We start from the raw sequence: 134,151 nt of genomic DNA, 5'->3' as shown, positions 1-134,151 counted from the left end.
ACCGAAATTCGTTTGAATAATTTAATTCAAAACTCAGTTGACGTGTTTAATAATAAAAATAAAAATAATTTTTTTGTATATATTTTTTGACTAATTAATAACTAAAAAATATTAAATTTTAAATTACAACTAATGAGTGAAAAATATTAAATATTCAATTATAAAAATCTAAAATAAATTCATATGCAATTGATATGGGTTATAAATTAATCTCTAATTATATCACGAATATGTTACATTTGCCTTGACGATCTAAATAGATTTGATGAGAATACCTCACTAATATTAATATCTTGCTCATAGACATCTACACTTTTATCTTCCACTTAATAACTTCTCATTTCTTGTTGATCTCCATCTTTGCAATGACTTGGGAAAGAACATCAACACATATAATAAAAAGATAAGGAGATAAGTGATTTCCTTGTCTGACTCCTTTTCAAGAAAAGAATTATTGTGTAGACCTGCCATTCATAAGAAGCTAATAAGAAAATGTTGTAACATACTGCATGATCACGGTGACTTAGAATTGACTTTAAATTTAAAAAAATGTAAATTTTTAAAATGAAATGGTATATTTTTCTTAAAAAATCCAATTCAACATCACAAAATTATTTAAAGCTTAAAAGATATTTTTATCTTTTGGCTCGTCAAGATATTGTCACCTAAAGACTTGGGACTGATCAAATATTTTCACTACATTTCGAGACTTTTATTCAATTATTTGTGCCTCATGAACTTTGCCTCCAATTTTTCCAGGGAAGTAACTAGAGGCTACGGCCATCACTAAACTAAACTTGTATCTTTTTTATTTGAAAAAAAATTGACAAAATAACTTGTTTCATTTTGTTGATGAGAAAGCGACCTCTGAATTGTTTATTGTTTCCCTCTCATCAGAATCATTCATACCCATTGATTATCATAGACATAAATGGTTGAAGGAAAACCATGCTTTCCTAAGAATCAAGCGAAGTGGCCACCACCTACCAATCCCATGCTGGTTCATTAGATTCCAAACTTGGAATGTTGTTTCTACTTCTCGATATAGCAAATGAGGTGGTTAACTACCAAGGCCAACCAGTCATTAGATCCAAGTCTAGCCATTGGAGATTCGCCACTTTCATCGTAGGTACTCTCATACTGAAAATCTCTCCCTCCCCCTTTCTTCTTCTTCTTCTTAATTATTTAAGTATGGCAAAGACAGAGATTACAGACGATAGAGTTATTACAAAGATGGAGATCACAGACGACAAAGTTGGAGATCGATTGGAGGTCACTTTGAACAACCCACATGGTGGAGATTAGCTGACAGTGACAGTGTTGCTCGTGATCTCTGGTTAGATCCAGCAATGTGAAGGAGGTCATAAGAGAACAAAATGACCATGCATAAAGAAGTAAAGTGAGCTTAGGTTGACTGATAAAACATTAAAATGCTCCCAACATCCACCAATGCTCGTTAGAAAGCTCTATCCAACAACTTCTCTCCCAACGCCTGTTCACCTTTTTTTTGATCCAAACAAAATTTTGATGGCTTTTACCATCTCAACTTAAGTTGGAGCCATCCCAACCTAAGTTATAATGTAATCCAAACACACACTTAGTTTCAAAGCACTAAAACCTTCTGTTTCAGCACTAGAAAAGCTGACTAAAATCTTCATACTTATGTTAATAACCTCTACATAAGACTAAAATTTCACCTTTTCCATAAATCATAGTAGGAGAGAGCAAGTTGTAGATGAAGGTTGATAATTTTGGCTTAATGAGAGCGAAGTGTAGAGAGCGAGAGTGGCATAAAGAGAGGTGCCAGTAGGAAAGAGCCAAGAAAAAGACCAATAATAAAGTGAAAGTAAGGCGAGAGAGCAAAGAAAGAGTGAAAGATTTTGTAGGGCAATTTGCCAATTTGTTAATACAACTTGTTACTCATAAGTACCTTGGTCCCTTTTAACATTAGCCCTTGGGAATAATTTTCCCTTTTAAATTTGTCCATAGTTCCCTTATTTTGCAAGGCAAGTTGTAAACACTATATTTTACCCAAGCTTTCAAGTGTAAATTAAAAATTAATAAAAACACAATAAATAAAATAAAAGAATAAAAGGAATAAAAAAGGAGGGGCTTTTGTGATAATAATAGCAATAATATTTTTTACCCCAAATCCCCTTAATTATGTTCCCATTAAAGTTGACTTTTTTTAAAAAAGGAAACTTAGGATATTTGAAATCTGATTTGAGGAAAATATGCCTTGATGAGGATTTGTTTTTAATTAATTAAGAAAAAATTTGCAATCTAAAATAATAGAAAAGATTCAAAATAAAAAATTACCTTTTTTGTTTGATCCTATTATTAAATAAGAGAACTCTAGTTAGCACCTATAAAGGGAGATAGCTGTGAAGGAGAAGGAGAGGAGGGGACAAAGACGAAAATTGAGGAGACGAAATAGAGAGAGGAATTTTGGGAGGACTTTTTTTTTTAGAAAGGAGATAGAAGGGAGGAAACTAACCATGTTGGTAAAGCTCTAAAAAGTGAGTTTTTGTTTCAACTCTATTTTCATGTTCATCTGATTATGGGTGCTTGGCCAGTGTAATCCCTTGTAAAAAAGGGGGGCTATCTCGGGTTTAGAATTTTTGCCTCTGGGTTCACCACCATTTTGGTTCTCACTGATCATTATAATGATTGCCATATACTGATAACTGATTACTCTTGTTTGAGTTACATGTTCTCAATTGGGATTTGCTGTATATTTAATGGCAACATTATGCCTCTTATAATATTTTTTTTTCTTTTTATTTGATTACCGCGTGCACGGATCAATTCTAAATGATTCTTCCTTAGCCTTATCTTCATTGATTTGTCCTTTTTTTTGTTTTTGGTTTGTCCGAAAAGGTTTGCTTGATCTTGGGATTATGAGTGCAAAACTTTTAGTTTATTTCATTTGTCAAAATTGTGAGAATGATTTTATTACGTGGCTAATTAAGTGTGTTGTCAATTTATTTATATACCGATGAATCATTCACTTCTCTTTTAAAAAAATTAAAAAATTATTTTAACCTTTTTATCGTTTTTTTCAAAAAATATAGGGTTAACGAGTGATACTAAATCACCACGAATACTCAATTTATTGATGATGTGAGTGATATTAAATCATCGCAATTGTCAAGGGTCAAGAAATTTTTCTTTGTGCATTATTTTAAAAATAAAATTTTCTTTTAGCATATCCTAGATTATGCCATGAGTGATATTAAATCACCATGGATCCCTAAAAAAATATCAAAAGAGATATCGTGAATGGTCCTGAGTCATCATGGGTATCAAATTTTGCATTAAAGCGGTTCCAATATTGGTTAAACTTTCGTACAATGATAATAATAAAGGTTAACCCAAAAATAATATTCTTTTCATAAAAAAATTAAAGAATAAAAAAAATTAAATTAATTATACTTTCAAATTATGTGGACTTTGATCCCTATTGCAAGGTACGTAGGTCCTAGGCTTTAATCCTAGTTCAAGTCCTTCCATGTAAATAAATAATTTATTTTCCTTTATTTTTTTATCTTAATTTTTTATGTGCAATAAAGGATAACTAAGATGTTATTAAAAGATCAATTAATTTTACATAATCAACTTAGATTAACCGTTCTTATGAACGGGTGTCGTGGGGTGCCTAATACCTTCCCCATGCACAACCGACTCTCGAACCCTATTCTGGTTATTATTGACCATTTTATTTTTTAAAAGGTTTTCAAAATTATCCTTTTAAATTTTGGTGGTGACTCCTACATTTATTGACCTTTCTTTTCGAGGAGATCACGATTCGAGAGCGACACAAGTAAAATAAATTTATTTCAAGCTAAAGCTCTAGTTAGCAAGAATTTAACCCATAACTCGTAAGGCTATGGATTTAAATTCTATTGTCAATAGAGAAACCTCATTAGTAGACAATTTATGAGTAGCTCTATAAATATTTTTTGAATCTAGAGGCATACAATGACTCTAATGAACTTTCAGGATTTAACTGACATAAACTTTTGTTTAAAAAATAAAATAAATTTATTTTGGTGTAATTGTGCCTTGCTTTGCTTGGGTTTAAACCTATTTGTTTACCCAAAAAAGCATTATTTGTATTATATTCTTCCTTAATTATTAATATCAGATATTTTCTAAAAGCCCTAACATACCGGGATGTTATATATATATATATATATATATTAATTATAAATTTAATTTATTATATTTATTATATATTCCATTCAAATGATTGTAAGATATGCTGGTTGTTGCTCATCGCAAGTGCACGGGTCGTAACAAGTAATATAATGAAAGTAAAGTATTGTTCTCTCGAAGATTTGTTCAAAAACAATGATCAAACAAAAAATTAAGTAAATTCAATCAAGTTGAGCCACACGAAATTAGGTAAAAATGATTTTAAAACTAAATTAACACTAGAAAATAAAGAAAAGCAATTGGTTCACACACTTCAAACATAAATTGGGACCTATGATTATTTATCTCCCTTGCATTTCATAACACCAAAATTACCTCCTCTCATAAATGCTTTTAATGAAAACAAGTGCTAACCTAGGTTTTTAAAAATACTTGGACAAGCTCTCTTAAGTCATGAACAAATACTTAATTAAATTAATTTCTAATCTCTTGTTACAATTAATAAAACTCAATTTCAAACACCAAACCTGATGTGGCTATACAAGGCTAGCAAGTATATCTTTATCTTACTAACAAAACTATCCATTCAACACGTAAATATCAAGTTCTTGCATTATTTTACCCAAGTATTACACTCAACCTAGCCTTTTCAAGCATCAATTAAGTGAACCCAAAATCTAAATGGTAACCAATCACTTAGAAGTATCAAGAAAAGAGTAAAATAAACACACATATATCATCAATCACAAAAAGAGAGAAGGAATATAGCATTAATTTATACAAGGGTTCAAAATAATCCTAGAGCAAAGAGTTTAGTTACTCATAAATATAAAAAAGCTACAAATACACAAGATATTCACAGCTTTTACAATATTACAAGAAGGAAAGGGAAGAAGAATAGAAAAATAAAAGAAAATGAGCTCCAAATATCTTCAAAACTCTATTGTTTCAAACACTTCCAATGCCCAAACCCTAGTATACCCAATGTGAACACCGTATTTTGTCCGAACATTTTTTTAAATTTAATAATAAAATCAAAAAATACAAAAATACAAAAATAAAATTTAATCCCTTTTTAAGATTATATTGTCAAAAAATAATAATAATGATAATTTAACAAAATCAAAAAAAAGAAAGGTTAAATCTTGAAAAAAGAAAATCTCTCCCAAATTATCCCAATCATTCAAGAATATTGAGAGTCTACTTTTGAGAGTTAACTTTTCTCTCCTCAAATCCTATTTTCATTTAAATACATATTTTATATATATGTGTGTGTGTGTGTGTGTGTGTGTTAATTAGAATTATTAATCAAAAATAAAAAAAGAGAAAAAAAGCTGGACAAAACGCTGATAGAGTCAGCATTTCATCACGGCTTAAGTGGACGGTCAGGCACACACAAGCAGAAACCTGCACACACACACGAGAGAGCAGAAGGAAAAAAAGCACAGCAAAGAAACACAGAAACAGCAAAGAAACACAGGCACAGAGACACAGAAACAAAAACAAGCACACAGTTTTGACCATGCAGCAGGAAAAAGGACAGAAATAGCAGAACACACGAACACATGAGCCGCAGATGCTGAAAGAACCAGAGGCAACAGACACAAAATGCAGAAGAAGCAAAACAGAGCAGAAAGAATAGCAAGCAACCGAAACACGTACGTTATGCTTTTGGCTGGCAGGAGAAAGGAAACAGAACCAAGGACGCACGCATGCATGAAGGAAACGGCACAGCAGAGAAAGAAGATGGGATGGCACAAAAAATAGAGATAGAAAATGTAACAGAAGAAGAAGCAGAGCAGGAGAGTAATGATTCACGTTGTCCATTCTCTATATAAGGAGAAGACGGGGACAGTGAAGAGGGGAGGAAGCAACGTAAAAAAAACAGAGGAAGAGGGACTGAAGGACGTGAAGCAGAGAGCTAAGACGAGAAGGAGAGAGAGTTGAGATGAAAATGAAGGAGGAAGAGTTTGGAGAAGAAGAGAATATGGTGACGAGGAAGAGAGAACTCGGACAAAGGAGAGAGAGGACCGAAAGACGTGAAATAGAGGCTGAGATGGAGGAGAGGGTGAAAACAGAGATAAGAGAGGACGTGACGGAGGAGCTTTTCTTTCTGGAAAAGCTGAGAAGGAGAAGAGGGAGACCAAAAGCTGAACGAAAAAAGGACAGAGATGGAGAGAGGTGAAACAGAAGCTGAGGGAAAAGGACTATTCCGGCTGGAGAAAAGTAGAGGAAATGAAGAAGAAGGAGGCAGTTTTGGCTGGAGGAAAGAAGGAGAAAAACATGCACAGAAGAAACAAAAAATAGAGCACGAAAAACTGAAGGAGAAGAGAGAGGCTGAGGGAGGAAGAAACAGACATCAAGAAGAGAGAGACCGAGAAGGAGAAATAGGAATGTGAAAACAGAGCAGAAATCCAGAGCAGGAGATCGAGGAGAAGAGCATGAGGATGGATGGAAGAGAAGAGAAGAAAGCTAGACGTGAAAGCTGAAAACCGAGACAGACAGAAAGAGGAAACGAGATCAGGAAGGGAAGAGTCTACTGGACTAGTGAGACGGTGCTGAGATGTGCTATACACAGGTTTATTAGTCTTTTTGTTTAAAAATTTAAAATGCTCAGTTTATTAATTTTCAAACAAATTTCATGTTTAAATACCCGTCTCTCATTTTTTAATTCTTAAGTAAAAATCAACGTAATTGTCTTTTTCTTAAAAAAATAAAAAAGAGAGTATGAAAAAGAAGGATAGAGAGATTGGAAATAATAATTTTGTTTGCTATCATAACTAAGCTTAATGCAATTTTAGGCATAATCTCATTTCAAATAAAGAAAGAGTTAGTGCAATTATTAGGGGAACAAGAGAAAATTTATCTCTAATCATTTACTTGTCGTGTGAGATTTTAAGAATTTCCACAAACATTTAAAGTGGTCTCATTTTGTGTAAATCAATAAGGTTTTGCAGGAATAGAGATCCAATTTATATGTATAATCAATAGTTTTAATGACCCATCGTTAAAATTAACTTTTTTTTAAGTAATTTATTTCAGTCCCATGTGAGACTTCAAAAGTTTTTGTAAAGACTTAAATTAGCCACATTATCATGTGGGACAATAAATCCTCGCAGATATAGTGATTTTTAATCGTTATAATAAATAAATGATTTTTTTAAACAATCATATAATACCCAATTTAGAAGATTAATTTAACCATATCCACCAATTATATATCTTAGTCATGTGAGATTTTTGAATCTCCGTAGACTTCTAAAATAATCGTATTATCATATGGGTAAATAAGACTTTACAGATATAACGATTAAATTTATTAAAATACATATAAATTATATATTAAATTAATTAAATTAAAGACATATTTAAATTTAATTCCTTTATCGTGTGAGATTTTGGAATCTCCGTAGATATTTAGGATAATCATATTACCGTATAAGTCAATATGGCTTTGCAGGTATGTTGATTAAAATTCTTCAAAACATGTATCTACATACTAAAAAAACTATTATTGGCACTTAAAAATGTGCATAAGAATATAAATAAATAAATCAAAATTGCCAAACTCTTTTATCGTGTGAGATTTTAAAATCTCCGCAGATATTTAGAGCAATTGCATTATCGTATGAATTAATAAGGTTCTGCAGGTACTGCGATTAAAATTCTCAATCATAAAACATAAAGAAAAATAGTTTTAAACCCTTTTCTTTCTTTATTCCAAAAATTCAAAAATGGAGAAAAATAATTAAAATTAAATTACCTTTTGTAATTTAAAACACACATATCAAAATTTTAGAAATTGTTTTATTTGCAAAAGGGTGAATTATTTCTAATTAATTTCCCTTCAAAAAGTATTTTCATCAACAAACTTTTAAGCCCGAACTACGTGGATTTTGATCCCCATCACAGGGTACGTAGGCCTCAGAGTCAGATTCTGAGTCAAGTCCGTTCTCCCTCGTAAATAAATAAACATTTCTCACATAATTCTTATCATTTTTATCAAACACATGAATACAAAAGGGATAATTAAAATAATATTAAAAGAGCACAACAAAATTTAGGTAACCGTTCTGACGAACGGGTGTTGTGGGATGCCTAACACCTTCCCCACACTCAACCGACTCCCGAACCTATTCTCTGATTTCGCAGACCACCCTTATCCTCCTTTTAACTGGTTTCCCGAGATTTACCTCAAAATCTTGGTGGCGACTCCTCGTTCGATCCAATTCCCGCCGCAAAGGCCGAGACCTCCGCTTGCACGCCGTCCGCGTCGCATTTTTCTGAGTGTGACAGTTGGCGACTTCGCTGGGGATAGTTAGAGAGTCAAGCTTATAAGTCTGTTGTGCTCAAAATATAATATGGTTTATTTTCATTATCTCTTTAAATTTATGTGTCCCTTATTTCTTCCTCTTTTCCCCTTTTCTCTTCCCTTTTGTATTTTATAACATGTTTTTAAGGTAGATAACATGCGAAATAAACCTTAAGATAGATTACTTTTATTTATACATATATTTATTTCTCGGTTTGATCTGGTTAAAGTTAAGGGTTGGGTAGCATATGAGAATAAGATAACATGCTTGCATGCTCTCATCACACACTATACACTTACACAATTTGACACACACATATTTTAGGCTCTATACCCGGGTCTGTAAGTACCATAGGTTAGTAGAGGTTAGTAGTGGTTTCCCTGTGGAGTTTTTGAACTCTCGGAGGTTACCATGAATACCTTACCCAAGCTGTTACTTGCTTAATAAATTTGGTCCCTGTAGAGCTTATGTTCTCGGAAGGCTAAAATTATTAAGTAAGGTCTTCACCTTCGGGTAAGGGCATTTTGGGAGCCTTTTAGGAATATACATCTATCCGTGAATTACACGTTTTACACAAAAGTTAGTAGCCAACCATTCTAGTGAACACCTAATTATGAACTTAAGTCTCCCTGAATAGGACACAGGATGAGAGTATTGATCTTTTATTGCATCATTGTCATAGCATGTGATCATAAAGTATACGCATTCTTTTATAAAAAAAACCACAAATTAAATAATTTCTCTTGTTATTGAGTTATTTCATTTTTAAAGTCGGGACTTTAGCCATGTGTCAGTTTTAGCTACACATAGGCTAATTAATCCCTTTCTCCCTATGGGGTAATAAGCACATTGAAGAGAGAAGGGATTTTCTCCTTGCATATCTATCACCAAAATCATTTTTTTATTTTTTTTCTCAAAATAAAATTGTAAGGCTGAACCTTTCAACATTAATCATGTAGGGAATTTAAACCTCTCGTCAATTAATTGTTTACTCCATCTCCTTATGATGCAATAAGTGTCTGGAGGATAGGGTTTTCAAAAAAAAAGGAGTCAGATAGCTTGTTAAAATTATGAGAATTGTATATTATTAACTTTTGTTTTGATTAACAGGAATCGTGAGTTATCCAGAATCTTTGTGAAATTGGTATAAGGGATAAATGGCACTCGAAAGTAGTACAAATCTAAGTCACACTGGAAAGTTATATCAAGGAAAAGGGATCAAATTATCTGTAAAAGTTGAGCCGCTGGAAACCTTAATTAAGTTGAGCCGTCATATCAAAGGGAAGATTATGCAAGATTTTAAAAGGAAATATGAAAATATCTTGGATCTTCTGTCAGTCACAATACATAATGATGCAATAATAGAATTAAGCCAATATTAGGATGCCTCGTTAAGATGTTTCACATTTCAAGACTTCCAAATGGCACCGACTTTGGAAGAATATGGAGAAATTTTGAGAGTGCCCCTTAAGGAGAACATGACAGTATATATTTATCCTGGGTATTTACCATCTCGAGGTACGATAGCGAAAATTTTGGAAATTCCTAAGGAAAAAGTACAAATGGTTTGCCCAGGACAAACAGAGGGAATCTCAAGAGCTAATGTAAAAGCCCACTTGAAAGTTTTGGCAGAAAAAGAGGCTTGGGTTACGTTTTACAGAGTCTTTGCCTTATGCATATATGGAATAATCATGTTTCCATCATCAATTGGCATAATTGATTTAGGAGCCATTAGTGTATTCCAAATGGTGGAATACCATAACGTGAATCCGATACCAGTAATCTTGGCAAAAATATACTTGACCTTAACTCAATGTCATAATAAAAGGAAAGGAAAGGTCAATTGTTGTATTGCGTTACTGGATTTATAGATGCTTGGCCACCTTTATGAAAAGACGCTTCCTTTCAGAAAGAAGAATGACTCAGACAGTTATCCACTCATGTCTTTTAAGGGTCAATTCGTGATTGACGGAATGAGCTACATGGATTGGAAAAGAACCTTCTCAGAACTTAAAGAAAGTTCCATCTTATGGAAACTAGACTGGTGGTGGAAAGAGGAGGTTATTTACCATTGTGGTGACTTTTCGAATGTGCCTTTAATGAGACCCAGAGGGTGTATCAACTATAACCCTTCCTTAGTGTTAAGGCAATTGGCCTATAAGCAAAATGTTCCTTCTAAGAAAGAGGTACAGGAGTTATACTTTCTACATCAGGAGGATGGGACAAAGTTATCAAACCAGATTGTCAAAGAAGCATGGCAAAAGATAGGGTACAAAGGAAAGATTGAGCGAGGGATACGTATAGTAAACTCAAGTCCAGAATATACTACTTGGCTGAAGAGTATGATTCAAGGAGAAAATCATTTATTCCATCCTCAAAATCCCTTATTAGACAATGGCTTGAAAGAGATTAATGAGCAATTGGTTGAATGCTTGAAGATGAAGGAAAATGAGTTACAAGAGCTTGCTAGCTTAGAGTCCAAGAATAAGGAAGAATTGGAAAAATACCAAAATGAATGCATTGAGTTATAGAGGAAGCTAGCAAAGGAAAGAGAAGGGCATAACCTTGAAGAAATACCTGAGACTAAGAAATTGAAAAAGGAAAATGCCAAACTGAAAAGGGAAGTGCAAACTAGTGACAATAAAGTTCAAAGTACTAAAGCAAGACTTGTCAAAATAGTCAGGGAAAATGATGCATTGAAGAAGGAATTACAAGACATCAGGCCTATCGAGGAGATGCAGCAAGAAATCAATACGCTCACAAGACAATTGGAAAGGAAGGTGAATGAACTAGCCAGGGTAAGAGGAAGTGCAGCTAAGACAGCACAGAACTTTGTTCAGAGGCTTAATCAACAAAATGAAATCTTAGAAGAGTGGAAATCACTTTGCCTTGATCAAACAGAAGAAACCAAAGAGTGAATGTTAAAATGTAGGCAGATAATTGATTTGGCTAATGACAAAATTCCAGAATTTACAAGAGCATTTAAGCAAGCTGAAGGCATGGTTCTCCCTAGAGGAACTCCATTAGAGATTATTGAATTCTTCTATTTGTGCAATGAAATTGTAAAAGAACTTAATAGCATGATAAAGTTCTAAATCTGTATTAACATTTGAATCATTGTATGAGGATCCATATGACGCTTTGTGGTTGTGAAATTGTTGATTGATTTGTACTACCATCATTTTCTTAAAACCTTGGATTTTGATAGGATCCAATGTCCTTCTAATTCAATGGTCAACTTTAAATCCCTTATGAAATAATAAATTTCTGGAGGAATTTAAAGGGTGCCAGTATCGTGAAACCCTTATGTCTACACAATGCTGGATATCTTACGAAACAAACGTAAAGGTAAAACTTATTAAAATTAATTATTATGTTACACAGGTAAGCCAACATTGTGCCTCGAAAGAAAAACTCGGCTGACCAGATTCCCACCACTCGTACATATAACACACGATCGCGTAGTCGTGCAATGGAAAATTCAAACGTGAATGAGTCAGCAGCCTTAAATGATCGGATGTCTACAGTGGAGTCTAAAATGGCTGAAATAAGTGACATGATGAAATTACTAACTGAGGCTTTAAAAGGAAGGAGTGATGATAATCCACCACAGAATACCGTAGCAGATGAGAACGCAGCTAATAGAACAATTGAGCCAAACAGAGGATCAGATCTTAAAGTACCCACGCCAGAGAAACAAGATTCTGGGATAGGGGCCTTTAATATACCGGATAGTCCTAGGGAAGATCATGCCTACATGTTCCAAATCCCATAAGTGCTACATAAAGAGAAGGAGTTGAAAGAAGAACTTGGAGAGATGAAAGATCAATTGAAGGCTTTTCAAGGATCGAACACGTGGGGTTCCTTAGACTTGAAAGAATTATGTTTGACCCTAGAAATCAATGTTCCTAAGAAATTCAAGATGCCAAACTTCGATAAATATGATGGCACAAGTAACCCAATTTATCATTTGAGGGCTTATTGCACAAAGATGTCCATATGGTCATAAGATGAGAAGTTTCTGATAAACTTCTTTCCCGAAAGCTTAACTGGAGCCGCATTGACTTGGTACATGCAACTAGACCAAACCAAGATTAAAAGATAGAAAGACCTTGTGGATGTTTTCATGAGACAATACAAGTTCAATCTTGATACTGCTCTGACTAAAGAACAATTGAAAGCGATGACCAAGAAATCATCAGAATCATTCAAAGAATATGCTCAAAGATGGAGAATAGTGGCTTCGCAAGTGCAACCTCCAATAGTTAATTCCGAACTTTGCTTGTACTTTATCCGTGCATTGCCTAAGCCATTTTACCAACACATGATAGGAACACATGTCATTGATTTAATGGTAATTAGAGAAAGAATCGACATAGACATACGAGAGGGGAAGATAGCCACTTCTCAAGCTGAAAGTAGTTCACAAAAGAACTATGACCAAAAAAAGAAAGAAGGGAATGTGAACTATATTCAACCCATAAGACAAGCAGCTACCAGTTCTCAAGTCCCTTATCAAATAGAGGGAAGGAATCAAAGACAGCAACAATTTAGATTCAGGTCTAACAAGCATGGGCAGGACACAGAGAGGAGAAATATCCAATCCAGGGATAGTTCCCATGGCCTAATTTTGGATTAACAAATGCTGAATTGTACCATAAACTTCTGATAGCCCAATTATTAGGTCCACGACCTTATAAGCCTCCTGGTTTGCCTTACCCAGCGTGGTATAATCCAAATGCTATTTTTAAGTACCACATGAGTGTACCTGGACACTCAATAGAAGACTGTGTGACGTTTAAAAGAAATGTGCTAGACTTGGTTGACTCTAATCATATCCAGCTCAAAGAAGAGGAAAGCTCTACCATTACCACTAATCCACTTTCAAATCACGAAAAATGAGTCAATGCTATTAAAGAAGAGGATGCAGGTTTCAAAAGCTCTACAAGGATCGAGATGCCTATGAATGAGCTTTATGCTCACTTAAAGGAGTATGGCTATATGTGAGAAATGCTCCTCACAGATAATATCAATGATCAAATGTCTGGATACTGTGAATATCATCAGGAGAAAATGGGCCATGACATAGAAAGTTGTGAAGAGTTTAAAGTTGTTAGAAAAATGATGGTGTTAGGGATTGTGTCTGTAAAGAAGGGAGACACTAAAGTGTGCATGGTAGAGAAAAAGTGTATTGAGCTTGTCATTAATTCAAGCCCAAAAGAGCAAGTCCAGGCAGTCTCTTTTGTGATCAACAAAGCCTCTGTAGATCTTGCACCTCATGTAAAACAACCAACATTAACCATAAGCACGCCTCATCCCTTTCCCTACAAAAGTGATCGAGCAGTCCCGTGGAGATATCAAAGCATTGTGGAGAACCACAAAAACCCAATGTTAGTTGCCGGGACAAGTAATGAAATAGCAAACCCAGGGGGTGTTACTCGAAGTAGAAAACCATACTTACCATCTTACATTAGGAAAATGATAAGAGAGAAAAATGTAAGTGTTGACAGGCCAGAGGAAGATAATCCTAAAGAAATTAAAAAATTAGAAGATGAGTTTTTATCGATTATGAAGCAAAGTGATTACAGCATTGTGGACCAATTGAAGAAAACTCCAGCGCGTATCTCAATACTTTCTTTGATTTTGAATTCCGAAGCGCATCGCCAAGCATTGCAAGAAGTGTTGAATCAAGCTTTTGTGCAGCCTAATATAACCCCTGAGAAGGTGGCAAGTGTAATGAATGTTGTAAAAGCCTCCTCTACCATTTCCTTTTCGGAAGAGGAAGTTATAAAAACTACTGTCTACTAAACTAAGGCTTTGCACATCACTTTAAAATGTGAAGGGTTTATAATTACAAGAGTATTAATTGATGGAGGATCAGCGTTAAATGTCTTGCCACTCTCTACGTTTGAATCATTATCATTAGAAGCTTCAAGTATACATAAAAGCAATATTATGGTAAGAGCATTCGATGGATTAAGACGGGAAGTATTAGGATCTGTTTGTCTCTCCCTAGAGATAGGGCCAAGCAGGTTTAAGGTGGATTTCCAACTCATGAACAGAGACCCAAGCTACACAATGCTGCTAGGAAGGCCATGGATTTATTCTGCTAGGGCTGTTCCTTCTACCCTACATCAAAAAGTTAAGTTCATTAGTGATGGGGGAATTGTAGCAGTTAAAGGAGAGGAGGAAATCATGGTGAGCAGACCAAGCTCACTCCCTTGTACTGAGGCTGTGGAGAAGGATCAAGGAGTTTCCTTTCAAAGCTTGGAGGTTGAGGGTATTTGTGACAATACTCACAACATCAATTCTGTTGTGGCTAAAATCATGATGAAGAGTGGGTTTATGCCAGGGAAAGGTTTAGGTTCTCATTTACAAGGAATTACGTGTCCAATTAAGGTTTTGGATAATTGTAATCGCCAAGGGTTAGGGTATGAGCCTACCCTAGAAGACCAGATGAAAGACAAAGCAAGTTTGGCGAAAGGCAAAAAGACCAGTAAATTGGAGATTCCACACATCAAAGAATCCTTCCCAGGTCTATCTAAGGTGATATATGAACCAACTGTCTCAGTGATCTCTTCTAACGAAGATATAGCATGTGGAACAAGTGCCTTAATTGCAATTGTTGATTCCAACAAAGTTCTGGCAAATTGGGAGTTTGAAGAGGCCAATGATGTCATTAGCTTAGAGTAATTGTTTCAATTATGTTGTTCCCATTTTGTTATCCACTTTTTGAGCCCAGGTTTAGGTAATAGATCTTGGGTATTCTCTAATGCAAACTTTTGATATATGTAATTCATGAAAATGAATTTCAGTTGCATTCATGTCTATCTCTTCATTCCACCTTATCTACTTCAATACATCTTTCTCCATTTCATTCCTGTTCCTTATTTTATCTCATTTTATATTCATTATCCAGGGATTTTGTTTCCTCTGATTCCATCTCTCACCTAGAGATTAATAAACCCTGTGAAGATGATTCACTCATTGCCACTAATATGCATGATTGTAAGTCTGATGATGAAGACATAATCCAAACTTTTTTTAAGATGCTTAAATTGAGTGATAAGGGAATATGCCCACATAAAGAAGTGATTGAGATGGTTAATATGGGAATCGAGGAGGATCAAAGAATGCTCAAAATAGTAGATAGTCCTGAAAGGGAACAAATGATTGAGTTGTTCAAAGAATACATAGATATGTTTGCATGGTCTTATAAAGATATGCCTGGGCTAGACCCACGCATTGCTTCTCATAAAATACCAGTACTTCCCAAGGTTGAGCCTAAGAAATAGAAGGAGAATGAACACGGGGGTGTCCTTGCAAATAAAAGAAGAAGTAATAAAGCAGTTAAAAACAGGATTTTTGGAGGTAGTAACTTACCCACAATGGGTGGCAAATATTGTTCCTGTTCCTAAAAAAAGATAGTCGGATTCGAATGTGTGTTGATTATTGTAATTTAAATAATGCGAGCCCGAAAGATGATTTTTCATTACCCCACATTGATGGATTGGTCGATAATACTGCTCGAATCTATCACTATTCCTTTATGAATGGTTACTCAGGGTACAATCAAATCCCCATGCATGAAGGAGATAAAGAGAAAACAACCTTTACAACCCAATGGGGAACTTATTGTTACCGGATAATGCCTTTTGGTTTGAAAAATGCTAGGGCAACTTATCAACGAGCTATGGTAGCACTATTCCATGACATGATGCATAAAGAAATTGAAGTATATGTAGATGATATGGTAGCTAAATCAGCAGAGGATGAGAGTCATATTGGAGTCCTTAAAAGCTATTTGGGAGATTACGTGAATATCGGCTAAGATTGAATCCTAACAAATGCATCTTTGGAGCTCTTTCTGGGAAGTTATTGGGATTCATTGTGAGTCGTAAAGGGATAGAAGTAGATCCTGATAAAGTGAGGGCAATTCAAGAAATGCCATCTCCCCAAACAGAGAAAGAAGTTAGAAGTTTCTTGGGACGATTGAATTACATTGCTAGATTCATTGCCAATCTAACAGCTACTTGCGAACCAATGTTTAAGCTGTTAAAGGAAAATTACAAGGAGACATGTGATGATGATTGTCAAAAGGCCTTGGATAAAGTTAAAGATTATTTGTTAAATCTCCTAATTTTGGTCCCTCCATCACCAGATCGTCCACTAATCCTTTACTTGGCAACTTTACCTCGCTCAATTGGAGCAATGCTAGGTCAACATGATGATTCTGGAAAGAAGGAAAGAGCCATTTATTTCTTGAGCAAGAAGTTTAACGAGTGTGAAGCTCGTTATCCAATGATTGAACGAACATGTTGTGGACTAGTATGGGCAACTAGAAGGCTAAAGCAGTACATGCTTTACTACACTACATGGCTAATCTCGCGAGTGGACCCACTCAAGTACATCTTTGAGAGCCCGCACATTGCAGGTAGAGTACTAAAATGGCAAGTTGTACTATCGGAATATGGTATAAAGCATGTGATGCAAAAGTCAGTCAAAGGTAGTGTGATAGCAGATCACCTGGCCAATAATCCTTTAAAGGATGACTAGCCATTAGATTTTCAATTTCCTGATGAAGGCATATGCACTACAGAAGAAATTTGTGATGAAGGAAATGATGTAGAGCAAGAATGGGAAATGTATTTTGATGGAGCCGCCAACATGCATGGAAATGGGGTAAGAGCGGTGATCATTTCACCTAAAGAGTGGCCATCAAATTAGAATTTGATTGTACTAGTAACATAGCAGAATATGAAGCTTGTGTTAATGGTCTTCGAGCAGCTATTACCCTTGGTATAGAGTGTTTGAAAGTGTTTAGGTGATTCAGCTCTCATTATTCATCAAGTAACAGGAGAATGGAGAACAAAGGATGCAAAATTGATTCCCTATCAAGAACTCCTAACAGATTTGATTAAGCAATTTAAGGTTGTTAGCTTTCATCACTTGACTCGAGATAAAAATCATTTCGCTGATGCTTTAGCCACTTTAGCAGCAATGATCTAACTTAATTGTGGAGTCCATGTCCAACCCATTCAAGTAGAAGCTAGAAGCTTTCCAGCATACTGTCTGAATGTTGAAGAAGATCAAGAAGAATATCCTTGGTTCCAAGATATTAAGGACTATATCACTAAGAGATCATACCCAACCGGAATGACTGAGAATGAAAAGAAAACCCTTCGTCGTTTGGCTATGACATTCTTTATCAGTAAAGATGTTCTGTACAAGAGGGCTTATGATGGTACTTTACTTCGCTGTGTGAGTTCAGAAGAAGTAAAGAAAATCATGGTTGAGGTACACGAGGGCATATGTGGCACGCATGTGAATGGTTACACTATGGCCAAACAGATTCAAAGGTGTGGCTACTTCTGGCTAACAATAGAGAAAGATTGCTTTGAGCATGTCAAGAAATGCCACAAATGTCAGATCTATGCTAATAGGATAAATGCTCCTCTAACCCATTACATAATTTGGTATCACCCTGGCCATTCTCAATGTGAGGCATTGACATTATTGGTCCAATTAACCCAAAAGCTTCGAATGGACATTGCTTCATTCTTGTCGCGATTGACTATTTCACAAAATGGGTAGAAGCAAATTCATTTGCTAGCATCACGTAAAAGACATTCCTTAAATTCATGAAGACAAATATTTTATGCCGATATGGGATTCCTAAAAGGATCATTACTGATAATGGTCCCAATCTCAATGGAACGGAAGTCAGGAACTTTTACGAAAAGTTCCAAATCAAGCATCATAATTCAGCCCCATATAGACCTCAAATGAATGGAGTAGTTGAAGCAGCCAATAAAAATATTAAGAAGATCATTAGAAAAATGATAATAACTTATAAGGATTGGCATGAGATGCTTCCCTATGCTTTACATGGTTATCGTACTACTGCACGCACATCTATAGGGGTAACCCCATACTCCCTTGTTTATGAAATGGAAGCTGTTACACCCATTGAGATGGAAATACCATCTTTAAGAGTATTGGCAAAGGTAGATTTAGAAGAAAATGAATGGGTACGAACCCGATTTGAGCAACTTAACATGATTGAAGAGAAAAGGCTCATTGCAATGTGTCATGGACAATTGTACCAAAAGAGAATGGTAAGAGCTTTTGATAAAAAACTTCGCCCACAAGAATTCAGTGCTGATGATCTTGTACTCAAGAAAATATTGCCTAACCAAGAAGATAATAGAGGCAAATGGGCTCCGACCTATGAGGGACCTTATGTTGTCAAACATGCCTTTTTTGGAGGAGCATTGATCCTAGCTGACATAGACGGTCAAGAGTTAGCAAAGCCCATTAACGTGGATGCTGTCAAGCGTTACTTTGCTTAAATAGAAAATGAAAAAGAATGAAGCGCTCTTAGGTTGAAAACCTGTAAGGCAACCTAGGCAAAAGTTAGAGCCAATAGAAAATGAAAAGGAAAGAATAGCTTGTTGGGTTAAAAACTTGTAAAGGTAACCTAAGCAAAAGTTAGAGAAAAAAAAACAAGCAAAGCAATGATAAGAAGAAGAAGAAGAGTTCACTAAGATAAAAGGATGTCTTAGAAGAAGAAAAGGAAGGCATCAAAAGTTAAGTATCTATGTTTGGGAAAGTTGACTCCATCGTCTCTTATATTATGCATATCAATAGCAGCTCAGTGAAGCACCTGTTGGGGTTTTGAAAAGCTAAAGGAAAGAGATGTGATTAAGTAAATCCATATATCCCATTTACGCTTTGGCCATTTGTACTCATAAACCAAGATATTCCCATTTCTTTATGAATTTTGGCATCAGTGAATGAATTTTTTTCGCCCTTGCTTCTTTGAGACCATCTCTCTTTTCTTTTCGCGGTATCATATTTGAATTCATATCTCATATATTATAGCATGTTCACGTTCAAGGAACAATATTTATTGATACATTTGCTTGACGTAGAATGTTGGTATCTTTATTCTTGCTTTTCGCCCTTGAGGTATCAAGATCATCACATAGGTGTAAAATGATAACAAGAGCATGTGTGCTATCAGTATTCAATCATGATAGTTAATCTCATTAACATGAAGACAAGGTCAAGTGACGAGAATTTGGTCATTTGAATTTTCTAAAGAGGGGCAACGGCATACTGTGATACTACACCTATTAATGAATAAAGGTTAAATAATGGACTTGGAGGTATTACCTTGTATTCGAAATGATTTATTCAATATGCACAAAAATTTTCAAAAAGGAATAAATATTAAGATAGTTGCCAACATCAAGCCTTCCAATAAAAATTTTTGCAATACATTTGCTTTATTCATGCATTTACATTGGGGCAAATAAGCGCGTCTTACCCTTTGCATATATCGCAAAAAGAAGTCTCATAAATTGAGATAAACAAAGGTTCAAACTTTTTACATTGCAAATCATCCATCCATGGTATATTGTACATATTTTTAGCACCTATGAAAATCACACATGGCACATTATCACATTGCATGCCTTGTCATAGGAACACACTGCATTTGGATTGGGGTAAAGTGAAATAAAAAAAAACAACAACAACAAAAAAAAAATTGAGGAAGTAAGAGAAGAAATGACGAACCTTACCTGTGAGTTTCTCATATCTTGCATGTGAAATAAAACCTATTCTCACCCCTAAAGCCTTGTAACGGCAAGCACCCCAAAGCCCAGTACCGGCTAGCATGATTCTTTAAAGCCCTATAACGGCAGGCACCCCAAAGCCCTGTAACGGCAGGCACCCCAAAGCCCTGTCACAGCAGGCAACCCAAAGCCTAGTACTGGCTGGCACGATTCTTTAAACCCCTGTAACGGCAGGCACCCCAAAGCCCAGTACCGGCTGGCATGATTCTTTAAAGCCCTGTAACGGCAGGCACCCCAAAGCCCTGTAACGGTAGGCACCCCAAAGCCATGTCACGGCAGGCAATCCAAAGCCCAGTATCGGCTGACACGATTCTTTAAAAGTCCTATCACGGCAGGCAACCCAAAGCCTAGTACCGGCTGGCATGATTCTTTAAAGCCCTGTTACGGCAGGCACCTCAAAGGCCTGTAATGCTAGGCAACCCAAAGCCCAATACCAGCTGGCACGATTCTTTAAAGCTCTATTACGGCAGGAACCTCAAAGCCCTATCACGACAGGCACCTCAAAGCCCAGTACTGACTGGCACGATTCTTTAAAAGTCCTGTCACGGCAGGCACCCCAAAGCCCAGTACTGACTGGTACAATTCTTTAAAGCCTTGTCACCGCAGGCACCCTCCACCAGGTCCTTTGGAACATAGGCAATTCATCTCCATTGAGGTTTTGTTTTGTTTATTTCCTAAATCACATTTCATTTTAAACTTTTTGTTTTTTTTTGAGTTCGATCCGGTTCCCGCCATGAAGGCTGGGACCTCCGCTCGCGCGCCGTCCGTGTCGCATTTTTTTGGGTGCGACACCCAAGCTCCAAATGTGTCTAAAAGTTTGAAGAATGTATTCTGGCTCAAGCTCTCAGCATATATATGTCCTAGCCAACCAATTTTTAACAAATAAAATGCAACATTTTTCTAACAATGGCAAAAGTCAAGAAAGTTGCGAACTAAAGTCGTGACTTTGGCATTTTTGAACTGTTTTTGCAATTAACGAAATTTATCTTTTTGCACTTGATTTCTTCATCCAAAACCTTCCAAAAATATTAACAAAGCTCTAGAAATGCATCTAATCAAATTTTAAACCAAAATAATATGAAATTAGGTCGAAAATATTAAATTAAAGTTAAGAATGCAAACCTAAAGCAAAATGCACATTCTTCTAATTTGGACAATAAAAATATATACAAATAAGGCAAAATGGATTAAAATCTAAGAAAAATGTGATGAAAAGACATAAAATTCTAGAAGTTAACACTGGTCACCCAAGAGGAGGTGAATTAGGTGTCTTTCGATTTTTCAATTAAAGCTCTTGATCATAGAAACTTGGAATATGAATGATGAAAGGATAAATGGAGTTGATCAAGATGAGAGAGATAGCTAGCAATACATAAAGAATTTATCCTGGTTCAACCCAATCTACTTAGCCTACATCCAGTCCTTAGAAACTTCCTAAGATTTTCACTATAACCACAAGTTCAATTCGAGCACTTGTGAAGCCACAGTACAATCTTAGACTTAATATCTGTATCACTCTCCTTTATACAAATCCCACAAGTTTGATCTAAACACTTGTAAAGCCACTTTCAGTCTCTCTGACTTACAAGTTTATTTCGCTTTCCCTCACAGAGTTAATTTTAGCACCCACTTAATATCCCCTAATCTTAAGTTTGCTCAGATAAATAATAGAGAGAATTTGATAATGAAGTGATCATAATACAAACTCACTCATTGAGTAGATAAATACATGGAAGTACAATAATATTGAAGACAAAAATAGAGAGTAGTCAAAAGTATTGAATATCTCAGCTCGTGCCACTTACTTTTCTTCTTTGCTTCAATCTCTATAGATGAGTCCTTTAATAGTTAAAATTAATAAATGATCCATTAGACACATTAATATAGCTATTGGAATAGTCTCCTCTCTTTAGCATCTTGTAGAGTGTTCGTTAGATACAATCAATTTTTTGTAACTTCTCAATCTTCAACATGTAGATATAAGTGTAGGTTTGTAGCTTTGCAACGGTATTATTACCCAAAAATGATAGCAAAAAATGGTAGCTTTTCATATGGGTTTACGTGCTAGAGCTAAAAGTAAATATAACAGCATTTATGCATTTAATGCTTTAACAATATTACCGTTAAAACGAATACTAGAAAAATGATGGGAATATGGACATTAGAATAATCAAGAAATGTTTAGTCCATCTCAAGGTTGTATTTAAAATAATTCTAAAATAGGTAAGAGCGTTAACACAACACTTAATTATGACAAAATTTATTAATAAGAGAAATTCAAAAGTTATAAGATGTGGAATGAAAAATAGAGCATATTTTTTCATATTTATACCAAAATGAACGAATGCTATTTGGGTATACAGAAAAATCAAGGATTAAATAAAAGTTTAATTTGACCCGAGAATGTATTTAGAAGGCTTCTAGATAGATGATAATGAGAGCCCATCACTTAGATTATGAAAAAGATAAAAAACAAGTAAGCTTTGATTTGCACAAAAAAGAGATTGAAAAACAGAGCATAGATCTTCATAGTTGTATTGATATAAGCTATTTGTATCGGTATAAGCAATAACTCATATGTGAAGAAGTGCTAAGTTACTATACGATATAAAGGATTTGTAAGAATTAAGAAAAGTTTAATCCAACCCAAAGTTGTGTTAAAAATAATTTTAGAAAAGTTATAAAGTTAACACAACTCATAGATAATGAAAGGAATTGATATTGAATGACTTTCAACGAGTACGAAATCAGCCACGAAGAATAGAGCATGAGAAATGGATGTTTATACCGAAATATGTGGGGTTATATTGGAATAAGTGACATTATATGGATAAGAGATCAATTGTATCAGTATAATAGACTTCTGTACCGGTATAAGACACAACTGAACTTAAAAAGGAGGGTTTATACTGGTATAAAGGGTTTTGTACTGAAATAAGGATGAATTATATGGGTGTAAACGATTTATACTAGTATAGATGATTAGAAATTATGGGTCAACTTCTAATGGTCATCACTCTTTCGTTTTAAATCCAAATCAGGCAAATGACATATGGTTGGAAAGATCTAGATTTCTAGTTTCTAATGAAAAAAGACCCACACAAAAATTCAAAGGATTTTGAGAGATATGATCAAAATGGTGAGAAAAGGTCAAGGATGATTTTCTGATAATTTGGATGCATTAACAACCAACTTTGAAAACTCATAACAATTTCATATAAAATCCATTCTGAACGAAATTAAGTTTTTTGAAAATATGTACAAATCTATTTTCAAATGAAATAAGTTTTACATTAAATGGATTTATATATTAAGAGATATATATATATAATATTGAATAAAGGTTAAAACTGTATATCTCTAAAATTCTTAACTCGAAGCATGAACTTCAAGTGTTAAACACAAAACTCTACTTTGAGTAAATATAACTCTTAAGAAATTTCATAGTATTTAAGAGAAAATATTTTCAAATTTTGTGAGATATAATTAATTAAAAACAAGATTAAGGATATATCTCATTATTTATTTTAAAACAAAAATGTGTGTTAAGATTTAAAACAAATATATATAAAAATAATGAGTTTAACATAAAGTTAGAAAGTATAAAGATATTATACCCATCAATATCAAGGTTATGACAGATCCAAGCTTGTATGCAGTGGCAGAGAGAGGGGGACTAATAGGGGCTGCAACCCCTTCAATTTTTAAGAATTTTCTTTATATTATAAAGGTGTTACATACTTCTGACCCCCTTAAAATTTATGAAAACATTATAATATATATGTTTTTTAATTCTGACCCTCCTTATTCTTAAATCCTAGCTCCATCCCTGCTTGTATTTCTTCATTCACTTAAGTTTTTTTAGATTATCTTTCTCTTTATCTTTATGTTCTTCATTCTTGAGTGAATTATGCTAATGATAACAATGGCTTTCTCTACATGCTCACTTACATTGGATAACCTTCAATAATATATCACGAACAAAATGGTTTATTCAAGTATTAATATGTGTGGAAATAAATATAATCGTTATTATGTCATGCATGCATATAGTTAGTTAATCTATATTTATCACATCAAAACTTAAACTAAACATAGTATCATAATACATTATATTTAATAATAATTTTTTCTTGATATGCAGTAAAAAGTACATTATTTTATTATTCTGGATGAACAATAAAGTTTTATTTTATTTATTTTTAAAATATTGATGAACAATAAAATTTTATTTTATTTATTTTTAAAATATTTACATATAGAAAAGAAATGTAAGGTCCATTATAAAAAATAGATATAAGATTTATAATAAAAAAGTAGTAAATATGAGATCTCTAGAAAAAATAGATATAATACGAGGCTTATTATTTATTATTTTAAAATAATAATGAACATGAGATCTATGTTTTGTTACTTGTATTTTGTGTGGGTGTGTGTATAAGATAATAAATTATAGAATAAAATACAAAGCTAATATTTTCTCCATTTAAAAATGTAAGATATTTTTTAAGGAGTTGCATGTTAAAAAATGTAATGTATTTTTAGTCTTTCGAAATATAATCATTGCTTTTTTTACAAAAGTGCCTCTATTGATAATGACTTTATATTTATTATAAGGTATTTAATAGGGATAAATATGAAAAGATAAAGTTAGTTTAAAAGTAAGTAACTATTTTATTGAAAGTAAGATTCGATTAAAAATATCTTATATTTTTAAATAGAGGAAGTAACAAATTATAAAATAGTATATAGTTTATCAAAGTACATGTCTCATTTTTTAAGTGATGCATGGGCAAAAATAGCATTTTAATTTGAAATATACATAAGGGTAACACATTGTCAAATTAAAATTGATGCATAGACAATAAGTGATGGATCTAGGAAAATTTGTTGTGTGGCAAATTTTTTTCTTTAATTAATTACGAAGAGTAGAACTTAATAGAATTTTTTTTTAACATGATTTAAAATTTCCGCTCATGTCAATCAAAGAAGGAACACACGTGTAAGGCCAGTCAGCATCCCTGGGACAAACACATTCTCATAAAAAATAAATTATTATTTATATATTTAATATGCATGAGCAATTTAATTTTAAAATAAAATAAATTTTTATTTACAAAAGATAATGAATTAGAAGTATATTAAAATAAATAAATTACTTTTAAATTCTTCATATTTTTATTTTTTAAATATTAAAATATCCCCGTCCATGGAAAATAAATCTAGTTAATAAATATGTTTTGAATAAATCAAATATAATATTTATTCTATCCATTGTTACAATTGAAAAAATGTAAAAAAATTTAGAAAATTAAGATTTTAATTAAATTTTTTTAAAAAAATATAAATTGATTAATAATAACTTATATTATACTACAGTTAGGAGTTCAAAAATAACAAATTTATTTATAGATTTTATATTATACATTTTTTTTATAAACAGATAGGTAGATTTACTACCTACGTTAACCCCTACAATCCAGTAAACCAATTTAACCGAATAAGTCAGCGAAGATAAATAAATGGGAGAGAAGAGGGAGTCAGCTTTTTTCCTGTAGGAGTCACTGAAAATTTGGATCATTACATTAAATTTGATTATTTAGATTTAATAATTTTTAAAAATATTGATTTAATTTGTATAATTCATATTTGCAAAGAATGAGTAGTGGGAAAGAAAAAAATAGTGGAATGCGATGCTTTCTTCTGCTAGAGAGTCCTAATATATTTTCATAACGTGATGCATGTACCTAGACATGTATTTGCTATTTAATCAGTAATTAAAGTTAACCAACTTTTTTAAACTGAGAGTTAATAAAAATTTACTTATATTTAAAAACAGAGCATTAACCAGACAAAAACGGGCTGCTAAATGATCCTTCATTATCCAGCTTTAGAATCTCTAATACATTTTCCACAGAAATGCTCAAGTCAATTACTCGAACCCAAAATTACGATTGGTAAGCAGGAAGAAAGCAACTCGATTAAGTAACTCATGCCATACTCTGAAGCTCTCAAGGTTTAAAGAGGATACAGATAGAGTTAGAAATAAAAGATGGATTTAAAGGGCCACCCATTTAAGTCTATTTTTATAAAAATTTGAGCTTTAAAAAAATGATATTTTTTAAGAAAATTGAACTTTCAAGCCCGGCCTTCATAAGCTCTGAAAAAAAAGACTTGCGCTTGGACGATTTTTTTAGGCTCGTTTTTGTTTTTTCCTTAAAAAATAAAATATTTTTAATTTTTAAATTAAATTTAAACTTTAGAGTATATATTTATACTTTAAAATTAAAATTTTTATTATTTATTTTTAATTTTTAAACATTATAATTTATATTTTTAAAAAATATATGAAATATTATAATTAAAAAATTTAATTTTAAAAAATTTTAAAAAATAAAAAATAATAATAAGGATTTACGGGCTTGACCCTGAGCCCTTTATATAAGGGTTGGACTTTAAAAAATAAGGTATTTTAAGAAAATCGGGCTTAAGTTCTTAAGGGCTGAGCCCATAAGAGCTGAGCTCATATAAGCTGGCCCGTCCGTTCTTCAATTCTAGATACAAAACACAAGTAGATACATGATTAATGCAAAACTCCACCTGCATTACTGTACCCCTCACGAGAAATCTCTATATAACAAATCAATCCTTGAAAAATACAAAAATTCATTGTCTCAAACAATTTTTTATATTGTAATAACTCCGTTTCATGCCACAAGCTCTTAGTAATACGATATTTTCCATCAAAATTGCTTCAGTGTAGACTGACTCCTTCAGACCTGCCAGAACAGCTGTCATAGTTTACCCCACTGAATGCACATGAGCTTGTAATCCAGGCAAAAATTGCATGAGATATCTGCAAAACTGTCAACTCTTCACACTAAATCAAATAATATAGTATTAAAATCACAAGTTGATTTTCTTGAAACGAGGAAGTCCTAGCTAAATATGTAAGGCCAATAGAGTACTTATGAATTAAGTATGCCATGACACATGAGGAGTGTCACAGAACCGCCAGGTATATCCATGCATATGTGTGTGCTCACTTCATCTCGCTTCAAGAGCCAATCAAGTCTCTGAACTTGCATATTCCATGCCGATCTTCTGCAAAAGAATCACGGTTAGATTTCAACATCGCACGTACAACAGGAAAGTGAGTCAATTCTTCGTGCTTCTCCTGCAAAAGTAGTTCACAATTAATTAAGATTTGACCATGGAAGGTTCTCTCCAAATCCATAACTTATTTACTTAGGCTGTGTTTGGTAGAGTGAAATCACAAGTATGGAAAAGGAATTAAAGCCGGAATCATAAAACAATGATGTTTGGTATATGTAAATTTAAATTTTCAAGAATCTTGATTCAAGCAAAAAAGGCTGAATTGAATTTTTTGATGGGAGCTATGGAATTGGAGCAATTCTATGGAATTGTATTTTTTGAAGGCAATTTTATCCTCATATAAAAATAGAGAAGACAACTATGCCCTTACTCATTTGTGATTAATACTAAAAAAATTGAGCACGCAGACAGTCGCATAGTGAACAATTGAAAATGCTCAACCAGTGCTTTCATTATATATATATATATATATATATGCTCGATTCAAAATACCCAATTCAGACAATTCAAATTTTTATATATATAAATTATCATGTGTGTGTGTGTGTTTATATATGATTTAAATATTTATAATATTTCATTTAAAAAATATTTTACTTATTTTTAATATGCATCATCTATATAATATTTCATTTGTATATTAAATAGTATATGAGAAATTAAATCACAATATTAATACATTTTAATTTTGATTTTAATTTTTAGAAATATTTTTATCTTTTAAGCATAATTCCATTTCCTGTTTTACTTACCAAACAAAAATAATACAAGGATTCTATTTATTTTTTCTAACATACCAAACATATTTTTAAAATTCAATTCTATTCCAATTTTGATTCCGATTTCAATTTCGATTCCAATTTTGATTCTATCAGAAATTATTCAGTCATACCAAACGGGACCTTAGAGAAACACAAAAGCACAAGAGAATACCACAGCACCAAGCCTTTCACCAAAGGACCTAGTGTTTGCACATGCGGGCATGAATATCTTTTGATAAGCTGTTTCAAGGCTCCTGATCTAGAATGTTGCACAGGAATTATTAATTGCACGATAAGATCTACTTTGAATTGAAATCAAATGAACTTCAAATTTTATCAGCAAGAACCTCTATATTGTGAATCCACGCCGAGTAAGGCCCACTACATTAAGACCACGAAGTTCAGCTCTTGCTCCAGACACCATCATGTATTTGGGGACATCTCGTGAAACCTTCAATCATGTAAAAACAAAAACTGTAGTTGCAGCAATTCATTTGGCATAAATTCATTGTAGCATTCCTTTGTTTGACAAGTTCTTCAAAAGGACCTTTTAGTATTACCAATTTAATGCAAAGTGGACATAATCTTCATGCAGAGGATTCCATCAATAATGGCTGACACTACTTGCAAATAGGGGTGTTCACATGACAGGACAGGACCGGGACACTCTCATCCTGTGTCCTGTCCCGAAAAAAAGATCGGGACTGAATTTTGGTCCCGTGTCTCGTCCCGTCCCGAAAGTCATCCTGTTCCGTTAAGAGTCGGGATGGGACGGGGACAAGATTGGGACATCCCGTTGTCTCGATAAATGCAATAATATCAAAAAAGATCTGAATAATAACGTTTATTAAAATTTTAAATCATATAATTTATTAAGTTTAAAATCAAAACAACACAAGTACATAAATAACAATAATTTAAAATTAATTATTGAATTATATTAATCACAACTACACATTATAATAACAAATACAAGTGATCTTTATGCTATAAGATTAGCAACAATAGGCAAGTCAAACATAACATCAAACCATTGTTCTTCTACTTTAGTGAAGATGTACTAAGCTAATTACTCTTCTAAAAATAAAACAATAAATACGTTATAAATAAAAGTTATTAAATAGATAGGTATAAGAATAAATTATATTAATATAATTAATATATTATAAAGAAAGATATCGCCATGTTTATTCTATGCCACTAAAATTATCAATATAAAAAACCTTTAATTTTAAATAAGAATTGCAAGTATTAAATCATAATTGATATAATTAATATAAGTATAAATTATATTAATATAATTAATATATTTAAAATAAAAAATAATATATATAATATTCGGGACGGGACAGGACGTCCCGATGGTAATCCCGTATCTCGCCTCGTCCCGAATACCTTTCTTATCTCGTCCCGTAAAGTTCTGTCCCAATTATTTTCGGGCCGGGACAAGACCCGTCCCGATATGATCGGGATGATATCGGGCCAATTGGGACGGGTTCAGACTGAACACCCCTACTTGCAAATTCAACTATTACTCAAATTGATCAATGAAAATTAACAGTATAATGACAGGGCTGCTGGATTCACTATGACATGAGAGGAAATTAAGGAAGACGCAAGCAACGGAAGTGAATAATTCTGCTGGTCCATGGAATTATCCTACGGCTCTTGAGCAAAATATAGGAAAAGCAAGTGCTGACCCAGTGTTAGGGAGCATCGAAAGTTACTTGTTGGTCCTTAGGGCTTCTAGAGGGTCTTAAGTACGTATTTTGATATTGAGCATGGTGACAAGAGTTCTGGTCCCTCGAATGCCAGTGGTTGGGCTGTGTAGTTGTTATGTAAACCTTGAAATTGTTGCTGTTTTTTGTTCATTCTGATTCATTAGGGGAATAGATTTTTTGACCAGAATCAGTGAAGTCTTTTGCAACATTGATTGGGTATTCCGAAGTTTTAATATCACAACCAAAGAATCTCCCTCGTTTTATTCTTCTGCTGTCTTTTCTTTCTGTATTGTCCTTTACCTTTGACAGGGCTCTATCATATAACCAAAACTGAGGACAACCCATTTTATAAGACATAGAGCGTAATAGTGACTCAAGGCCAACGGATTGAGAGATGCACTTACCACAGAACCACCACCAAGGAAAGAGTAGGAGCCAAGATTGCAGAATTGGTGAACAACGATGGCACCAGCAGTGTGAATATAGTCCTGCATTTGAAGAGTGTTAATTAATTTTATAAATTACACGAATGTTTCTTCTTCTAAAAAAATACATTTGTTTAAAAATTGCTTACCTCCACCATGACATGTCCAGCAAGAAGAGTATTATTTGCAAAAATGTTGTCGTTGCCAACCTTGCAATCATGGGCAATATGACAAGATCCCATGATAAGATTGTTATTCCCAATAACCTGACCATATTGTGCATGTTAGAGTATGAAAATCTATACACGCACATAACCAAATGGGCAATCTTCTTACAGTCCTATCAGTTGACTTTGAAGATCGGTGGATTGAAGTAAGTTCTCCAATATCATTATTGTCACCAACATTCAGGAAACATTCATCCTCTCGCTACATGAACACTGTATTTTATTCAGGTATTTTTTAATATAAAAATAATAATAAATTCAACAAAAAAATGAACTTTTAATAATATAGATAAAATAATTTTTTTAATTAACATGATTTAATTTTATTTTAATGTAGATAATTTTTGTTGGTTAGGATTATATTTCTTTTAGCTCATTAAAATAATTAAAAAAATATAAAAATATAACAAATTAATTTTTTTAGAGGATTAACAACAACAACAGCAGCAGCAGTAGCGCCACCAGCAGCAGCAGCACTGACACCAACAACACCACCAACGACAACAACAGTAACAGCAGCAGAAAGAAGATAAATAAATCTAATTGGTCTTTAGAATTAATTTTGTAAATAGTGAAAAAAATATTACTTAAATATTTTAAAATCTCTTCACTAACTTATTTCAACAATCAAAAAATTATGAAAATCAATTTCTTAAAAATTAAATATTTTTAAATTTTTGTAGATTTGGTTGTTCAACTTATATGTTTATATAAAAAAATTTAAAAAAAAATATTCTTGTTTAATTCAAAAGTAAATTTTTTTCTTTTAATCTAAGTTTTGAAATCAATAAACATAATTAATAAGCAAAAAAAAAAAAAGAATTGTGGTGTTTTTTAAAAAAATTTAATATAAACCAAAGGTTAAACAAGCGTTTACCATCAGCTCATTCATTCAGAGTCAAAACACACGAGCGTTTCGCCGATAGCCCTATTTACTTTCGGCTGCACACAGAAGAGTAGAGACGAAAACATGTAGGGCAGAAAAAAAGTGAGGAGAGCAGACGATCGCACACGTAGAGCAAGCAACACAGAGAAAAGATACGAAGCTAGAGAGAAGGTCGCGCATGCAAGCACAGCAGGCAGAGATGGAAGAGGTATTGAGCGAGAGGGAGATTTAAAGGGGATCGAAGATTGGAGAGGGCATTTTTCCGAAAAAGCAATTCCGAGAAAGGGAGAGCACAATGGGTCGAGAAGTTTCTTCTTCCTCCTTCCCGTCCATCTATTGCTGACAACTGTGGAGTCGTAGCTCGTCTGCCATTGTGGGTGCTCCATGAATCTATGGTCTGTCTTCTTTCTCCGTTCTCGGCACCATCGGCTCCTTCCTCTTACGTGCGTGTCCTACTATGGATGCTTTGATTCCCTTCTCCTTCATTCCTTCTGCACGTCTTCTATGGGTACACCGAAGTTGTTTCCATTGCTGCAAGGGGTTTGATTTACTGGTTCTTTCTCCCTCCTTTGCTTTGCTATTAGTCTGCTCTGCTTTTCTTTGTCTTGTGTCGTCCCTGTTCTAGATTTGGAGTGCGTGAAGAGACTTCAGTCCTCATCCTTCGTTTGTCTTTTTTTTTCTTTTTTGGTCGGCTGAACCCCTTCTCCCTTCTCTCCTTGCAATAAATATGGGCATGAGTTTTTGTGTTGATTATGCTGTTATGGAACTGATTTTTAATGGAAATTCGCTTGTGTTGAAATAAGAAAATTTGAAAGCTTCAAAAGTTTTATTAATAATGAATATTTAGAAAGATATTTGAAGAGAAAGTAGCTTTATATTATCGAATAAATATTGTCACTCATAGAGTGTTTGCTAAATGTATAAAAGAGGAATTGAAGGAATTTTTATGCTTGTTAGATCAAGATTAAATTGGATTTAAAATATATTTTTTTAGCATAAAAGAGCATATGAATCGAATTTAACTTTTTATCTCTTTGTTTTTTAAAAGGTTAAGACATCAACTTGATTTTAATTTTCATGGAAGATAAATTAGGTGATTGATGATGATGATATTTTGATCTTGTTTATTTTAATTATTGGATGCAAGTACCACTATTATCATTATTTTCTTTCGAAAGCCATATCTAAGCATTAAGTTAATTTAAAAAATCTTGAAGAATACATCCTCAAGTCGAAAGAGGAGTGAAGTGTCAAAATAGTTTCTTTCTCTGTTCGAATGTTAAATTCATATTATGCATCGATTGCAAATGCAAATATCTTGATTACTTATTTATTGTGTGAGATTTTAAGAATATTCGCAGGCATTTATAATGATCTCATATCTTATATATCAATAAGATTTTGCAGAGGATTAATTTTGTATACATTAAATATGAGTTTCAATGACCCGCTAATAAAATTAAATTTCTTTTTTAATTTAAATCTATCAAATATTTAAGTCTTGTGTAAAATTTTAAAGAATCTTTATAGAGATTTAAATTAATCACATCATTGTGTAAGATAATAAGTCTTTACAGATGTCACAATTATTAATTTATATAGTAAATAAAAATGACTTTTGTAAATAAAATAATAAGATAAAGTTAATTACTTAAATTAATGTATTTAAATTATAATCATATTTATTGATTATATTTTTTAGTCATGTGAGATTTTTAAATTTTCGTACACCTCTAAAATAATCATATTATCACGTGAGTTAATAAAGCTCTGCAGATATAACGATTAGGATTTCACATAAAAAAATATACATTATGTGTACATACATAATAAATCAATTAAATTAAAAATATAGTTAAAAAATATTATTTAATTCTTTTATTATGTGAGACTTTAAATCTCTGTGGATATTTAAGATAATTATATTACCATGTAAGTCAATAAGGTTTTTCGAGTATGACAATTAAAATTCTTTAAAAAATATATGTATACATGCTTAAACAAATTATTACTAACATTTAAAAATACAAGTAAATAAATTAAATTGTTAGACTTTTTTATTGTGCAAGAATTTGAAATATTTACAAATATTTAGAATAATTATATTACCGTATGAGCTAATAAAGCTCTGTAGGTATAACAATTAAATCTTTAAAAAAATAAAAAAACATAAACAAAATAAGTTTAAACTCTTTTCTTTTTTTCTTATTTGAATATTTTAAAAATTGAGAAAATAATTAAAATTAAATTACTTTTTACAATTTAAAACATATTAAAATTTCAGAAAATTATTTTATTTTTAAAATAGTGAATTATTTCTAATTAATTTTTCTTAAAATATATATTTTTACCAACAACTTATAATCCGAAATTATATGAACTTTGATCCCGTTGTAGGTTACATAGGCCTCAGAGTCTGATTTTGAGTCAAATCCTCTCTTGTAAATTAATAAGTATTCTTCATTTTATTATTATTTTTTAAAACACGTGAATAAGAAAGTGATGATTAAAATAATTTTAAAGCCATATTAATTTAACACAATTAACTTTAGGTAATCATTTTTACAAACGAATGTTGTGGGGTGCCTAACATCTTTTCTATACTCAATCGACTTCTAAATTTATTTCTAATTTCGAAGACTATCTTTATCTTCTTTAAATAGTTTTTCAAGATTTTCTTTAAAATTTTAATAGTGACTTTTATTTAGCAAATTTTCGCTTTGAAGGCCGGAACCTTCACTCTTGCGCATCGTCCGCATTGCATTTTCAGGTGCGACAACGTAGCGGCATAATTAGGAGCATTTATTATGACCCAAAAAAACCAGAGATGAATTACATGACTCTTCACACGAAATAAGTGTATATAATACAATTCAGTCCATTCATAAGTATTTAATAGAGGTCATTAGCTATCTAGCTTAAAGAGTTAGTGCATATAGCAAGGCATTCTAATTGATAACTATGCACGTTAGCAATGTCATCTTTGGGCATGTGACACCACAAAGAAGTATAGATGAAGACTCCCTATTCCAGACATCTATTTGTCAGGATCCTTACTTCACATTTTTCTGTTATAGATCGGCAGTCTCATATCAGGTTATTAGAACTTGAACTACGCTCTCATGAATCTTTTACAGTGATTAATGCTCTTGCGTTTTCAGGTAGACGTAACTAGTATAAGTTAAGCGATTAGTTGTCTGTATTAAGAAAATATCCAAAAAGCCTAGAATAGAGGTAATACCATGGCATTCTAAATGAGAATAACACTCTACTAGCCATTTTATTATTTGACCAACGCACTTACTATCTTATCTATTAATTTTGTCCCAACAATATAAATATAACTGATGATGACATGATTTCAACTTCAACAATCAGAACCTAAAGGGTAAGATGACATAGAATGAGCACTATCAATAGGACAGATCAGCAGACACACACGCACATACAGAATCCCTTAATGTGAACAGCATCCAATAAGATACCTTGTATTTCAAGTCTTGACATTTGACACCAATCACAGCATGATAACCTATTTAGTTATTTCCTCCAACAATGGTTACATCCAGGAAGATCATCACCCACAACAGCACCACTGCCAGACAAAGTTCCCCAAGTAAGTAATCATATAATGGTTAAAGAGAAAGTACTCCTTGCAGAAAGCAGAAACTTAGGCAAAATCAGAAATATTAGGTCTGAACTTACGCCATCAATGTACAGTTATTTCCTAATTCGGTACTTCCAAAAATATGGCTTCCAGGATATAGCTTACAAAAATTGCCAATCTCTGCAGAAGAACTCACAGAACAAAAAGGTCCTATTGAAACCCCCTTAAGCATAACAGCAGGAGACCAATCACTAGAAAACATTAAGCTGCATAAAATATGTTTGATGAGTTCAAGAGACCACAAGATCTTAAAGACACTAGGCTGCATTAATACTCAGACTGCATTATAATTACAATACATTACAGCACACTAAGAAAACAACGTGCAGATTAACCAATCCATCATCCAAGCTCTACTCATGTGAATCTTGTTTTTTCTTTCTCAAATTACAAAATGATGCATCACTTTTTTTTCATCCAAAAAAAAACAAAAGAAAATTGCAAAATGATGCTACTTGTCAGCAAGCCAAAATTACCTTTCTCATAATTGGAATACCATTAATTTCAGGGCAAAGGAAAAGTAACCTCCACAATAATTTACAAAAAGTTCTGATTCCGAGTTCAAACCACAATCAAATCCCCACCACAGCAGTACATCATATAATCAACACAGAAACAAAAAAAGGGACACGACATGTAGACCTATGTTCTCAGCCTAGAGCTGCCTCATAAAACCTTCATACAAAGATGCAATAGGAAAGAAACCAATACCTACGAGAAGAAAACAAGGAGATGGTGAAGATGGTGTGAAGTGAGGAATTCATATTCAAGAAAATACCTCGCCTATGACGGCATTGGGGTGAACAATTGCACCACGGTGGATGAAGCTTGAATTTCCTCCATCAGAAGCTTCCATATTTCTATTCTGCACAGCATCTAGGGGATAATAGACACAGCTCACAGCCAACATCGATCAAAAGCAAAAGAAAAAACAAAGTAGTAATTCAAACAAGAAAGGAGACAGAGGGAAATTTCGTGTGAAGTTTGAGGAGCAAATCAAACATGTTCGTGTGAAATTTCGCCCTGCCTTAGCTTTTACGTCACAATCCACTCACTGAACTTGAACTGAAACTGATACTATTTTGTCTCCATCTCGTCTACAAAACGTTAGGATTGAAGGTTAGGATTGGAATAAAAGCACTAATAAGATATGAGCAAGTTAGAGCGATGCTTTCGGCGGCTAGCGGAGGGCCGCCTTCTAGGACGGCGATATCGGAGGAGGATTGGAATAAAAGCACTGAAGTTATTTACTATTGAACTGACAATATTCACAATTAATCCTTCCATTATTTAACACCCAGCATGCATAACAATCAACTCGGTACAAAAACAGAGTAAAAGAAGTAGGCACTATTTACAGCCAAACAAGCTATATTTACAACTAATACTTTAGCTATTTTATTCAACAAACATGACCAACACATACGACCAGTTGACCACGCATAACATCCTCACTCCAGAATGGGCTCTTGTCTTTAAGGTTAAATAGGGAAAATATAGATGATTTGCGCTTTTATGAGATTCGAAGGGACGTGCAACTGACCACACTGCTAGGAACTGACAAAAGACAAACAAATTGTAAATAAGCATTTTACTTTGCAATAGTAACAATCATTCCCTTGGTATGCATAAAGTAACATGAGCTGGTCGCAAAAAAAAAAAAAAAACAAAACAAAACAAAACAAAACAAAAACAAAAACCATCTGCTGGGATCTAATTATTTCAGATTTAAATTAAAAAAATAAAACACACACAAACACAGCTACAGAAGACAATCGTGCATATTTTTATTAAATAAAGTCATCAAAGTATCTATCATTGTCGCTAAAAAGAAAGGCTAACTCATCCTATGACATCAGTGAGTATGCTCTATGGAATCCAGTAAACATCTGTTTTCTCTTTCCTCAACCTCAGTCCTATCTCTCATCCTTCCCCTCTTCTTTCTCTCTACTCTCTATCAAGAAGCCATGGAAGGAAGCTCCCTCTATGCCAAGCCCTAACATGAATCTACCAAGGTTACAAAACTGAAGCCCCAAATGAATCTGCGAGGTTTCCAAAAATCCAAATACAAAGTTTAGTTTCTTTTTCTTTGTCAAAGCCCAAAAAATTCCCCAAACCCAACAACCCATCACCACCATCTAAATCCAATGCCTCCACAATAAAAGGCCTCATATTCTCCTTATCCCAATCACAAAGGTGATAAAAATTAAGGTTTTCGAGGCAATACCCAAACCCTACCAATGGAGCAAGCACAGGCATGTGTGCTCCACCACCATCTTAAAAATCGCTCCATCTGTTTGCTCCCATTACTATAGATTCCTGATCAGTGCAAATGCTAGAATTAATGGCCTCCCTATCATTGAAGGAGCCCTAGACAAACAAGTAGGTGACTCCATGCCGGGGATGGATTGGTGGCAAACGAGACAGAGAGAGAGAGAATGAAGGTAGTAATGGAGCTACTAACATGAAGGAGCTTCATTAGTGGACTTGAATTCACTAACAAATGGTGTTAATTGCTTGACAGCAACCAATTTAGGGGTCAACTGCAAACTTTCAAGGGTTAGAATCTTGACTGCTCATGATTCTGCGCATTTTTAGCCATTAAAGAGTAAAGAATAAAGATTAAATAAACTACTTCTGGTAGCCTATGTTTCATGGAATATATGGTGGTTGTACTTCTGTGCTGTCAGTGAGTGATGATGGACTTTGCGAGCACTGGGGAAGGCATTTGATAGGAGGGATAACAAGCCCAAGGGAAAGGTAGTAAACATCCGACCGATCATTGTATCGATTGGGGTTAGGCAGAGTCGGGAAATCAGATTGAGCTTGCAAGTTAGTCCATTTAACCTGTCAAATTTGATAGGTTGGACTGACCAAATTGGCCCGTTTTTAAAAACAGGTTGGGCTAATCCAATTCGCAAAATTAGCAAGCTAAAATGGGTTGGCCTATAAGTTAACACATTTTTTATTTTTTAATTACATTATGTTTTTTTAAAATATACAATAATAATAATACTTTTCAAATATATAATTTATGATTCCAAAATATATTCTTTACATTTGAAAGATAATGTAAATCTTTCTTTGAATTTGCAAATGAAATTTTTGTTATAGTTTGTAAATCGATAATTTATTAGTTTTTATAGAAATATTTTGAATATATATTATTTATTAACATCATAAGATGTATTGATTAAAATCATAGATATGAATTCATTGAGAAAAATAATATAAGTTTATATTTAAATTTTCTTTCTCAGTGAGAAAAATAACACACCTAGGTGAGAAAATAATTGATAAGAAAAATATAGTAAAATGAATTTGATTGGTTGAATTCTATGTGTATTTTATTTATTTACACGTTATTTAATTGATAATTTGCCTTAAAATGTGAAATATATATATATATTTATATTATATAAATTTAAAATTGTTAAAAAAAATTTTGGTGAATTTTTGCGGGCCAGCCCACCAAAAAATGGATTGGGTTGAATTTTTCAGTTCGCTTTATTTGGCAGGATGGCCCAATCTAACCTACAAAAATACGCGAGCTAGCTCATAGCCCATTTACCTAGTGCTAGTCAGGGGTTAAGGGTTCAATCGGAGTTGAATTAGAGTCAAACCGATCATAATAAAATACCCAACTTGCAAAAATGTGCGGACTAGCCCATAACCTGTTTACCTAGTGCTAATTAGGGGTTAGGGGTTCACCCGGAGTTGAACCAGAATCAAATCGGTCATAATAAAATAAAATAATTTAAATAAAATCATATTAATCCTTAATATATTTATTCATATTCTAAACTTAATAACTCATAAACTTATACAAAACAACTTTCATAGATTTAAACATGTAAGTAATTAATATGACTATATTTTTAATTATAAGTTATTATTTTAAGTATAAAATAATAATACAAATCATAATATAAGAAAATAAATTCTAAATAAATAATAATAATCAAATCAAAATAAAACTTGAAAAGTTAAACTTATTGGGTACAGCACCCCTCCTTTTCGAAAAACGAGAAGACCATGTTGACATCAACGATTTGAAATCATGATTTTATCTCTTGGTTTTTACACTTAGCCTACGGAACTTCTCATTTCCCTTTATATTCATGACTTTAAGCTTTGGTCAAAACAAGACACTTCTCAACTTTTTTTTTCCCTTCTCTCTACTTTTGACCTTTTCATTTCCACTACTCTCCCTCTTCCGTCCTCAATTTCTATTTCGTCTTCATTTTATTAGTTTCTTCTATTATGTCTAACCATCCTTTTCCATATTGCTGAGTACACTATATCTGTTTTAATTGTTGCTTCTTGGCCTTCTCTAGCCAAGACGGATGCCAAAATTAGTGGTGGAAAGATCATTGCCGAGTTCGAATTCACTAGTAAGAGTGCGATTGGGATCTATCAGGTGTGCCAACTGCCGTCATCGATATGGAAGGATAGTGAAGTAAAGATGAAAAATTAAGGGAGTAACGAAAGGCACAAATCGTTTAGGCTTGTTCTTTCATTTGATTATGATTTTTTTATTTTTTTTGTAAACCTAAAACCAGGGGCTTTCTAGTTTTATGGGGATGTAGCATTAACTTGTTCAACCTATCCAACCCATAGGGTTGAATGAGTCAACCTGGGTTTTCCTCGAGTCACAAGGGTTGGCTTTTAACCTAAAAAGACAGCAAATCAGATCAGACACACTACCAGGTCTCTAGTTTATCAGTCAGACTGGTTTGTCCAATTCAGTTTTCTAAACCATGTAAAGGAGTATTAGAGGGGGCAAGTAGGGAATGAATAGCATCAATCCCAATAACAAGAAGAATAAATGGAAGAAAAGGAAGTATATTGTAAGAGATAAGCTTCCAAGGACTTGCATGAATAGTATCAATTCCAAGAGTCGCCTCTCAGGTATTCAATTGAATAAACATATTGCTCTTAATCTCCTTTTAGAAGGATTAAAAAAAGGAGAATTTTAGTAAAGGACCAAGGAAGGGATTTAATTATTAGCGGGTCCCTAAATAATCGAAAACCTCAGTTTAGTCCTCCAAGACTAAAATGAAAATAATTTGAATACTGAAAAGACAAAAAATACCTTTAGTTTAAACATTAAAAAAAAGTCAGTTTAGGTGTTATCATGGAGAAAGAGCAGGCAAGGACTTCATTTTTCTTAAAAAAGAACCACCATTGATGTCTGTTTTCATCTTCATCAAGGTCTTCATTTTCTACTTTCCATCCCCATCTTTGGCTAGATTTTGGTTGACATTTTCACTCCCATATTCAGCTATTTCGACTTTCACTATCGTGGATCAGCACGAAGGCGAGAAAGTTGAGTTTTCTTCTTTGATCCAAATACACCCAATCCCTGGTATCTCGCTTCCTTTCAATAGTAAGTTTGTTCATTATTTTTCGCCTATTGATGTAAACCATTTAGTGTAGGGACTTTCCCTCTTGTTGGACATTGTAACATGTTATTAGTTTTCCATCTCGCAACTTTTCTTTTCATCATTTTGATACTCAAAGAGAAAAAAACTTAGTAGATTGAAGTTTAAGATTGTCCATTGTGACTTTGCCTTGTTATTTTTTCCTATTCATGGAACTATTTAACAATAGTGATTTGTCCTTTTGTTATTGCATGCCTTCGTTTTTTGACTATTGTTTTTCCATTATATGTTTTGAAATCCTTACTTGATTACTGAATGAGTTGTCACAAACATGTAACAAGTGGAGTTGGATGGTTAACAAGTTGTGTAAGTGAATTCACAAGTAGTTTTAGTTTATTGGTAACAGGCTTTATGTTAATTTTTGTAAGGCTATAAATTTGGTGGAGAAGAAAGAAGGACAAAGGAAAATAAGGAAGGAAGAAAGAACAAGTAATAAGATTAAAAAAAATCAAAAGATAATTTCAAGAAAAGAATAAAGGGAAGGTTAAGTGCATTAAAGAACCTATTAATGATAGCTAGTGCAACATCCAAATAATTCAAAATTTGCATAAGCCCATATCAAACAATTAGACAACATATACAAAAAGAGCAACAATGACTTAGTTAAAAGACAGTTTCATTTTGATGTTCTTCCTTTTGTAATTGGAGATGCATGGATGTTATGAGCTTAATGTTACAATCTTGAAAATGTAAATTGACTATTTGCTACAATGTATTTGTGCTTCTTTTGATGTTCAAATTAGCTATTTTGATTAGTTTAATTGAGTATTTATGAAATATTGGTATAGTTATTTTTTTGACTAGAAGCATTGGAATAGTTAACAAGTAAGTAAGGAAATTTACAAGTAGTATCAAACATTTTACAATTGACGATAGTAATTTAACAAATCATGGATGGATTATAGGATGGATATTGCACAAGTAGCATTCTAATCTTAATAAATAATGTGAGGGAATTTACAAGTTATATTAAACATTTTACTTATGAAGTTTATAATTTAACAAATCATGTTTGGATTTACTCATGTTAGATATTGCACAAGTAATATTGTGAACTTAACAAACAATGTAAGGAAACTTATAGGTCATATCAGACATTTTACTTATAAAGTTAGTCATTTAACAAATCATGTTTGGATTTACAAAGATTAGATATTGCACAAGTAACATTTCTAGCTTAGCAAGTAATATTAGATATCTTACAAGTAACATCAGTACTTTAACAAGTCATATATGTATTTACATGGGTTAAATATTTGACAAATAACATTATAGACTTAATAAGAAATGAAAAAAAAATAATTTGCAAGTAACATTAGATGTTTTACTTGTCATGTTAGTAATTTAACAAGTTGTGCATGGATTTACACAAGATGGGTATTGTATAGTATTTTACTTGTGTAACATCCATCTTGTGTAAATCCATGCTGCGGCATGAATGCCCTTATGCCAAATGCTATGACACACTGCATGTATTTGACAGCACCAAAGATGAACTTCCAACGCGTCCCATTTCTTTGTCAAATTTCCTAATAAGGTAATCTAGGTGTTTACAAAGAGCTTTCTCTTAACTCTAGTTAATGATATTGATTTCACAGTCATAGCATTTTTTGATCAAAATTTAGACACCTATTTCAAAAAACTCACTCATTTACAATCTTGACACACAACTTAGATGCCCAAATCACATGACAAGTGCCAAAAGCTAAATTCACACCTTAGACCACAATCAAAAGACTAACATGGATATGTGCAATACACCATATCACTAACAACACATATAACACACATTTTTAATGCTCAACCCCTCAACACAAGAGTATAAGGAGGAGTTCATAAATTACCATATCATTCCACAATGATCACATTCTTATTAACTTCCTATTTGCACTAATATTTTGGCCTTGTAGTAGATTTAATGAGTACATATACAATTCTAGGGCCTAAAATACACAATATAATTCAACAATCACATAGTACAAGTAGGGCAAGACATGAATTTTCCCTAGTTGGCAATATCATACAAGATTATACACATTAATAATCAAAAAGAAAATGAGGCTTGCAAATAGGCTAGTAATCTTATGCCTTAAGTTGTTTCCTTCTATCTTGTCTCATTGAGGTAGTTCCTGTAACATTGAAGATAATAGGGTGAGTATAACTACTTAGTAACTAAGGTTAATCTTACTTATGCTAATGCAAGTTAATTAATTTAAATGCAAGTGACAAAGACATCATTCTCAATTTATTGAGCATATAGATGAAACAATATTCACATTTTGTATTCATATTGGCATATAATCATGATATAACAACTAGATAACACCATTTCACATTTACACAAGATTAATCACATAATTTTTATCACTAGGGCCATAATACAGACAATGATCTGCCCTTTTATCATAATATGTATGATCACACATTCCTTATATTCTCCTTATGCCTCTAGCATAAAACCATGGGCTAAAACATATTGGGCTCATCTAAGACGTGATACTACCCTAGCCATTTACGTGTGAGAGGCTACTTGGCTAAGGTTACTTAACTCACTTGTGGGTCACAATTTTTCTGAAATCTCACATTATGGGGTGTTATTCTCTTTAGCCCTTCCTTATTGAATAAGCAAAAAACTAGTTAGGTTTGAATCCCTCATTAAACTAGTGGGACAATCCCTCATTGAACAAGTAGGATAATGAGTATAATAAGTTTAGGCAAACCATTAAGCTCTGATAGAAGCCACATAAATTTTAATTCTCTACTCCTCTTTCTAGGCAAACCCTTGCCTTTTATGATCACACAGTGCATCAAATGCAATTTCTCATAACGTGCAATTATTTCACACCCTAACATGTCAACTCAATTCATTATCCTCCACATTTTTTAAATTCACAATTAATTATTAAACTCCTCACAATACACAATTGTTGAACTCTATAAAGTAACACATCATAGAACTTCACAAAACACTATTTCATTGAACTTTTTACAACTCAAGTCATGAACTCTACTTAACACAAAATTATTGAACTCTATTAACAAATCACATCATTGAACTTTACAAGGTCATCCTATTGGATTTTTAAGTAAGTCATGTCACATTTGCTTTTCATTCAATTTCACATATTTCAGTTATCAAGTATAAGAAAGAATTCTCAAAGTTACCTTAAACCTTTGAGAGATTAAATATTTTACCTCTTAAATACACACTTTTAAAGCTCCCCTAAAGCCTGAATGGTGCCAAATGTGATCATTCTACATTTAATGATAATAAAAATCTCAACATCCCTTTTTGAATAATTTTCAATGTCTATCATTACACTTCCAAACTCTTAATAAGATAATTTGTCCCTTTTAGACTTACACATTGGGTTCATTAACTCCTATTATGTCACCATAACTTCATTGAGGTCTTAAACAACCATTAATGACATTTTTCAACTTCTGTCCACCACATTAATGGTGAATTTTCAAGTATTAATGGCTATCAACTATCAAAAACATATTCATTACTCTTCAAAGGGTTCAAAGAACCTAAACAAATCTCATTAACTTTATTTAAGTCAATAGATTCAGACCCATAGCTCTATGAACCAGAAAATATCTTTCTTAACTAAACCCTAATTTCCAACTTCAAGAAAAGTGAAAAAGAAAGAGAGATTCAAGTTTAGAAAATTTACCTCTAGTTTTTTTAAACTCTAAAATGCTCTAAAATCTAAGAGCCTAAGTTCTTTACGCCCTAGCAGAGCTCCTCATGCTTCTCTTCACTTTTCTCCCTTTTTTCTCTATTTTTTTAGCTGCAGAACGCTCTTAGTTCTATATAATTTGTACTATGCACTGTGACATGTGGTATAGAAAGTAATCTCTTGCTTCCTAATGGCTTGTGCACCATAGCTTCTTATGCACATGCCATAGCATGTGCATAGAGTCATTTCTCTTTATTTCCCTCACTTTTTCATGTCCGAGTGACTCGACCTCACTCTAAACTCAATTTTAGGGCTAAAATCACAACGCATAACATCTGTTAACTCTTTATAACCACACATTACATTAATTTACTTAATTAACTTTATTTATTCAACTAATTAAGGCATAAATTCTTCAAGATGTTACACATAACTTTTTATCAAGTTAGCTTTACAACAAGTAAGGAGAAATGAGTGTAAAGGGTCAACCCTATTAAAGGAAGGGTGGGAAGGTTTAACGCAACAATTCAATGTATTAACCTTAAGAAAATTCAACAAGTAATAATTGAAAAACAATTTAACGTAACAATTGAATGTATTAAGCTCAAGACTATTCACATGCATCTTAAAAATGTATTGTGTGCTTGCAAAAAGCTAGTAAAAGAATATGTCCAACCAAAAGATCATACATTTCAAGATATACATTTAAAAATTTTAGGTGGCCCGTGATGTTGGCCATTCTTTAAAGGTGCCATAAAAGCAATTGATGAAAAATATATCCCGTGCATGGTCAGTGTTGAATAGCAAGGGAAATATATTGAAAGGAAAGGTATTCTAACACAAAATATAATGGCTGTATGAGATTGGGATATGTGCTTCACTTATGTCATGGTTGGATAGGAGAGGACTGCCTATGATGCTCACATATTTGACAATGACTCACAAGACAGAACATGAATTTTTCACATCCACCTTAAGGTATATTTCATATTTATCTAATTTAAAATAATTTATTTCAATATTTAATAAATTCCTACAATATCTATTTTTTATTAGTAGGTAAATATTATTTAGTGGATGCTGGCTATCTAATGCCACATGAATATTTAGGTTCTTATAGATCTCATAGGTATCACCTCTTATATTTTAAGTGTTCATCCAAATTTGCAAACAATAATAAGGTTTTCAATTATTATCATTCAAGTTTAAGGATCATGATTGAAAGGACTTTTAAAGTTTGGAAAAGTAGATTTGCAATCTTATGGCACATGCCTAGCTATCCATTTGTGACGTAAGTTCATATAGTTGGTACAATAATAGCCATATATAATTTTATTAGAACAAAATCCGTAACTAATTTTGACTTTAAGCATTTTGAGGATGAAAATATGATTAACACTTATGATGATAGTAATGAGCATATATTTCTATCATCAATTTCAAGTGCACTTTCAAGCGTGGCATCTAATAGGGAGATAAATAGGGTTCGTGATTCTATTAGAGATCAGATTGTAAATTATAAATCAAATTGTTAATCATGTAACTATTCAATATAAATGAATATTGAATTATTTATTACAAAATTTTTGTCCAGTATTAAACTTTATATATATTTTATTTTTATTATTTAACATATTAAATTTTATGTCATTTTACATTTTTTCACATTTTTTAAACATTTCTAATATATTATATTTGTATTAAAAAATTATAAATTGTCATAAATCAATGTCCTTTTTTGTCATTGTATATTCAAAAATACAAATCATCATTAATCTAAATAACTTTCAATTTACCAAACTGATTTTTGAAAAAAAAAATATAAACAAACACAAATTTCATTATAACAATTGACTTTTACTAAATTTGATTTTTGTCAAATGAACTGTTAACAAATTGAAAACCAAACATACACTAAATTAACTTAATGTTTGACAAACTGACTTTTGGCCAATGAAAACTAAACACACACTTAGCAAGAATCAGTTTTTAGATTAATGTTCAAATTCTTAAATTCCTTTTTAATTTATTTTTTCACAAACATATAAGGATATTTTTGAAGTTGTTGGTTAGATTTTTTTTAGGTTAGTCATTAATTAACTAGAAACAAGTAAAAGGACCTCAATTAAGATACCATTAAGAAAAGAAGACAATTGCAATGAAGTTATAAAAAGTTGAAAAAAAAACCAAGGTTTTCAATAGTTAATATAGATTGCAATGACATTGTGAAAGGAAAAGAAGCTAATTCTTGGCAATCCTTTAATATATCCTAACACTCTCTCAAATTCAATATACTCTTAAGTTTGTAAGAGCTTATGTTGATATAAAGAATCTAAACAAAATCTCGGATTGATTATTGGAGGTTGAATCATTGGGCAAGAAACCAGAGAGTGATTCTCAAATGAATGAATCATTGGGTAAGAAACTCAAGAGTGATTCATTGCAAAAGACTCACAAGTGAAGAAGCAAGGTGCGGCAAGAACAAACTAGCTTCTCTAAATCTTCAACAACTTGGAAGTGATTCTCAGAGGCATGAATCATCATGTGGGAAACTAAATTTGGAAGGTGTAATCTCACAAATTCTTGCTTTTAGAGTTAATTAAGTTAATAATATTTTAAGAGAGTTTAGGTTGCGCCGGTGTGTTGACTTTCTCGAATGAGGAAGGTCGATAAATGTAGAAAAATGGAAGTTGCTACCAAAATTTTTAAGAAATCTTGAAAAATTATATCATGGAAGAGGATAGCCTGTGAAAAGGGCTCGAGAGTCGATTGTGTGTGAGGAAGGTGTTAGGCACCCCATGATACCTGTTTATAAGAACGGTTACCCTAAGTTAATTATGTAAAATTAATTACCCTTTTAATAATATATTGATTACCCTTTAATCACATGCAAAAAATAAAGATAAAAAATAAAAAATTCTTGAAAGCAAATTATTTATTTATATGGGAGGACTTAATCTAGGATCAAAACCTAGGGCCTACGTATCTTGTGATGAAAATCAAAGTTCACGTAGTTTAAAATATTATTATTTAAGTTTTTAAATTCTTTTAATTAATTTCTTTTATGAAAAGATTGATATTTTAAGTCATATTATTATATTTATCTTTTTAAATAACAATGTTTTTCAAGAAAGTACCTTTGGATAAGAGAAAAATAACCAAGGTAAGAGAAAAATAATCAATATTGGAACCTGTGGCTGTTTAGTATCATTCACATTCTATTGGTTGACTTTCTAAGTACACATGGTGACTTAGTATTACTTATGACAAACCTTAAATGACTTTTCAAAGTGAATAGTTTAATTATGAAATTTTAATGCAAAATTTGATACTTGCGATGACTTTTCACAGCATCTCATTTGATATTTTTAGGAATTCACAATAATTTAGTATCATTCATGGTATAACCTAAAATATGCTAAAAATTTTGTTACTTTTATTATTTTTTTAATAATGGACAAGAGGGAAAAAATTAACTGGTCTTGAAACTTGTGGTGATTTAGTATCAATCACAATCCACTAGTTGACGCTCTAAATGCATATAGTAATTTACTATCACTCATGGCAAACCCTAAAAGAATAAAATGGATTTTAGAGAGACCTTTCCAGATAATAATTTGATTAGGAAAGTTTAATAAGAAATTTAATACCCATGATGACTTAATATCATTCATGATATCCCGATCAATATTTATAGGGATCCACGATAACTTAGTATCATTATGGCATAGCCTAAAATATGCTAATTTTTTTTCTTTTTTTAAAATATTACACAAAGGGAAATTTCTTGACACAATTGTGGTGGTTTAATATCACTCATATTATGTACCAAATATTCACAGTGATTTAGTATCACTTATGAAAAATTAAAAAAACATAAATATTTTTTATGTATAATTATATTTTTTTTCACATATAAGTGATAATGACATTGTTACTCAAAAAATAGAGTTAACACTGATGATTTGATTTCACTCATGCTACATTAAATAGCATTATTTGCCCTCGAAAAATAGAAATAAGATTCAAATGAAAGGCTAAATGTATTTTAACAATGTTTGTCCAAGCATACAACAGAACATGGAAATGGATATGCCATGGGTTAAAATGTGAAGGCACAGAACCTGAAAACAACTAAAAACTTGAATCACATGATCATTACATACATATAGCCAACAAGAGGGACAAGCGAATGGGAAAGTAAAGCCACGATGATATTGATAATCATAGCCAAGGCATTTTTCTTTAGTCTGGGTTTAGAAATACAAGGATTACTACCACAGTTTGACAAAGAATAACAATATTTAAGAGCATGATTATGAAGTTTACGCAAGAAACGTGTGAATAAAATTCTAGAAATACAATCTTGCAATCTTATACAAAGATGAATTCCTTCAAGAATTACCATTTATGAATAGACTGGCAAGCCATGGATTCCTTTCTCCATCTTTCCAATTTTTCTATTCGTTCTCATTTTCTCTTTCACCCTGTGCCTCCTCAAATTTCCCCTCCCTTTCTTGTGGCCTCTTTTTGTTCCTTTTACAGGCACCAACTATAGTTTTTCCTATTAATGATAGAATCAATCATATCAAATTAAATGTTATTTTGACTTTTTCTCTATTATTTCATATTTTTCAAATTTACATTAAATGCATGTAATTTGATAAAACAAAATTTAGGGGATTTGGGAGTCAATAAAAAAGTAAAAAATTCTTTTAAAGTTACAAAGATATTCTTTTATTTTTTAATTGTTTTTGAGATAACCTTATTTTTCTTTTTTATTTTATTTATTTAAATTACTTAATTTTGTTGGGCTTTTTATTTATTTCTAATTTACATCTACTAGCCCAAGAAAAATACAATGCTTACATTAGAGGTATTTGAATATATTAGGAAATGATCTTACCATCGACTAAGGCTTGGAAAAAGACAAAAATCAGTTGTCTTTGTAATCAATGATTTTCAAAGGGAAAATGATAACATTTTTGAGTGACTCTTTTCGTATTAGAAAGTAGATACCTTAAACTTTCTACAAAGTCTAATTCATAATTTTTGGAGATGTACGTAATTAATTATGAATTTTTGAAGTTGGGCTTGTGAATTTGCCCCATTCGCCATCGTAAATGACGCATTTAAAGAAAAAATTATGATTCGTGAACCATATAGCAAACAGAAGAAAGAAAAGACAAGTGGAATGAATAGGGAAGCCAAGGGCTTTGCTAGGGTACAATTTGGGCATGATTTTTGGAACATTTTGGGCTTCAATCCTTAAGATAAATATCTTCTCTCATCTTCCTCCCTCTATACACAAATTTAAAGTTAGGTTTTGTGTGGGAGATGATAATTTTTAGAATTGTGAGGGTTGAGTCAGAATCCATTGGTTCCAAACAAATAAATGGGAGTTGTTTTAAACTTAAAAACCTAGGTTTAATGATTTTACAAGGTTATTTAAATGGGTTGATGGTTTTGGACAAAATTTAAAAGACAAGGTAGTAAATGGGAGTGACCTAAAACTATGAACTAGTATTAAATTGATTGCAAGAGGGTTTATTTATTATTATAACCTATATGTTATGCTTTTATGATGAGATAAAGTATTTATAAGGGGTTTTGAAAACCCTAGCGCTATTTGAGTGGGATTATGACGATGGGGGTAATTGATAGTGATGTTTATATTAATAAAAGTGTAAAATAAGCTAATAGAAGGTAGAAATGAGTTTGGTTGTCATAAATTATTACAATAGAGATTGAGTTAGTAAATTGATGAAAGAAAATTATGAAAGATAGGTTATTGATAATGATGACTATATTAAATGTAGATTGATCCTTTTATTGGTCAAGTTAAGTTAGAGGAGGCTCCATATAGTGTAGTACGGGTAATCTTGGTTGGTAAATTAAGGGTTATGGTAACTGAAAACCTATTCTTTCTCTATGCTTTTGTGGTATGCTTGTGAGATTTGTGAAGTTGATGAATTGTAAATTTTTGTATGAAATGAGATGTTTATTGTAACATCTAAAAAAATTTAATCATGATTTATTAGCTTAATGATCATAATTAGTGAATTAATGAGGTGTGTGGCCAGAAAGGGCCTAATTGGTGTAATTAATTGTAATTTCAGCCCTAAAAGAGGGTTCGGATCAATGGTGACTACTCAGGTAAGAAAAGAGGAAGAAAAGTCAGAAGAAGCCCTCCATGCCATATGTTATGGTGTGTAGTCAATCCATCATGGTGCACAGAGGTAGATTTAAATGAAAAGGGCCTCTTTATGCCATACACCATGGCGGAGGGGTGCTTGTGTCGCGGTGCACAACCAGAAATCTAATTTAATCAGTTTATCTTTACGTGTAAAGAACATAGAGGAGGAAATGGGAAACATGAAGAACATGCAAAAGGCTCTACTAGGGCATGACATTAGTTCCCATTGGTGATGTTTTGAGACTCTCAAACACTCAAGGTAAGTAATTTATGCATCTCTCTTCCCTTTTCTCCCCAATTTATAGAAATTTAAGTTAAGGTTTGAGTTGGAAAGTTGATTTCGGTTCATAAGAGCTATGGGTCTAAACCTGTTTATTAAAATAGATATAATGAGAATTGTTTAAGGTATTAGAATATAAAATTAATGATTGTTGAAGCAGTTGGTTCATGAGAGTAATAAATATCTGAAAATCAATATAAATAAGGTAGTTAGAAGAGTTTGATATCCATTAATGGCGGTTTGATGATCTATTAAGGATAATGTGCATTAATGAAACCTAATAAACCTATCAAGCATGTATGGGTAGTAAACTTATGGGATTGGTTGAATTGAAAATGTGGAATTAATATTGATTAATCCTTAAGAGTGGGATTATAATGATATTCTTGATTGTGATTTGCAATATGATTTATATTGGCACCATTCAAACTTATGAGAAGCTTTAGAAGTTAGTATTTAGAGAGGTAAACCTTTGACCTCTCAAAGGTTTGAGGTAATTGGGGGAAACCTAATTTATATAATTGAATATTGATTGGTTATTTGTTAAAAATGGATTAATTTGAGATATGATTTATATTTTAAACCCTTGATGCAAATTTAGCATGCTTAATTATGTGACAATGTGAAATGCTATGTGTGCTCATATACATGTGAATGATGAGGAAGATTACAGAATAATGTGCTATTGTGATGGGTAGTGTGCGATGATCAAATGAGTGAGAATATACGCATAAGTTATGTTGAAATAACATTTAGTGCCAAGATATGCATAATTGTGTTAAAAAGGCATAAAGTGTCAAGTTATGCACAGCATGATCATTGGCGAGAGTTTGTCTAAGGAGAGGAGTAGATGGTTAAATTCATGTGGTATTGGCAGTGACCGTTGAAATTGAGAACTTGCCTTGGCATTGACTTTTGAAATCAGGAGCTAGCTCGTGTCTTATATTTTATTTGGAACTATCTCACTTGTTTTATGAGGAACTCGAATCTAACTAGTCTCTACCGATTTATAATGAGGCTAGATTAGGGATGTAACATTCCATGGTTGTTAGTATTAAGGGAAACCGGCTTATATAAGTAAGGGAGTTAATCCTGGCCTAGTAGCTCCTCACAAGTGGTATGCTGGGTTAGTCCGTAAAGGACGTAGCCTCATAATAGCCACTAGTTTTGTGTCGGAGGTAATAGGAGGATATAAAGTTGACATATGATCATGCATATAAATCTAGCTACATAGTTGTTAGTATTATGGTCCAATATGTGTTTGGGGCCTATAATTGATATTATTACGACCTTGTGATTTGCATTGTAAATTACTTTGAATATATGTGTTTTTGGGCTCGGTCATATAGTTGTTAATATTATAAATTGCAGCTAAGTTCATCATATGTGTTGTGATGTTGCATTTTGACCTATTTGCATATGTTTACAAGTAATATGCAGCTGCATAGATTAGGTGAAATTTAGTTATTGGGTGATTGTACTCACCCCTTAATTATCAATATTTTCAGGGTCTAGTTTATCAGATTAGAGTCGGGGGAAACACACTGAGGCTTAGGATTTGTAGAGTAATCCTTTTATATGCCTCTCCTTATTATTTTATATGTATAAATGTTGATACAATTGCCAACTAGGAATCCTATATTCTTTTTGTACTACTTGCATTATTATAATATACAACTTATGTATTTTGTGCCATGGGTTAGTAAGTTTTGATTGCGAATCCATAGATAAGGCTAAAATACTTGTGCAAGTAGAAACATGTGTGTTTTGAATGATTTGAAATGAAAATGATGATTTTGTGCATGAATTTCCTCCTCCTTGTGTTTTATGAAATTTGAGATTGAGTGGTGATTTTGAGATTTTTGTGCTTTTGAATATGTATGGTTTATTGCACAGGTCTGCTAGAGTCTACTGAGTGTGGTCGAATAGTTGGTGTAGGCTTTTGGCACTTGTGGTTAAGTTGGGACACAATTGATGTGGGATTTTTGTGAAAAAGTGGTAAAATGAGTTTTGGTATCTAACTTTTTGTAGAAAATGAATTTGAGTGTGAAACTTATGTCACTATCTAAAACTAGAAGAAAGCTTCGTGTAGACACCAAAACCACCTCAATTGAATGTCAGGCGGAGATTTTAGACACGTTTGAATTTCTCTCCTTATGTTATCATTTTAATAGCTAATATCTATTAGACTCATGTAATGCGCGATGGTGCATTGTGCGTCAGCCATGGCACATGGTGCAGAGAAGTATGAGCTGTGGTGCATGGGTCATTTTTTGCACAAAACATAGTTCTGAGTTTTGAAACTCGTTCTTTTAGGTCACATGTGATTTTTAAGCTTTTACATTGTTTTAGAACTCTAATTTGAGCCTAATAAGGGTTGAAAAAAGATTTTAAATGTTGAGTTTTGAAACCTCATGGTAGAAAATTTAAGAATTATTCACTTTTGTAATTTTACAACTTTGGTAATCCATTGAGGGTTAATCCCTTAATTACCTTGATTATGAAATTAAATGTGGTTAAATAAGGGAGACTTTACATTTATGGTCTGAGATTTTATGCAAAATGAGGCTAGATTGGAATGTGTATATATAGCTAATATATGTTGTTTTTACCTTAAAGTAATTATGGAAAACTCAAGTATGTGGTTAATTATTGTTTTTGAACAAAGAAAATAGACATTGATTTTATCATGATACATGATTATGGGGAGTTAGTACCCTGATTGGGAGGTAATTGAAATCCATATAGATTTTCCAACACTTGGATAGATTTAGTGTTAAACGCATGCTGTGCATCACTATTTCCTACAAGAAAATTAGTGTAGAGTCTGGTAATTAAAGTCATGTATTATCATTCTAAAAAAAGGGAATTGGCATGGAGTCTAGCATATGGCACCCCATTAATTCGAGGATAGGGGAGTAATGGTCCAAGAATGAGTGATGTAGCTTTTGGCCGAGCTATTCCTAATGATTGGAGAGCTTGGATTAAATCAGTCACATGACCTAGCCTTGTTTATACATATAATTCATGCATTCAATTAACAAGAAGAATAAGAGTTATAAGGTGAATGACATTCATATGCACAATTATTATTTTTGCTTGCATGCTTTAGTGTAATGAGCTTGATTGATTTTAAATAGGCCATATTTGTATGCTCATGAATAATACCCCTTACATGTGATTAGACTGGTTATCTAGTTATTGAAGTTTTTATCTCACCCTTATGGATTAACATTTTACAGGAGAAGATCCAATTAGGAGCGAAGGGAAAGCTTCAGGTGATAAAGACTATGATATTTTGTAAAGTATATAGATTTAATTATGTAATAGAATATACTACCAACTAGGGATTTGTTTAAGATTCTCACATGCATTAGTCATATGCATTGAGTTTTGGCATTTTTGTGTGTGTTTGGCCAATATGGGGTTATACCATGAGTTTGAATGGTTTTATGGTGGCCCAATGTCGAAGCAAGTATTTTTAGATATGTTAAACTTGTTAGAAATACCTTGATTTGATTATAGGTTGATTTAAGAGAAAATACATGTTTATACCCTTATGATTTTGGTTGTTAGGTGGTCATTTTGATTTTTATCATTAATACAATGTATGTGATTGATTGGAATATTCCATTGAGTATGGCTATTAGAAATACATTAATGTTGTATTATGGTTCATTGAGTGTGGTTCAAGGCTTAAAGGAGGCTAATGGCTTATCAGTTGAGATTTGCATACTTTAATGAAAGTGGAAAAATGAATGAAATAATTTTAAGCATCAAAATCTTCATATGAAATTGAATTGAGTTGAAACTAAAGTATTGGTTAGTGCATGAAATAAGCTTTTTTGTGGGAACTGGAATCACCTCAATTGGATATTTAGAGCAAAAAGTTCTTCATTCCCAAAGTTCAATTGGACGTGTTGTCATGATAGCATTACTATCATGTAACATTCGTTGCAGCCGATTGTTGAACCTTGGTTTTAATGATTATAAAATAAAAAGAAGATTGTTGTTTACAGGTTATTTAATCATAACTAAGGTAATTGGCTAAACATTAGACTAAAATTGACTTAAGAAGTAGGTTTTGAATTCTATATCATGTGAGTCAAAACCTTTTTCTATATGTTATCCTATTTTTTAAAGAAATTTTGTCTTGGTTAAATATTTGACTTAACTATATGCCTTTTGAATAGCTAACTATCCTTGTGAAAGTTTTCCAGATGAATCTTATGTCAAAAGTCTCTTTTTAGGATTTCTTTTTTGTCTAAGTGCCTTTAACACCAATACTGTGCCCATTGCACTGGTGCTACTGATCATTTCCTTCATGTTATCTACCCTGAAATATAACATTTGTGCCTTTAACATTGGTACTATACACCTAGTACTGGTGTTACACGTGTATACTCGTCTCTGAAATGCTCTATCTCATTCTCTCACTTCTTGTCTTGCACCTATATTTCTTATATAACACTGGTACTTTTTCTCAAAATGCGTAATAGTTTACTTTGTAAGAAATCCTTTGAGTTGAGTTAACACCTATGCTAACTTGATAGCATCGGTGCTATCGTCAAGGTTCTCTCTTAACACTTGTACTAATGACATAGTGTAACATCCCTACTAGTAGTATTTTTGCTTAATTGATTGCTTGATTATTATTGTGATTATATAAGCATAAAATAATAATTAAATAAATAAATAAATGAAGTATATATGTTCCTCTTCACTTAATGAGAATAATTAAAAAATTAAGTAAGTTAGAAGTGTCATAAAATATTTGTCACACTTTGACCTCCTTGTAATAATACTTAGTCCTTAATATTTAAACCATTTGGAACATAATTAGGACTTGCATTTGACCAAAAATAAGCTGCTAAAAGTGCTTAATGTGTAGCAAAAATTGAGGGTTTAGGATGATGTAATCATGGGAATAAAAGAAGGAGAACATTGATCGAAATTGAGATGTTGAAAAGTGCTTAAGGTGTAGCAAAACTTGATAGTTTAAGATTAAAATATCATGGGAATAAAAAGAAGAAGTTTGATCAAAATTGAGTTGCTGAAATAAGGACCTTAAAGTGCTTAGAGAATAGAAAAGGTGATAGTTTAGGATGATTGATGTGTTGGCAAAACAAGAGAAGAGCAGGTGATAAGTGTCAACTAGTGGAAAGCCTAAGTGATGATGAGGATGAATTATTTTCCTCTATTTAAAGGCTACCATCATCAATTGAAGCTCATTTTGAGCTTTCCAAAATTGAAAAGGAGAGAGGAGAAGAGAGAAAAAGAAAAGAGAAGAGAGGAAAGAAAGAAAGGTTTGGTCATCAAGGAGGAAAGAGCAAGAGTTGTGCTAACTAGGATTTGAGCAGTGCTTATGCTTTACTCTTTATATATTTGTTTGCTTGAGTATATTGGTATGTTGTTATGATAATGCTTGTCTTTTAGTTTTTGGAAAATGCTAATAAAAAATCATCTTCAAGATTAGTGTTGCATGTAGCTTTCGAGTGAAGGATTTAAGCTTGCTAATTCTTAGTTGACTTGTTTGGTGGTTGTTGTAATGTTTGCATGTTGATTTGCTTGGGTAAATGCTTATATAATCTATAAAGTATAAATCACTATTGAGATTGTCTCAATCTCACTCCCTAAATCATTGAAAAACATGCTAGGTCTAAGTTCCAGTAAAGTCAAGGGCAAGGTAGTTGATGCTTGAGCTTTTGGAATGATTTTTAGTGATGTAAATTTCTGCCAGACGTGCATGACATTTTGAAGTTCCTTTAGATTACTATATATATATATATGTTATCTAGCTTTTATGCATTTGCATGTGCAAATGCCTGAGTTGCATGTGAGTTATAAGCTCAAAAACGTTGGTTATCTTTTTGAAGACAAGTCCAGAGCTAGTCTAGACAAGTACGATTAGACTCTAACTTTTGGTTAACTTCATAACCCAGAAAAATCCAAATTTATATATGTTAGACAAGACATTCCAAGCTTTAAAATGAGTGCTATATCACTTAAATTGGTTTTTGTATAACTTGAGTTATGAATTTTTAAAGAAAGCTTAAGGAATTTGGAAACTGGATATAGCTAGATTGGAGTGATGGTGAGTTTTTGAGAGTTACATCATAATAGGCTATGTAAAGCGACTAGTAAATATTTTTATCACAACTTTCATTTATCCAACTTTCTAACAAAATTGAAATCATACAAAAATGAGTTCTACAAAAATTACAATGAATTTCCAAACTTTGCTTGTCATTTTTGGACAAGGATTTGAGGCTTAATTGAGTGATCCTATATTTTTAATAAACTATACCAAATGGACTATGTTATACCATGAATAATATTTTTTATTTATCAAGGACAAATTTAAGTTTCCAGAGAGCCTAGGAACATAATTTTTAGATTTTTAGAACTTAAGATATGAATTTTCAAGGTAACAACTCTAATATTTGGATTTCTAGAAAGCCCATAATATATGATTTTTGTAAAACAAGTTTTTGGCTATAGGAGGCTTATTCAATTTCTAAGAAAATATTTTAGGGTGTTTAAGAACCTCTCAACCTTTAACCTAAGACAAGTTTTACCCTCAAAGTATTTTTATTGAGTTAATTATGTTTTTATTGAGTGAACTCAGATTCTGGAAAAAACATTCAAGAACTAGATTTTAATCAAAGAACACAATTTTTTCCAAAGTAAAGCTTTTTCCTCAAACCTAAATCCTGAAACCATACTTTAGTTGTCTGTAAATTAAGATGTGTCACATAGCACTGGTACTTCCATTGAATTTGACTCTCAAGGACTTTATGTTAAATGTTTTAACACTCGTGTTATTCCTTCTAACACTTGTACTACATTGCCCTTTGTAAAAATTTCTTTATTTCCTCCAAAATGATAAAGATTTTCATCATTTATGAAAAAGCTTAATTCTGATACTACCAGAGTAACACCTATGCTATTTTTCTCTGCTTTATATTTTTCTTCTTCACAACACTAGTACTATCCTTTGTAGCACCGATATTAAATTACCTCTTCATACTCTGTTTTACGTGTTTAAATCTTAAACTCTTCAAAACTCTTTTCTTAGCCATTCTTTTGATTTGTAATCAATTGTGTTTATTCTATAGCCTTTTTAGAAACTATCTAAAAACAATTATTACTTAGATCAAACTCTTTGTGACTTTTTCTTGATTCATAACACCTATGTTGAAATGCAACACCAATATAAACCTTCACCTACTTCTATTAAAGCATTTAATGTTTATAACCATTACATTGCATAAAGAGAAACCTCCACTATAAAGTACTATTACATTGCCTCAACCACTGGAGAAACTCAAATAAGCTTAAGTATATAGGAAAACTTAGAGAAAAGAGGAAGACAGAGAGCAACTAACATCCAACAAGAAGATTAATGAGTCTAACGAATCATTTGTGACTCTCAACTATAAATACACTTATTTATAAAGAATGAAATAGTGACATAGAAGAGTTAACAAGAACGAAACTTTGTCATTATTTTGCATGTTGGAAATTTTGCCCTAGAGCCAATCATTGTATTATAAATATTATTATTTATAGAATTTCTCTTTTGTTATCATATTAATTGCATGTATGTTCACTATGATAACTGTATTCTTGGACAAATTATAGTGATTGTTCTAAATGTCCCTAGCCAATTATTTATGAGAGATCATAGATAAAACAAGACTAGTATGACTTTAGTTAATTATAGAGATATAAATCAAAGTTGTAAGCAGTTGAAAGAGTATAAAGTGCTAGACCAACCCGCTATGAGAAAGCTGCATAGTACAAGTTATAAGCTTATCTCATATTTAACCATATATCATTAAGCCCTTTGACTTGAGACCATCATAGATTCCTACATGATAATCATTGAACTTTGACCTAGTCAAAAGTCACCTTTGATCAAGTCAAAAGTCACCTTTGACTGGGTGATCATAAAAGCTATGATTGAGTTTAGTGATATTAATGCAGAGGAATATGAGTGGTCAAGATGAAATTTATCCCTCATGTTAATTGAGAAATATTATTGGGCCCTTCGATGAGTAAGACTGAAAAAATATAAGGTCATACTACAATGAAAAGGGTTTTTTCATTCTTATAATTAGCCACTTAGAGATCGAGAAAGTAATGGTAAGGTAAAAGGGAATGACAATTTCATGTCTCACAGTTGACCGAAATATTGCATGACAAAAGGAATGTGATACAATTACATGATAGGTTATATTGAATCATCAATCTCTATATGAATTGGGTAGTTGTAATGTCTTACTAGAGGCCACTTGTGACTTGTGGGTTAGTAGCATAATTAGCCTGCTGACTTATGGGCTATTTCCAAATCTTGGAGCAAATATTAGAGCAATTTTGATCTTTTTGAATCTCCAAAGGTTTATAGGTAAATTTGACTGAGAAGTTGTCATTAGAGGAAGCTCTCTAAATAAGAACATCTTCATCACCCTGTTAGTTAGGAGGATGAACAAGTGCAATCTGTCTAATGACCTCAAGATGAAGGTAGCATTCAAAAGATCAAAATTCCAACCTCTTGCAGTATTGTTAAAGTTCGAGAGCCATACAAGAAGAATAGAGTCGGCATAATGGAAGGCATATTTGATAAGAGGATTAGGAAGGGGGGACCATTTATCATACTGAAATGATATTTGGTCACCTTTGCCTACTTTCCAACCTATCTGGGATGTGAACTTATCCCAAACTTTGCATATGCTACTCTAGGTATAAGAACAACAGCTAGGTTTACAAACCATTAGAATTATGAGTTTATTACATTTACATTTCTTGCGTAAGACCTGCACCCAAAGGCAATTTGGTTTGGTGATAAGGGCCCAACAAAGTTTCATGATAAAGGCAAAATTTTAACTCTTGAGCTTCTTGATGCCTAGGCCCCCATCTTTTTTATCAAAAGTGATGTAATCCCAATAGAGAAGATGATGTTTTTTATTCCCGTCTAAAGAATCCTAGGGAAAGTTTCTGGATATTTTATCTAATTCAACTAAGATATTATCAGGTAAGAGCATAATTCACATGGTATGGCTAGATAGAGCAAAGAGAATGGATTTGATAATCACATATTTCCCTATAATATTAAGATGATAGCTTGTCCAACTAGCCAAGCATGAATTTGCCTTATCAAGAAGAGGAGCAAAGGTGAGCTTAGAAGCTCTTTCATGTATTAGTGGAATTCTAAGGTTTTTTTCAAGATTTCTTGTGAGGGGAATTCCTAGCTCCTCACTAATTTGAGAAGCACGGTTAATATTGACATTCCTGGAATAAAGAAGTTTGGATTTATCAGTATTGATTCTCTATCCAGAGGCACATCAAAAGTTTGAAAGGTATTATTGGATGATCATAGCTTGAGATAAGGATTACTCTACAAAAAGTAAAACATTATCAGCAAAAAATAAATGAGATATGGGAGGCCCATTAAAGGTCAACCTAATTGGCTTCCAATCATTTTTATCAATACTAGTGAGAATGCAATGGCTTAAGTGTTTAATATAAAGAACAAAAAGGTAAGGAGAAAAAGGGTCCCCTTGACGAATGCCTCTATAAGGTTTGAATTCCATAGATGACTCTCCATTCCAAAGTACTCTCATCCTTGTAGTAAAGGTAGCGGCATGAATTAATTTCCTGAGATAGCTATTTATTCTGACTAATTTGAGAGTGTCATCAATGAAGGTCCAGGATAATCTATTAAATTCCTTTTCAAGGTCAATTTTTAAAGCCATAAATCTTTTTTTCTCAATTTTGTTTCTCATAGAATGAATGATCTCTCAGGTAACAATGATATTATCATTGCTTTATCTGTCCTAAATGAAGTTACATTGATTATCACTAATAAGATGATTCATACAAGCACGTATATGATTAGAGATAATTTTGGTGATGATTTTATAGCTCACATTACAAAGAGATATAGGACAAAAATATTTCATGCAAGTTGGGTGATCAATCTTGGGCACAAAGGTAATGAATGTTTTGTTAACCTTTCCAATAGAGTCAGGATCTTTGAAAACCTTTTTGGTAAGATTTATGATGCTGTGCTTCAGATCTTCTTAGTAAGAATGAATGAATCTTGCATTGATGCCATTCGAACCTGGGGCTTTGAAAGCCCGGATATCAAATGCTGCATTTTTAATTTCATCATTAGTAACATCTCTATGAAGGGCTTGAAGCTGAATGTAGGAGAGAGCAAGGAAGCTTTTTTTGGTGGGAAGCTTAGGTTTGACATTGTCTTCTTCTTTGAATAGGTTTTCAAAGTAAGAAACAACCATCTTTAATTCAAGTATCATCATTCTCTTTAAGGGAAAGAATCTAATTCCTTTTTTCCTTGATAATATATGTAGTATGGAAGAATTTAGTATTTAGATCACCCTATTTTAAGCACTTGTAGTGAGACTTTTAGAACCAAATTAATTCTTCTTGCATTAGAACTTTGTTGTATTCTTCCCAAAAAGACTTTGCCAACTTCCTTAAAAAGTGATTGTCTCTATGGTTTCTATTTTTATCAATACCTTCTAATCTTCACAAGATTCTTTTCTTTTTAGAAGGTATGTTGCCAATGTTTTCCTTATTCTAGTTGGAGGTAGAAGTTGTAAATTTAGTAACTCCCTCATTCCAATTGTTATTAGTCCACGAATCTTTAATAAGAGGATGGAAGGAATCCTCAAGCATCTAAGCAGCATGACAACGGAAGGTTTTGGAATGATGCTTTTGGTGCTCCTCCTTATGTAATTGAATTTTGATTGGACGATGGTTAGATCTATACTTAAGTAAGTGAAAAGAGTTGGCTTGGTGAAATTGAAATCTCCATTCTATGTTGCAAAAAGCCTCATCCAGTCATTCTTTAATATTGCCTTTTTCCCAAGTAAATCTATCACCATGGAACTTTAGTTCAAGTAGATTGGAAGAATTTATACAACATCTAAATTGCTTCATATACCTCCAATTGAAATTATTTCCCCCAAATTTATCCTGACAAGAAAGGCAGCATTAAAATCACCCATAATTAGCCAAGGATCAAAAGTTTGTTTAGCAATGGAGATGATAAAGTTCTAGAGGGGGTCATGATTGTAAGGGTTAGGATCACCATAAATACAGGATAGCATATAAAAATTTTTAGAAGCTAAAATGTTGACTCTACAATGTAAAAGTTAAACATTAGAGTAAATATAATCAATATTGACAATATCATTATTTCATAATAACTAAATATCGCTAGCATAACCAGTAGCTTTAACCTGAATCTAGTTAGAAAAACTCAATTTTCTAACAATTTTATCATCTTTATTACCACTAGCTCTAGTTTCAAGAAAAATAAGAATTTGAGTATTATAAGTATTAATGATTTCTCTTATATGTTTAGGAAATTTTTTTACACAAGAACCCCTACAATTCCAGCAAATAATATCCATGATAAAATAAAAGGAGTAAACAAACCTAGATTTAGATTAGTCATTTGGATTTTTAGATGCTTCTTCAATTGAATCATCATTGAATTCCTCATCCTCAAACTCATCATTATGGGCTTGATTATCAAAATCTTCATCAAGCAAATCATCATCAAGAATGTCATCATTAATGTCCTTATGAATGAAGTCCTCTTGAATATCTACCAGGCTTAATAAATTGTTGTTAGATTCTATGATGGAAGAGTCATTGAATTGAGTTTCTGGAACAAAGCTTTAATTATTTCCCAGGTCAGGAGGCTTTCTCTGATCAATGAGAGAATTGGAAATAATTAGAGAAATTTGTTGAGAGTTTCTTGAATCATTCATGGCTATATTTCAAACATTAAGATCAGGGGAAAATTGAGCTCCAACTTTGATTTTATCTGTGTCTTGAGATTCAATGGTGGGCTAAGTAGCATTCACATTTTTGGACTTATTTAAAGAGCCTAAATTTCTCTTATTTCCTTTGATAACACTGTGAATTCTTTTTGTGGGCCTATTGTTCACATTATTGGGCCACAACTCGTTGGATTCTTTTTTGTCCAAGTTGATGGTTTTTGGGCTTCCCAATTAAAAGATGGCCTAGTCCTTGTAACCCTTTTCCCTTTCTCTTGTACGCTCAAATTAGAGTCCCTGGGAGAGTTGGCTGTAGCTTCTTATTCTCTAGGTCTTGCCCTATTCACGTCTGTCATCTCTTTCTTTCTCCATACCTATTTGATAACCTTCATAGGGATAATATTAGCTAAGCCATTGCCAAGAGCTGACTCAACTCTTCTCTAATCTTCTTCTTCATGATCTAAGGTAGTTAGGACGTCGAATCTCACCCTAGTTAAGAGGTTAGGTCCTCGATTCTGGCAAGATGGTTTATTGCCTATTGCATATCTTGGGTTTTACACGTTTCTTGGTGGTTGGAATCTCATTAACTCGCTGAACTCTTCCTTTGATAAGTTTTGATTTTTTTTCCTGATAGACCCAGATGTTGATTACTTCTATATTCTATTTCTTCTTGTTCTTTTGTTGGTTTGTTGTTGTTGTTCTATTCATCTGCTTTTTATTTTATTAAATTTAGTTTGATCGTGGTTTTGTTTTTAGGGTTGTGGGGGAAATTGTTTTTAATGGGTCCATAGCATCCACAACCAAAACAAATGAGATTTAGGCTTTCATATTCTATGTTATATAATTCATTTCTGATAAGGAGTCTTAGTACAAGTTGTTTTTTAAGAACCATTTCCACACTGATCCTCATAAACGTAACCTTTTTAGTCTTACCTTGCTCATCCTTGGAGTTGGATTCAAATAATAAGTTGGAATCCACGTTTAAAGTTTTCCCTATGCGGTTTCTTAATCTCCAAAGCACCTCTTTATCATAGAATTGTATTAGAATGTTGGTCAATCTAACCTAGAGCGCAATTTTTCCTAGTGTGTTTGAGTTCGGATTGAAACTAGGAGACTAATGTTGAACAAGGATACAATGGTCAAAAATTATTTAAAGGCCATCATTCAGATATTGTTGTAGGTAGAATGATCCTTAGTTCTAACAATATAGTAGCTATTGGCTAGATTAGTCAATTCAAAATCTTTAAGTTGCCACATTTTTGCTAACCTTCATTTAAGTGATTTTGGATTGAGCTGTAAACCCAAAGTGTTAATGACAATTGCATCCATCCAAGGTAAGCATATTTTCTTCCATTCTTCATTGCAAATTTGTAGAGATGGATATTGATCCATCAGCTTCTTTGTTTTCTCAGATGGTATCCATTCTTTGTCTAATTCCTTTGCAAGAGTTTCATTTCTATGACTAGCGCTTCCTCCTGTATTAATACCATAGCAACCATTGTATCCAATCAGGGAGTCTTTATAAGAGATAGGTGTTTTAATCCCTTGATATAAATCTGGCTTGCATGGTTTGGCTTGGCTTCCAGGATTTTCGTTAGTTTGTATTTCCACAGGATGCCTCTATTGCTCGCTGCTATAGAAAGTAGTGCAAACCAAGTTGTTCTGTTTTGTTTGCAGTTCTGGTTGTTGATGAATTTCTGAATCTTTATCAACCATGACGTCATCAAGTTTAGAAGTATTTCTATTAAGTAAGTTTATCTCTTCTTTGGATGCAGGGGGATTTGAGGTCTGTTTATGTGATGAAGAGGTTGAAAAGATGAAGTTTGCATCAATTTTGGACTGAGAATTCATAAGAGAGTTGGAGACATGAAAGCTGTAGAGGAAGCAAGGAAGAAGATGAATCTTCTCTCTAAAAAAACTGAAAAGAAGGCGGAGCTTCTCGCTCTTAGTTCAGATACTTCCAATATACATCAATATGCTTTAATTAGAAACTCTGATGGTGAATGTGATATTGAATTTGTGTAACAGGAAAAGAAGGTGCCGAGTGCAAGAGTAGGAGAGCAAGAGAGTAGTAACAATAATTATGGGATGAGACCAGGCACTAGCAGTAGTAGGCGTTCTGGGTATTCAGTGAATAGCATAAATATGTCCTTCATAATTAAACAATATTTAAAATACTATTATTAACACCAATATTTCAGTTTGCCTTACCAATATATCAAGGATTCACGTAACTATTATAATATGCTTTTTCCGTGTATCTAATCCAAATCTTTAATCCTGATATTTTTTTTATTTTCAGATTTTTGTTTGTTTCTTATCTTTTAGTTCTCCAATTTCTTACTTATTTTCTCATTACAATTTTTTTTGTGTTATTATTAATTTATTTTGTTATGGTTTACATATAATATTTTGAAAATTAATATCTTTTTTATTTATGCATTATTTTTCTATAGTCAAATAAGAACATATTTTCATATATTTTAATTAAAATATATTATTTTAATCATGACCAGTTTAATTTCAGTTTGACCTTGGTAAGACCATGAATCCTTTAACTATTGTCTCGACTAGTTTAATGGAAGGTTCAATTTTTAGTATTTTGAAAATTAAAATAGAATTTGTAAGTTATGTAGAAATACAATAGAAATTTCATAGCTGTGACTGAGATCTGAGTTTGATGCTTGAATATGGTATTAATGATGAAGTTAAAGTAGGTTGAGTTGTCCAAAGCATAAAAAGATCGAATTTTCCTTGAATATATGAGGAATTTTCTGTGAAAAAATAAGGAAGAATGATAAATAAAGACTTTATAACTTGTAAGAACATTAATATCACATTATAATTTTTTAACATTGACATTCTCAAATTTTAATAGTCCTTCTACTATGTTTGAGTATTAAAATTTTTAATTTGACGTTAATATTTTTATAAGATTCTTACTTGTTATTTTCTCAAAAAAAGATGCTATGTTTTTTTAATTTTATACCAAACAATATTATACAACTCATGATAAGAATGTAAACTTAATTTATAAATTAAGATCATAGACTCGTGAGAGCTTATTTCTATTAATAAATAGTCATTAAAAATATACAATTAAATGATTAAAATATAAAATACGGTCATAATTTGATTTAAATTAGGCAACTTATTTTAGGTATTTTTTTCTTTTTTATTAATATTAGTTTTTTCTTTTTGAATTTTTTTAATCAGGTCCTATTATTTTTATGAACTGAGTTTTACATAATATATATCTAGCTCATTCAATTTACTAAAAAATTAATGAGTTTAACAAGTTTAACTGATTATATATTTAGTCTGAGCTTATAAATAAGTTAATATGATTTTATAAATTAAAAAAATAAAAACATTAAACTTAGAAAGTTAATTACTGAGTTTAACGGAGTTTACATTTAGTCCGAATTTATGAGTAAGCTAATAAAATTTTATAAATTAAAAATATAAAAATGATAAATTTTTATAGTCAAATTGAGAGTTTGAAAACAATGATTATAATGTTTATTAAAATTATTACATTTGATTTTCAAGCAAAATTATTTTATTAAATTTTAAGAAATTTCTTATCTTAATTATGTCGTAAAATGTAAAAAATAATAATTAGGATAGTGCATTATAATCTCGAGCTACGTTCTTTAGAGGATGAAAATTAGACAATTGAGATTTCACCTAAAAAAATGTAGACTATTAAAATTTTATTTTATTAGTATTTTTTAATTTTAGAATATGTGGAATGTAAAATAGCAATTAGAAGAAGGGCAAAACCTACATAATTAATCTTATATACTTAATATATTTATGTTCAATTAAATTATAACAAGTAAATTTTAATGTATTGATATTATTAATAATAAAAATTTATTACATAATAAATAATATGTAAAAAAGTCACTTGTCTTGATTTAATTAAAAACAAGTATATCAAGTATACAAATATAAGTATATAAGTTTTTCCTTAAAAGAATATTGAAACTTGAGTTCCAATTGCGACTCCGTCAATATTTAAAAGGGGGAAAAATTGTCATTTACTCTAAACATTTTTCTATGTAGATATGGCATTTGTTTTGGTTAAACCAGATTCTCTTTGTTTTGGTTAAACCAGATTCTCTTTTTTAAGAGTTAACTATTGATATCAATGTTTGTTAATTTATATACATTTCAGTGATTGATATTTGAGGAATAACATTGCTTTTATGTACATTTTAGAATGACAAATGCTTTTCAAAACATATTTTAGAGTAAAAATGTCTTTTAATCTAATAAAAAGAAAAATTTATTTATTTAAAAGTCTAATATCAAATTTATAAAAAATATTGAAAAACTAAGGCAAATTTTAGTTTTTGAATTGTTCCTCAGTTAGAGTATTATACTTACAGACATAAGCTGGTAATCAGTTTATGAATTTATATTATCCGTAGCAATTAAATAACAAAAAATTATATTATTTTTAAATATTTGAATTATTATGTTTATTATTAGCATTCTGAATAAATATTTGAGCTTTTCTGGACCAACAATAAATACTTAAGCGATGGTAAAAGTTTTAACTATGAAAAATAAATTTTAAAGTTCTATCTGGATATAATATTCTCAATAATATATTTCAATTTAAAAATAAAATATTCTTATTTAATTATAAAAAATAATAATATTCAAATAAAAAAGTCATTACCTCTCAAATAAAATAAAAATCTATCCATAGAATCTCATTCATGTTTTATGCAAATATTAATTATAAGTTTCTGATAATAATGAAGTACAATGACATTGAAAATATTAATCAAGGATTTTAAATTTGATTTATAATTCAATATTTACAAAAAGAAAGACAGTAAGGAGGGGGAAGGAGTAAACTCAATCAACCTACCAAAGGTTGTAGTTTGAGTTGACAAATTCATAGCCACCCTTAATTTAGCTTATCAATTAGACTGGTTTAGTGACCGGTCTAACCAATTGATTTGAATTTTTATACAAAGATAAAAATATTATTCAGACAGTTTCTTTCTTTTCTTTTCTAGCACCAAGACGAGATCATTACAAGCTTGTAAAGAAAAAATATTTTTTATGTGAAGTATTTCAAATTTGTAAGAATTAGGTAAAACCATATTGCTTATTGTAATCTCTGATCAAGATTACACCATAATCATTGCCAAGATTATTTATTCTTACATTGAGAATTTTATATTATTACCGAGATTATTTTTCTTTTTCAGCATTAAAAAATATTGAAATTGAAAATCTTATATATAGTAGCACATTTGATTTTTTTTGTCAACGCTTATAATGCATTCGATTTGGACATAAGGCCAATGGAATATACCATAATTAATGGCTAGATTCTTGATATTACATGTCATTTTGTTTTTGGTAATATGTCTACTGTACATATTTACTCTCTCTCTCTAGATATATATATATCTCACATTAACTCAATATCTCCAAAATTCGTTGGCAAAAAAGGTATATCTGCAAAATTAAAGGTATAATATTTATTTTTATCATGTTAATTGATTTACTCAAAAAATTTGAGATTACGTTGTTCTAATTCATTACAGTAAAACGGAGACCGCTGATACGATCATCAGCAATCTCTCATCTCAGTCATGGCTTGTTCTTTTGTTTTGTTTTGTTTTTTTTTTTTTGGTGTTTGTGTGAGTGTGTGTATATATGCGCATGTATTGTCAGATAGAAATAAAATATGTGCAAGAAAAACGTGAAGCCAAGGACGTTACTCCCAGGATCGCTAGAAGCAAAATTAAGAAAAGACTGAGCAAAGGAATAAATAATTAAAAAGAAAGTCCTCCTTCGGTCTTTGGTCTTTGGTTTCTTTCGTACAGACTACAGGGGCGCAATCTTCCTCATTTCGATTTCATTCTTTCCCTTTTCGATCTTGTCTCCTCTTTTTGATGACTTTATCATCGGGGCTCGCATAGTTAAGCCCTCACAAGGTACGTGACGCTACGGCTCTTTAAGCTTTTGATTCTGTAATTATGAGATTTTAGGGTTCACTGAGGTTTCAGTATTTTGGTTTTGTTTTTTTTCCCCTTTTCCATATAAGATCACTGGGGAGTTCGTGAATATCTGGGGTAGATTTAACAGAGGGAATACCAGTATCGGAGCTTATGGCCTTTAATCTGTTGTTTTACCCATTTTTTCTCTTTTTGTTGGTTGTTTTAATCTTTTGTAAATTGATTATCTTTGAGAGAGTCATGCTTCAGTTTGCATAAGCTGGCCCTGTTTTAAATTTGCGTTCAAGGTTGCTCACTTATGTTGTTTTGCTGCAGATCGTTATGTTTGGCTTCAATGATGTTTTCCTTCCTTGCCTTTTTTGCTTATGTTTCGAATCATTTCCAGTTTAGTGAAATGTGGATGGTTGTGAGAAGCATGTTTAATGCATAAAATCGCCTTTCTTGATTTTTGATGAAGTCTATAATTTGAATTTGGCAAAATTAACGAATTCGTTTGTACTTTTTTTGAAATTAAATTTATCCAGAAAAGTATTCGGAAGGTTTTATAGTAGATGTTTTAATTTGGCATGTTTTGCATGGAAGATGAATGGAAACATGAGGTTGCATTTATACAGAGAATTATTTTGAAGGTTTTAAAGTTCTCAAAGCTTACCTTTGTATATACTGGTTTCTGGGATTTTGTTCAGGTGGTTGAATTTGCAATTTCTGATGTTGAAGAAATAACGTACTTGAAGCTTTTGCTTTTCGGCGGTAAAAATGTTGGAAGGCGGTGCAAAATTCCCTGGTATAATAGACTTAAACAAACATAATAATAACAATTATGATTTTTCTCAAGGCTTTTACCATAAGCTGGAAGAAGGTACCAATATGTCAGTTGACAGCATTGGAAGCATGCAAACAAGCAACGGTGGGGGATCTGTTGCAATGTCCATTGATAATAGCAGTGTTGGATCCAATGATTCACGTACTCGCATGTTAAACCACCAAGGGTTGCGAAGGCGTGCCAATGATAACTGCTCTGTTGCACAGAGTGTCAATCGTAGAGGAAGAGTCACACATGCTTTGAGTGATGATGCTTTGGCTCAAGCTCTAATGGACAGCAGCTCCCCAACTGAGGGTCTTGACAATTTTGATGAGTGGACAATTGATTTGAGAAAGCTCAGCATGGGTGAGGCTTTTGCACAAGGGGCTTTTGGGAAACTCTACAGAGGGACTTACAGTAATGAAGATGTTGCGATCAAAATTTTGGAAAGGCCTGAAAATGATCTAGCAAAGGCTCAGTTGATGGAGCAACAGTTTCAGCAGGAGGTCATGATGTTGGCTACCCTAAAGCATCCTAATATAGTTCGTTTTATTGGTGCTTGCCGTAAGCCAATGGTTTGGTGCATTGTAACAGAGTATGCTAAAGGTGGTTCAGTTCGACAATTTTTAATGAAGCGCCAAAATCGATCAGTTCCCCTCAAATTGGCTGTCAAACAGGCTTTGGATGTTGCAAGGGGGATGGCATATGTTCATGGCCTTCAATTAATCCACAGGGACCTGAAGTCTGACAATCTCTTAATTTTTGGTGACAAATCGATTAAAATTGCTGACTTTGGAGTTGCACGGATTGAGGTGCAAACAGAAGGAATGACACCTGAGACTGGAACATATCGTTGGATGGCTCCGTAAGATTATTTAGTGATATTTTCCCCCTTTTGTGCATGCTCTTTTATATTTCTATATTTATGCCTGGTTATGCTCGTGTGTAAAATTTTATATTGTTTGGACAAAACTGGATTACTCTAGACGCTGCTGACAAACTTGGTCTTAAGCCTTGAGGTCTTGTTGGTCCTCATACATGCACGCACATGTAACTCAAATTCATTTGTCTCCACTTGGCAATTTAAATTTTTGTCTTGCGGCGCTTGGTGTCTGCTCTATATTGTCTAGAGCTAATTCTTCTTGAAATCATCGGCTGTTGTGTTCAGGTTTGGTCAATTGTATTGTTGTGTTATCTAATTTTGACCTTTCCTTCAAAAGCCTTTTCTTGTCTTGTAATTGCTATGTCATTGCATATTCTATGCATAACAATACAAGTAAATGTTCTTCTACTTGCTACATAAAACTTTATTTATTTATTTATTTTTCAATGTTATGCTTTAGGGCCTATCATTGTAAAAGGGTGTTGAGTCATAGAACTTTATAAAGAATGTGGTTAATGAAGGGATGAACTTGAAGGGATTGAGATGCTGGAGACTCTGGGTGACACAGAATCAACATTGGTATTAGATACAACATGACACTTCAATATGTATGTAAATACGAGACAATGATATTAGATACTACATGACACTTCAATGTACGTGTAAATACAAGATATCTCAGTGTGTCTCGTTCCTGTGTCATTACTGGTGCTCTGTTGCTTGCAGCTGATTTGATGGACTGCTGGATGATTGCTTCTATGCAATGGACATGATTGCATGATTGCTTGTATTGCCTTCAGCAAGTGATTTCTGTCACAAATATTTTTTATACATGTTTTTTTTTTCCTAATAGATTTTCTTTTTTGAGTGGGAGAGTGTGCCATTTACAACAGAAAATATATCTGTTAGTATGAGATTGGCATTCCATATTTAGGCTGCTGTGGTTTGGCATTTCATTGCAACTGGCGATGATTTTCACAGAAAACGGAAGATTGGTGGAATGATAGAAACATATGTTATCATGTGGAGGGAACTGGAAATTTTTTATCTTTGGTAGACAGTATCCTGTTAGCTTTCTAGTGAATCTTATGGGTGCCTGCTGAGCTTTGATTATTTCTTATTGATTGAGTTCAGATGTTTTTTGTAGTAGCGGAATGGGCAAACCGGCAAAGTGTATTTACAATGTGCTTTATATGCTAATCTATCTTGTCTTTGGCTGGCATGCTTGGTCCATTCTTGAAAAGTTCTTACCCTCAGGCTTGTTTTAGGATCCGATGATTATTATTTTGGTGATCTTCTGATAGTTCCTTTCGTATTTTTCCATTAAGCAAATTATCACGTGTAGAAGTAAAACTTTCTTGCTGAAGATTTTTTACCTTGCTTTGTTCTGTCTTGTTTTCATACAAGTATCTTTTTTTATCTTATTTATGTTTGATAGGAAAAAATACATTATCAGTTCAAAGAAATTGGAAGCAGGATTTTTCATGCCAGAAAAAGAACAAATACAGAAGGACAAAATATGATAGAAAACCCAAATAGGACATGTAAGCAGCCAAGTCTGTCTGCATTATGTATAATAGGAAACTTCTTGGTAAGCCATGATAAAACACCCAGTGGAAGTTGTGAAAATGATCATGTCTCAGCTGTTAAAAGGCAGATATATTCCTTTTCAAATGTTGGTGTTCTTGATCCAAATTCTGTGCGACAATGAAAAATCTACAAATTGCTGGAAACTGTCAGTCTTTATTCCCGATCAAATTGAATTACTCCTGGGACACATGCAGTGTCTGTCAAAGAATCCAAACAACTTGTATGATGTAGATTCAGTAAATAGATGGTGTGAAGAAAATTTTACTTAGACACATGAAGCAGGGTAAGGAGAGAGCTATTTTAGGTCTTATCTGTATGCACCATGTCATTAGTGCTACATCCTATCCGTAACTAATTGTAAACTAACAACTTGTATTGCTTATTCTTATAAATTAGATAAATCTGGTCTGCATTCTAACTTTACTTTTTATTTTTAATTAGTCAGTTCTTTTTAATTGTATGACGATTTAAGACTATTAATTGAAAAACCAATTTTAAGATGTCACGTGGTTGCCAAAATGAAACAGAAACGGAAATGGAAAAGGAAATTGAACGCATAGAATTGACAATATCATTAATTTAATACAATTCTGTTATGTCATTGTTGTAAACATTTTCCTCATTTATTTATTTTGAGCAGGGACATGACTGTCATTTCCATTCACATTGTCATTTGTGTATCTGATAATTTTACGTGTCAAATGTCCTTTAGGAGTGACAACAGTAATTATGTTCCATAGTTGGGTAAGATAAACTTGATGATGCTATCATCAGTGAACGTGTTTTTCATACTACTGCTAGAAGCAATTTGATTTATTGTCTGTGTGATTGATGCAAGCCTATATGTTTGAAATGATTGTTACCTCTGACAAGTTGAAGGGTCATCAAGGGTGACACTGCTGAAGTGCAGATTTTTTATGCGCACTTCAAGTTAAAATTGTACACCGTGATGTGATACCTGAATTTCCTGCTTCATTTTCTTTTGGTAATCGAACTTACTTCCTCCTTATCTGCTACAGGGAGATGATCCAACACAGGCCTTACACTCAAAAGGTGGATGTATATAGCTTTGGGATTGTTCTTTGGGAGCTCATTACTGGAATGCTTCCATTTCAGAACATGACAGCTGTACAAGCAGCATTCGCCGTCGTCAACAGAAATATTCGTCCGATGATACCCAACGACTGCTTACCCATTCTCCGAGATATCATGACAAGATGCTGGGATCCCAACCCTGATGTTCGGCCACCTTTTACTGAAATCGTAGCAATGCTAGAGGCTGCAGAGACGGAGATCATGACGACTGTACGCAAGGCCCGTTTTCGATGTTGCATGACACAACCCATGACATCTGACTGAAGAAGCTGGGAAAAAAAAATGACACAGAAGATTCCAAAAGAACAGAGTCAAAAAGATTTCAGGATGAGTCTCAGGAAGCAAAGGGTGACTACATTGTTGCTTTGTGTATCTGTGTGTTTATTTTCTTTCTTCAGAAGACAAAAGAAAAATCTTATTTGAAAGACCTTTTGGTTTTATTCGGTTTCTTTGATACTGGCTGCCTGTTTCTGAATTAGTAAGAGGATATTTAATGTGTATTTATACATGCATGCCCTAAATTTATGTATAGCTTCGGAAAGCAAGATGGTATATGAGGTCATGGATGAAAAATTGGGAACTGTTTCTGTTTATGTAAATGATCAAGTTACATTTTATGAATAGAGCGAAGGTGCAAGAATGAAAGGTGAGGAGGCACATGGGATCGTATTAGTGACCTCGTGGCATCACCATCCGCTGCGTTTTTGACATTGTAAATGTCGTTCACGCCATGATGTATTCGGATGTAAAACTGCAGGACTTGGCTATTTCCTTGAATTAGTTGCAGAAGCAGATTGTTTTATTTCAAATTAATTGAATTAAATTTCTTCGATTGATAGAACAAAAGGCTTAATTTGTATGTCTGAATATTCATTATGGAGTTGTTGATTTTTTATTGCTGCAGAGAATTACAGTTTATAGCTTTACAGAGAAAAAATTATAATATTTATAACATTAGTAATAAAATTATAAAGATTAAAATTATAATAATATTTTAAATTATTAAGCCTTTTTAATATTTATAAATATTATAAATATTAAAGGTTTAAAATAATTTTAATCTTTATAATTTTATTTTTTAAAATATAAGAATTAATATTGAAGTGATTGAAATTATAGGGATTAATTTGTAAAAAAAAAGTTTAGAGATTAAGTTATAATTTAATTAAAATTATGATGATGAAGTTATAATGAGTTAAAGTGTAAGGATTAAGTTATAATTGAATTAAAATTGTGAAAATTAAATAATTAATTTTTTTTTAAAGTCCCATTCCATGAAAAAGTAATGGAACGGCAATGACTTTTACTTTTGTAACGTAAAATTTAATACAGTGAAATTCGCAATAAAGGACCATTGGGGAAGGTTGTTGAAAAAGGGTCAAAAAATTCTTAAAATGTTATGCAAAGATTAAAGGACTTAAATGAAAATAATTTTTGAGGATAAATGATGAAATTACCCATTAATTGAAAAATTAGAAAAGAACATGCTCAAACCCTCTGATTTAGTCGGTCAAAATGAACTCCCTTGTACATGTCGTCCATCATGGTCAAACCCATTTTTGAGAAGACAAAATTCATTTTCTCTACCAGTCAAAGTTGAAGGTTCTCCTCTTATTGGTCAATCGTAGAGACGTTTTCATTTATTTGAAAGTTAGCTCTCCATTCCACACCGTGTTGAAATTTGGTGTTTGTGGAAATCTTGTCACATTTAACAAAGACTGGTATGGGTGCTTCTGAATTTGATCTTTTTAAGGTGGATCATTGAAACACTTAAGTATCCCTTTTCCCTCAAAGTGTATTAACTTCTACCATGTGGCAGACCAATTTAAAGGTCTCATAAATGCATTCGATTAGCCAATAAACTAAAAGGGAGAACGATAGTCATGCCCCAAAATACTGAACTAATATAAATTAAGTCTTCAATAATTTTTTTAAAAAAATTTAAAAATATTGATTCAAATCATTATAAATTCAGGAGCTTCAACTTACAAATAAATATTTAAATATTAAATATAATTTTTAGATTGTAACAAAAATTTTTGTTTGTAACTGTTTGAATTGATATTTATAATTTATTTTGTAAAAAATTTTATTAAGAATTTAACTATCATTAATTTATTTCTTTAGAATCTAACTGTCATCATCTCATAAACTACTGAGTTGCTTAGAGAGTAAAAGTTGTTAAAAAAATCAGTGATTGCTGGTGGTCATCATACATGTTGAGAAAATAAGAGGCAAGACATTTTTACTAGCTTCTATTGAAGTTGTGTAAATTATAAGTTGTGATTTGTATATTGAAAAGTTGTTTTTAAAAATGTTGACAAGTTCTGTTAAGGATTTGGAAAGTAGTCTTCTAAAGTTGTTTTTAAAAAATTGACAAGTTGTCATTTGTATTTTGAAGAGTGAATACTCAAACAATGATAAGTTATTTTTTAGATTTCATTAAATGATCTTTGAATAATAAAAATTAGTATAATGATCAACAAAATCAATTTGATCTTTTATTTGATTTTTTCTTTCCTTTGCAAGAAGGACCGGTAGTTTTGAGGGGTGACTTATATTTATTTGAATTTTTTTTTTTGCATGAATGACACGTAGTTTTGAGGGGTGACGTGGTGTTTTGTTGACCATTGAAAAAATGTACAAGTAACCACGTAGTGTTTGGATTAATGGATAAAAAAAGTTCTAGCTTAATTAGATATTTTAAATTTGAGTTTTGAAAATACAGTAGCTTAAATTCTAGGCTTGTTTAAGTGTTTACAGCTTGAGTGAGGTAAACCCAAGATAATGGGTGTTCATGGAAAAAAAAAACAAGAAAAGAAAAGAATGTACAAGCATCTACAACTTAATTGATAGTATTAATTTTTTTAAAGGATCCTTTAATGTAATTTTTTTGATTAGCTAACAATCAAATTTAACTTTTTTAATAATAAGAACAAAATTGTATCGTTTTTAAATATTGAAAGAAAATATTACATTATAAAAATGTTTAAGATATTAAATACTTCTATATGAATAGTTGAGAGATAAAAATATTTTTTAATATTATTTTACATAACCTTTTAGTGTGATTTTTCGTTTTATGAGACTTATATTTTAACAGTTATTATGAAATCATAAAATATTATTAATTATAATTTTAAATTTTATACTAATTTCAAAAATTTAAAATAAATTTTTAATGTAATGTTTAAAACCTTGCCCCTTGTTTGGATTTTTTCCCCCCCGAATAATGTATGATAGACTTGTAGATGGTTTTTTTTTTTTTATGGTTTTTAAAGAGTCAAATGATATTAATAGCATACATATGGCACACTGAAAGTCACCAATGAAAACGTGTTCGAAACTGAAGAGTCAATAGGCCATTGAAAAACACGCTTTGCATTTGTTGAATATCTTGCTCGATCAACAGACCGGGAGAAGAAGAACCCCTACTATATTTATTATTTTTTGGTATTTATTTGATTTTTTTAAATTAACCAAAATTATAATTTAATTTAATATTTTTATTTAACATCTATTATCTTTTTGTTGATCAACAAAAAATTACAACTAGTCTAGATTCTGTACAATTATTTCAGGCCAAAAAAGGAACATAGAATTATTCTTCTAACTGTGTAATATTTTAAAAAAAGATTCTTAGAGATAATATTAGTTGATTAGAAAATTATTTATTGATAATGAAAAATAAGTTAACTATTATATTGTCATGTCATCAATGATGGATGAATTAATAATAAAATATTTCTTATTACCAAATAAAAGGATAATGGAAGAACTCTCCTTAGTCTTAGTTTGACATTGATGTATTAAATTTATTAGTTGCCCAAAAATATACTAAAGATAGCATACATAACTTGAAGTTATTAATCCCCGCAAACTTAAATTTTTTGACATTTATTTTTCATAAAAAATAAATTATAAATATTAATTTAAATTACTATCATTATGAATTGGACTAAAAATTATATTTAAAATTTAAATGTTTTATTTGTAGTTAAAACTTCTTATCATTTCAATAAATATTTATAAATAATTTTTTTAAAAAATTTTGTTGGATTTAACTATTATAAATTTAATTTTAAAAATATTAATATTATGTTTGAATGTATTAATAATAATAAATTGATTTTTAATTCTATTATCAATTCAAAATAAAAATATATAAACTTACCATTAAAAAAAAAAAAAAAAAAGACATTCCTCGTTCCGCTCTGTGCCTCTGTCTAACCCTTGGTTGCTCTGTCTACCATGTGTTTCTCACTCTGATTTCTTCAAACAATCATTTTCGAATTTGGTTGGGAGTTAGTTCATTGTCCGGTTAATCAGATCGAAATCCGGAGAAACTCACAAGATTGCGGATGAATTATGTCAAATGTGGTCTTGTATTGAATTGTTGGGAGTTATAGTTTATGCTACTGCGTTAATGTGTAATGACACATTGAGATAGAGGTCTTTGAGGCAGAGGAACGATGAAATGTATGTTCTGTTCGCTTTATATCTAGATTCATGGGTATTTGCTTCAGCATTGACTCTGATACAAAGGCCACAGGTATTGATTCAACCTTTAGTTATTCATTTTAGTTTGGATTTCCTAGAAGTTAGAAAACTAAAATAATGCTTGGGCAATTACTGTTTGCATGTTATGTATCGTTTAAATTTTCTGTTGGGTTGAGATCGAGAGAGCGGAAAAAGGGATAATTTAGATCCACTTAGTTGTGCACAGGGACCTCCTTGTTATGATTTATTTTAATGAACAATATGGTTCTAGTAACCGATTAAATGCGTGCGAGAAACTGATATAATGTGATTTTTGTACTGCGTTACTGGTAGCCATATAAAATCACACTGAAGATTCTCATGGTTGAAAGAAATTTCTCTGGAAGTTTTGTTCAACTCTGGATTGAACAAACATACTTAAGTAGTTGCTCTCATAAATTTGTTATTATTTGCTAACAATTTAAAAACAAAAGGGGGAAAAGAGAAACTGGAGGTCTCCACCGTTGTTTGGTGTCTAAAATATTTAATTGTTGTAGGCACTTGAGAAAGAGATGTTATGCATGTTATTAATATTCACACATACTCTGTACTTGCAAATGAGTAGGATATGAATCGATCACACCAACAACTAAGCAAGATAGAAGCAGAAGCTACAGTTCATTATCTCCTATGAATATCAAAGATCTCCGCCAAAGTCCTTGCTATGGGAATGTTGATATATTTTCCTATGATGAACTGAGGTTGGCCACCAAGCATTTTCGTCCAGACTTAATTCTGGGAGAGGGTGGTTTTGGAGTTGTGTATAAAGGAGTGATAGATGAAAATGTAAGGCCAGGTTACCAGGTCACACAGGTTGCTATTAAGGAGCTAAATCGAGACGGAATTCAGGGTGATAGGGAATGGCTGGTAACTTATCTTACTCTCTCAAATTCTTTTTGGCCCCCACTCATTCTTTTGAAATGATTTTTCCTTTTCTTACTTGAAAGCTCTAAGCTTGGAATTTGATTTTATTTTCTTGTTTGAATTACTGAAACTGATAATTATTGTAGCAATAAGGTGTTGCCACATTCTATCAAGAAAAAGAAAAGAAAAGGCTTGATCCTAGTGGCAATAAGGATGGTCAAGCTGCCTAATTTTGATACCACTAATGTTTCAATTGCATCTGTTTACTTGCAGGCTGAAGTTAATTATTTAGGCCAGTTCAGTCACCCAAATCTTGTAAAACTTATTGGATATTGTTGTGAGGATGAACATCGGTCATTGGTCTATGAATACATGGCAAGTGGGAGCTTGGAAAAACACCTTTTTCGCAGTAAGCTTCTGTCAATATGGTAGATGAATCTGTATTGTAAATTAGAAATAGTTTGTAGATGAAAATCTGGTTGCTCACTTAATTGACATTCTGTTTTTTAATTAAATGTGAACCGGGGCAGTTTTTCTTTTTATCTTGGAATTGGCTGAAGTTCAAACGTTTATATATCAATCCAAAAGATTGTTGATGGGAATCATCTGAGTTCCAAAACAATGGTTGGGACTTTGTAGTACTATGTGTCTCTTTTATGTTGGTGGCTGTTCGACAACATGTATGCGGGACAGGGCCAATTATGGCCATAACTTGCTAACACATATTTTATTTTTTGATCCCAAGATATCTGCCACTTTCTACTCATTAAAGAGTGTATTACTGAAATAGCTTGATTTATTCTTATAGCACTGCCTTGGTGGACATAACTTGGGTATGTTTATGATATTGTTGTCTTTTAGGAGCAGTTGAAGGGCTTATGTTATCAGTCATTTTCAAGGGATGATATATAGCTATTTGGCACTGAACGTAATGAATTGTATTCCTATAGTAGATGCTGCAAGAATTATTCAACATGCTCACTGTCAAATAAAACATCCAGTCCTATTATTAGTTCGTTTGATGACAATCCATTTTATTGGCACAACTCCCTATGCTAAGGAAGTCATGAGTTTCTGGTGCAGAAAAGTAAGTCTTGAAGAAGTACTTATTAGGCTGGGTAAAGATGTTTGTTTGGCCCTTTTTTTTTTTAAAAAAAAAATTAATTTAAGAAAAAGCTTAAGTTTGGGTCTGTCTACCAAATACAGTATCACTTTTGAGTCTTTGACAGTCTGAACAATAAAACCTCTTTGTGGTAGAGGAGCTAGAAATTGGATCATATATTTTAAATCATGATTTGACTAAAGTACCCTCATTTAAGTGAAAAGGAACAAATTTTGTATTAGGAATTAATAACAATACTAAAAGTGCTTGTTTAAGGATTTGATGAAATTCTAAACTTCTTGTTCGTTATTACACTTTCAAAAAGGTGACTGTTAAAGTAGGATGCTTGCAGCATGATCAGTCTAAATTTCACGAGTCTCACCATCCTGGTGCTTTAGCACATTGCAAACATCAATGAAAAGTGGAAACATTTTGCTATTTCTTGCTTCTAGATTAGACCAAACTCCAAACTGCTTGATTGTTACAACACTTAAAAACAGTACTGTTAAATATCTCCAGTCTCACCTCTCAATTGTTTAAGCACCTTCCATACATCACTGAGAAAGAAAATGTAAGGAAATTGTCTCGAACATGTATAGTTTAGAGGACTCTGTTTTGCATTGATGGCAGGAGTGGGCTCAATGTTGACTTGGTCAAAAAGAATGAAGATTGCTTTACATGCTGCAAAAGGGCTTGCTTTTCTTCATGGTGCAGAGAGGCCCATCATATATCGTGACTTCAAGACATCAAATATTTTGCTAGATGCGGTTTGTTGACTTTAGGTTTCAGTTGCTTGGGAATCCTTATGTTTGGGCATGAGAAAGAAAGTTTCTGGAGAAGCTAAACTTCTTGTCATTATAAAAAGCTGAAAAGTGTGATATTATTTCCTTAATCGTGTAATTTTTAGATGTTGAAATTTTAGCTGGTGCTAAAAATATGGTTTTTTAAACACCACAATCTACTGTTGGCTTCTACAAAATAAATTTATGTTTAAATTTAAGTCCTGCATATATCAGTCCTTTTTATTTAACCAGATTTGCTAGGCGTGAACAATTCAAAAAACGTGATAGTATTCTTTTGGCAGGCTTATGGTGCTCAGGTAATGGACCGGTCTGGGGTTTGTCTAACCAGCGTGCAGATAGATTTTTAAGTCCTGCATAGTGCATGCATTTTTGCCCTTTTGAATGGTTATTGTGTCTTATTGTTTCTATTTGGATTTTCATTGATTTCTTACTCTGCTGTTTTATTACTCTACTACTTCCTTTTTATAAAAGATGACTTTCTTTCTAAACAATAGCATGACTTTCATAAATTATATATATATATATATATATTTATATGAATTTTCAAAAGCTACAGAAAAACGTGTTATGTCTTTTCCTTAAATTTTTTTTCATGCATGCCATTATTGAACAAGTTAATTCTGTCAAGACTATGTATATTTATTGTTGAGGTATAAACTGTAGGATTTCAACGCAAAGCTTTCAGACTTTGGTCTTGCAAAGGATGGACCTATGGGAGATCAAACCCATGTTTCAACACGTGTGATGGGCACATATGGATATGCTGCACCTGAGTATGTGATGACTGGTGAGTTGTTGGTTATGCTGAACTATTTTGTTATTTCTTTGTCCTAAAGTTTAGGAAACTTAGGCAACTCTGAAGTGAAAAACAGAAGGTGCATTTTCTATTATCATGATGTAATCTAGAGTCGAAACTTGACTTTGGGTCTGTTTGGAAAGGTTGTGGCTTTCTGAAAGGATACTATTCTTTTGATACTGTGAGTAGTAGTTGTATAGAAGGGACTAAAAATGCTATAAAAATTGCTTTTAAAAGTATAATTGGTTGATACAGTTTGGTAATATTTCCAAAAATCTTTTAGAATGACAATTATGGATATAAAAAAAAAATAGATGACTCTTCATGCATTGCATAAAAAAAAAATTGGAGTCTCAGTAGGGGACGGAAAGTTGATCCATGCCTGGAAACTTGGAATTCTGTAAATAATTATTTCTTTCATACTGCGTAACAAGTTTTCTTGACATTTGAATATTTTCTCCTTCATTATACATGATATTATTTTATGTTTTTGCGCTTCATTTTTCTTCCATTTATGGTGATAACTTTCATAACAGATTTAAAAAAACTTTCATTAATTTTTCCTTGTGCTGCCAAGAGCTACCTTAGCTGTTTTCCACTTTCCACCTTTCAGCTTAACCTAATTTTGGTTCTCTTATATATCCAGAGAGTCGCAGAAAAAAAATTATATCTTGCTCAACTAACGTTATCAAGCTAATAATCCAAATGGTACATTATTATTGTAGATAAGCTACTGGATCTTATTTTTATACTGAGTTGTAGGTCCCATTGAACAGGGCATTTAACTGCTCGAAGTGATGTGTATGGTTTTGGGGTGGTGCTACTTGAGTTGCTTATTGGAAGGAAAGCATTAGACAAGAGCAGGCCCAGCAGACAACACAACTTGGTTGAGTGGGCACGTCCACTGTTGAATCATAACAAGAAACTTCTTAAAATTATAGACCCTAGAATGGATGGGCAATATTCAGCTAAAACTGCAATAAAGGTTGCCCATCTGGCAAACCAATGTCTTAGCCAAAATCCAAAAGGCAGGCCTCTAATGAGTCAGGTTGTTGAAATTCTAGAGAATTTTCAGTCAAAGGACGAAAACGAAGAAGAGCAAATGCTTCAAATTGGCAGCAGCAGTATAACCCTTTATGAGGTTCCGAAGGACACTAGAGCAATTGGGAAAAGGCAATGTGAAAATGACGAGGTTTATAGCAGCGAATGAAGAAATTGAGGGTTGGGGGTGGGGGGGGGGGGTGTAGAGCGAACAATCAAATAATTATGACTTGCCTAGTCCTTTTGCCAGATTTTGTGCTCCGAGATTAAGCCAGTTTCTAGGTGATCAAGCTGTACCTGTATCGATGGACATTGAATCTGCTGGAAAATGTCAGTTGCTGTTTTGAGATTGTCTGATTTGAAGCAGCATTTGTGAAGTGAGGCACATAATATCTTTTTCCTGTCCAGTTTTTGTGTCCTGGGAATACTAGTACTGTGAATTAACACAGCACTGGCCAAACATTTTTTTTTTAAGTGACGATTTCTGGTTTCTCTATATCTTCATATATTTGCCAACACGCAATGCACTAGGGTGAAAAACTCTCGCTGTGCCAGCAGCTCCTGAGGAAATGGTTTGGTCGTGACTAAATGGCTAAAGCGAATTTTTTTTTAGGGCTCTTATCTACCCTTTGTCTACCCTTCTGTTTATATTGCTTTTGCGAGTTCCGTGTAAAAAAATAATAAATAAATAAATAAATAAATAAAATAAATTCAAAAGCATCATGTTTGTGCCTCCAATGTTTCGTGTATTTTCAGGCCGTGTAGTTTTTAAAGTTGTAGTTCTTATTTTGAATGTGATGTACGTTGCGGGAAAGTTACCAGAAAAATACTGTGGCTACCAGAATGTGAATGAGGCATCTAATTACTTTATTATTAGGTTGTTCAGAAGTGCTTGGTATTTTTAACTTACATGTATATCTTTTCTGTTTTAACATTTGAAGACGATATATTGGATTTTTTTGTTATTGAAAGAATTAATTTTGATTGTCAGTTAACTTAAAATTTACAGAAGAAGACCTCCAATATTGCATTACATGAAATGATCCGAAAACTCACAAATAAGCACTTATAAAAAAAAAAATGATTTAAGTGCTTTATATTGTTTTCACCTATATATATTTTTATATTATATGAGATTTAAAAAAATAATTTATGTATGTAAAAGTTTTTTTAATACTATCATATTTTGCTTTGTTCTAAAATGATTATGTATCTAAAGAGTATTCAAAAGTATTATTTTTTTATAAATTGGATATATAATATATATAAGACTTTTAGTATACATGACATAATAACCTTTATATTTATTGTCATGCATATTGATATTTGTACTAACTACTTTATTTATAACATATTATTATTGAAGGTTGTTTAAAGTAGAAATGAGTGACTATGAACGGGAATAAATTGAAGTTATTATTAGCATGCTACACTCAATATGGAAAAACATAAAAAAAAAAGGATAATATAAGGAAAGCTTAAGGGTCAAACTTATTTTATTAAAAATTGGATTTCAATATATTTCTAATGTTTAATTAAATCAAAGTTCCTAATTTTTTTTTTATAAAATGAGATCCCAAGATTAAATGAAAAAAAACTAATAAAATAGTAACACTTGAAATTAGAGTAAAAAAAATTATGGAAACATGGGAGTACCAATAAAATAGGATAAAGAAGGTCAAAAAAGACATTTTTGAAGTTTTGATGCATCCATTGTGGCTTAAAAGTACGCAATCGTTGCAACTAATTTTCCAAATAAAGTGGTCCATCATGGTTGAAAAGATCGTCCACTGTAGCTAAATGTACACATGTTGCGGCCTATGGTACAGGGGCCACTTTGTTGAGGCACAACCATGTGTACAACACAGTAATGATAGTCCTTAATTTAAACTTTCAAATCACCTAATTAATTATTTGAACCTTTAATTAAAGTAATCCAAGTACTCACATGTAAATAATTAAGAAATCTAACTAAAACTAGTACGAAATGAGGATTTTCGAACCCTTAGTTCTAGGCAAGTATTAATGCTAAAAGCACTAAAATTAATTGTCTCTCTTCTTAAACTGTTATCTGTATAAACTTTATTACACTTAAAATACATTTCTAACCAAAGGTACATAACAATTGACTTCCATCTGCATGTTGTGAACATTTAAGTCTCCCCTCTCATTGCTTACCATCAACTAGGAGGCTACTAAAGCTAGAGGTAAATGCCAATTACTCAATTCATGCCAGGATGGCTAAATCATCATCATAAGTTATAAACAAGTAATAATGTAATTTATGCAAATGACTCCTAATATTTGTAATACACTATTTAATTATACATAAATAATTACTAGAGACATTACAATAGTTAAATGTCTCTAGCCTCACCCGCGTCCCTTTATGTTGGACCCAAAATGTTTCTTGGAAAAAATAATAAACCACTAAAGTGAGATTTTACAATTTCAATAACCAAGCACATAAATTTAAAGGAAAATAATAATAAAATTTCTTTGAATTATATAAATAACAATTTGATCTCTCAAAATACTATAATTTTACTAAAGTTCTTAGGACTTTTCTGTCATTAATGAATTTATATAAATAACCAAATTGCTCTTGTAGCAATATTAGAAATTTGATATGTGAAGTTGTGATGTGCTATTGTATTGTTGTGAATATAAGAAGTAAAATTATGATTATTCAAACAAAACTTGTGATAATTACTTGTTCTAACACTTGTAGTAATATTAAAAATTTGACATGTAAACTTGTAATTTATTGTTACATTGTTGTGAATATAATAAGCAAAGTTGTGATTATTTAAGCAAAACTTTTGATTATTACTTATTATTTTCAACATTTGTAGCAATATCAAGAATTTGATATACAAATTTATGATTTGTTGTTGTATTATTGCGAATATAAAAAGAAAGGTTGTGATTATTTAAACAAAACTTGTGATTATTTTATTTTCAATAAGGGCAATTTGATCATTTATATAAATTTATTAATAATAGAAAAGTCTCTAGGGACTTTAGTAAAATTATAATATTTTGAGAGACTAAATTCTTATTTATATAATTTAAAGGGATTTTATTGTCTTTTTTTTTTTTCTAAATTCAAGCATATAAATATGTGGTACATATAAGTAATTAATGTATAAATTCACATTTATAAATTTCACAATCATACCGTATGTATCTCAATGACACAATTATGATCATAAAACATGTGATATAATAATGATGATAATTATACATGATCATGCTCCACCCTTATTACTCTTCTTATATTTTTTGACAAAATTCATGGGCTATCAAATCATATATGACTAATCCATATGGTCGAATTAGATCCACCCTCCAATTGTGAGGGGTGACCCAGCTAAGACCTTATGCTTACTCTTGGACCATGAATTCCTTCACTCCAAACTCATGGGATGTCATCTTGCCTAATCTAGGGTAATAATCAAGAACCAAAACACTGAGTTTTCACGATACTGATGAGTACTATGTGGATTTTCATATCACCTTACTCTCTCAGGTGAACCTCCATCCATCTATAATCGTGCAAATCCATGCAAATGATATATTCATAGTCATAATCATGCTCATCCACCTATATGATCATACTTATATTCATAGATTGTAAATCAATAGCTATGATTATCAAGTCACGTTGCCATTTTCATATTGTGCAACACATACTCATGCTTACCATTGTAGTAATACCATGATACATCATACTCATAAAAATATACATTGTTATAAAATGTTTCCCATGCTCATCAACTATATAGTCATACTCAATAACCTATATCTTGTCACATCACCATCAACAATTCATGCTTAAACAACCATCATTGAATCTATTCAATCATGTGATATGCACTCATATCATAACCTAATTCACATCATATTCGCCAGGCCAAGTTCACATATAGTAGTATACCAAAATGCCATTCATTCACATACCAAAATCAATCAAACTCATAAATATAGGTACAAACAAACACTATAATTTAACTTTTAGTTACATCAACTCTTGGTTTACCACACCAAGAGTACAACTTGGATTTTAAGAAAGCTCAAAAATAATCCACAAGCTCCAACAGTAGTTAATCTATAGTTTAGGATTGACAACATCATTAATTACTAATAATTATTAATTAACTCATAATTATGATTAAGATCCAAGACCTTAATTAGCAATTATGGCAATAAGCAATCCTATTATTAACTTTTATCAGCTCATTTAACCTTTATTAACTCATTGTATTAGTTTAAACTTAATTAATTAGTGCCAATGTTAGCCTTAAACCCATCATTAACCACTCTAATCACTGCCATTAATGATATATAATTATTAAAAACTTAAAACAATACCCCAAGACTCTATTAGATTAGGTAGAAACTAGCTAAAAATTTGGACAATTCTTCCATGGCCCCAAAAACTTGGAGAAAATGCATGGAAAAGAGATAAGGAAGCTTTGGATGGCTTGAAATCACCTACAAGCAACCCTAAGACGCAAACCCTAGCAAAGCATTTAATCCTTTTTGGCCTCTCTCTCAAAATTTCCCTGCTATTTTGCTATCTAAAGTGGCCAGTTTGAATTTTAAAATTTGTCCCATCCATTGTGGTAAATTATGCCATTTGCCACAGCAGATGACAAAATGAAACCCTCTCTAAAGCCTATCAAAGGAGGCCCAATTACACCTAGGGTTTGATCTTAACTCCCATATAGGGTCTAATAGACTAAATGGTCATTCAATTACTCTAATTAACCCCCAATTATCTTAATTAACTAATTCAACCCCCTTGCTTAATTTAAATAAATCCTTAAAGAAATTTTGGGATGTTACAACCATGCTTGAAAAAATACCATATAATCAATAATTCACTTCCAAACATAAACATCCAACCAATGAAAACATATTCATACAAATAAGGCACACTCATATTAATCCAAGCTCTCATTATGCAACTCTTAATACAAGCTCATAATGCAAACAACAAAACATATACTAGAATTTAAATCTTAGTTACTTTATCTCTTGGTATACCAAACTAAAAGTGCACTATAAAGATCAATGGAGCCTCTAACAAGCTCAAGCACTCCAAGTAGTAATAATCTACAATAGATCACATTAAATGCCATTGAAGACTAATTATGACTAATCATAATTAATTTCCTTAATCAAAGTTAACCAAAAATCTCTATTAGGGTCATTACTTATTTACACTCCCATTAACTACAAATAATAAACCTGCAAATCACCATTTACTTAGTAAAACAATATTACGGTTTGTTATAAATCCAACTTTAAAACCTAAATCACTGTTATTGGGTTAAACCAAGGTTTAAACACTTAGATATTACTCCAATAACCCCATCCATGATAGAAACTTAGCAAACACCCCACCAATTTCGTATGTTAGCTCCAACAGCCCCCAAAAACCAAGAAAATAAGAATGGTAGAGAGGGGAAGCATTAGAGCTTATCCAAGAATTATCTAACTTTCAAGGACTTCTAAAGGTTGAAAATCAAAAACCCTAGTAGATAAGTTCTCTTAGACTGTTCAGAGAGAATTTTGTTCTCATAAATTTTGAGAGAAATATGTACTATTGAAATTTTCCAAGAGACACAATTTTCTTATAAGATTTTACTTTCTCATTTTATTTGAGAGAAATGTTTCTCTCTTTGATATCTTTTCTTTTCTCTCAAAAAATGTATGAGAGAAAACTGTTGTTTTGTTACAGTGAAATGATAAGTGTAGGTTGTTATAGTAACAAAAACCATATAAGACAATGACTATTAAATGAACATATACTCCATTGACTAGTAAACCAGTGTCAGTTACAAGTACCATATGGGAGAATGACTACTAAATAATATTCTCTATTGTCTAGTGATCTAGAGTGGGTAACAAGTACCATATAGGACAATTGTTACTAAATAAACATATTCTCCACCGACAAGTGTCCCAATGTGAACGACAACTATCAAATAGCATGGTAATAAGTACATGACAAAATGTTAGAAATGTTATTTATCATAAGGTTGGATAGTTTTGTAATGTGATAGAACTTGTTTTTTCAATTAAAGGAAGATGGAAGAGAAAGTTAAGACAAAACTTAAGAAGTATACCATTTTGTTCCATACTCAGTGCTCTCTTAGTCAATTTAGTGAAGTAGCAAGGTGTGTGAAGAAAAATGAGAAATTACAAAAAAGGTTGGAGAAGATAGGATTTGATAGATTACTTGACATAGCATGCAAAAATCCAAAGGGATATTTGTGGAGAGTTGATGCATGCTTTTGATCCTCCAACTTGTGAATTATGCATAAGGGAGAAAATTAAGCAAATGAAAGTGAAGGATGTTCATGATTTGATGAGCATATGGAGTGAGGGTAAGTAGGTCACTAGATATGTCAATATTAATGACAAAGCATTCAAGAAATTGAAGAATACTTACTATAGAATGCCTTATAAGGAAATAGTTGAAATGATTACATCTAGAAAGTAAGTAGCTTAGTTTGAGTTTCTTTTTGTAATGTATAAATTGGGGACCTTGTTGCTGCCAACTGCAAGTCTTGAGATGAGCGATCATGTATTGAAGGTCGTTTATGAGATACAGAAGAAACCAAGTGACTATGATTGGGCTACATATATTTTCAATGAACTTTGCAAGGAAAACGACACAAGAAACAACTTAAAAAAGAGAAGGGAAGTGAAAGGAAGAAAGTTGGAAGATGTATCTATTTCCTAATGGTAAGTGTGTTTAATTTCTAACTTTGCTTATACAGTGATAGCCATTTTATTTAATACCATTGAGTTAGAGTTGATATTGAACAGCGGAGATGCATGGCGATATGATATGAGTCCACTTACTAGGAAACTGCATTCTAAGTATCGCAAACCTCTATAAAATTCCGAGATAGTTGATCAAATGCCTTGGAGAAGTCAATCTTAAAGATGGCCAGGCTTTTCCTTTTGATTCTAGATATATGAATTTAATTCATTAAGTTTGCAACAAGAAGAATATTGTCAGAAATGAGTCTCTTAGGGAGAAAAGCACTTTGATTTGGCGATTTGACCTCCTGAAGGACATCTGTAAATGTATTGCAAATGATTTTGAAAACAATTTTATAGGAAACATTGCCGAGGCTTATAGATCTCAATTCCTTTATGGTTTGAACACTGAGACCTTTTAGGATAATCTTATCTAGCCACTTGGGAAGAAAATCTAAATCCTAGAAATAATGAACCATAGCAGCCATATCTCCATAAATAAGAGGCCGGTATTTTTGAAAAAAGTTGCATGGAATAATCCCTTGAGACCAGGGGCACTATTTTTTGGCAGATAAAAAATAGCCCTTTTAATTTCATCCAGTGAAGGAGGAATAATAGGCTTATCCTCTTGTGTAGTTGTAACTTGGGGAAGATGTAGCGAATGAATGCCATCAAGAATATCAACAGTGTTTAGTTGATTTGGAGCACTGAAGAGATCAGTGTAATGTGCCCGGACTATCTGCTGAAATCCTAGCTGATCATCTGTGTAAGTACCATTATCCCTTTTCAAGCTGCGGACAAAATTCCTTACTAATAATCCAATAAAATACAGTTGCGTTGCAATTTTTAGTGTTGAGTTTTGGATTTGTTAAAATTGAATAATTGCGGATATTGAGTATATTACTTGCATTTTCCAATCGATTTAATAACTTTAATGTTGAGTTGGATGTTTAAACAAATTAAGTTCATAGTTCTTTGTTTTGGACTTAACTAGTTGTTGTAGCATTAAACTGCATGACTTGCAACTTCTCAATCACTTATGTTCCTCAATCAACTCTATTGATTTACAAATATTAAAGGTACTAAGTATATGGTAAAAGAGGTCCACAATAGTGAAGAGATAGAAGCAAATACACATATGTGAGAGAGTGCATCGAGGTGGAAGATGTTATTAGACTATCTCATGGACTGAATAACTTTTTATAGTTATATATGTATTTAAAGTTGATTGCAAGGAGAATGACAAATAAATTCTATTAAAATAGACGAATGACAAATAAATACAACAATATGGAGTAATTATTTTGAAGTTTCTAAGTGACTTTTTTTTTGGCAAAGTTATGTTTTCGATCCTCAGCAAAATAAAACACCGTAATTGTTAAAATATAAACTAAAGTTATTAATAATGAAAGTAAAGTTGTTAATAGATGAAGTGTAATTGTTAGTGCAGTTATCTACTAACAAGTATATTTCTTATATTAACAACTTCAGTTTGTTAATTAACAACTTTAATTTAGGTATTAACAACACAGTTAACAATTATGTTTTTATAGTAACAATTTTACCTTTGTTATGAATAACTTTTGTTTAGATTTTAAGGTTTAGGAATGTAATTTCTCAAAAACCTATCTAAAATAGGAAAAAACTATCTAAAAGAAATAGCTTGGCAACAAGCGAATCGTTGTGTATTCATGAAGCTCAAAAGTGTTGCTTATTGTCAAACTATAGGTAATGGTTTTGTTCTCCATGGTGTGAGCAAGTTTTTCATCCCATGTGGCAATGGTTTTCTTTTTTCCTAGTTGCCAAAGGCTAAAAATGTTGTAGCGAAAGTTGAGAAGAAAACTAATGACCTCAAAGTGGGAAGGGTAGAGAACGCTGACCATGGCCAAGCGGAGGAATTCAGAACAATAGAAGCCTCTGACTCTGACTATTGAGAAACAATATGCTAGAGGTTTGATTGTTAATCCAAGCAGATCAGTGTCGCAATAAAGATTAGTGTCATCCATGAACATATGCTTGTAATTCTTCCACACACACACACACATTATTTCTAGGAAATAGTTTTCATAAGTTCTGATTCAGCTAATATATACCTAGAGCTAGTAATTTAGACAGGTCATACTTATTTAAGCCGGACTTAATTTGGATCAAATTTAAAATATCTTATTCTTTTTAAAAAGCTCATATAACCAAACTCGATCCTAGCTTTTTTGGGTTGGTTTTAGATTGATCCGTTGAGCTTGGTTAAAATTATCAACTCTACATATATATAGAGTTAGAAATTTTAACGATTGGGCTTAATTGAAGTTGGGCTTATTTGAATTAGATTTAAAGTATTATATCCTCTTAAAAAAGCTTATATAGCTAAAGTCTAATCCTAATTTTTTTTATAGGTTCAAGTTGGCCCAAATTACTAGCTTTATGTATACCAATTAACATGTTTGTGTTTTGTAAGTTAAAAAAAAAAACGCATACACATACAATAACGAACCTTAAAAATAAATAAATGGAGCATAATTTATGCATAAAATAAATATCAATATTTTTATAAAAAAATAATTTTAAATATCTATTAAATGATATTAAGGGTGCAAGTTAATATAATTAATAATATATTTGTAAAAAAAATTAAGTATTAAAAAATAACTCATAAATCATAGCATTACAATAGCATAAAAAGTTTTCTTTATATAAATAATTTTTATATATCTGCAATAATAATGTATCTTTAATTTTTATTAAATAAAATATGTATACATCTTTTGTATGGTAGAGTTTTTTTTTGTGACAAAATTTTTTATAAATTCTTTTTCTAAATTATTACTTTTTTATTTTAAAACTATTACTCCTTATCATAATATAGGGTGTTTTCTAAAAGTTTCACTAGGTTCAAAATATAGATTATTGGATAGGTTATATATATATATATATATATATTTTCAATTATACCATTATTTTGTTATATTTCACTCAAGTAAGAATGAGAGTGTTTTAAATTATACATGTTCTACTTAAAGATATCATTGAAAAGATGTAAAAAATTTAAAAAAATTAATATTTTAACTTTTTTTAGAAATGTAAATTAGTTAATAATGATTTATATTATAATTTAAGAAAATGACTATTTAAGGTTATAAACATATAAAATTTGAGATAATAATTTTTGTTTAAAGTGATAAGAAAAATTTTATTAGGGGACAAGTGAAATTTTTTTTGAAGTGAGGGGGCAAAAGAAATTGTTGTAAGGGGACAACTAAAATTAGTAAGGGTCATTCTAGGTAATTTTCTTTTGAGTTGTGGGTACAATACTGCAATTGCCCCCATTACGGTGAACGTGCCTATGTCCCTGTATATATAATTACTGATGATGATTAATGGTTTAGATTAATAATTACTTTTGATTATTAAAAAATGAAATACAAATTCTAGTCGCTAACGTAGTGCATGCAAATTTCAAAGGCTCTCCGGATAAATCTGAGGGTATAGATCAGAAGAGACATGACATGCATATTCTCATGCAAATCAGAAAGAAGTGAAGGACTTGGTCAACCTCATTCCCCATTATTCCACGTAATCTCCATCGCCGATCATTCCCTCCTTCTGTATCTCCTCCGACCGATCAATCAATCAATCTTCAATTCAATGCTAATTCCTCGAGGCTAAGCAGATCTTGCTATTCTGCTACGTACGTACAGTGCCTGCCATGTGCCAAAAATTAACCCCTTCACTCATCAATCATCAATGGCACTGCGTGGTACAACTTCTAGTTATAATTGTTGGTGTTGTCCCTCACTTCTATTCTTGCTTCTCTTCTTTTATGGCGTTAACGTAATTCCCTCCTGTTTTGGGTCTTCAGAACAAGAATTGCTGCTCAAGTTCAAGGACTCGTTGCAATACGAAAGCAGCAACACCACGTTTTCCACTTGGAATGCGTCGGTCTCGCCGCCGTGTTCCGGTGACCGTCCCAATTGGGTTGGGGTTTCATGTGCGGAAGGCAAAATCTCGGGCTTGAAGCTTGAGAATATGGGACTCAAAGGCCTGATTGACGTCGACGCTCTTCAAGAGCTACCTAATCTTAGAACCTTAAGTTTTATCAACAATGATTTCCATAGTACTTGGCCAGACCTGAACAAGCTATCTCCTTTGAAGACATTTTATCTTTCGAACAATAGGTTTTATGGAGAGATTCCTTCTCAGACTTTTCAGAGTATGAATTGGTTGAAGAAAGTTCATTTGGCGAATAATCAGTTTTCAGGTGAAATTCCCACTTCCTTAACCATGGTGCCTAGGCTTATGGAGTTGAGATTAGAAGGGAACAAATTCAGCGGCCGAATTCCCAATTTTCTGCAGAAGGAATTGAAATCTTTTAGCGTAGCTAACAATCAGTTGCATGGCGAAATACCTGCCAGCCTTAGTGAACTTCCCATCTCATCCTTCTCTGGTAAGTCTATAGCACACTTGCCTCACCAATTGCAACATGACATTTGATTGAATAATTACTGACTAGTCACAGAAGGATTCTACTTCCTCTTTATCTTGTTTGGGTTATGGTGAAATGTTTCTAACCTTACATAAAATAGGCCTATTTTATGTGTATTTGGATAAGTTAGAGTAAAATAGTCTGGTAGTATTGGCTTGAGAGGAGAAGGCCTGGTCCCTTAGAAACCAGGATGAATGTGAGTTTATTTTGGGAAGTCGCTCTTCTTCTTTGTGTGAAAGGTTAAACAATAGTGAGTGAGTGGTGAATTGGTGTTTGTATTCTCTACATTCTCTCAAACATAATGTACTCAGTTGATTTCTTTCTATATGCTGCCTGATTTTGCTGGTTCTATCAGTTATTTACTGTATGCTATTTGCAATCAAATTAATGCAGAGGAGCGCACCAAGATTTAAAAATGTTGCATAGTTAAGTTATACTCGTCCATTTTTACTAACACAAAATTTAATTAATGGGAGATTCACATTTCTGACAATGTGTAGGAAATGAAGGATTGTGTGGAACCCCAATGAGTGCATGTCATTCCTCCAAAAGTCCCTCAATCATCACTATTGTAGCGATTGCCATAGCGGTGGGCGTGGCAGTAATCCTCATTGGGGTAATAATCTTTCTCCTTCGTCGGAGAAAAAGTCAACCCGCGGCGGCATCATCGGTGGAGAATCCGCAATCAAACCAGAGAAAGAGAGCTCGTCTCAGGGAAGTAGATGAAGGAAGCAACCACTCAAGAGCATCACAGGTTTCAAACCACAGCAAGAAATCAGAGAACATGAAGTTGTGCTTCGTAAGAAAAGACAGAGAGAGATTTGATTTGCAAGACTTGCTAAGAGCCTCAGCTGAAATCCTGGGCAGCGGCAGCTTCAGTTCTTCTTACAAGGCTGCTTTGTTGAATGGCTCAATGATGGTGGTGAAGAGGTTTAAGCAAATGAACAATGTTGGGAAGGAAGAGTTTCAGGAACACATGAGGAGGATAGGAAGGTTGGATCACCCTAATTTGCTTCCTCTTGTGGCTTATTATTACAGAAAGGAGGAGAAGCTTTTGGTTACTGACTATGTTCCAGATGGTAGCTTGGCAGTTCGCCTTCATGGTATGTGTGTGTGTGTGTATCACATAGGTTAACGCCATAAAGTTGTGACCTTTTGTCTTTTCTCTGAAATAGTGTCACAAAGCAGGTTGAAGCTTACAACGAAAATCTTAATACCATTAACATAGATGATCATTAGCATTTAGTTTGAATTGAAAACTACAGTTTTGATTTATTTTATACTTCTTAATGCATTAATTTGTTGAATAAATGCACATAAACGCACAATATATTTACTTGTATATTCCAAAAAAAATTTTAATTTGTCGAATCTGATAAATGAAGAAACATACCTTTGCAATATGGGCATGTAAGCGTGTATTTTTCTATCGATATAATCAGTCATTAGAAGTGCAAGCAAAACATATAAAGCTTAAGCTGTTTGCTTTTGACTGTTTGTTTCAGGACCCCAAGATGCAGGCAAGCCAGGCCTTGATTGGCCAACACGATTGAAGATTGTGAAAGGAATCACAAAAGGACTTGAATATCTCTACAAGGAATTGCCAAGCCTAATAGCACCCCACGGACATCTTAAATCCTCAAACGTACTTCTTACTCAGTCTTATGAGCCCCTTTTAACAGACTACGGCTTAGTTCCAGTAATGAACCAAGAGCTTGCTCAGGACATGATGGTCATTTATAGGTCCCCTGATTATAGACAAGAGGGTCAGATTTCAAAGAAGACTGACATATGGAGTTTTGGGGTACTAATTTTAGAGATAATGAGTGGGAGATTTGCAGGTAAAGGAGGAGAGATGGATTTGGTTAGTTGGGTGAAATGTGTGGAGCCAGAAGAGTGGAGCAGTGAGGTTTTGGACAAAGTAATGGGAGGAACAAGGAACAGTGAAGGTGAGATGGTGAAGCTTTTGAGGACTGCCTTGTGTTGTTGTGAAGAAGATGTGAGTAAGCGATTGAGTTTGAAAGAAGTGGTTGAGAAAATTCAAGAGCTAAGAGAGAGGGATCATGATGATGATTTCTATTCTTATGCCAGTGAAGCAGAAATTCGCTCTTCAACTGCAACATCTGATGAAATCAACTTCCCAATAAATAATGCTTAAAACTTGGGAGTGAAGAAAATGGCTTATCTGTCTTGCTTTACCAAGCTATATATTAATCCTCTCGTACCACTTTGATCTTATTTGGATCATCTCAACTATTGTTCAAGCAAAGAGAGAGATAAGGAGGATATATAAGACTCACATAGGACCCAACCCATACTGAAAGTAATATAAGAATGTTAATTTGGATCATCTAAATTAACTTTACTTGAAAGTTAAGGGGGGAAAAAAGGAAATAAACACAGTATTTTTTGTTTATCTCTCTCCTTACCTTAGAAAAGTTTAGGTTCTTAATCTTGGAGAGACTTTTTTGTTTTTGATTTTCCATAGGTATTCTCTTATTGAAGGCAATCATATTAAAAGTATTGTCAGATAGTAAACGTGGGTATATCTTTAGTAAAGATTCAAACCTAATTCACCACATTGTGAGCCTGTGAGTTACTTGGAGAGATTGACTGTTGGTATGCCATGCTTATAATTTTTTTGCCCTCTTTGCTTGAACAATAAAGTGAAAATGGATGGGCTGTGTTTCATTCCACTGAGCCAACCCTCCTGAAGACATTTGAATGTGTGGGACCTACTTCTATTTGTATTGCTCTCCTGATCACTCGAGCAGTGCAACAGTACTTGAGAAGATTCAAATTCCCTTCTGATCTGAATTTCTTATCCAAACCAGCCAGTTTTGGTAATGAACACATTGCATCTGGAGTCATCAAGCGTATTCTGAGACGGCATAACTGATGCATGTGTATGTAAATGAGCTAGTTTTGTTTGTTTCTTTTAGAGAAGTAACCATTGATTAAGGGTTCTTTTTTTGACACTGAAATTAGAAGTTAATTAGCGATATCGACTATGATATATAGGTTTCAAACCTTTCTTTTCTTTTTTTTTCCCCCTGTGAGCATAGATTTCATCTCTTTTGTCCCTGAACATCTATTGCTTACATAGCAACGTAGTTTTATTTTTTGATTATTATTGAGTATATTAAGAAAGGTTAAAGGACAATTTTACTTTTAAACTACACTCCCTTTGTTCAATGTAAGGCATTTCAAGGTAAAAAAAAAAAAAACAAAGAAAGAATATAAAATATTTTTTAAGGGGTTGGATATTAAAAAATTTAAGTTATTTTTAGTGTTTCAATGTGTAATTAATGTGCTTTTTTCAAAAATATTCTTAATAAATAAATCATTTTATATTCTTTTCAAATGAAACACATTATTAAATAATAATAAATATGAAAAGATAATATTAATTAAAAAAATATAATTACTTTATTAGGGTAAGATTCAGTAAAAAATACTTTACATTTTTTAAGGGAAGAGTAGGTCTAGGAGTGTTTAGGACTTTAAATTTATTTTTGATGCAATATTTTTTTAACTATTAGTAAAAGTTAATTTCCATTGTTAGTTGATTAAATAATTGCAAAAAAAAACCTCAAAAATTATAAAAAAGAATTAAAAAATTTTAAATAAGTACCATATAAAAATTTTATATAGATAAAAAAATTCATTTTTGACCAAACATTTTGACTATTTACTGGGTGATTATTAGACTATCATTATTCTCAAAGGTTAATTTGTAAATTGTGTGCAAAGATTTGTAAAGAATAATAATATTTAAATTATTATGTATTAAATTATTCATAGTTTAATAAGATATTATTAAAAAATATATATAGCTTTTGTTAAAATGGTAGCCTATCAAAGTAGTAAATTAAAATGGTATTTAATAATTTTTGTTCATCTTGTATTTGTTGCTTTTTTTGAAAAGGCTCAATAGCTTCAACGATTCCAACCGAAAAGGAAGAATCGGTTACTTTATATTGTGATTGGCTAGTTTACTTAAGTTATATAACTCAACATTTTGTTATTGTTGTACTTGTAAGATAAAGGTCATTTGTGATTGCTGTACACTTAATTTTAATTACGGTTGTTATGATTGTATTTTTTTTTCAATTTAAATTGTGGTTATTAAACTCCTTATATATCAATAACAAACTTTTTACATATTAATATAAATTAGCCATATACCCAAATGTTCAAAAATTTAGTCCATTTTTTCTCTGAGCACAAATTTTTTTTTTTTTCAGCCAACGGGCCAATTTATTCTTATTATAACTCAATTTGAACTTAGCAAGTTATTTTATTTGATAAATGTTTGCTTTATTGGAGCATCTTCACCCAAAACGAGACAGAACACGAAACGAAAAATTCAGTCCCGTCCAATTTTCGGGTGTTACACAAGAAAAACTTTTCCTGATCCCATAAACACCCTTACATCAATCTGAGTTTATTTCTTTATTTCATAATTATTGAGCATTTATCTCTTTTGTCTATCATTTTACTTCAATTCGAATTTCAGAACTTTTCACCTAAAATTGTATTCACTTCAATATATCATTTGATGAACAAAAAAAATAAAGCTCCTATAATGTTACTTTATTTAAAAATCTAGTTATATAAATATTTCATGTACATATCGTAAAATTATAAGATCCGTTCGATAACTGAAAGCGTAGTTGCACTGCGTAATATGGAACGATAGGAAGTGACACTTCCTAAAGAAACTTACTTAACCGCAGTGACACTTCAACGATGGAAATTGGATCCGCAAAACTGATGCTTGCAAAGGAGAAAGCAAAAGGTAAAGCTGCAGTGGTGGCAGCAAAAGCGTCTAAGCCTGCAGAATGGGGAAGCACCCAAAAAAAAAATTAATAATAATAATAATAATAATAATAATAATAATAAACCGAAATATTGGATAATATTGTTAATCCACAAGTCCCGTTCAACAACTTTTATGGGTACTTTATGTGAGATTTAACAAAATTTTATATTGACTATCAAGGATTTATCATAACCAAAGTTGAGTTGCAAAAGAAAAGACAAGTTGCTCACTCAAAAGGTAGTGCCAGGTACAGAAGATACACCATTGAGAATGTAGAAGACGCAACACAGCTTCTAAGACTCACTCAAGATCAGCGAAGGCGCATATGAACCAGTATAAAACAGGAAATTAGACCACACTCCACTTGCAATAAAAGTTGAGGCCCCATGCAGCTCAAGGATGACAACAATTCAAGCACGAGGTAGGGCGATGGCAATAATAACGCGTCCGAGACACGTTAATAACAGAACTGAAAGTAAATAGATAAAGTGAAAAACTTCTATATTTAAGAAACCTGTTTCCAATTAAATTAAAACGTGTAATTTCTATAAATTATTTAATTTATAACAGATTCTTATTATTAATATTACTGACATATTAAAATAGGAAAATCACATCCTATGCTCATTCAAGTAAGTTATTCACAGAAAAAAATTTATATGAAATGAATTGTTATTAAAATTAAAACATAACTTGTTTTTTCTTGAATGTGATTTGTTACTAGTTTTTATCTATGAATAATTTACTTGAATATGATTTTTTCTATTAAAATCTACGACTTGATTTGATTGGATAAAAATATATTAAATGCATAAAACTAAGTATACAAGCCTTGCGCCTAAATAAATTTCTATCTAAATTGAGCGATGCAGGTTCAAGTGTCAAGCGGCTGCCGGCATCCAAACATGATTCCACTGATAGGAGCATGCCCAGAGAGGATAGCTGCCTAGCGTAAAGCTTAGAGGACTGCCTCTCCCAGAATGGCAACACAGCGGTTCTCCCATGGCAACTAAGATTCAGAATAGCGGGACACCGGTGCAGGACTAGTTTAATCGTGAAACAAAACCAGAACATTGTTCATCGTGATTTAAAACCTGGCAAATTATTGCTTGAACATATCTGTGTGAGCAAGATTAGTGTCGTGAGATTGGCCAGGCATGTCCCTCCTTCCGTTGCAGACATTATAACTCACTATCACAAGGCATCAACTGCTGGAACTTTATGTTATGTTGACCCTGAGAATCAGTAAATGGGATTGCTTGGAATTAAATCTAATATACACTCACTTGGGATCATGCTTCTGCAACCAGTAGCAGCCAAGGCACTAATTGAGAAGGGCGCTTTCCCCGAGATGCTTGACTCAGTTAAGGACGGTCCAGTTGACGAGCATTGCAATTTGCAAAGCTTGCTCTGCAATGTGCAGAAATGAGATGAAAAGATAAGCCAGATCTTGGCAAAGTAGTATTACCTCAGCTTAATAAACTCAGCATTTTCTCCAGACACCGCTGTGCCTGTCATGATGTTTGGACGCAGTAGGGATCTCAAGACCAGAACTACAGGGCAAGCTTTGCAATTAGTGTCCCTGATCATGATCCTCACAGCGTTGAACTTGCTGTTCTGCTGTATTATCCACAATTTGCGAATAAGATAACCGCTCATACACATTATATTTAGTCCGAGGAGAATTTACCTCTTCATACCTTTAAAGTGCCCCAAAAACCGGGGGCAAAAATCAGTTCACATTATTTGATGACCGCATGCTGTTCAGTCTGAATACCGCGCCTTCTTCCAGACTCAATTAAACAAGGCACTAGCTCCCATCTTTATGACAATTGAGTTGGCTACTATTCATGCCAGATTTAATTGTGGAAAAGCTAAATGCCATGAATTTAGTACACTTTTGATGTGGGAGCAATGTAGTTGGCTAAGCAGTCAAAATGTAAACTCAAGCATATAGTCATACTAACAACCATGCCAACAAAATGAACAATGAATGGCTGAGTAGTCAATCAATCAAATTTAAAAAATAATCACTAAAATAATAAATTTACAGTCAAAATTTATATTCAAAATTTTCATCAATTGCAAACTTGGATTAATTACAACTCGATGACTCAGTTCACAGTAATTTCTTCATTTCTGCATCCCCAAGGCCAAGCCTTCTGAAGCTAGACTTGAACGTGATTCACTCCATTGCTATGGAAACTTGATGGATTCAAGATTTCCTACCATTCTAGACTTGCAATGATCAAATTTTCTTTTCTTTCTGATCTAATCTAATTCCTTTTAACATTGGTGACTGCATGCGAAGTGCATAACAAATATACAAGGGAAAGCAAAGAAAAGGAATTTAATGCACCCATAATGAAGACAGAAATTTTCCGGCCAGCCAGAACCTCCAGGTCGGGAAGAAGGCAGTGTTTCACGGGTGGATGAACTACAGATTTACAGTGTAGCCTGCAGGGTAACAAATCACAGATACAGAGAGTTTGCAAACATAATACCTCGGCGAAGGCTTTCACTTGCTGCTGCAAATTTCTTTTCCAATTCAACCTCCCCTACTGCCTCTGCAGCAGCACGCAACTGAAAAGAAGGATAACAATTCAATACTCTATAAATTTGTTGATATCATTTCAAATTGTTTAGTGTCACATGGTTCTGAAATTCAATTTCAGATAATTATGAAATTTGACCTAGAAGTCACTAAATCAAGTTCCTTTATTATCTTTGAACCACCTATAATCAATGAAGTGTTTGCAACAGATGCTTGAAGTTTATACGAGTTACTGAGAAAATAAAAACACAGGACGATCTAGCAAATGCTCAATAGAGGCAGATTAATTACACTGTAGCTAAAACAAAAACAAAAAAACAAAATAAAGCTACCAAACACAAATAAAGCCACAATTTCAAGTTTATGATATTCAAGTTCGGAAGCTCCATACACTTGTTTTTTAAAAAAAATCAAATGCTATTAAGAAAGAGCACAATACATCAATAATTATAATAGTCATCTGATCCTAAGTTACAGTAAAGGGAAATTACATCAATAGATCCTTGCACTTTGATCGTGTTTTGCTTTTAGTCCTCATAGTTTTATTTCATTGTTCTTGGCTCTTTTAGTTAGATTCGTCTACAATGTTGGTCCCTATAATTTTAAAAACACACATAAGGACCATGAGCTACCATTGGCGAAGTTAATATTGATGACATGTACTTAACTCCATTAACCCTTTTGTTGACGTGTACTTAATCTCAATTTCACCTCCCACATTAAGTTTAAGCCAAATATAAATGAAAGCTTTTTTCCTATTTACCTTCAATAGTCATACCTGGTCAATTTATTTCAACATCGTCAACATATTTTTACCGTGTAGCAAATGGGTTAGCAGAGTTATAGTAAAATTACCTCCGTCAGCGCCCATTCATGGTTTTTATGTGCGTTTTTTAAAACTATAGGAACCAACGATGTAGACTGATCAAACTAAAGAGACTAACAACAATGAAATAAAACTATAAGGACTGAAAACACAACACAACCAAAGTACAGGGACCTACTATTGTATTTCCCCTGGATAATAATGCTTGGAATACCATTCCCAGAAGTAACAGATAACAATAATACAATCACCAAATCAACATTCAGCTCAAGGAATTTAAGATCTCATTCATACTGAATGGAATCAGTTTGGATATATCTGCTGTTTCCAAGCACACACAAGACTCGAATTATCTGATTACAAATCCAGTATGTTTTACCTTGTGATCTCAACAATCTCTTCAGAAGACAGAACAAAAGTGCAGTCAAGTAAGTTCAGCAACTGGATAGTTGCAAACTGATTAGAACAACAATAATATATAAAAATTGCCAAAAAGTTTATATCACCAAGTTTTCAGGTAAAAACTCCAAGAGAACTTGATGAATGGAAAGAATATGGTATCCAAATGCAAACATAGGTATACAAAACCAATAGTTAACATATTTTGCACACTTGCATGGAATCATACTCCAAGTCCAAAAACATAAAAACTTCAAACATGAGCAGACTATACCTGATTCAAAAATTCATCAAGCCTTCTAGCACTCCTGATGATACTTCCTTCAAAGATGTCAGTCATTTGTATAACATCAGCAAAACTTGCTCCCTGTGAGAAAAAGTTTAAACGGAAAGACATACATCAACTTCCAAACCAAACGTATAAATCATTCCTCTCCCTTTCTCCCATTCATAGGAGCATGTATGCTTGCCAGAGAACTTGCTCCAACTGAGATGTGTATATAACATACATCATATCTAGGATTGGAATTTAAAATGTTTTTGAATAGGAGGGGAATTCGTTACTCCAGAAGAATTACATCAGCCTATGTTTACCAAAAACAATTAACCAAGGCATAAAAAAATCTGTACTAGAAAGAAAAGAAAAGTTCATTAGCGAGCAAGGCTGTTTACAAGTGTGATAGCTTTGAAAGTGAGAATTTAAAATCCTTTAGTGCCACACCAAATCCAGTCTAGTCCATAGTATAGACACTACATACGCCACTCTAATTAAACCAAGTATCAGATCAAAGATTCAAATTAACAATGATACTTATATAAGATACTTTTGCACCTTAATGTATGGTCAGAATGGAATTCACATTGACCATATAATTATGGACTCTCATGTCAATATTCAATGAAGGTCATCCGTTAATGGCATACAACATCAGTTGCGACAGTAGAACAACTTATACAGCATGGCCTTGACAAATTTTTTTTTAAAAAATGACTTGCAACTAAGAACTAGAAGGGAACTTTAATTCAAAATTCAGGCAAAACTAACCTTTGACCAAGAGTATATGACATCCATCAAATAAGGCCTTACTGTGGACTCCACATACTCATCCACGTTTATATCCAATTTGCATTCATGTTGTATCTGAAACCAGAAAGCAAGCACATTTGTCATATAATGCACACATTCGAGAAACATCGAAAGTTTAATGATAAAACACCTCTGCTATTCTTCTTGCACTGTCTTGAAGCTGTTGCAGGGGTCTAGCAAGCTCTGTCCTTAATTGTATCTGCTCGTTTGATTTATCTCCAGGAATAAAACAACTTGCAAGAGCAGCAATTTGATGATGGTCAAGATCATTAAATGTACCTAATTGGATGGGGAAAAAGAGTTCAGATCATGCAACATAATATCCTGCAGATTTACTATGGAGAAATATATGTCAATTACCATTAAACATTAATTCAGTAACAAGAAGTTCATCGCCTGTGTCAATTAAACAAGCTGCCCGTCCCTTCAACTGAACTACACCATCTGCATCAATATGACCAAGCTTCTTTAAAACTCGTGAGCGGTTCTTGAGCTCCTCCCGAAATTTTTGCAGCTGAAAAGTTAATGGACAGGAATTCATGTATAAGTGGGAACGGAAGTGTAAGACTATGTAAGAGACATATAATGATTTTTCAATTAAAATTTGAGACATTTATCATGTTGAACTTTTTATTGAGGTTACTTTTGTCACAAGTTTGAAACCCCATCAATTAAATATTCATGAGGAGGCAATATGAAACAATCCATTCCAGAAAATATTGTCTTCAGTATCTGACCTCCATCCATTGATAACACAAGACCCAGCTGGATAATTATATGAGCAACAACATACCAAATGGAGAAGCTTCAACAAATTGAATACCTGAGAATCACGCATTTTTGTCTTCAGCTGCTGAATTTCATGATTCACCTCTGCTTTCCTCTGAAAACATTTAATTTGATCCACATCTTGATGCTAAAATGTAGTGAAATGGTTAGAGAGGTCTCAAACGAAGTATTATAAGCATGAGATTCAAAACTAAGAGAATAGGTAACATACAGATCACTTTTCACAAACCTTATGCAAAGGATGAGCATACAACTTTTTCTCAAGTTCCTCTATTTGATTGACAATATCAACAATTTCTTGATCTCGTATGTCCATGTCCTGTGTGCAAAATTCAGAATAGGATTTTTTTTTTTTTTAACTTCAAAAGAGGGCCAATAAAAGACCCTTATAGGAGTAAAAGAGCTAGTCCGATCTTTGCCTCTCAATCACAATGCAAAATCAAAAGGCATTACAAAAATAGAAACTCACATATAAATTCATGAATCTGTGCAACAGAAACAGGAATCAAAAAAGAAGGGGAAACAAAAGAAAAGGACCTGATGCCAAATATAAAATGTAACATAATATAATCTGCGAGTAATACGATTCTGTTTCTTTAATCAAATTCAGAACAATCATGTGTCCTAAAATATTATTACCGCTTGAAATCAGAAGATTGGGAAAATGAAGCAGAGATAAGTTGTAAGGGTGAAAAAACAACTACAGGAAAATCATAAAAGGTTAGATATGCATATTCAAATATCAGCACACAACCAAAGACGAGAAAACTGATGGAAGATAGAAGATAAAGATGAACAGCTGTAAAATCTTTGTTAAACCTGAATCATTCATTATATAGCAAACATTAAAGGTACACATCTTTTACCATGTAAAAGCTCAATGAATCTGTTCAGGCAATTTGTTCTCCAGTTAACCTCACCAACCATGGAAAAGTAATGTTCAAATGGCATTTTCTGTATTGGAAATGTTCACATGCAGAGTTTTCTAAAAAAAAGCTCAATAGGTGTTAGGGAGGTGCAAAAAGCATCTCACAAGGTATCACCTACAAGGATTCTAAAGAAGGGATTGAAGAGAGATTCAAGAGGGGGGACGAGATACTGAGGTCTTGAGGATTTAATCCCAAGAGTAAAAGGAAAAAAGAAAAAGGAAGGTAGGGTAGAGAGTATACGGCAAATGGAGACACCAATAGAGAAAGAATAAATTTCCAATTAACAGAAAGGTGCCCGTCAAGGAAGTGCCATCTAGACACTAGACAGCAATGTAGCATTCAGAAGCACCAGAACTGAAGCTGATGCTTTCATCGGTTAAAGATCCAATACCAGTAGCATTTTCCACAGGCGTTCTGATATGTAAACTGAATTTTCCAATTGGATAAAGGAAAAATAAGCCAGAAACCATCAACCTCACAATGTGGTTAGAAACTAACATTATTTAGATCTATCAGCCCGTGCATGTAATTGTAGACGCTCATTATGACGACAAAATTTCTGACAGCCCAATTCATGATGGAGTTGAGAGATGACCAGCAAATTGTGATAAAATAAATTTCATAAGCTCTTACTTTCACAGGGTTAAGCTTCGGAAGACCTTGAGGAAAACGATTCCCCAGCTCCTGTACAGCAAGCAGTATACTTTGTCTTGCTTCCAAGGGTCGAAGATCAGGAGGTATAGAAATCCTTAGTTTACTAAGGGCAGAAATTAGTGGCAATTGAACTGGGACCTAATGCAAAAGAAAGCAATCAAAGGTAAGCAACAAAAAATTCCAGATGCTTCCAGATGCAGTGAGTTACAACGTCAAAACATGGAAATGTAATGTTACTGTACCAAATGTCTACTCACCACGTGCATTTCACCTTTCTCTCCAGGACGGGGTGGACAAGGTTTTGGCCGTGAACTGTTCTCAGTAGAACCAGGTGAGCAATGAAGTAAAGTATCTACTATATAACCACCACCAGAAGGCTTCTTAACAACATTGACTACAACCCCCCAGCCCCAATCAGTTCCCCCTTCTCTTATCTTCACCTGTTTAGCATTGAGTAACTGAGTATGCTACTGGAGAATAATAAGCAGATATAGCTCATCCTAAGCCTTTAAATTAAAAAAAAAAAAAAAAAAAAAGATGTCTACAAAACAGACTGAAAGTTTCCATATGAACAAATAGCCGAATATGACAAATCAGTTTTTTATAATATATATCAGGCATTAATCATTGCAAATCAATGTTGTACAAAGCATGGTTCACAATTCAAATAACATTTTACAATGATCAACAGCAATGACAATACATTTCAGAGGTTGATTCCATTAACCACCATTATTGCAGTGGAGTATCACATTTGCAAGTCTTGTAGTGATTCCCCCCCCCCTCTCTCTTTGAAGAAGAAGGTGAAGAACTTATATTCAACCTCAAAAATCAAGGATATAGCTTACAACCAAAAAAGGGGCATTCCCCTTGTACATACCCAAAAAAAGAGCAGGCATCAAAAAATATTGAATATAAGCCCTACAGCTTTAGTGTTCTTATTTTTACCTACTAGCAAGTGTTTCCATCTAACCTTGAGTTCATTACTTACAGTAAAACAATGATTATCGCTACTGGGATCTTGATGCTTAAAAAGAACATCATTCCCAGCTTCCCATATAGTATATATTACCGCACAAAACATAGCTACTCTAGCTTGAAGAGAACTTGTTTCTTGTGATTTGACTGTGTAATGTTGCCATGTCATAATGCTCTGAGTAACAAAGTCAAAATCCATCAATTGCATCAGACTTTTCAGGATCTTCGATGAGGAGTTACATTCAAAGGAGAGATGTTCTCAAGTATCAGGATGATTAATGCAAAGAACAGATAAGCCATTTTGCACTGGATTCATCCTGCTCATTCTATCTTTGGTAGACAATCTGCCATGGGAAGCAAGCCAAGCAATACAAGACATTCTTGGGAGAGAGTGACCTCTCCAAACAATACAAGGCCAATGAACAAAAGGATTACAAGAATGAAACTTAAAATATATCACCTGTATCCTCTGTTCTTTTGCTCTTGTTAATAAATTCATAATCTCAGAATCAGTGAAATTAAGCATAAACACATCTTAAATTTTAAGAAAGTTTAGTCACCACGAGGAATCAGTAAAATATCGAGCACCCTGCCATATAGCTTGTCTCTAACCGATATTCCTTCACTCATTGGCTCCAAGCAGAACAAGGTGAATCAGTTGAACAACCTAGGGACAATTTACATAGAGCTTCCAAGACAAAAGCTCCTGGAAACCTAAGGCTCCGTGATCTTTTGGCTAGCAGATATTGGTCCAAGATATAGGACTTTTCCTACTGTGCTCTCCTCCAGACCAAAGGTATCCCATATTATATTCTGGAGTGTCTTCTTTCCTTTTGTCCAGACCTATCCAGTTTAGCATAAATACAAAAAGGGGGAGTCTACTGCACAAGGAATGCGTACTCTATAAGTGAGTAAACTTTCCTATCTGCCACATCTTTGCTTCAACATAAATTTTGTAGACCAATGTGGTAAAGGAGGCTTCATCTTGCATAGAGTAACATGGATTTTTCAATTAGGTACTAAAGTGGGAATGGTTCTTCCATCTTAATAGTTACCTTTTGAGCAAGGGTTCCCAACAGCTTGAGAAGTGCTACCTGTTGACGGTTCTGACCGACAGAGAAATCAAGTAAAATGCCAATTTAGCCATCTGGACATCAACACTCTTAAAGGCACCCAATTGATCGAGACCAACATTATATAGAATGCCAAATCCCACAATGAGTGATATGGTAGCTCTATGGGGTACTTAATTGGGTTAGTTCTTCCACCTTAGTAACTAACTTTTGGGGAGAGGAATTCCCAGCCCACTTGAGTGCCCATCAAAGTTCAATAAGCATGACAAATAAAACTCTGCATCCTGATGCTTAACAAACAAGAAAAGAACAGATCGTGTAAAAGAGGAGTGCTACGTGCTAACAATCACTTACCAAACGACCTGGAAGAAGAAAATAAAGTATCCTTTCGGGCCTTATTATTTGCAACATCATCATCCTCTCAAGTTGTGCTATTTCCAGTTTAAGTTTATGATATTCAGCTACTTCAGCCTACATATATTATAAATTTATAACACATTAGTATAGTAATCCAACACAGAACATATAACAGACTAAAATATTGAGGCCCTGCAATGAAGATTACCTCCCCTGATGCATCCAGCAAGGCAGCTTCCTCCTCCAGCTTTGAAACCTTTTTTCCTATATCAGGTAAGGCCTGAACCAGAACGAGGAGTTTGTAAGGTATGAGCAAACATGCAATAAACTTCTTTCAGACACTTAGGTCAGAATGGTTCAATGGGAAACCTTTTCATACTGAAATTGATGAAATGAATTCCTTATTACGTGTTCAGCAGTGAACTGTCCTTCCGCACGGCTCATCAAATTTAAAATTGAGTAATAGCTTAGCCTGAATGTACTAACTAAAGGAGCAGGTTTACCCAAAACCATGTCCTTGAGGGTATTCATTTCCATCTGCACAAGATAATGACATCAATATTGAGTTACATAATGAAAGACCACTTAGTTTTCAAGGACCCTGTAGTGTACAAAATAAAACAAGAGACTTTTAGTCTCAAAAACGAAAAGAATGTGAGATACAATAAAAAATAAATAAAATAAAATAAACTGGCAATCTCAAGCTCAACCAAATGAGGAGAGAAGGTCCCTCTAAAGTAAATAAAATCATGTAAACCTTCAGACTGAAGATTTCTTCATAAAAGGCTACTTTACATGTACCTTCGGATTAAATATGCAGGGAAAATGAGAGTGAAAGAGAACCAATAAGGTCCAGACTAATGGGGCACCTGTGTGATTTCCATGGGGTACATTACAAATGCCTAAATCATATCATAGTAACATAAGCCACACAATTAAACAATATTATGTTCCACTTCAGTGTAAATGACATGAAAATAAGGCACAAAGAGGTCAAACAATCCAATTCATCTTCAAGAGCATGTAACATCATTAAATGAATTAATTATCCATCAAAAAAGTATTTCAACATTGCAAACTGTAAATGAGAAATGAATTAAAAAGGAAAAATCTATCAGAAGAGAACAAATCTTACTCAATAAATGCTAAGAGTCTGAAGAATCTCCAAAAGGTAATAGCGATAAACAGAACAAATAGGCCCAAATACAAGGCCCACAAATAACAATGCACGCCAACACATTTCATAGGCATAGTGCCTCAAAGGCACCCTTCACCTTTGATATATCAAGGACGTAACAATGTTATCATCCTATCTTTTTAAAACATAAGCTTAATCGTGACAATCTCAAGTTTTCCTCCCAAAAATCAATCTTGTATTGAAGGCCTTCATTAAAACAAAAGTCACCCACAAACCAATCCAGTGACTTGTTTGACAAGGTCAACTAGCTTCCAAGAAAACACCATTGAATTACCCAACCAAATCTCTTTTTCTTTTCTTTTCTTTTCTTTTATTGCTTCAAAGTACTAATGAGACCAGTACCCCATCGGGCCATGTTTACAAAAGAAGAAAGCCCAAAGCTACAACTAGGGCCAGTAATAATAATGAAGACTCAGAGAAGGAGCCACAACAGGCCAAGGCCCAATAATTCTATGGGAGATGGTTATCCAGGGCCATGTGCCTAGGGTGAGGCAAGCATTCAGACATTGGCGTGCTGGGAGAGCTCCTGACCCCTCGAATGTCAGGGCAATGATTTTATTCTGAGTCCCTTTTATGTCAGCTATCTTCACTGTTATTATCTCTAGTTATAATATCCCGTTTTCCTCTTCCATTTCCCATTGAAGATGCTGTAAATAGCTATTTGGGTGAAGTATTAATAGTGAAACTGTTCAGTTCCATCAAGTACTCATTTACATTCAAATGATTGCATTCAAACCTCTCACTGTAGTTATTTGTTTATGAAGATAATGATGTTTTTGAAATGCATTTTAAAAACGTCTATGAAATCTACATTTCCTAGCATATCTAACCACAACCAACATTTCCCAATATTCTGGCCAGCAACCAATGATAATATGACAAAATCTAATATAAGCACAGCCTAGGTAATTTTCAAATGAGCACTACAGTTAAGAATGAAGTGAAAGTAAGGTCTCAAAAAAATTTAGTAAAAGAAAAACGAAGCTAACAAAATCATGCAACATAAAAGAGTTTTACATAGCAGTAGACACACCTGCTCATCAATCATAATGATGCAAATTCCACGTTCATCTTTGCCACGACGACCAGCCCTTCCACTCATCTAGAAGTAGCAAGATTTCAATAATGATGAGGCTGCAGTGGTAGACAGATTGAATGAATAACCACTCACCTGGATATATTCACCAGATCCAATATAACGGTGACTATCACCATCCCACTTCTTAACAGCTGTGAACACGACAGTTTTAGCAGGCATGTTCAAGCCCATTGCAAACTGGAAAATAATGAAAAGTACCTAAGAGAACCATTCAAAAAGGAATAATATAGAAAGAATAACCTGGAAGCAAAATGAAGGCTGGACATAATCTTACAGTTTCAGTGGCAAAGAGAGCCTTTACAAGGCCTTCCTGGAAAAGGAGCTCAACCAATTCTTTAACAACAGGAAGAAGGCCAGAATGATGAACAGCAATTCCTCGCTGAAGAAGAGGCAACATCAATTCAATAGCAGGTAAACTCCTGTCTTCTTCATTCAAACAAAGTACTGCATTACGGAAAACATGTTCGACTGTATCCTTTTCCTCTTGGGTATTGAAATCAAGTTTGGACATAGACATGGCATGTTGCTCACATTCTCTTCTACTAAAGCTGAAGATAATAACAGGTTGGAATTTTCGTTCCATGATCATCTGAGGTCAAGCAGCATTCCAGTGCAAACAAAGGGCAAAAAAGAGAAGTTAATGAATACAGAGCAATGTAATTTAATAGAGAAGAAATGGAAGTTAGGAATTCAAAAATCAACTATCAACAACCCATCTGCTAATATTCACTTGTTGAAGGGATAACTTTCTTTTCCATGAGTGTAAGTTCTTCACCTTAAAGTAAAGTGCAAAGAAGTCATAGCAGCTCTAACAAAAAATAAAATAAAATAAAATAAAAATAAAAATAAAAAAAATTCAGCTGCTAAATTCAATAAAGAACACATCTGAATTTCCCATCCAAACTACAGGATTACTATTACGCCTGTAAATTTTTAGGATAAGCTCAATGCAGGGTAACTTTTACGCCTAAAATGCCCATGTCACAATTACATACATATACATTAAGAGACGCATTAAGAGGTCACTTCTTATAATCTTATTATCATAATAAGATTCTACCAAAATGACATGGTGTTGATTTTGGAATGAGCCCAATGTAAATGAACAACTTTTGCACCTAATATACCTACAGAGAGAGAGAGAGAGAGAGAGCCTTGTCACAGTAGTTAAGTTGACATTGTGCGACCCCATGGTCTCAATTTCGAAGTGTGGAAACAGCCTCTAGAAAAAATGCTGGGTAAGGCTATTTATAATAGACCCAAAGCGGGTCCAAAATGCCCATAGTGGCAACTTCTTGCACCACGCCATCCCTTTACCCAAAATGCCCACTAAACAGTTAAATAGATACGCTAAAGAACTGCAAATAAGTGAATCCTTATGGAGAACTTCCTTGAGTTGACAAATACTTTTCATAGTTTTCTCAATAGACTTCTACATTGATTAAAAAATATCATTTTATTAGTAATGAGGATCAGTCAAAATCACATATGCGCATTTGCACTCACACATCACTCTGCTAAGATCCCTGATAACACCACAAAACAAATGCAATATGAGAATGGAAGGGCTGACCTTCACTATCTTGTATATGTCAGAACCGCCAGATGCAGACCCGCCTTTTGCAGTTTTTCCATTAGATTTTGCACTGCTTTGTTTCTGCTTGGAAAAGTCATCCAGCAATTTCACAAAATTGTCTTCCCTAAATTGCTCATTCTCGTCTACTACTAAATACAAACCACTACCACCCATGGGGAAGACATAATGCTGCAAAGGAGTTGGTCGGAAATCGGTATACACAACATGACAAGGCTGTTTGTGCAGATTACAAATCCATTCTGCAAATTCCGTGGCATTTGACATGGTCGCCGATAAAAATACCATCTTGATAGCCGGGGGCAAAAATATTATGCTCTCTTCCCAAACAACTCCTCTTTCACGATCTTTCATGTAATGAATTTCATCAAATATAACCCATGCAACTTCCTTTAAAACTTCAGAACCCCTGTAAAGCATTCCTCTAAGAATCTCGGTTGTCATTACTAGACAACTGGCATTAGGTGAAATAGTAACATCACCGGTCATCAACCCAACATCTTTAAACTCCTGACTAAGTTCTCTGTATTTCTGATTGCTCAAAGCTTTGAGGGGCGAAGTATATATAACCCTCTGCTTATCCCTAAAAGCCATTGCAATGGCATACTCGGCAACAGCAGTTTTACCAGCAGAAGTATGTGCAGAGACCAAAACAGACTCGTTTCTTTCTAAACAGGCAACGGATACCTGCTGAAAAGGGTCGAGCGTGAAAGGATATGATTTTGCCATCTCTCCGTTATACACAGGATTTGACAGAGTGCCATAAATTGATTCATCCTTTGATGAAACATGGCCAATGGGGACAGCCACTTCATGCACGCATGTTCGCGCCAAATTGCGACGTTTATTTGAGAGGGATTGTTGAGTTGAAGTCTCGTTGACTTGTGAATCCTCTGCTTCTTTCCGTTTTCCAAGAGACGGAGATTCAGCCATTTTCTCAGTTCCAAACTTAACTTAGCGGTGTTATAGGTTTGGCTGATTCCAAAATCCTTCTCTAAATTGTTCCTGCCAAAGATCCGCTACAACTACTGATAGTGTGAAACGATAAATAGCAATGTAATAAGCCACCAGATATCGCGAGCAATAAAGTCTATGAAATTGAAACTTGCGTAGAATCAATTGCAGAAAACGCCACTTGGATTTACGAGAATGATAAACCCTTATTTGTCTTTGTTTGGAGCTGGTGCTCGCCGGCGCCGCCCGCTGCTCCCAGTTGATGTTTTTCTTTTTCTTTTTCTTTTTGGGTGTTGGCGGCGGAAGTTGATGTGGCTCTCAACTTGGAGGTCTGCTCTTCCTTTGTTAACGTCGTTCTGACTTGTGATTCGGTGAAGTAGGCCCAAACCCTAAAATGGCAAAGCCCAAATGGGCCTTACCGTTGGCCACTACTTGCTTAAACCAAAAAACAAAAAAAGGGTGTTACCCGAAAAAATTAAAATGAGTCAACATGCCCTCCGAATAAAATATAATGAAATTCTTCTTTCTTATTATTCTTCCTTTGGAAATAAAAACACTTTTCAAATTATTAAAAAATATCCGAAATATGAAATATCATTCTTTATTTATCCAAAAAAGTAATTGAGGCGACTTTCACAACCTAAAATAACAAATTTTCCTATTTAGTAGTTACTCGTAACACTTATTCATTGTTTCATAAAATTTCATATTATCTTTAAAAATTAACATGTAAAAGTTTCGAATTGACAATAGGATATTTATACTTTCACAAATCAATCTTTAGTTATCATACATTGCACTCGTACAATTCTAAATTATCTTTAAAAACTAACATGTAGCAATTCTCTTATTAATAAATACTTTTTTAGATTTCGATAAGTTAATATCTACTTAATTTCTAGTTGTCGTGTGGCATTTACTCATTTCAAGGACATATTCAACACTTGATCTTGAAATATATTTTCACTACAATTTAGCATTTATGCAGAAAAATTATTAGAGTGTGTTTGAAAAACTCACCTTTAACTTTTAGAAAGTCCTTTTACACTTTTCAAAAGTTAAAAATTATTTGGATCAAAAATATAATATGAAAGTATATTATGAAAATCTTTCTCAAACTAGTTTGAATGTACTTTTAATAAACGAAGAAATTTGATATTTTTTAAATGTCCTTTTTAAAAAATCTTGTATAAATATACATATATATTTTAAATTCCTATGTTGTAATTTTTAAAAAAATATGACATATAATTTTATTTTTACTTAAATAATAGAGAGCTGTTACTTTTAATTAAATAATTTTACTTTTAAAAAATATGACATATAATTCTCCTACATTAATGATAATGCTCTATTCTCAATCCCACGTATAATATCTTAAAGAGATATGAATAATGTGCACGATTTATTTAATTATATTGTGCATTACAAATGAATAGTTAATCATGCAAATTTTGCATTTTTAATTCATGCATATTTAACTATGTATATATTTTGTTTAATATACCAAGCTCTATATTATTTTTTATTTTTACCATCCAATGACCAACATATCAAATCTTATGTTATTTAAAAATTTTGTCATATATATTCTCCAAACAGTTCAAATATTGTGTTAGAATATCAAATGTTACAAATCATAAAAATTAATGTGTTTTTATTATTATATATTTAAAAATATATTTTATTATATATAATTCAAATAACTTTCAATTTACCAAATAAAGTTTGGAAAAAAAATATACCCAAATATAAATTTTGTTAAAATAACTACTTTTTATCAAATTAATTTTTGACAAATTGACTTTTAACCTGCTAAAAACTATATGAGCACTAATGTTTTTTTTTTGTCTAAAATACTATTATCTTGCTTTTGGGCCCTCATTAACACTCTCCCATTTTTTTACAATCTTGTCTTGCCTTTAATAATCTATTACTCCTACTAAATTATAATATAAGGTATCTTCTAGAAGCTTTACCTGATCCATTATATATGACATTAGATAACTTTTATATTTATTTTTTCAACTGTAACCCTATTCCATATATTACTCTTTTTGGAAAAAAAAAATCATGCATTGGAATTTTAATTATTATTATCAAGGCTTTTATATAAAATATTTAATGAGGGTACAAATGAAAAGATATGGATATTTTTAAGCATTTAAGGTTTCAACTAATATTGTTTGTAAGGTTATGTTGCTCTCCGTAAGTGCAGAGGTTGTAGCGAGTAATACAATAAGAGTAAAGTATCGTTCCTTTAAGAATTTATTTAAAAACAATGATCAATAAAAGAATAAGTGAATTCAATCAAGTTGAGCCAAACATAATTATAAAAGAAAGTTAATTTTGCAAATTAAATTAACACCAGAAAATTAAAAAAAAACAATTGATTTACAAACTTCAAGCACAAAATGAAACCTAAAATTATTTATCCCCCTTATATTTTATAACACCAAAATTACCTCCTCTTATAAATACTTTTAGTGAAAATAAGTGGTGACTTAGGGTTTTAAAAATACTTGGATACACTCTCTCAAGTCATGAACAAATGTCTAGTTAAATTAATTGCCAATTTCTTATTACAATTAATAAAACTCAATTTTAAATACCAAAATGTGGTTATGCAAGACTAGTAAGTATTTTTCTATCTTACTAACAAAACCATTCATTCAACAAGTAAACTTCAAGTTCTTGCACTATTTTACCTAGATTTTATACTAAAACTAGCAATCTAGAGTATCAATCAAATGAGCCCAACATTTAAATGGTGACGAAACATGTAGACGTATTAAGAAAAGAGTAAAATACACACACACACATGCACATACATATATATATATATATATATATCATTAATTACAAAAAGAGATGAGGAATTTAATGTGAATTCATACAAGGATTTCAAATAATTTTATAACAAAGAGTTTAGCTACTCATAATCATCCATAAGCTACAAATACACAAAATACTTAGACCCATTTTAGATTACAAGAGAGAAAGGAAAGAGGAATAGAAAAACTAAAGAAAAAGAGTTCCAAGTGTCTTCAAAACTCCAATCCCTTATTCCAAGCTCTTCCAATGCCTAAACCCTAGCACACGCAAGCTCCAAATGTGTCTTAAAGTTAGAAGAATGCGTTATAGATTGAGCTCTCAATATATATGCATCCTACCCAAGCATTTTTAGATAAATAAAATAGAATATTTTGCTAACAATGGCAAAAGGTACAAATGAAAGTCACGACTTTGGAACGACTTTAGCAATTTTGCGTTGTTTTCATTATTAACGAAACCTAGCCTTTATGCACTTGATTTTTTATCCAAAAGCCTTTCAAAAACATCAACAAAGGTCTGTAAATGCTTTTAATCAAACCTTAAACCAAAATTGCATAAATTATGCCAAAAACTATCAAATTAATGCTAAGCATGTGAACCCAAAACAAGATACACATTTTTCCAATTTGGGTAATCAAAATATACACAATTGAGATAAAATATATCATAATTTAAGAAAAATGTACTCAAATGATATAAAATTCTAGAGGCTAACACACCCCTAAACTTAGACTTTTACTTTTACTCGAGTAAAGCAAGCAGTAAAATAGCTAGATTAACCAATTATTCATCTACTAAACATGCATGAAAATAACCTTACTAGTTGCTCAATGTGTATATCAAAGAGGATAGTAGTGGAATATAAAAGAACGCCCAATTCACAAATTAAGATCATACTTTCTAACAATTTAAAAATGTGTGTATATGACCAGAAAACGATTCTCCTACAGGTATCAAGTCAAAATATAGCAACTTAAAATGCATAAACAAGTTCAATATCAAGATTTTATATGCCTAAACTCTTCCTCTCCCTACTAAAACATCACTTCACATAATCCAAAATCAATGAGATTTTGTAAGCTTGTATCGTGGCCAAAGGTTTTGAGCTAATTGAAAGAACAGGATAAATGAAATTCAAAGAACTTGAGATAAAGGACAATGAAAAACAAAACATTCCATCTTTACTAACCAAATATCTTCCCCCAAACTTATCTTAGATATCATTCCTTATATTCCAAATTTATTAAAATTGAAACTTTTTTTTTCATCGCATTTTTTTCTTTTCATATATATCTCTATTTTTTTTATAGGAGCACTATTGGTAGTATTCTAAATTTCATTTTCATTTCTCACACGCAAATTCACAATAACAACATCTCCCTTGACAATCAAACTAATTTTCACTACTAACAATATTATATTACTTATCTTAAGAGTAAAGTAATTCATGGTTTTTGAAGTTGTAGATGCTAGGGTCCATTTTGGTTTTTAAAAAGAAAATTTACATGGTTTTTCAATTCAAGGCTCAAAAGAGGATCAAGTGGAAATAATGTATTAGGTGAGCTTGAAAGGCTCAAACGCATTTGAAAGAATGTTCAAATCATTTTTCCATATCATGTGAAGTGATTAAAAAGCATAAAGAGATTCCAAGATAGGTTCTAAAGTCTCTTTTGAGAAAGAGAATGCATATCAACTTGTTACAAAATTTTCTAATAGAGGCATTCAAATTATTCTCTGATTCAAAAGTGCAAAAGAAAATTTCACAAATTGTCAAAAAACAAGCCTTAATATTGTAAATCATTTATGCTAAAATATTGACCACAACTTCCTATAAAACATACCATTTAAGCAACATTCTATTATTAAATCACATATTCAGTTCAACGGATAATTTCTCAATCTAGCTCAAATTTCAGAAAATAGGAACAGTAAATATCTAAGCTTAAAAATTGAATTTCATGTCAATTCAACCAAAATGATACCCTCACCTCCTAACTTAAATTGAACAGTGTTCTCACTGTCAAAAGGGTAAAATGAGGACCCTCACTCATGCAACCTAATAACTAAAAAGAAGTTGCATTAGAGGCATAAATATTAAAACCTATAATAGTATTTGAAATATATCCACAGGAAACCAAAAGTTCAACTAACTAATCCAGCATTTATAGCAACAATCAAGTTGTCACAAATTAATTAGTTACAGGAGATCAGTCAAGCTATCATAAGTTAAAGTATTGATCAACCACAAAAAGATTAAAGTTAACCTTGCATAAAAGATGTCAAAAGGTAATAGCTAACCATATTTACCCAAAAAGAGAAAATCACCAAAATTAAAAACAAAAATAAAAAAGTAGTGAATTAAAGAAGGGTAAAGTTAGTTAACGTGAGCTTTTAAATCCTAGTCAACATCAGTATTAGCCTTGTCTTCTTCCTTTGCCAAGTCCATGCGAAATCTCTGATGCAAGAATAGCTCAATGCGGTGGATCTTGAAGTCAATCCGATCAAGCTGACTCTAGAGGCTCTCATGCATATTTTATATTAGTGCTATAAGGTTCCTTAGTGTAGGCTCAACATTAAGTAGATCAATATGCATCATGCCACTCATAGCTTGTTCTAGCAAGTCCCTTAGTCTTTTAGTATATCGAATTTCATTATAATTGAACTTTAAGGAAGGAGGGAGCATAGGCACACTTGAGTAATCAAGTGTGAGAATCCTAATGCTTGCTTGTGATATCTGCTTTTAGGAAACTTTCGTATGTACTCAAATATGATCTTTGGAAAGTCTATAGGTTGCCTCATTATCAAAACATACAAGAGGGTAGCTTAATCAATAGTCACATCACTTATGTGGGTTACTGGGACGACATTAAAAGTCAAAGAATGCCACCATCTTCAAGTTGTCCTGTTCATATTATAGTGCAAAATGCTCTTTGGATTGCCATGAGTGTTATGCTACCAAATATTTTTATTTGGATTGCATAGTACTCAAAGTATGTCATCTAGCGGTAATTGATCTTGGTTGTTCTTGTAGATGGTATATTGCCAATCATCTATGGCAAAAAGGTTATACACCTTGTAAAATATTTCCACAGTGATCTTTACCCATTTTCCCTTTATCGTGCATCGCAATATATCTTTGTAAGTAGCATAGGCATAATAAGCTTCTATAAGTGGCTTGGAGGCATGGCTCCTTTCACAAATGAGGCTAGTGGCATGGTAAAACTTTTTAAACCATTTTAATGGGAAAGATCTTTATTGGTCAATCTTTCCCTCCTTTAAACATTGATCAAATAATCTTGAATTGCAAAAGAGGCAAATCAAGATTTATCCTATCCCAATGAGTTAGAGCTTTCACCAACCTCAATAACCTTAGCTCTTTCTAGAAATTGGGACGCTTTTCCTACCCATGGCCTGTAACAAAGCATATAATACAACATCATAAAGCTACGACCAGCAAGAGTAAAGACAAAATATTCTTATGCAGCTCGAAATTCACAATAAGTACAATCAATGAGCTTAAGTTAAACAATGAAAGCATCCAACAAGATAAAAGAACAGCCCATTTGTGTTCAATGAATTAAACTTGTAATAAGCAAATGATTAGACCAATAAACCAACAATGGTGTCCCCCTTAAGTAATTTTAATTATCACCAATCCCCAAGCTCCAACAATTGGCCAAAACCATATGGACTCTAGAATTAATACACTAAAATTAGAACATGGATCCAACTAATCAAAAATTGGTAAATCAACCCCCTAAGTTCTATGAATAATTTAGAAAAATTCTCAACACGTGCCATTCAATGACTAAAGTTTACACACTAGTACAATTGTAAATTAAACCAACAATTTCCACATAAGAAGTTGCTTTCAAATCCAAAAATTTAATCTATAGCAATAATTACAAACCAAGTATTGACATGAAATTATGACTATACAGTTCACATCAGAAGTCTATTCTAAATAGCATATTCTCCCAGCCAAAATCAAGAAATTGTAACTAACATATACACTAAATGATCACAGTGCAATTCTGAAATTTGTATTAATAGAATTTTCACTATTTACTACCAAAACTAGTTACCTATGACTAAAATTCCTAATGAATTCCTACTGTAAAACCTAAGCTTTAATATTATGTTTCAAACTTTGAGCATCATAATAAAAAATGAAGTATAAAACTACTATCAATATGACTGTACTAATAATCCATGAATTAGCATTGCATTCACGCAAGTTTACATCACATTTGAATTCAGTTCTAGCAGTAAAATCAAAGCAAAATAATGGTTAAGCAAGCTTGGCATTCTCAGAGAGCCATAAGATTAACCAAATCAAAATAAGACAGCTAAAACAAGGAGAAAAGGCAAGGGGAATTTTTTTATAATAATAGAGGCTAGGTATCATGAGTGAGCAAGGAAGATAGAGAACACAAGAAAACTTGGAGTTTTTGAAACAAAGAAGGTAGACAAAGTTAAGAACAAGATGAGACCCATAGCTCAACGAGTTGGAAACATAAGTAACTTAGAGTTATGACGGTGAAGGTACGGTATGATGATAGAAGCCAATCAACGTAAATCTTAGCAGCCACACCATGAAGTACTATAGAGACCTAGGCTCAAATCTAAGTAGTACCAATTAATATGATAGAGCAATAAAAGAGTTACTCGAGGTGTTGACAATGAATTTTTGGAGCTTGGGTTGAAGAAATAGGGGCAATGGTGAGAACGATAAAGGGTAAGGAGAAGCTGTGACTCAAGAAAGAGGCAAGACTAAAGCTTAGTGTAACTAATGGTAGGTGAAAGAAGGTAAAGCAAGGGTTTTGGCTAACAATGTAAACAAAGGTGTAACATCCTGAATTTCTAATTCTTACATTAATACTAATTAAGGGTGAATTAGCAATTTAATGTGAGATTAGAGTTGTGAGGAATGAAATGTTATTTTTACTCCTTTAGGTCTTACATGAACAAATTAGAGTGGAAAAATGGCATTACGAAGCAGAGCATGTAAGCACAGTAAGGAGTTTCCTCACTATGCCACGTGTCATGGCTAGTGGTAGATAGCACATGGCACAGAATTCAAATAGATAAAGACGTGTAGTGCTCATGAAAACAAAAGGAAAAAGAAGAAAAAGAAACCCAAGTATGGAGAAAAGACGAGAGCTCTATTAGGGCAAAAAAGTTTTGAGAGTAAAGATGACGTTTTCAACTTGTTACTCATCGAGTAAGTCTTGTACTACCTTAACCTCTGATTCTTCCCTATTTTCTCTTGGTTTAACTATTGAGAAACTAAGTTCATAATTTTTAAGGAGATGATTTCTTGCCCATTAGTAATAAAAATGTTCTTTGGGATGAAATTAAAGCTTTATGACTAGTTTGAGTCAAAATGATAAAGTTTTGAAGCTGTAAGCTCAAATTGATTAGTTTAAAAGAAGGAAAATGGGAGAAAATTTAGAATAAGTGTGCCAATGTTTGTGAGTGATAATTTGGTTGTGGCATGTGTGAGGAACATGAATAGGGAAAAATGATAGTAATTAGGTACTTAGTGCCATAATTGGCACTTTTAGTCAATAAGATAATTGATTTTAGTTGCCAATTTTATATAAATTCTCATGTATGATGTGTTAAATTGTGGAAAGAGAGTTGAGAAAGGGAGTATAACATAGGTAACCCTTTCTTCGAATAAAAATTTTGAGGTAATCATATAGTTTATTGTATTTATTAACTATTATAATTGTGTAAAAGTAAATACATAAATATGAATTTGTTGTTTTGCAAGCTTTTTATGCATGATTTTGCAATATAAATGGTTTTAACTTGAAATCAATTTAGGAAATGAATGTTAGATGAGATTTTTGGCTTTGAACGATATATATATATATATATATATAGTACAAAGTATGGAAAGTTGTGCTTTTATGTGTAAAGGCATGATTATAAAGAATCAGAGTTTATCCAGGGTATATGTAGAGGTGTGTGTGGAGACGGGAATGAATAAATCCATATGGTCGAGCAAGCATTATAGGATATCTAGTGTAGCATTATATTCAGGCATGATTAAGAGTCAATGATACCTCTATTACAAGTATGTGAAATAAGGGAAACCATAATTCAGAAGTAAGATAGAATACCTTTAACCGAGTTTTTTATCACTGAAGGTGTGTGATAGAACACATTTGTTACCCACTTTTATTTGTCAATTAGGACCCTTTTATTAATGATTTATTACCTCAAGTGCACTGATTGCATTAGATTTGGAGTTTTGCCTGAGTTTTAAGTTTAGTGCCTTAAGGGTATTTTGGTCCAAAATGAACTTTTGAGAAAATGTACAAAAAAATTTGACAAAGTCTATTTTATTTCCAGTTGATAAGTGGTGGAATTAAATTTTTAAAATTTATTTTAATTTGGGAGTAACTAAATAAAAAGTCAATAATTTCTTAAATGTATTAATTTGACCTAGTTTTCGTTTCACCTTTATGTGAAAATTTTTATATAATTTTGTGTAGCCTAAAACTTAGTTATTTTAATTAATTCTCCCTTTAAATTATGAATTTAATTTTGGGTATTAATTAGATTTTATTATATCACATGCTATTTAATTGAATTATGTGATTTATGTGACATAGGTGGCAGGTGACTTATGCATCAATTGGGCAATTGAGGCCAACACTCCTTGAGGTCAATGGCTGATAGTTTGCACGTGAATTATGCTTATTTTAAGGGATTAAATCAGCTTAAATGATGTGGATGACACATGAGAAATTAGGCACACATTGGAATCATCTACAAACTAATAAGAGGGTGCCACCTTACAAGTGTGACAAGGCTCCCATTTTCTTTTTATTTTCTTTTCCTATTTTTTAATTGAGTATTCAGATGATGGGAGACATTTAGGAGCATGTTCATTTAACCCTAATTCAGATCCAACACTCATCTCATTCATCTTTCATATTTTCTCTCTCTTATTTATAATGTTCTTCATTTTCTGTCTTTTATTTTTTATTTTCCAGCACCATAACCTCCATTTTCAGCCACTAAACCTCCACCAAAATCATAACATTCTTCTCTTCTTTTCATTTTCATTCCATCCCTTTCATTTTCACAAGGATTGAAGCTCATTTCCATCATTCAAGAGCTATAGAGTTTGGCCTTCACAAGCAATCACTAGGGTTCTTGAATATGATAAAGATTGGCTAATTTCTTTGGTAGAATCCTAGAGAGATAAAGATGGAGGATGAGTCTTGAGCTTCAAATTGGCTAAGTTCTTTTGTTTCCTATCCTCTTCTCTTTTTACTAGATGATTAGATTCCTTAATCTACGATTTAATCATCTTAGCTTGTAAATTCTAATTTGAATTTGATATTGATATAAAGAGAGAGGATTGTTTCATTTAATTTCTTCCTTAGACAGCCATGATTGAATTTTTTCACTCTTTGTTTGGCACATAATCTTGTGTTTTTCAATTAGTGAATTGCTTGTGTTAATATTGCATAATCTTGTAGTGTTAATGCTTGTGTTGTTGAGTAGTTTGACATAATCTTATGGTTACTCATATTGTTGTTTTGACCATAGCTGTTGAGAGAAGAACTTGAGTGAATCACTTGGCTAATTTCTTTACTAATTGGTTAATTGAAATAGGGATTTTAATCTAAGACTTAGAGAAGTTAGCTAATTAGGTTAATTGGCTTAGGATAATTTTCTTAAGTCATATAGCTTTAGTCAAGAGGAAAGAAAAGCTAAACTTAGCCTAATCATGAGAAGATAATGAGTCCAAAATCAATTAATTTCTAGGGTTCCATTATTATGAAAAGGAAAGTTTATTTCACACCCTTTCACTAGCATTTTAATTACTTGCACATTAGGTAATTAGTTTAGATAATTAGCTAGGTAACTAAATTCTTACAAACTTTGATTGATTTATTTTACTAGATAACTTTCAATTAAACTTAAAATCATTCCTTGAGAGATGACCTAGGGTTGGTTCTATATTGCATTAGGGTTATTTTTAGTTTAATTTTGAGAATAAGCGACTAATTCCTATCATTGTGCTCGGGTCAATATCAATTGATTTAATAGAGTCTATGATTTTATGTCAGGGAGCTTTGGAGGATTGGTGGATAGATGATCATGTTAATCTATGTGATTGCATGAAAATGCTTCATAATAAAGAGAAACTATATTACTTTTGTTATATAAGTTATTGATTTAGATTGTTTACTTTCATGCAGTTATTTGTGTTAGTGAATACTAAATGAACTATATTGGTTATTGAGATTTTAATCTCACTCGCAATTATTTATATTTTTTAGGTTTTGGTAGTGGTAATGTAAAGGGAAAGGGACTAGGCTGAGAGTAGAGGTTTCTCTGAAAAGCCCATTATAAGATGGTGTAATGAATTTGTATATAAATAGTTATGATTGTGTATAGAAGTTGCCATAGGAATGGTTATAATTGTGCATAAGCATTTTGGTTGTATATGTGATTATAGTTTGGTAATCTAGCCCATAGTGTATATACATGTGTTTATAAGATAGAAATGATAGCGTAGGCTATATAATGGGTGTAAGTATGTGTGGGTGTGATAAATATATGATGTATGTGTGAAATTTGACCATGGTTATAAATATGCCTAAAAGTGTGTGATGGACAGTTTATAGACCAAATGTGTGTATGTGTATGGTATTGCATATTGAATTGTTCAATTAGGTATAACTTATCTATCTAAATGTGGTCAAGGCCCTAAAAGTAGCCAATGACTTGTGATTTGAAATGGTGATACTCAAGTGATAAATTTTCACTTAAACAGTTAAAATACACTTGGGTGTCTAATTTTTGAATGGAATGTGGGATTAAAATAAAACTAGAGTCATTAGTTAGATTTTGGAGTAGTTGAATCACCCTAATAGGATATCGAATGTAAAAATAATGCACATCTAAAATTTGTATCAAAATTTACTATTTGACAGCAGATTCTGGTATGTATACTGCGTCGTATAGCATAGAGCGTGATGCTAGTGTCTTTATGTGGCACACGGCTCATATCTTGTGCAAATTTTAGTAATTTGAAATGATTTCTTTTGAGATTTATATACTCCTGATTGAATGCTTCCATTGTGTGCTATTAATACAATCTAAATTGTTTTCATAAAGTAATTTTCAAAAGTTTTATGTTGGGATCCTAACCCTTTAAGAAAATGTTTTGTTTTGATTGGTAGATTGTGCGGAAAGTTAAATGGTAATATCAATAAGTGCATTATAGAGGGAGATGATATGACTTAGCAAATAGAGAGAAAGGGGCAACAAACACAATAAAGACTAAAGGGCTATGGCAAATGACAGAGGATATGTAAAAGATGAGAGGCATAATAAGAGAGGACCGATGGTATGAGTATGCAAAGGTTTCAAACTTAGGGAAATTGTTTGATTTTTTTTAAATAACAAGCTACAAAACATAGCTTGCATAATCAGGGGAGGGAAAAACTTATTTTATTAATATTTTATATATTGGAAAAATAACCCCACAGAAATTTTTTTTAATGAAAAAGATAGCTACAAGTAATTTGTTTTATTTAATCTCTCTCTCTCTCTCAAACAGGCCTGAAGCTGTAACCTTCAAATTAATCTTAAATTTGAAATCATGACTTCCATCTTCTTTTGGACCCTAAAGTCGTGAACCTAAAGTCATGAATTTTGTTAAAACTTTTTACAGCAAATTCTGTAGCATTTTCTTCTTCATAAATTTGATTTATTCACTCCTTAAAAGCTCTCCCAAGCACTATATTCATTCCAAAATTAATCTTTAATGATAGCCCATCAACCATAAACAATTTCTTCAATTAAAATGCAATCAACTCCTAAAAAAGAACCATTTTTTAGGAGAATCAAACTATAGAAAAATGCATTTACTTCAATAAGCTCAAAATAATTGCCAAAACAAATTCATAATCATAAAAACAATTTTAGTAGCTTGACTTCTCTAAAATTTTCCCTTCCCTTAGAATTTTTTGATCTTTTTCCACATTCCTTGCTTTTCTAAAGGCTCATATTTCATCATATCTTCATTTTAACCTACAAAAGACATAACATCACACATAACTTTACTAAAATAACTAAACTACAAAGGAAAAATTAAAATAGAAGGTTTAGAGCTTAGGTTGCCTCTTAAGTAGCGCTTATTTTATAGTCATTTAGCTTGATTCTTCTCTTCTTCTAGAGGCATTAGATAAGGGCAAATTGACTACTTCACGATCTACCTCACTACCCTAATAATTCTTCAATTGTTGCCTATTGACCTTGAATATTTCTCCTTTAAGGCTCTTAAGCTCAATAGTACTATGATTGAAAGCTTGGACCATAATGAATAGTCCCAGCCATCTAGGCTTGAGTTTTTTAAGAAATAACCTCAATCTAGAGTTGTACAAGAGTATTTTTTTGGCTTGGCTTAAATGTTTTGAATAAAATTCTGTTGTAATGCCATCTTTTTGTCTTTTCCTTGTATAGTTTAGCACTCTCATGGGCATTGAATTGAAATTCTTCAAGTTTATTTAGTTGGAGAAGTCTCTTTTCACCCACAGCCTTAAAATCAAAATTAAGCTTTTGGATAGTCTAATAGACACCATGTTCTAACTCTATAGTTTGATGACAAGCTTTCTGAAATATAACCGATATAGAGACATGTCGATTAAAGTTTTGTAAGCCGTTCGATAAGCTCATAATGTATCATCAAGTTTGATGGACCAATCCTTTCTTATCACTTCTACCGTCTTCTCAAGAATCTTCTTATTTTCTTAATTAGAAATCTCTACTTGCCATTAGTTTAAGGATGGTAGGCAAGTGCAACCTTGTGCTTGACACAATAGTTCTTCAAGGAAGATTGAAATTGGTTATTGTAAAAATGAGTACCACCATTACTCACAATGGCTCCTGGTACTCCAACGCAGGTGAAATATGGTTCTTTAAGAACTTGAGCACCATTTTAGCATCATTAGTGGTAAATGCTATTGCTCCAACCTAATTTGAGACAAAGTCTACAATAGCAAGGATATATTCATTATTAAAACACTTGGGAAATGGTCTCATGAAGTTTGTGCCTCACACATCAAACAATTCAACTTCAAACATGTTGTTAAGTGGCATTTCGTTCCTTTTAAAGATATTATCGATCCTTTAGCACCTATCACACTCCAATAAAAAGTCATATTCATTTTTAAATAATGAGGGCCAATAAAAACCACTTTGTAAGATCTTGGGTGCTATCTTGTCAATCTCAAATTGGTCTCCATAATCAGTAAAATAGCAACATCTTAAAATTTCTTGTTGCTCAGACTCAAGAATATACTTTCTAATCATTTGGTTAGCAAATTAGTGAAATAAATAAGGTTCTTCCCACATATACAACTTAGTATCATGTAGAAACTTCTTTTTGGTGAGGCTTTAATTCATCGGGTAAGATATCACAAACAAGATAGTTAATAATGTCTTCATACCACAGTGTTTAAATGCTGTCAACCTTAAAGAGTTGCTCATTAAGAAAAGCTTCATTAATAGTAATATTAGATTCAAATTAAGCATCAATACTCATCAAGAAAATTGCCATCACATACCTTTAGAAAGTAGCTGGTGCATTGCATAATCAAAAGGGCATGTACTTGAAAGCAAAAATTCCATAAGGATAAGTGAATGTCATTTTTTATTGATCCTTTGGAGCAATTACAATTTGATTGTAGCTAGAATATCTATCCTAAAAGCAAAAGAACTCCCTTATAACTAGTTTGTCAAGTATTTAATCAATAAATGGAAGAGAAATGATCTTTCCTAGTAGCCGCATTTAGCTTCCGATAGTCCATACATACTCTCCAATTAGTAACAGTGTGTGAGAATTAGCTCATTATAAGTGTTAGCCATTACGGTCATACCTCTCTTTTTAGAGACACATTAGACTGGACTCACCTAAGAGCATTTAGAGATAGGATAGACAATGCCTACATCAAGCCATTTTAAGATCTTCTTCATCACAACTTTCTTTATAATTGGATTCAATCTTCTTTGATGTTTCATGAAAGCTTTATGATTATCTTCAAGGAACATCATACGCATGCAAATTGAAGGGCTAATACCCTTTATGTTGGAAATAGTCCTCCCAATATCTCTTTTGTGAGCTTTCAAAACTTTCACAAGTTATTGTTCTTGTTATACATTCAAGTCCACAGCAATAATAACTGATAAAGTGTTGTTGACTCCTAAATAGACATACCAAAGATGAGAATGTAATGTCTTCCACTCAACAGATGGTGGCTTCTTAATATAAGATTTTAAAGATGGTTTTTCAAAAGAAGATAGATCTAAAGATTAAAATTAATACAATTTCATGCATAAATCAGTGATGTATTCATGATAGCCATACATTTTTTTGCTTCTTGAGTCTCTAATTGAGCTCCTATCAATAAGGCTTCCAAAAAAATCATTAGGAATTTCCTTATTGAATTCCTCTTGTGAAATTTGATTAATCATATCAACAAAGCATTGCTTAAGGTCATTGGAAGACTTCATTATCTTGTGTATGTTAAAAGTGTATTGCTCATCATCAACCTACATAGTAATCTCACCCTTTTCAACATCAATCAAGGTTCTAGTGGTTTTCAAGAATGGTCTTTCTAAGATAATAAGAAACATTATGATCCACCTTACAATTAAGGATAATGAAGTCAATTGAAAAAAATGAATTTATCCACCTTCACAAGAACATCTTCAATAATGCCACGTAGATAAGCCAAACTTTTATCCACTAATTGCAAAGTCATATTTGTTAATCTAGCCTCAACCAACTCCAATTTATTAAAAATAGAAAGAGGCATAAGATTAATACTAGCACTAAGATCACATAATGCTTTACCCAAATTCTTTTTCCAATGTGACATTATAACAAGACAAATTATTTACACAATTTATCAATTCATTTAGGACATATTTTACATGTTATATTCCCCACTTTGGTGCATTTATGGTTTTAATTGTGATGAAAATTTTTAAAGGGCAAAGTTATGCACTAGGGATATTTTGGTCCAAAAATATAATTTTTATCAAAAATTTGGGTTAATGTTGGATTAAATATATTTTATACTTAGGAGAATGTATGTAAAATTATATTTTAAAAATTTAATTTGGTTTGGGAGATATTAATTAAAAATCACAATTTAGAATTGTTGACTTTGTTGACTTAATTAGAGTTTTTGTACATGTGCCATGCAATTGGCTTGTTTTGCATGTGTGGCAGCCCTAATTTTCACTCCATTATTTCTCTCCCAATTGGCTTGTTTTGCATGTATGGCAGCCCTAATTTTCACTCCATTATTTTTCTCCCATCTAAATAATTAATTCCATGTGCCAAGATATGAATTATGATGTTACACATTTATTTGATTTAATTTTGTTTAATATGTGACATAGGTGATACATGTGCACTTATACTTTTGTCAATTAGTCAAAGAGGTGTAAGAGGACGCTATGGACTATATGTGGCATGCTAAATGGCTAAAGGATGGGGTAGATCAGATTTTCTAAGTTCAAAACATGGTAATATTCATATTAATATAGGAATTATCACCAAACTAATGAGAAAGAGCCACTTAAGAGCATGTGTTTTAAGTGTGAAGCTCTTTTAGGCTTTTGAATTTCATTTTGAATAATTTGAGAAGCCAAATCTGATGGGGAAATAATGTGCACGTCCCTCCCCTCATATTTTGAGATTGAAGACTCCATTAATTTATCTTCTTCATTCCATCTTTTATTTTCTCTCTCTAGTTCTTAGGGTTCTTTATTTTTGTCCTCCTTCTCTTTAGAATTCTCCTACTTCATCTCCACATCTAACCATTAGATCTTCATAAAACCACCACCATTCTTCTCTTCTCATCATCCTCTACAAATTCCTACCGCTTGATATTCCATCTAAAGCCTCAATCTTTACTTAAAGTCATAGAGCATTTTGGTCAAAGCAAGAGCTTGAGGAAGACTTTAATGGAGTTTAAAGGCTAAAGTTCCCTTGGTGCCTAGAATAAGATGAAGGCCTGATGAACCATTTTAATCTTTAATTTATGTTACATTTTCCTTTCTCTTAATCTTTCTTCATTTACTTAACATTGTAAGACCATAATCTTGGATTATGATATCATTGACTTACAATCATAAACTTGAGTTCATCTATTAGTATAGAGATTGATTTGTTGATGGATTAGTTTGGATATGCAATTTCTATATTTTGTCCATTGATGAGAATTTCACAATCTTGTATTTTCATTGATGTTTGTACTATCCATATGCCTTATTATAATCTTAAGAGGTGTGTGTTATGTTCACTTGTGGTCAACAATAGTCTTGAGGGTCATATAGTCTTTTGACTGAATCACCTAGCCATTCTAATCATTAAACACCTAACCAATACTTAACACTAACTTAGGTAATTGAATTAAGCACTAAAATCTTGGGCTTAAGGATATTACTTAAGGAGGTAAGGTTGCTAGAGATAGTCTTCCAAGTAGCTATTGAATTTAGTTGGGAAGGGAAGGAGAATTAGAGCATACTTACTTGTACATTACTTATGATTTAAGTCCTAATACAATTCTAGGTACCTACTTCCATAAGAAGTTCATTATACACATATTTTTGCTTAGCCTCTTGTTGCTTCTTCTTATCATCAACCTTCTTTGCTTCATCATCATTCTTGTTATCTTCTTGATTCTTCTTTAAGTTGTCACACTCACCAACCACAATTTCTTCATCAACTTCTTCATTATCAACAACAATATTAGTAGCACCATTACTCATATCATGTGCACTTCGTATAAGAACTTTAGGTAATATCTTCCTACTTCTCAAAGCGATTTCCTTGCACTTCTACTTACCATCCATTTTAGGATTTGGAATGGCATCACTAGGAAGATTTCTTCTTGATATAGCATTCATTTATGATAATTGCCTCATTTGCACTTTGAGGTTTTTAATTGCGGTTTCATGAAGAGAAAGAGTTGCCTTAGTTTCAACTCTTATAGACTCGATTACTCAAGATTTGAGATAATAACTTCTCCACCGTAGACTCCTCTTCTTTAACCAACATTAACTTTGGTAGAGCTTGAAAACTCAGAAGGTGAGTTGGCTTGACATTAGAAGATAAAGGTTGATTTGAAAAATTCCCTTAACTCCATAAAAAGTTAGGACGATTCCCCCATTCTGAGTTGTATGTTTGAGGGTAAGGGTTGCCATAAGGATTTTGAAACTTGCCCATGTAGTTGACATTCTCAGTATTCATGAAGGTTGGACACTGATTGGCATATCAATAGTATTGTATTGATTGCACACATTTGGAATGTCATGAACAAAATGCACATTTTGAGAATTTTTCCTTTGTATCTAGGACTCTAACACATTAAAATGCTTGTTCATTGTAGTTAAGATGACTAAAATTTAGGAAGAAAAATCATCTTTAGTACTAGCCAACATTGATGTATTCCTTCTAGCTGTGCTTTAAGTGTTGTTTGTAGACAAATGATCCAAGAGTCAAAAAAACTTCATTGACAAGTGCATTATGGTGTCCTTCATTTATGATAGAATCAACCATGGCCTTAAAATATGGATTCAAACAATTATAGAAAATTTGAATCACTACCCATTTATCTACCCCATGATCTAGGCATTTCCTCATCAACATCTTATACTTCTCTCAAGTGGCATAAAGATGCTCATCTAGATATTATTTAAAGTTAAAAAATTCATCTTTTGCTTCCATAGTTTTTTCATCAAAGAAAAATCAAGCTCTAAATATGTTCTCAAGATCCTCCTATGAACCAATAGAACCTTTAGGAATATTGTTGAATCATTCTTTAGCCTTGTCTTATCGAGAAATAGGAAACAACTACAATCGCAAGAAATCTTTAGGCACCTCATTTTGTTTGAAAGAATCACATAACATACTTCCACAAAAGATATCAACTGATTGTTGGCTTCTTCATGAATAGACCATGAAACACCCTATTCATCTAAAGAATTGTGATCGTGGCATGTTTGATCTCAAAAATATGTGCTTGAAACTCCAGCATTTGAATACAAGATTGAGCACCCCTCAAATTTTGATTAGCAAAGTCATTGATTAAGATAGTGTCATACTTATCTTTTGCCATATTCTCAGGTTCAGGAGTTCTTTTAGAGTTGGAGACTTGGCTTCTTCAAAGATTGTTAATCCTTTAAGTATAACTTCCAATCCTTCTAGGTCTTTGGCTTGCATACGCTAGATAGATACTTGAAGAAGAAAACAACAAAGAAGTATCAAACTAAAAAAATACTAAACAAAAGTAAAATAAAAATCTAGAACTAATATATACAAATCTCAATCAATCTACTATCACTAGCTTAAGGTTGATCAAAATATTTTCAGAACTAAATCCCTGGCAATGGTGCCAAAAACTTATTGCTCTTCACAAGTACACAAGTCGTAGTAAGTAATACAATAAGAGTAAAGTATTGTTCCCTAGAACCTTTGTTTAAAGACAATAATTAAATAAAAGACTAAGCAAATTAAATCAAGTTGAGCCAAACATAATTATAGGAGAAAGTTAATTTTACAAACTAAATTAATACTAGAAAATAGAGAAAATATTCATAAACTTCAAGCAGAAAATGGAATTTCTGATTATTTATCCTTCTTGCATTGCATAACACCAAAATTACCTTATTTCTTAAATGCTTTTAATAAAAATAAGTGCTAACTTAGGATTCTCAAAATACTTGGATAAGGTCTCTCAAGTCATAAACAAGTATTTAGTTAAATTAATTGTCTAATCTCTTATTACAATTAATAAAACTCAATTTTAAACACCAACCCTAATGTGGTTATGTAAGGCTAGTAAATATATCTCTATCTTACTAACAAAACCATCCATTCAATGAGTAAACTTCAAGTTCTTGTACCATTTCACTTCAATTCTATACTCAACCTAGCCCTATAAAGTATCAATCAAGTGATCCCAACATCCAAATAGTAGCCAAACACTTAGAACCATTAAGAAAAGAGTAAAATAAATAAATAAATATATAATCACAAAAAGAGAGGAGGAACTTAATTTTAATTCATACAAAGGTTTCAAATAATCTTAGAACAAAGAGTTTAACTACTCATAATCATCTACAAGCTATAAATACACAAAATACTTGGACCCATTTTAGATTACAAGAGATGAATGGAAAAATCAAAGAAAAAGAGCTTTAAATGTCTTCAAAACTTCAATCCCTTACTTCAAGCTCTCTTAATGCCTAAACCCTAGCCCAACTAAGCTTTAATGCCCAAACCCTAGCATACCCTAATTTATAGATGAAACCACAACCAAAAGCACTCATTAGGCTCCTCTAACCACATACTACATTAATTTCTCTAGTTTTGCTAAGTTACCCTTGATTAATCTGATTGATAAGATGTTTTAATTTTTAGGATTTTACAACTCTCCCTTCCTTTTAAAAATTTTCTCCCCAAAATTTGAATAATCTAATAAAAACCTACCTTATTGGAATAACTGGATTTATTGTTGCTTCATCTTCTCCTTAATTTTCCACATAGCATCACTAGGAGTTATATCCTTCCAAAAAACCTTCACAAGATGAATTGTCTTATTTCTCAGGTGTTTCTCTTTCATATTGACAATCCTCTCTTGCTTAGCTTGATATGTCATATTCTAATGTAACTTTACTCCCTCAAGCTTAATCACATGTGATGGGTCAATTTGATACTTCTTCAATTGTGAAATATGGAGCACATTATGTACGCTTGACAAGTAAGGAGGTAAGGCAACTAGATATGCCAAAGGCCCAATCTTCTCTAGCATCTCGAATTCATGGGTGTGACCTTTAGAAACACAAAGTCACCCACCATACTAAGTGGTCTATTCACATAGCTCTTCTACCTACTTTGAGTAATTAATAGTTTTTGTCATATTGTCTCAATATTCTCAATAGTTTGATACATCAAATCCTAACCCATAATACTTATTTCACTCAAATCAGTACATTATAGAGGCAATCTATACTTTTTACCACATAAAACCTTGTATGGAGCTATTTGGATGAAAGACAAGTGTTTATTTCAACTACCACTTAGCTCTATAGTACATGCTCGCAACATATCTTCTAAAGTTTGGAGTTCTTTCTACTTGACCATCAATCTGAGGATAATAAGCTGTATTAAATTTTAACTTAGTACCTATGGCCTAGTGTAGAGATTTCTAGAAGTTTGATGTGAACCTTAAATCGTGATCTGATATAATCTCTTTTAACACCCGTATAACCTCACAATTTCTTAAAGGTAGACCTCTACAAACCTCTCTAGAGCGTAGCCAGCCCTAATGACTAGAAGTGTGCAGACTTAGTCAATTTGTCCATAATTACCTAGATGACATCATGGTTTAAAGAAGTATCTGGCAATCCTATAATGAAATCTATGAAAATACAATCTCATTTCCACAAAGGGATCTACCTTTCTATTATGTCACATCTTGGTGTTTAACCTTTACTCTTTGACAAGTTAGACATCTTGATATGTATTATGTCACATCTCCCTTCGTATCGGGCCACCACCACTGACTCTTCATATCTCAGTACATTTTGGTGGCTCTAAGGTGAATTGTGAACTTGATTTAGTTAGCTTCTACCAGAATGGTTTCTCTAATCCCTCTTTCATCAAGTATACATACTCGGTCTTTATACACCACAAACCTATCGTCATTAAACCTAAAATATTTGGTTTTATTTGCCTCAATATCATCTCTAATCCCTATCAAATAGTTGTCTTCTAACTGAGATTTTCTTAACTCTTTCCAAAACTTATTAGTTATTACTATCATATTCAACTTATACACGACA

At 32.5% G+C, this 134,151-nt stretch overlaps 6 protein-coding genes and 1 long non-coding RNA gene across 7 annotated transcripts; 5 read left to right on the top strand and 2 right to left on the bottom strand.

Annotated features, from left to right (window-relative positions):
* The first annotated feature begins 9,892 nt into the window (after positions 1 to 9,892).
* LOC129292323 (uncharacterized) lies at positions 9,893 to 11,002 on the top strand. The gene is made up of 2 exons (XM_054929895.1): positions 9,893 to 10,249; positions 10,343 to 11,002. The coding sequence occupies exons 1-2, from the start codon at positions 9,893 to 9,895 to the stop codon at positions 11,000 to 11,002; spliced, it is 1,017 nt and encodes a 338-aa protein (XP_054785870.1).
* Positions 11,003 to 26,819: 15,817 nt separating this feature from the next.
* LOC129292322 (probable acyl-[acyl-carrier-protein]--UDP-N-acetylglucosamine O-acyltransferase, mitochondrial) lies at positions 26,820 to 37,567 on the bottom strand. The gene is given in 10 exon segments (XM_054929894.1): positions 26,820 to 27,352; positions 28,153 to 28,249; positions 28,346 to 28,441; positions 30,116 to 30,199; positions 30,286 to 30,402; positions 30,473 to 30,565; positions 34,735 to 34,812; positions 34,814 to 34,844; positions 34,955 to 35,122; positions 35,628 to 37,567. Coding segments are annotated over 10 exon segments (999 nt in total). The 5' UTR covers positions 35,681 to 37,567; the 3' UTR covers positions 26,820 to 27,170.
* Positions 37,568 to 62,641: 25,074 nt separating this feature from the next.
* Positions 62,642 to 64,533, top strand: LOC129293670 (uncharacterized). Its single transcript, XR_008589192.1, has 2 exons — positions 62,642 to 62,838; positions 64,114 to 64,533. It is a non-coding gene; the product is annotated as an uncharacterized LOC129293670 (long non-coding RNA).
* Positions 64,534 to 68,075: 3,542 nt separating this feature from the next.
* LOC129292967 (serine/threonine-protein kinase STY13-like) lies at positions 68,076 to 73,297 on the top strand. The gene is made up of 3 exons (XM_054930721.1): positions 68,076 to 68,307; positions 69,015 to 69,995; positions 72,623 to 73,297. The coding sequence occupies exons 2-3, from the start codon at positions 69,085 to 69,087 to the stop codon at positions 72,960 to 72,962; spliced, it is 1,251 nt and encodes a 416-aa protein (XP_054786696.1). The 5' UTR covers positions 68,076 to 68,307; positions 69,015 to 69,084; the 3' UTR covers positions 72,963 to 73,297.
* Positions 73,298 to 76,911: 3,614 nt separating this feature from the next.
* LOC129292940 (probable serine/threonine-protein kinase PBL17) lies at positions 76,912 to 82,455 on the top strand. Its single transcript, XM_054930662.1, has 6 exons — positions 76,912 to 77,250; positions 77,803 to 78,104; positions 78,375 to 78,510; positions 79,834 to 79,970; positions 80,670 to 80,793; positions 81,579 to 82,455. The coding sequence occupies exons 1-6, from the start codon at positions 77,208 to 77,210 to the stop codon at positions 82,010 to 82,012; spliced, it is 1,176 nt and encodes a 391-aa protein (XP_054786637.1). The 5' UTR covers positions 76,912 to 77,207; the 3' UTR covers positions 82,013 to 82,455.
* A 9,882-nt stretch (positions 82,456 to 92,337) lies between these two features.
* Positions 92,338 to 96,098, top strand: LOC129292199 (pollen receptor-like kinase 1). The gene is made up of 3 exons (XM_054929759.1): positions 92,338 to 93,064; positions 93,604 to 94,206; positions 94,609 to 96,098. The coding sequence occupies exons 1-3, from the start codon at positions 92,365 to 92,367 to the stop codon at positions 95,259 to 95,261; spliced, it is 1,956 nt and encodes a 651-aa protein (XP_054785734.1). The 5' UTR covers positions 92,338 to 92,364; the 3' UTR covers positions 95,262 to 96,098.
* Positions 96,099 to 99,926: 3,828 nt separating this feature from the next.
* LOC129293254 (DExH-box ATP-dependent RNA helicase DExH10) lies at positions 99,927 to 112,747 on the bottom strand. The gene is made up of 16 exons (XM_054931116.1): positions 111,445 to 112,747; positions 110,146 to 110,460; positions 109,944 to 110,048; positions 109,806 to 109,874; positions 107,944 to 108,111; positions 107,783 to 107,854; positions 107,572 to 107,688; positions 105,424 to 105,606; positions 105,146 to 105,304; positions 103,813 to 103,902; positions 103,618 to 103,710; positions 103,155 to 103,308; positions 102,925 to 103,073; positions 102,753 to 102,848; positions 101,982 to 102,074; positions 99,927 to 100,511 (listed from the first exon to the last, which is right to left on the bottom strand). Exons 1-16 carry the CDS (start codon positions 112,396 to 112,398, stop codon positions 100,401 to 100,403), a joined length of 2,928 nt encoding a protein of 975 aa, XP_054787091.1. The 5' UTR covers positions 112,399 to 112,747; the 3' UTR covers positions 99,927 to 100,400.
* Between the last annotated feature and the right edge of the window lie 21,404 nt (positions 112,748 to 134,151).

This window comes from Prosopis cineraria, unplaced genomic scaffold, assembly GCF_029017545.1.
Source record: "Prosopis cineraria cultivar Desert tree isolate PC_DT_omini unplaced genomic scaffold, ASM2901754v1 PC14, whole genome shotgun sequence".
Classification (NCBI taxonomy): Eukaryota; Viridiplantae; Streptophyta; class Magnoliopsida; order Fabales; family Fabaceae; genus Prosopis; species Prosopis cineraria.
Note: the sequence above shows the minus strand (reverse complement) of the source record. Positions and strands in the feature narration are given on the sequence as shown.

Bases quoted from the DNA above. Each gene is read 5' to 3' on its own strand.
- LOC129292323 (XM_054929895.1), top strand. From the start codon at position 9,893: ATGGCACCGACTTTGGAAGAATATGGAGAAATTTTGAGAGTGCCCCTT. The intron at 10,250-10,342 runs GTAATCTTGGCA...CTGGATTTATAG, and splicing joins ATAACGTGAATCCGATACCA to ATGCTTGGCCACCTTTATGA.
- LOC129292967 (XM_054930721.1), top strand. From the start codon at position 69,085: ATGTTGGAAGGCGGTGCAAAATTCCCTGGTATAATAGACTTAAACAAA. The intron at 69,996-72,622 runs GTAAGATTATTT...TATCTGCTACAG, and splicing joins ACATATCGTTGGATGGCTCC to GGAGATGATCCAACACAGGC.
- LOC129292940 (XM_054930662.1), top strand. From the start codon at position 77,208: ATGGGTATTTGCTTCAGCATTGACTCTGATACAAAGGCCACAG. The intron at 78,511-79,833 runs GTAAGCTTCTGT...CATTGATGGCAG, and splicing joins GGAAAAACACCTTTTTCGCA to GAGTGGGCTCAATGTTGACT. The intron at 79,971-80,669 runs GTTTGTTGACTT...TATAAACTGTAG, and splicing joins CAAATATTTTGCTAGATGCG to GATTTCAACGCAAAGCTTTC.
- LOC129292199 (XM_054929759.1), top strand. From the start codon at position 92,365: ATGGCACTGCGTGGTACAACTTCTAGTTATAATTGTTGGTGTTGTCCC. The intron at 93,065-93,603 runs GTAAGTCTATAG...GACAATGTGTAG, and splicing joins TCCCATCTCATCCTTCTCTG to GAAATGAAGGATTGTGTGGA. The intron at 94,207-94,608 runs GTATGTGTGTGT...TGTTTGTTTCAG, and splicing joins CTTGGCAGTTCGCCTTCATG to GACCCCAAGATGCAGGCAAG.
- LOC129293254 (XM_054931116.1), bottom strand. From the start codon at position 112,398: ATGGCTGAATCTCCGTCTCTTGGAAAACGGAAAGAAGCAGAGGATTCA. The intron at 110,461-111,444 runs GTCAGCCCTTCC...GCTTGACCTCAG, and splicing joins ACATATACAAGATAGTGAAG to ATGATCATGGAACGAAAATT. The intron at 107,855-107,943 runs GTTTCCCATTGA...GTTCTGGTTCAG, and splicing joins ATCAATTTCAGTATGAAAAG to GCCTTACCTGATATAGGAAA.